The sequence below is a fragment of the Perca flavescens genome, chromosome 1, assembly GCF_004354835.1.
Source record: "Perca flavescens isolate YP-PL-M2 chromosome 1, PFLA_1.0, whole genome shotgun sequence".
In the NCBI taxonomy this organism is placed as follows: Eukaryota; Metazoa; Chordata; class Actinopteri; order Perciformes; family Percidae; genus Perca; species Perca flavescens.
The window spans coordinates 14,861,761-14,993,039 of NC_041331.1; the positions used below are offsets into that span (position 1 = coordinate 14,861,761).

A 131,279-nucleotide genomic window follows, 5' to 3' on the forward strand; every position below is an offset into this window, starting at 1 on the left:
GTGTGTATGTGTGTATATATATATATATATATATATATATATATATATATATATATATATATATATCTATATATATGTGTGTATATATATATATGTGTGTGTATATATATATATATAGTATGGAATTGGGAGACAGCTTCTAAATTTAAAGTCAGTCACCATTTTGCTCACCTTCATCATCCTCATCGTCAACCTCCTTGTCATTCAGATCTTCCTCCTCTTCCTCATTAAAAAAAAAAAAAAGAAGAAAATTACAAGGTACAGTTAGTAAAATTATTTCAGACTGAACATTCTTTTTTTTTTTTTTTTTTTTTTTTTTTTTTTTTAAATGCAGCTCTCATTATTCCCACCTCTCCACTTAGGTCCTCCTCTTCCTCCTCTTCATTCTCCTCTTCCTCCTCCTCTCCCTCCTCCTCCTCATCGTCTCCTGGTGCTGCATCTTCGTCATACTCCTCCTCATCTACATCTGGGTGAAACCAGTTGGCGGTTAACAATTATGAGCCAAATGTTCAAAACGCCAACATAAGCAACGTTAAGAGACGTTAGAAACGAACACACGAGGGTACGTGGGGCCTCAAACTCACCGTCTTCATCTTCCTCGTCATCATCCAAACCCTCTGCGTAAACCTCAGCGTCGGAATCAGGTGCCTCTTTGTCGTCTTTGTCGTACCCGTCCAGGTACGTGAGCTGGGGTAGTAGTTTGAATACGTTGTCTCTGTATTCGTTCAGGTTTGTCACTTCACAGTTAAACAGATCTAGGCTTTTCAGCGTCCCCAATTCTTTCTGTCAAAAGAAAAATCAAGTTTGGTGAATAATAACAGCCAGCTGCTTTGTATATTGTGCACCCCCCCTCACTGCGCCCCTAAGTATTTTAGGGTCTTACTTACCAATGGTTCTATTGTGCTGAGGTCTTTAATCTTGTTGCCACTGAGGTTGAGATGTGTGAGGTTGGGGCATTTCGCTGCCAGAACGTCCAACCCTCCTGAGATCCTGTTATCGCTGAGTTCAAGCTGTTGATCGATTAAACAATCAAAATATGCAAAACCCTCAAAGCCTCAAGTCATGTACTTGTTTTGTGCAAAAAGAAAACGCCTACCTTTTTGAGTTTATTTAGCTTCGGCAAGTGGGCAACTGTCGTCAGTCCAACATTGATTGTGCTTAGAAATTCCAGCTCCTCAAATTCATCTGTTAGACCCTCGATCTTTCCTTCGTTTGAGCGACAGTTGTCTAAAACAAGTTCTTTTACCTGTAGAATAAACAAATACATCTGGTCTGCATTTGTTGAATTTCAAAAATACATGAAAGGTCAAATACAGAGTGCATAAAATATTTTAAGTATGTGTTCACTTTCTGTCTGGATAGAAAATGAATATTAAGTTTATGCTATTTCAAGGTTTAAAATCTTTTGCATGAGAAGCTCTTATTTCTAATAAGTCGCTTTGGACAAACGTGTCTGCATATGTTACGCAGCATTCAGCACACTAAAACAATTTTGTTTCAGCTTTTGGGAAGCTACTGCTCCATATTAAAATACATAAAATGCAAGTTAACACATAAGTAATAACAATCCAATAATTAATTAATTAATAAATAAAAATAAATATATAACATTTGGTTGCAGTATTTTTGATTACATTTTGCTGATAATAGGTATATTTACTCAGTTACTGTAACTAAGTACAATTTTTAGGTACTTGAGTATTTTATTAATACAAATATAATGAAGTAATTATTATGATTAAACCACTCAGTACATAGTCATAACTCAGTATATAAAGTCATTCAAATTAGCACCACCTTCATCTGCTACAACATTAAAGTGACATACACATTAATAAATCAATAAATATAACCCAATAATATATATATTTTTTAAATACTTTAACTTTTAGGACTTCAACTAGATTTTAATGCTAACAGGCCTATTTCTGAACTCAAATGCCACTGTTAAACAGATAATACACTGTTCTTCCATAAACATAGTCCTTGATAAATATATTATGTAGTTTGCTATGTGGTCACAGGTGTGCTGTTATCAGGTATTAAACCGCGGCCATGAACGTGACTCAGCCAATCAGCAATTAGGACCGGAACTCTTAAAATAAAAAAAAATAAAAAATACAGTCCCATCAATATTCCGTACACAACATTTCAACGCCGTAGTTATCGCGATGCATTGGCTCTACGTCCATTACGTAAATGTCACATTTTAGCTACTTTTCTGGTAGAAACAGACATCGCGCGGCGGTTTGTATGTGCTCGTTCTTTGCTGGTAACCGAGTGAAAACGTAAAAAATAAAATGTGAGTGAACAGTTCAAAGCAAGTCGGAGGCAAACAGACCTACGAGTCGTGCACAGGGTCATTTGTGAGTAGGAGGGGCAGCTGAAGCTGATTAGATAGCTGCCAGGCAAACGTTTTCATTGTTGCTAAGTGCTAAACAATTGCCGATCGGATTGAAGGCGTGTATAGACTTCGGTTAATGAGAAGGTATGATGAATCGTTCGTCGTTTGTGTCGAATGAACGGGATGTATTGGGTGTATTTCGGATTGCCTTTGTTTCTCAGTAAAATGGCGGCTTGTCCTAGTTCTGGAAAACTAGAGCAACAACGCGGCTCGACGATTTGTTTTTTTCCCCCATTGTGGCTGGATTTGTCGTCGAAAAACCACACGAGTCCCGGTGAAACGGTAGAATCAACACCCAGCCGTAAAGATACGGGAAGTTATTGGGTGTCGTGGATGTGTGCGGTGGCTGGTTAACGGTCACCGCTAGCGCCGCTTTCTTTCGGCCATCTGTGCGCACTGTGGCTCCAGTTGCAGGCTGCGTGGGGCTGCAGGCTCGCCGGTGTAAGCCGCTGCAAACGTTTGAACGCGCTTCCTGCAGAAATCAACGAGTTCGACCGGACACTTTTGAGTAGCTCTAGCTTATAGGTGTAGGATGCAGTTGCGAGGCGATAATTCGAGGCTATGATCTTTACGCATCGTTGATAATGTCATGACTTTGAGTATCCGCATCCTGAACGCGCCAAGTGCACGGCTTAAAATGTGTTGGTAAATGCATGTCAAAGGATGCAGGCAGCACATCAAACAACGGCTACATTAACAATAACACGGGGCTTTAAACGAGGGGGAAAAAAGGGGCGCGTTCGTGGATCAAAAGTTACAAATATGGCTTCTCATTCTGCTTGCCTTGTTTATACCGATGGCATAAAAAAAAAAAAGCTGTGCTGCATTCTCAAACTGCATATCAAAGACGTGCACAAAAAGTTTAACCAGCGTACCTGCCGACTGTAAACGTGTTCGCAAAGCAACAATGTGACCCGACGTCTCCATCATCTTTTTTAACTTGTAGGAAACTTTGTATCCCCACGCCAAGGCATCATCACACGAAAGATTCTCCATTTGCTGAGAGTGAAACATTTACCACCGAGATGTGAGGCCAACTTACATCTGATGGAGTGCGGTTTCGCAACTCTAGATGAATTCTTTTCTTCATGTCCATCCTTGATCAGCGCACCCCGCGATACGATACACACTTTTAATAATTACTGCAAATGCAACTATACCACCTCTAGAACAGACTGCTGTTGTTCATTCAAACTTGATCCGCTCGGTGGGCGGGAGCACGTCTCGGGATTGACGTCACCGCCGACCAATAGCACGAGCCGAATAAAGAGGGAACGGATTTACAGACACACGGGCCAATGGAGGCACCCTTATAAAACTGGGTGGGGTTTTGTTGTCGACGTTTGGTTGTTTTGTTAACTTAAGTTTACATGGCTAGTGTGGTGCTCTAATGTTTTACACTGAATACATGCCATGGGACAGGGAACATGTTTGTCGGTGCATAAGTAGGCCTACTCATCCACCTCACTTCAAGCCTTGTTTTAAAGCTGGTAGTTATGGAGCACTTTTAGATTATGTTTGATTTCAATCTGTCATAAAACAACATAAGCCTACACATAATAATACTAATAATAATTTGTCAGAATACTCACTAAAGAACAACAGACGAAATAAATCACTGATTAAACCCCACATGGGGGGGGGCAGTAAATAGTATGCAACAAAAACAAGCTGTTATGCTCAAAACTGAAGCATGACAGGAAAAAAAAAAAATGTAGATTCACCGGTTTTTAGTTTTTTTTTCTGGGAAAATACTGATAACTGCTGTTGCATTTAACACTATAGAATGGGACCATCATCAATATATCAGTTCATATAAGTGCAAAATAAGTAAATGATAAGCAAAATGAAATAAGATAATAAAACTAGTTTCATGTTTCATCAAAATTGTTATTTGTTTCTGAATAATTTGTGGTAAACTATTTTTTTTTTTCTTTTCTTCATTTGAATAACAAATCCATGTCATACCATTAAACACTCCAAAAGCTCAGTAAATTAACTTGTTCTCATGTCAGGCCTCCACTGAGTGACTTTCCCATAATGTCTGTGAGCCTTTCTGTCCTCAGTATTATTAGCTAGGATTATATTAGCAGACAGGAGAGCTCAGTCTGAGGCTGTGAAGACTTCATCCACAAGGGGGAAGCATAGCTACTAGTCTGGAGCCAGTGACCATCACACCAGTAGTGTATTTAAATTGCCATTTTCACATGAACTCTTGATACGAGGTTTTTGTTTTTTCAAGCAGAAATAAACCTCGCTGAGGAGAAGATTTAATCACATTGCTTGCACAATCCTCTACGTGATGAAAAGTAACTGGTCTAATGAAGCCACAAGCGTAGTCGAAGCAAACTAAAGACCTAATGTAAAGAGAAAATTATGAAATATATCAGCCTGAAAGGAGTATTTGTCTGCCAAATAGAATTGCATGCCAATGGCTATCAAGAGAGAGGACTGCCTCGCTCCTTGTCCATGTAACTTTATTAGTGTGATAAATAATGTGCATGTTAATGATAAGGAGACATGTGAGTAACTGCCAATAACGGCATTATTGCTGCCTACGTCGCTCCCACCAGCCTCCGAGGCAATCTGCCAGTCAGTCGCCTTTCTCCTCTCTGCTTCACACACAGCCTATTCTACACATTAACTCCCTGCTTTGCTCCATTAGTGTCAAAAAAGCCACATTAGAAAAGCAGCACACATGCATCACAGTTAATGAGGCAAACTTTTCCATGTATTATTAATCTGGTATAAAAACTTGATAGATAATGCATGCAATGCAGAATAGCTGCTAAATGTGGCTTTGTCTTTTGTTATGGCTGCACTATTCCATCAAATTGAAATATTCTAGATGTCCTGTTCATCATTCTATTCATACAAAGTTTGTCTGCACAGCATGCGCTTACTGACCTACCCAAGCTCAAGTTGGGATAGTTGGGATGAAGAGGTTAAGATAGAAACACGACCACCAGAGGGCGACTCTGTCCTTTAACACCATGAAGATTTCACTCTGGGAAAACAGCTGATTGAGCCAAGCATGGCCTCTTGAATTTTTGAACCTCATGAATAACTATTCAAACTACAGGTGTTACATACAAAAGATCCATACAAAATGAGGCGTTCAGTGCAATTGCACGATTTACCTTCAGCCTTACATTTTCCCAGAAACAAATGTTGCTGGATAATTTGTTCCATCAGGTGTAGGAGGGCTTCATATTTTACTTTATTTAATCAGTAAATCACATTGATCAAGATCTTATTTACAAGTGAGACCTGAGTACAGAGGAAAAATAAATCTAGCACCTGATCAGACAGCGTGTTTTAGCAGCCTGGGGCAGCTTTTTATAAAGTTTTCAACCAGTGCAGTGTAGGGCTGCTGGACTGATTGCATGGCCTGTGGTATTGCTGCTTGCAGCTTTCTCGAGAACCGCTCATCTCATCAACTTCACATTCACACTATGTTTCTTGGGTCCTCCTGAGCAATACACCTGCCGTGAAAAAGTTGCGTCACATACCCAGGTGGCATCTACTCACAGTCAGAAACACTGGTGAAATACAGTCTGGTTCCATGGAAAAACACCTAGAGCAGACTTTACCATTAGGCAAGGTTGGCAACTGCCAGGGGGCCAGAGGTAAAAGGGCCCTAAACATCTATAGACTTATTATGATGTTAAGATATAAAACATATTGAGTATGATGTTACTATTCTAACTCATTGTACCCCCGCCCCCAAATAACTTACATGGGCCCCCAAAGCTCTTAAAAAACTTGAACTCTTATGTGCACTGCAAAATTAAAAAACAAAACGATAAAAAAACGATGCATTATTATTCATTAAGTTATCCAGCATTATGTTAGAGTAGAAAGCTGCACCCTGAACAGATGTTACGTAAATTTAAGTACATTGTGCTCATAATGCCTCTCTTTCACTCTTCACTTTAAAGGTGCTGAAGGTAGGATTGGAAAGATCCAGGACTTAGCCAAAAACGGTCTCCTAAAGGCCTTTTTATGGTTGGGCGTCAAATCGACGGTGTACCCCCGCAAACCCCTTTGCGTCTACGCCTGACCCTACTCCGTAACCTGACGTGCACCTCTCGAAAAATGTAACTACACGTTGCAGCGACGCACGTCACTCGGCTGTGGCTTGGTAGCATTGCATTTCCCCTGACTCATTTCCTGGTTCTCCTTCTCCATAAACAACATGAAATCAAGGAGAGGGTTAACTTTTCCTGCTACAGATTTCCCACCTTGGTCAGAAAGAACAGGGGAGACACTTTGTTTCTCTCACTATGACTCTAGAATCGGTACTCACTCCAAAGCTAATCGCCGTCACTCTCTCACTTCTCCCTCGCTCTACTACCCACTCCCCACACACACACATGCCGGCTTGACATGCACACCAGCGCACAAGTATTAAAGGCCGGGCCACCTACGTAGGCTATGGCAAAATCTCTGCGTGGAGCCTGCGCAGAACCATAAAAAACCCTTAAGCCCCTCCCCCCACAAGGGAGAATGAATGTGTGTGCATGAGCAGTGATTGACACGCAGTTAGACACCCCCCACGTTTTGAGTAGGCCTACTTGCTTTACCACTGCGAATACCAACATTTCCCCAGTTAGAGAAAGTGTGAAAGTAAAGGAAGATGCTGTTTGCATGGGACCCAACTCAAGCAGTCATTCTTTGTTTTGTTTTTGTTGGTCCGTGTGAGCGCTCCTCACGTTCACAGTGCTCTCCGGGGTAAAATCATTCCACTACGTCGGCGACGGCTACAGGCCGTGGACCATGGTATAGGCAGCTTTCGCACCGGACTGAGTTAGACCTGCCCTGAGAAAAAGGCTTTGCGCTGCTGTTGTCACTATGGGAGTTATTTAAAGATGTGTGGGCCTTCTTGGTTCACGCTGGTTCAGATTACGGAGCCTCTGTGTTTTTGTTTTATTACCCTCGGCTACAGCAGTTTGAACGCATTAGCTCAGAGGGCTAACTTAGCTTGTTACTTTATTAGATTCCTTCCTTTTATAGATAGATGAGTCTGTTTACATCCGTACAAAAGCGTGCCGCATGGTACGTCTGTCGCGCATGCGGGTCACCACAGTTGTACGGACTCACTCACAGAGATTTCTGCCTTTATTAGTTAGATTAGTTAGATAAGAGTGAAACTTTTTGCTTGCTGCTTTCGTGTTGATGAGCGCCTCACGTTTTTTTGCCGGTGCACCCTGAATTCCTCGAGTTGAAAAAAACTTTAACACAAAACGGCCAACGTCATTTACCTTCACTGCAAATAAAAATGGTGTGCTGAGGATGGGTAATTTAATGGTTGCCTGGAAAGAATAAAGAAAGACGCAACTGGTCTGAACGGTGCGTCTTCAACAAATAAGCAACAAATCCTCCAATATATATATTTACAAGTAAATCCTCCTCATTCTGTTTGGAGAGGATGCACAGATTCACATCACAAAAGAGGAGGCCCCTGACATGGGGTTATACCCCAACCTCCCTGGTTGTTTTAAGGACAAAACATGGCTCCACGGGTAACTCCTAAATCTCTTTTTAAAAACGAGTGCAGTCTAAAGTGCAGTCTTTAAGTATTTAAACAGCTCTTTACCCCAGAACACTGAATTCAGTGGTGGAATATAACATTTAGTCAGGTTTTGTACATTTAAGATACTTGAGTATTTTAATTACATGCTGCTTTATACTGAACAAGAATAAGCACTTTATTAATTCCTCATTGGGGAAATTCAATTTTTACACTCTGTTGTCATTCATGACACACATAATCCCAAAATACACACACCGAACCTACAATACAGACGTGCATTAGTGGAGAGATGTCGGAGTGAAGGGCTGCCACATAAAGAGGGCAGTTGGGGGTTTGGTGCCTTGTTTAAGGGCACGTCGGCAGTGCCCAGGAGGTGAACTGGCACCTCTCCAGCTATCAGTCTACACTCCGTACTTGGTACTTGTGGGACTTGATCCAGCCACCCTCCGGTTTCCAAGCCAGATACCTACTGTACAGCTGAGCAGAGCTACTGTTTATATTAAAATTCAGAGGGAAATATTGTATTTTTGACTCCTCTGCATTTATTTCAGCTACACAACAGTATGTAAAATAGTTCAAATTAGCTCAAGCAACTACAACAGTAAAATGCTCCTTACAATCAATCCCACCATGCTCTGTAACTGGGTTATTTGGTATTACACCTGAGTCAAGCCATCTAACTAATGCACAATCTGATAGCATTGCGTTTCTTACTCTCGTCGCTAGACGGCTGATTTTGATGGAATTGAAAGACAGCAAACCCCCAACACACTGGATCAAAGATGCCCTTTATTTTCTCAGACTTGAAAGAACTAGATACTCTTTGAAAGGATCAGCAAATAAGTACAATAAGATATGGGGACCTTTCTTAGATTATGTTATGGAACAAATAACATTGCCTGACTTCATTTGCGGATATGTATGGAAGTTCCGTAATGTATGAGTTAGTAGTGTTAACCATACTGCAGTGATGGTTTTGTAGACAGTGGTCACTCTCTTTCCTTTGTGTGTGATTATACTTTTTCTATTCTTTTTTATTTATTTTTTATTTTTTATTGTATCAGTGTTAGTGGTGTCAATACGTTCAATGTAAGAATGTCTCCTTGAAATGAAAAACCTGTCATGTCTATGTTGAATTGCAATAATAATGATAATAAAGAAAAAAAAATGCTGCTTACACCATAATGTTATCAGTAATAATAATATAATAGTATACAGGGGTATTTATTATTTTGATTACTAAAAGCAAATTTGTTTGTTTATTTAGGATCCTCATTAGCTCCTGCATTGCAGGTGCTATTCTTCCTGAGGTCCTTACAACTCACTTGAAAATGTTGCAATGCAATAATAAATACACATAACAACATCATAAACAATAAAAAGTAAAAATTGTAAGAAAAAAACTAAACATACACTATCATTTCATGACACAACTCATAAAATAACAAAATACACACATGACAAGACAAGGACAGACACACAGACAGCTCCACCATTGCAGTCATCGAGCATTGCTTCCTTTTAGGTTGAACACATTTTTAAGACAGGTATATCCACATGCTATAGTCACATAACAACGTTGTTTGTCGTTAGTGAATAACAATATTGACCTTGTAGTTGAAAAAAGAGCCTCATATAAGAATGACATTTCCTCCTATGGAGTCCCTTCATCAGCATTCGGAGATCGACACTTTTTGACTGACAAGATGGCGAATAACGTAAACAACAACTGCTAAAGTGAGACGTTCAAAACCTTTCTTTTTAATATACTCTGTGTACACAAACAATGTTCTCAATGCTGGAGTTCATGTGTAGAGCCCCTGGTGATACTTGGAGCAAAGGTTCATGTTGTGTCGAGCCTTCTTAGTGTTTTAAAAATAAAGATTTTGATGCGATCTTGCGAAATGTAATTTGACCGAAATTGAAAATACGGTAAATCTTAAAAGTGGCGCTTCCGTCCTAATTATGCTTTTAAACGAAAGTTTGACTCAGGTACATTCACAAAAACACCCTAGGTTGCATTTTGGCGAGAGTTACGCTTTAAGTGACATTTTAATTGCGGGACTTTTACTTGTGGAGTATTTTATATCGCAAAGCCCAGTACAGATTGCAAATCAATCCATACTGGGAGTGTAGTTTTAAACACATACTGTAGCCCCTCAGTTTAAGAGTTCAGTAGGCTATATAAAAAAAGGCATTAGTTATGATCCTGAACTAACAAACATTTTAACATACATTTAATTAAAGTACCGTATTGTCCTCCAGGATCAAATGAGCTACAAAGCAGCAACATAACAGCTGAGATAGGTACAGTATATACTGTATCTGAAGTCTCTTTCCTGAAATTCAGCCTTGGTGCAGAATTACAGCCACTAGAGCCAGTCCCACAATGAGCTTTCCTTATTATGTGCCATTTCTGTGTCTGTAGCTATTGAGGACGAGAGGGGGGGGGGGGGTGGGGGGGGTTGTGTGGCCTTGACCAACTGCCACTTTGCTTGTTTGAAAGCCATGATGTCTCTCTATCTCTCTCTCTCTCTCTCTCTCTCTCTCTCTCTCTCTCTCTCTCTCTCTCTCTCTCTCTCTCTCTCTCTCCCAACCATGCTCGGTTTACACCTATCGCCATTTCAAGCCATAGGCAGGCTGGGGGAACGCATATTCATGTTAAAAAACCTCATAAAGTGAAATTTTCATGCCATGGGACCTTTAAGATTGTTTGTGAAATACGTGGCTCGTCCAAATCCAAATAATAATAATAAATAATAATTCCAAATGTATTTAACTCACAAGTTGTTGCTGCTGGAGAACGCAGACACTAAAAGTAGCGCCTGTACATACAGACTTTATGGAGACATGTTTTTTATAATTCTGTTTGAGAAAAATCTTCTGATTCTCTATGCACGAGGTCTCTGTTGAGGATTCTCGGCTGTCTAACTTTGAATTTAGATCTTCATCTAGCAAAACAACTTGTTTAAGACTTGTATTTCAGGATACGCCGGCATGGGAAATCATTATATCGGATCTTTCAAGCAAATTCTACTGAGGCATCAGCCACTTCTCTATCAAATTGTGTGTTTTTTAATCTGCAGCAGTTGCTGTTCCTACTTTTGGCCCTCTGATTTGTGAATGCAAGCTGCCCAGTGGAATAATAAGATTCACTATATTGGAAATACATACAATACATACAAGTTATTTAGATAAATAATGTACCTTACATTTAGAATTTTTTGTGACTTCCCAAGGTTCGATGTTTGATACTGTGGTGTTTAGATCATGCCGCTTGTGTCTCCTGTGTGGATGGTATATGTAATATTTATTTTTATTTGCTAGTTTATTAAACAGGGGCAACGCGGATAAGCACAGGGAGAAGCAAGCAGCAACTCTACTGTGTTTTGTTTATAATGCCATACTATATGCCATAAGTGCATTTTCTGTATAAAAGGTGCCATACAAATAAATGTAAATTATTATTATTATTATTATTAAGTGGATAAAACTGATTCAGGATAAAAATGTATGTGTATTATACATTATCATATAGGTGTGAGAGTGTGTGTGTATCAGTGAGAGTATATACTGTATGAATATGCAGGCGTGTATGTGACAAGTGACATTAAAAGTCATTCTTTGTTTACATCTGTTATCGGTTAAACCACCGTTCTACTTTTATACTGAAAACTTGTTTTTTTCAATTAGGCATTACATAATTGCAACCTTTTACAGTTGTTCTGTGCCAGCCACGTATGCACCATTTTGATGCAGAGCTACTTTAAGTAGTAAGTGTCTCTTACCCAAAACATTAGACACAAATGGAATATGAGACACTTAAATCATTAAAATATAAAACTTCTAATCCTGAAAAGAATATGGACTTGTACACTGTATTCTCTGTTTGGTTAGTTTGCATGCAAAGGCCCTGTACACCCATTGCTGAATTAGATCTCTTCTCGGGACTGTGTGAGTTTCATTGACATCCCTCTCCTGTTGCACTTTTTATATTCTTATTGGTAGGCTATATTACGTTTGATGACTTTGTGTAACTCCACCATAGCTTTACCTAATAGGCCTTTTTCACAGAAGACATTTTAAGATCTGACAGAAGAAGCACATGTGTAAATGATACAAAGGATCCTGGATTTGTCATGTCATGTGATGACTTTGAATCTGTTCTGTGATGTCTGTCTCTGAGCTGTGTATGTCTTTGTTTATCTGGCTAGGTGTTTTTTTCCTTCATTTTATTTGTTGTACTAGTCTCTACTGCAAAAGAAATCTTGATCTTATGAGTTTATTTAATTAAATAAAGGTTCTACGGCTAACTGGGACGCTTGAACTCCACAGAGCCATCGTTAATGATGTTAGTGACATCTGTGCTTTTCATGCTGAGTCAAAAATGGCCTATTTCAACCGGAGCAGAAGTCTAAGTGAACAAATCTGTGCATGAGTGCACAGGACCTTTATTCTCTAGACCTAGTTGAAGATTAAAAGTTTTCTTCAAACTGTTAATCAATTTCAAAACCCAGAATACAGTCTAACAAATAATTTTCAGTCCCTGAGAATCTGACATGGTTGTTTTATATTGGTGTAACAAAAATATGACAAGGGCAACAGGTGTAAATGTAATGGTGCATATCATATGTGATAGAAATGAAGGACGATCTGAAGAAAACTGTACTGAAGGCTTGTAGAAAGTGTGCTTGTGAAAGAGGTCATGTACCACTAGAGGGTGGTATTTGTTAAGAAGAGATGGCATCAACAGGCCATGTTGAGCATCTTTTGGAAATATTGGAGATGGATAATATCTGTCATTGATTGAAGTTTAACATTGTGGATTAAACTACGATAGAAATTGCTGACAATAAGCCTCATTGCAAAAACTAAAAGCACGTGTAAAGATAATTAATGTATTAAAATCTCTAATTTTATTTCACTGCTAAACGCAATTCAGCACCTTCAGCTATTTTAGATGATCACAAAACCTCTACAACTTAAAAGTGAACATTGTTTTCATGGCACAGTGATGGCAGGGAGAAACAGTTGCTGCGGAAATAATCAAGCTCTTCCACTTTTCTCCACATGGCAGCACTTTCCGCCTGTGGTATCCGCTAACTTAAGTGCTCACACATGGGCAGATTTTGCATTAAATCTTTCTCATAATGTTACTTAGTTGTCAGTTATAATTAACTCATCTCCCACCAGATGCTCTCTGAAAATTTAAAAACAAAACCTGAACAGACTTGATTAGACTGAAGGTTTAAAACCGCAGCTGCACTGTCAAGACAGACTTATTCACTATATAAAGCACAATAAATCTTTTTAGTGTCAAAACGCTACATTAGGACAGAGAACTATGCAGAGAGCATTACTGATGCGCAAGACCATTTGTCAATCTCAATTGTAACATTTTCGTATGCACCCTGATACACCTCATACTATGTGGAGCCCCTGGTTTAGCTTGCTGTTGGGTACAATTAATCAGCAACTCGTTCATTGCTCATTGAGATAAAAGTCAATAATGGAAATGCTAATAGATCAATTTAGCTATAACCTGCAGAGCTCCAAAAACAAACCCCATCTAATGAATTCAAATGTAACAGTGTAGTTCACATGTTTAACCACGATACTAGAGCAGATTCAACTTTATTGTCATTGCACAAGTAAGGACGACCAGTACAACGAAATACAGTTTAACATCTAACCTGTAGTGCAATCATTAAAAGTGCTTTTTCTTTATAGCAGTGCTTAAAAAGAAATTAAACACAGAATGCAGTATGATCATGTTAGTCCATTATTAAAGTGCATTAGCAAATAAAGTGCATAGAGTTCTGAGAAATCAGACAGTCCATTATAGTCCATATATAGTGCATTGTTAAGGGGCATTAATAAAGTGCGATCAGAGGTAGTCAGACAGTCCATAGTCCATGTACAAAAGGAGAGGGGGCGGAGCGGGGTGGCGCAGGAGCAGGGGCTAGTGTTGGGTCTTGGTGTTGAGCAGCGTTATGGTGTTGTGAAAAAAGCTGTTTCTGAGCCTCCTGGTGCGACTACTAAGGCTCTTGTAGCGTCTCCCAGATGGGAGGAAGGAGAACAGTCTATGACTGGAGTGTGTGTGGACCTTGATGATATTGTGTGCACGTCGCAGACACCGTGGGTGATGAAGGACAGTGATGGCCAGGAGTGATGTGCCAATGATTTTTTTTTGCAGTTTTCACCACTCGCTGTAGTACTAGTAAAAGTAGCCAAAATATTGTATTTTTCTCTACTACCATTTATCTGCATCTGAAAGTCTGTGTCATATGAATGTGTTGCACATTTAATTTTTCTTTGTGTTTTAAAAATGAGGAAACAGTTGATGTGAATAATTGCGGTCATGATTTTAATGCATTTTACGGTAGTATGTAGGTTTGTCCAAAAAGATCCAGTTACGAAATTCATTTATTAGAATTCCAAAGGTGAGCATTATGAAGTAGTTAGTTAAATCTGTTGAAGTGTAACAACAAACCTTGAAGTGTAACAACAAACCTTAACTGCATGTAACATTTAATTTGTTTTTGCTCAAATTAAATAATTTTCTTTTTGCACCTCTCACATGGTCAAGGGTCGACGCCTTGAATGTCAATTATTCACAACAGAACAACCAATACCATGACACTGGCAACTAATATCAATTGCAGTTAATTGTTTTTAAACTCTTCCCCTAATTCAGGACAGTGTGTGACACATGCAACATTGATGCGTCCATGCTGCTTCGATGATCGCCATAGCAACACACAAGGAAGCGTGTTAAGCATGCATTATAGCTCATTTTGTTTGTAAAGAGTAATATTGATATGTGCACAGACAGTGTTATACACTAATTGGTTCACATGTAAAGCCTCATTCTTACACTGGGTGGAGCACCAGTGTTCAGATGGGACTGATAAGTAGGTACTTTTTTTCCCATGTTAGCTGCATGGCTCGATCAGGCAGTCCACCACATACTGTATCTCTACAACTATAGGATGGATTGATATCAAATTGTGTGCAGACATTCATGGTCCTCAGAGGATGACGCCTACTGACTTTTGTCATTTGTTTAATCGAATCCAGTGGAACATCTGTTAGATGAATTAGCACACAATGTTGCTGGTTTTCCAGATGATGACTCCTAATGACTTTGATTATCCTCTGACTTTTCATCAAGCGCCACCATCAGGTATACATTTCTATTTGTTTAATACTTTGGTTTATGACAAAATACCTGCAAAGCTATAGTGACATCCCCATCAGCTTCAGCGGTACGGTACAGAGTAAACATTATACCTGCTTAACGTCAGCCTGTTTGCATTGTCATTGTGAGTATGTTAGCATTCTGCTATTAGCATTTAGCTCAAATCACTGCTCTAAGTGGAGCCTACCAGAGCTTGTACCATGGCTGTAAACTCTCTTTACTTAGTCTAGCTTTTTTTTTTACTTAATTCATTACATAAAATGATTTGTTTAAAATCTTGGTAATCTTTGGATGGAGTTATTTTCCACTTGCAGTAATAAACTAGTTTAATTCACTTACTTTATGACTTACTGAATCCTTGTTAATAATAGATTGGATAAGCTTATTTCACATTTGTGGTCTTACTGTACACGGAGCAGGAAATCAGCACGTTAAAACAAGCTATAAAGAGTGACCTGGCTAACGTGTGGCTCCCCCAGCTGTGGTTGCTAAAATGTGTAAAGTGATCTTAGTAGGGTGAGGTGAATAATGCCATCGATGTCTCTTGAATTCACTCAGTGGTGTCAGTCCACACTTGAGATGAGATCGCCCTCCTTCTCCAAGGGAATTAGATCCTTTTTGAGAGCCAGGATAGTTCATGTTTAGCTATCGGAGTGTGTAAGTTTGTAGTGTGAGGCTTGTTGAGCCCATGAGGTGCCTTTACCTTGCTGAAGAATATTTTATTTGTATCCCTAAAATAATGAGCTTCTTGTACCTCCTGCAAAAACTAAACCTCTCTGCATGTGTGAAAACAATAGGAGCTGGAACAAAATGAGCACTCGGCGTCAGTCAGCATTCATTATTCATATTAATTGATTCTGGCAGTTTGGAGACAATACCCTGTAATGCAACACTCATGCAGGACAGGAAGGCGATAAACACACACTAATCTCCTCCAGCATGCATACTGAACAGGCTGCTTCCTGCTGCGAATAACAGTGTGACTCAGATTTTATTCTTGATGCTGGAGTGTGATCTTTATTGTTAGAGCATCATGGTGTTTATTGTGTACGTACACTTATAGTGGTACAATAAATTGTTTTTATTGAAATTCTGAATTGGCAGTTAAAAGGAAACTCTTTTGTAAGGATCTTGGGTGTAATGTTTCACATATTAATGTAGCTACACATATTTCTTTTCTTGTCTCAAGCAGATTGATCTTATATTTGTTTATTTTTGTAATTTACTGCAAGATAGTCTTATACCTAACATATGTGCAACTAGCCTGGTCCTACCAGACTCTCATACTTTTTATTTGTACAGAGTCTGGCCACTCTCCATTGACAAGTGTTAACTTCTTTGAAGGCGGGTACTCTGTTGAAGTTTAAAACTATTGGATCTGCCCAGAGCCACTCTGGATCTGCCATAACCAATCGCTAACGTTTGGTTGTGACGTAGACGACAACTATCGGCTTAGCATCGCTAGCGTTCACCTTAGCCAACTCCTTCACCACTAACGGAGCGAGCTGGCAAATCAAACTTTTTCCGAACCCCGTGGGGGCCACAACATCATGGCCACCAACAAAACTCAGCAAAGATTGTTCTTGCTTGGGCTTTTAACTTTGGGATATTCGGCAGCGTTGCATCTTTCTCCGCCGCCATTACGGAACTATCACTCAAACTAGCGCATGACTGCAACGTCATCGTTCTCAGCCACTCCCTCTGTTTGCTGATTGGTCCAGTAAAGATTTGGCCAGAGAAAACCCAAGAATATACCGCAAACCCAGACGGAATACTGAAGGAAAATAAAAATTGAGCGGAAGTACGTAGGAGGGTGGAGCTAATGTGCAACAGCTTCCACTCAAAATAAATTCTAATTCTAATTCTAAATTCTAAATAAATTCTTATCCACAAATGCAAAGTATAACTGTGGGACACTAAGTAGCTTTGAGTGTTTTTCTATTTATCATTTTTAAAAATCTAAATGGTGAAAATGAACTGAGGCCGTGTTTTCTCCAGCATCCTTTTATTTAATCACAAGGCTGCTAAACTGACAAGAGAGCAGACGAGATTGTACACACTCACATTTGGTAGAAGTAAAAAGAGAAAAAAAGAAGGTCACATGCATCTTGATGTAGATGGCAATGCACTCAGCATCGCACTGCAATTAAAATTTAATGAGGCCTCTCCATTCTGCTCAACTAGAGCAGTCAGATGTTACTGTGCAGACTCTCTGCTCTTCTAGCCTTTCCCGTCTCCTTCTAGTTTTTTGTTTGTCCACTGGCATTCAAATTTCAAAACAAACTACTTGAAAAATAATATTCTGACTTCTTTAAAAAGACCCGATTGATCTTGATCTTCTGTGCTTGTGTTTCATCTGCTGTAGGATGAGATTTCTTTATGTTATCAATGTGAGATCTGGTTTGCATAACAAGGGAAGATTTTTTCTGTTCATGTTCTGCTTTATCCTTTTCAAATACACTCCTACCTCTTAGCTTTCTACCGTTTGCTTTTGTTCCCCTTCCTGAGATTCTTTCAGTTGACAGTGTTGTTATGCACATACAATCATACCTACAGACCACATTTACACTCTGTCACTACATCCTACAACCATATCTCTCTTTGTCTATATACACAGTATCTCTCTCACACACACATTCAGTTTAAAACATCCCTGCTTGTGCCTAATCCTATTTCAACACGGTGGATGATGTATAATTACGTATTTGCAGAGTGCTAATCTGCAGCAGTGTTCTCATGTTTATAATAAGGTGGAGGAGCATTTGACACAGATCTGATGATCTCTACAGTATGCTGGAATTAGGCAGATTGCAGCAGATGAGGCATGTTTTCATAGAGCAAGTGGTTTCTGCAGATATGTAGTTACTGTAATGTTTCTAGCCAAGCTATCGCAGAGGCTTTATGAATGGCAATGTCAGTTGATCAGTCAGTCCACCTCTTTGGTCCAGACTGAAATGTCTCAACAATTATTGGATTGATTGCCATGAAATTTTGTACAGAAAGACAGCTGCAGCCTATTGATTTCTTTCCCTTTCCTTAGCGCCACCATGAGGTTGACAATTTTTGATTTTTAGTGAAATGTCGCAACAGCTATTGGATGGCCTGTCATGAAATTTAATACATGAATTCCATGGTGCTGAGAGGGTGAATCCTAATTACTTTGGTGTTCCTCTGACTTTCATTTAGCTCCACCAGCAGGTTTACCTTACACAACAGCTGGATTCCCGCAATATCACAAGATCACACGCAAATCCATCTAGTCTAGTAATGGGTTTGTGTCCAGCCAATCAGTGTCCTGTAAGGAGCTACTGGCAGCTAGGGGCGTGGTTTTAGGTGTGGGTGACGAAACAGAGGACGACTGTTCGTTCATAACAACATTGGCTGCTCCTAACGAGGTTAGAGTATTGATTGATTGATTTTTATTTTGGGTATAAAAAAAACAATTCTTGGATGCTTAGTCAGACCCAGAGGTTAGCACACAAAAGCATAATGCAACACTTATTGCCAATGTGGACCTTGGCGTTAAATTCTGCATTAGCATCAGTTATGTCATACCTGCAGAGTATTTCTTCATTGAAAAAAGAGCAAAGAATGGCACTGGAGACCTTTCTTGATGGAGAAGATGTTTTCAGTTTTATTCCGACTGGCTTCGGTAAGAGTTTGATAGACAGATTGTTCATCCAATCACCTGCCAAGTATTGTTTGAAAGTGCTAGCCCTTTTCCAAACAGTTTCCAATGACGGCTTCTCAGCTCCCAGGTTACTTATCCAGTGAAATCTACTAAATGGATAGGCACAGCACTTTGTACAGACATTCATGGTTCTCAGATGATGCACCTACTGACTCTGGTGATCCTCTGGACAACTATCTGACGGATTTCCATGTTCATCTCAGGATGAATTGTAATAACTCTAGTGTCACCATCAGGTCAAAGTTATTTATAATGTCCATTATTTCGGTTTTGACCAAATACCTACAAATCTAATTTCATTAATACAGTATAAGCCACAGCTAAACTTCATGTTTAGTTCTAATTAGAAAATGAATTTTATTAACACTAACTAAGATGGTGAACATGTTAAACATTATACCTGCTAAAAATCTGAATGCACAGCACTCTGCAAAAATTAGCAGTCCACAAACCCACTGTCACCAGTGTAATATTGCTTACTTTTAGCGTTATCAGTAAACTTGATTGTTACTGATCTAAATATAGTTTAATGTAAAGTAAGAGCATGGGAGCAGCATCTTCTATGTAACTTGATCCACTTAAATATCTGCATCAAAAGTAGACAGAACACTGGCGATAAATGTGATACATTACTTCACTGACCTACAGTGTATCATGCTGCCAACCTTAATGCAAACTATCTGAATAAACTACTTAATAAAATACATCTTACACTAGCATGGCTTATTTTCAGTCTTTATCCTCCACTGTAATGGCCTTCACTAGCTCTTATTTCTTTGTCACAGCAGCAGCAGCCATAGTTACATGATTGACATTCACGTAGGCATCCACTTGTTCCTCTCAGAAAGAAGCACCATGTCCTCAGTCTCCTGAGGAAAACAAGTTTCATAAATGACTACAGTAAAAGAGAGAAGCTGTGGAGATAAATTAAACTATAATTTATCTGGTATTAATAACTTTAAACTGCTCCCCCCGCGACCCGACACCGGATAAGCGGACGAAGATGGATGGATGGATGGATGGCATATTGGTTAAACCTTTACAGCTCAGGATTGACAGAGCAAAGTTGTTATCTGTCCTATATTGTTATGCAATTTCACACCACACCTTTTAATGGGGAGATACCCCAGTGAATGTGATGTGTTGCTTTCTTTTTAGCAGCGGGCTACAGACCTCTGGTAAGTAAGTTCACTTCTTTCTAACCACCTAACCTCCTGCAAACAGACTATGTGTAAAAATGGTGGAGTTCACCTTTAAACTGGGAACCAAAAGCTAATTTATGAACAGCTACCCTTCCCCTTCTACTGCAAACGAAAAACACTAGAGCAAAGGGTTATATGCATATACATGACTGATTCAAGTAGCTGTGTGTGTCGTCCAGGTCACCGGTATGTATCGACTGGTGTGTGAGGGAGGGTGGGGCCTGGTGACAATGAGCCATGGGTTGCAGTTATCCCCCTATCTATTACCTACCTCAATTACCAAAGTATCGCCTTGAGATTATCAGAAGAACTGTAGCTGTTTTAATGTGCAAAACCCCCACTGGCTTCTCTCTTTCTCAGATTATTATATATTTTAATGGGGAGATACCCCAGTGAATGTGATGTGTTGCTTTCTTTTTAGCAGGCAGTGCTTTGTTATCAACAAACTGTTTTTACTGTAATTATCTGTGGAAAAAAATCCCATTTTCAAGAATTTAACAGTAAACAACTGTAATGGGTTGTTTTTGCATCATGAGAAAGCTAAACTGCCTAGGCTAAAATTGAATACTCAACTTACACATACATATACACTTTTAATTAAGCACTTGCACATACAGTACATGCATACTCCCATGCATATATTGTACATACATATGAATGCGATTATGAGTATGTATGTATTTGCCTGCTTGCATGCATGTGTATGTATGTATATATATATATATATATATATATACGTGCATGCGTATATAGGTATATGCGTGTATGTGCAAGTGCTTTGTACCAGTATATATGTATGTATAAGTCAAGTATTCAATTTTGGCATAAGCAGCTTCTCATAGAAAATTACAGTGCACTTAAGATGAACACTATATAGGAACAGCAGATTTCATTGTCAGCTGTCTGAAAAGCTTATTCAGTCCTGAAACCATTTCTATTAACATTCTTTTTTTCTTAGTGTTTGCAAAGCTGTAACAATGGCAGCGCTGATTTGCCAACACGGTAGAGCTCTACTCTCCCATTCTCTCCCAGTGTATTTTCCTTACCTCTTGCTGTCTTTTGACTTCTCGCCTGTAGGAGGTAAAGGCACAGGCAGCTGTTGGTTGAGAAATCTATGAGCACTTATTGTTTTCTCACTGCTGGAGAATTGCTGCCCCTGCCAGAAAAAAAAAATGTAACTATAAATTAATCAACTGTCTTTATTGTTTATAGCCCTGAAAAAACACATGTGAGCAATAAGCAGACATCGACTCAATGTTTGCTTGTTTCATGAGAAAATCAATGCCTTTGTCCATTAAATATGCTTCTAGACACGGCAGCCAGTCGTCTTAGCCTATCATGAAAAAATTAAACAAATGAGATAAATGCAAATTTGTAAGCTTTAGAGGTTTTGTTGCTGTTGGACAGAGTCAGGCTAGCAGTTTCCCCCTTGCTTCCGGTCTCTATGGTAAGCTAAGCTTGCCAGCTGCTGGCTGTAGCTTAATATAAAGCCTTGGACAAATATGTAAAGAGTGGTAGGAGCTTCTCATCTACCTTTTGGCAAAAAATAATGAGAGAAGCAAAAAAAGTACATTTCCCAAAATATAAGTATTAAAAGAGTACTCAGCCGATTTAGCATTGTACCACTGTACCATTGTCGGACTCACTATAGACCAATGATGAAAATCGATGCAGCAGAACCGGAGATATCGTCTGTTTTATTCCACACATTCTCCGCATATATTACCCACAACGCAACTCGAACCCCGACAGTTCTTTCTGTGATTTGGGTGTGTTATGCCAGTAGCGTTAGCATCCTTAAGCAGAGATGAGGAGGTCTACAGAGGTCTGGTAAGTAAGTTCACTTCTTTCTAGCCACCTAACCTCCTGCAAACAGACTATGTGCAAAAATGGTGGAGTTCACCTTTAAACTGGGAACCAAAAGCTCTTTAATGAACAGCTACCCTTCCCCTTCTTCTGCAAACGAAAATCACTAGAGGAAAGGGTTATATGCATATACATGACTGATTCAAGTAGCTGTGTGTGTCGTCCAGGTCACCGGTGTGTACCAACTGGTGTGTGAGGGAGGGTGGGGCCTGTTGACAATGAGCCATGGGTTGTAGTTATCCCCCTACCAACCAACTGCACTACCTACCTCAATTACCAAAGTATCACCTTGAGATTATCAGAAGAACTGTAGCTGTTTTAATGTGCAAAACCCCCACTGCCTTCTTTCTTCTTTCTCAGATTATTATATATTTTAGTGCTGAGGCCTATGCCACAAATTGTCTTTGCTGACTTCAGATTAGCTCTTAAAACAAATCATGACAGGTTTCCTTTCGGTGAAACTGGATGATACAACATATGCATCCAGTAAAAAGTGCAAGACTCAAATTTGTACGCTTGAGCTCAGTGATGGATTGCAACTGGAAAAGCTGAGCTTTCATTCGGCCGTCAGGAAGAGCTGCCTGCTTCAGCAGTTCTATAACCTCTTTAAAAATGAGCCGCTCTATGATAATTGCCAGAAGTATTAAGGTAATAAATAACAAAAGTTTTCACGTGTTAAACAAAAGCAAGAAATCATATTCGTGTTAGTTGGGTTGACAGCTATGTCACATTAGTGTTGTTGAATTTATCCTTGGTATAAATTACTGCATATCAAAAGAGCTGTGATTGTGATAATATTTAGACAAATGCTTATAATAAAGTATTACCTTTGTGAGCTGCTTTCTATTGACATTTTTATCATCATACATTTATTTTTCACAAAATATATCATCACATTTAATTCCAGATTTAAATGTATGATTAAAACTCTTAATCTCTGAATCTGTATGGTTAGCGGCACTGGAGATGCTGAGAAATACAGTCAACAGTCACAACTGGTGAGTTTGTTTGCACTCATTTTAAGTAAGAGCAGAAGGTGTGGGGGTATATTCTTTTTTTTTTGTAAGTGAGATTGCTTCTTGGATACTTTGGTTTAAATAGCTTGTTTTCCTTACTTATCGCCCAGCTTTCACTTTGTTATCTGGTTAAACAGAACTTTCTTCAGGCGCTTAGAAAATATTTATAAAATCAACACACCACTGTTCGCTCTTGGTGTCTCTCTGCAATGCTGCGAGACAATGCTCTACTTTTTTAAAGTCAATTTAAAAACACTGGAAGCCACAGCACATGAATCTTTTATAACCTTGAGAGAGCCGATAAAGTGAAAGATAAAAGAAGCTGTGCTCTCGGCGCACTCTGGACACTCAGATCAATCAAATGTCGGACAGACTGACTCATCTCTGTGAGGAATCTTAATCTGAGCGTCTGTGACTCAGTCAATTCCTTTGAGGAGGGCATCACGTGCCAAAGGGCTGTTGGTTACATGCAAACCAATACGTTGCTTTTGCTGACCTGCAGAAATGTAAAGATATTCAACTGAAGCTTTGTTTATAACTCACTTAGAAAGAGGCAGGTTTACACATCTCCCTTATTATATAATGTGTTAAGCATATGCTTAAAACCAGAGCAGAACCCATAATGCAGACACAAGGAGGAGTTCAACAAGCAACAATTTATTCACAAAAAAACAAGTAAAATATGCAAAAAGGTGAAAAACTGGTGAACAGGGTGTGGAGGCAGGGAGCCGCTGTCCAGGGTTAGTGAAGGGGGCATCCGAGTGAGGACTGTGGTGAACAAAGACGAGGCTGAGAGTGGCAGATGAGCAGACAAGTGTTGCACGGCTAGAGGGAACAAAAGACAAAAGGTCAGTCAAAGCAGGAAAAAAAGGCAATGAGCAAAATTCAAACAAGCAGGATACAAAAATGCTAGTCGGCTGAGTAGTTACCACTGAGGTAGTCTACGTCCACGACATTCCACTTCCGGGATTGCTCAGTCTGGCATGGAAGGTCTGGCAATGTGAGACTACCACTGAGGTTTCAACAACAAACTGGCGAGGAGCGGAGAGTGAGACCAGGGCATTTCCCATTTCCCAAATTTGTACCTCCTCGATCCTCGAGGCTCATCCTTGACTCCTCGGCTCGGATCTCCTGTGGACCGGACTAAGACACGAGGAGAGGAATCGAGGATGCACAAACTAGAAATTGGGAAAGGGCTCAGGTTATACACTGCAGCAGGAGGAGGTGGCAATCAGTGCTGAAGACTTGCAGGTGGTTGATTGAGCAGGCAGGTGAGTGGAACAAGATTGGCCACGCCCAGCCTCTCTCTCACTGGCACAGACAGGGGAGACAAGACACAGAACAAGAGGGGCAGGTAATATAGAGGGAAAAACAAAGAGCCAAAGCTGCAGATCCTAATGATGATGATGATGATGATGATGATGATGATGATAAATGATGATTCAGGGCAATGGTTCTCAACCTTTTTGGGACCCCCCTATCCATTATCCAGGTCCCTTACCGCCCACCCATCAAATAAGATGTAGGCTAATTGCCCTGAATATTAATGATTAGGTCCTATTATTGTTATGATAATTAACATCATTATTATTGTTGTTACTATTAATATCAAAAGATAAACAATGTTTACGTTTAATATAGACTATAAAGTTCAGGACAAGACCGATTCATAACGCTGCAGTACGGAGTTTATAGATGATACTCTGACGTCCCGTTCCCATGAAGGCAGCACGGAGCTGCACCACACAAAGCCTAAAGAAACACTAAAGAGAACAAGAGTTACGATCCACCGTGTTGTCCAGTCGCACGGGTGTAAACTGGCAGGTTTTAATGTTGCAGACCACTGTTTTTTGCAAGTACTTTAAAGTGTAAACTTGTATTGTTGTGAACCTTTGGTATAAACTCACCTTAAAACAAATGCCCCCCAAAGGCACCTTAACGCCCCCTTTCCACAATATTGCTTCCAGCGTCCCCCGTCATCCTCTGAACGCCTCCTGGGGGGCTATACCACCCCCGTTGAGAAGCACTGAATTAGGGGCTACACCTTTTAGTAAAATGTCCATTGTGATGAGTTCTTCTGGATAGTGCATTATATCATCTCAGAAAGGGAACTTTTGTTTTGTGACAGATTTTTTTTGTTGAACCTGGGAGAGAAGACAGAGATCTTTCTTTCTTGTCTGACAAATGTTTCACCACTGCAACTGTATTGTTGGTGTCTTACAGGTCCATGTGGGCTGGGCACTTGAATGTGCATGACACAATAAATAACATAACTAATAGTCACAGATACTGTTGATCACATTTTGCTCAGTCTCAGTCTAACTGGAGCATCTGTACCCTGTCAAACGCACTTTTCTGACACAAACTCCCTCAGTCCCAGTTTTCTTTGCTGCTGATAAATCTGTGTCAATGCGCCACAAATATAAAACAAGACATCTTGCAGGGAATTCATTTCTAAAGCCAAATGCATCCAGGCCTGTATCAGTTATGTCCCTTGGTGCCTTGTGTTAAAATTAGCATTTGATTATTTCCCTTTGCTCTCCTTCTTCGTCCATCAGCAACAGAACATCATCATTCTCAAGGACTTAGAATGTAAATTAGCAATCTAACAAACTGTTATCAATCTGAATTATCTCTATGGGATTTTTGTGTATTTGTGGTGAAACCACTCTTCATTGGTACAACTTATATTACACTCAGCAAAGCTTAGTCTGATGCAAAATATGATGTTTTGTTTTGTTTTTGTTTAGTGATATCCACATTAGTTGTCACCCTGGCAACAACTACTCCTCCTGTGGTCCATAATGTGACAAACATCCTCGGTATAAAGCAGACAAATCAGTGTGAGTGACATTCCAAGGCTTTGGAAAATAAATGATTAGGCGTTGTCACATTAATAAAGCCCCCTCTCCCTCCATCTCTGTCCACATAGCGCTGTCAGTCTTCTCTTTCTTGTGCCTGAGGTTGATGTCAGATAGGGAGAGCACCACATTAAAGTGGCGCGACAATTCTACTTTTCCAAAGGTGGAAATGAGGGACGGACTTAGAATACCAATAGCCATAGATCAAATGAATGGTAGGGATTTTGAGCGCCTTATCTCACTCGGTCAGTCAGTTTGGAGTTGGCGCCTGCTACAAAGACCCAGAGAGAGGACTATGGCCTCAGAGATCCTCCCAGCTATCCCTCCGGCTGCAGGGGAAAAGGGTACATCTACACACACACATTACATTCACTTTTGCCTCCAATAGTTTATTATATTTGTATAGGTTTATTAAACAATTTTTTCTATTTTCTACTCAAGCTGTATTTTGCTAATCCTCTGCTGACAGACTTTTCAGAGAAAAGTTCATCCGACTCCAGTTTGTGCGGCATTTCTTTTTTCTTTTTTTAAGAATTAAGCCCACTAATCCCTATTTTCTGCTGCTGTCACTCTGGAATGATATCTGACAGGTATTAAAAGTAGGGCCGGTGTGTGAAGTTCTTCTTAAATCGCTCCAGTGAGTCCACATTTTGAACTTGGAAGTAAGCATAGACTTTAGAAAAACAGCCAGAAATCTATTCAGTTATGTGTTTAATCAACACTTGATTGAAAAAAAAAAAAAAAAGAGCCTGCGAATTTCCATTAAATTCCTTAGTTATTGAGCAGTGAGTGGGGTTTGATGGAGAAGGCTGCTTGTCAACCAGAAATGTGATTTAGCTCTGAAATATTCTCTGTCGATTCAAGAACTATTGCTATCTTCACCAAGCAGTCCCTTTTCTCGTTATGCATTCTACAGCGGAAGGAATGAAAAGGGGAAATTATCTGCTTTGAATTGCCTTTATATAATCCCAAATTTAAATTCTTGAATCTGTACTTTTGCCAGCAGTACATCTTCCTTTCAACAGTTACAGTGCAGACTATTACTCTGCACAAAGGGAATGACTGGGTTTGCATGCTATATCCATGTTGAGTGAAGAAATGAGCTGTGAAGCCACATTTCCTTTACCAGTCCCATTACCCTCACACCTGTTATCACTTGAAATTATATAATTGATTTTATAACAGTCAATGGTTTCTCTTTATCAACATGTGGACGTGCTGTTCACCTGAATCACAGTAATGTCAGAAATACACAAAAACAAATTTCCTTCTGCAGTTCATCTTTTCTGCTACAATCAATTGTCCTGTTCAAAGATTTCTACATTAATTTGGTAACCTAACCCCTAAAAAAATCTTTCCAGTGGCTTTATTTCTTGTCCCTGTCAGGTAATTCCACTAAGAACTGTGAAAATAATAAATAAATAATAATAATAATAATAATAGACATAATAAAGGCACAGCTTGACTAGAGTTCCTGGGCAAGCTGCACATAATCAGTGCACAATACTTCACACTGAAAATAAAAGCTCCACATAACATTGTCCTCCCACATTGTCATTTTCACACATTGCTTTAGGAACAAAATATCACCAGACGTTCCTTGATTTTGTAATAGAGAACTATTAGAAGACTTATAGAGGGACAACATGTCAAAATTGAATGGAACATAATGAAAATCTAGCTTAAACCATGTGTCTGCTTGTAGAAATGCATAAACACCTCAGTGAACAAATTATTACCATCTTCCTGATTTAATTGGGATGATAATCAAATTTTTGGGTTCATATCTGACTTAAATGAAGAAGACAAAGCCATGCTCTGTGAGGCTTTGCATGGCATGGCTAAATACCAACCTGAGCATGCTAATATGTTCACAGACAATGCTAAAATGTTGATGTTCAGGTATAATGTTCACCATCTTTAGTGTGTTAGCATGCTAACATTTGCTAATTAGCACTAAACACAAAGTACATAGGCCTGATAGGATTGTCATTACTTTTGATTGAACATTTGTTCATAAATCAAGACATTGGACAAATTAAAATACTTACCTGATGATGGCGCTACATTAAAAGTTAAGGAATCACCAAAGTCATTGCAGTTCATATTGAGGGGGACACAAATGTCAGTACCAATTGTCATGACAATCCATTCAAAAATAAACAAAGATTGCTTAAATATCAAACAAACCCTCATGATGGCACAAGAAAGTCAGGGGACCACTAAAGTCATCAGCTTTCATGTAAATGCCTATACAAAATGTGGTGCTAATCCATAGAGCAGATGTTGATATATGTCACTGAATAAGTGAAAATTTTAAACCTGCTGGTGGGGCTAGAGGAAAAGTCAGAGGCAAACAAAGATCACTTGCATTCATCCTCCAGGGACCATGAATGTCTGTAGAAAAATGCATGGTAATGCATCCAATATTTGTTGAGGTATTTCAGTCTGGACCAAAGTGGTTACCTGACCAAAAGACCCCTAGTGACATCCCTAGAGCCACACCGCCATATGGCTAATAACGCATCAATGTAGACGATATCTTACTAAGGGTCTCAATTATTTTATTTATTTATTTAACCTTTATTTATCCATTGAGAACAAATTCTCATTTGCAACGACGACCAGTCACATTCACACAGTTCCACATTCAATAACACCTTAATGTGACATTAGTGGCTTTATGTATTGTCAATAATAATTGTAATGTCAGACATTTCTTTTGCAGCACATACAAAACATACATAGAAAAAAAGCTGCGGTTCTCTCAAAATCTACATGCAACTATAGTAAAACTATACCTACTGATTTCATTGAGCATCCTCGACATTTATAGCTCCGATGATAACATTACTACCAGTCAACTATAGGCATACAGTATATGACACTCAAAGAGAAAGTGGGAGAACACAGTTTTTTCCCAGGCGAGATGTTGCTGTCTTGCATCATGCATGTGCTGTACCCTGAGTTTGTCTGTGATGATATCATCTTCTTTTATTCTTTCTCATGGTGTATTTCATAAGATTTGGCATCAGATGCTGAGGAGAGGGGAATGTCTCATTTATTTAAGTCTTTGCTGAAATGCCCTAATGCAGCCTCATGAAAAAGACATTAGAGCTCAAAGAAAAGCTTGAAATTGCACTTGATGTAACACATTTCAACAATGGAACCTCTTTTCTATCAAAAAATACTGCAGCATACTCTGCCTTAAGCATTAACAATGACGTGGGACATTTATTCCCTGTATTCTTTTTTAGGGTTGCAGAGAGGTGTGGGATAGTGTCCATTGAGTAGACTGCAATGGAGACTCTGGGCATATAGCTGTGTAGAGTATGGATCCTAGCTGTTGTCATATAGTCTGTGGAAGGAGAAAAACAAAACACTGTGAGGAAAACATGTGGACAATATGGAAACTAAACACAGAAACCAAATTCAGGATGGTGAATTAAGGATAAACAGGAGGGGAAGGGATGGGATCTGTGGGCATGTTGGCAGCCAGGATCAATATACTTTATGCAGTAATGCCACTACTTTTGCAACAATAGTATTTTTGACAGCTTGACAGCATTGTGTTTGTGAGGATCTTAAACAATTTCTGCCGCAGGCATCTCCTCCCATTGCGGGATTCATAATTATGCAGAATGTTGTCATTAACTCCCTTGGTTATCACCAAAGGTAGACTTCTTTGCCACACTGGAATCAACTGGAGAGATACTGGAGATACAATGAGCCTGAACAAAGTGAATAATGCATTATGTCAAGAGACAGAAGTGAGATGCAACGCAGTGCATGAAACAATATTAGAATGCTGTGCAAGATATGTGATCCCTCCCAAGGTGCCATAAGAAAGTGAATGGCTCATTTAGAAAACAGGATTGTTTTGATTAACTAATTAAATATTACTTTTTAAGCACTAAAATCAAAGGCAGGGTTGGTAACTTTTTCCAATATACGCTTTTTTTTACATATTGTTTGAAATGGTCTTTACACCCTGACAGCAATAAAAAAACGTATTTAACGCATGCACACTTGCACGCATGCACGCTTGCACGCATGCACGCTTGCACACACACACACACACACACACACACACCTGCAGATAATTCATTTTATTTTTGTATCGGCCATATTATGAGCTCGAAAGGAGCAAGATTTCAGATCGGCCCATCTGAGCTTTCATTTTCTCAAAGGCAGAGCAGGATACCCAGGCCTCGATTTACACCTATCGCCATTTCTAGCCACTGGGGGACCATAGGCAGGCTGGGGGAACTCATATTAATGTTAAAAAAACCTCCCTGGAGACCTTTAATTCAAAACAAATTTGTATGTGTACTTTTGACATGAGATTAAGGGGGTTTAAATACATGAAAAGACATTTTCAAGCGCATAAACTGATATAGTTCTCATATAATCCTTATTTGTCACTTGAACTTCAACAATGTGTGACTCAGTTCAGCTTCAGCTTCCAACAGTAAATACTGAGATTCAGAGTCTTTAACAATAGATCCTAAAGCTCAACACTCTTGTGATCCCTCAGTATGTAAACAACATGTTTGAGTGATTATACTCTTATGTAATATACATTGATGCTTTTTAATACTTTAATACAACTGATGTTTTAATTCTCATTATGTATATTAAGTACATAATATATAAGTAAGTATTAACTTATTAAGTATATTGTTGATTATATTCTTGTATTGCTGGTTATCTTATCTTCTTTTATTACTGTTTGTTACTTTTCAAGTTGAATATGATGTAATCTCTGCAGTCTCCTGTTCCCATGTGTTCTTTCTGAATGTAAAAAATAGGCTGAAGATATTTAAATGGATGGGATGTGATATATTTTTCTATACCAGTTGTGTTTCTGAAAAATGTGATGCAATGTAAACTACTGAAAGAAGCCAGATTCACAAAACTACAATTGCTCAAACTACCAACACCTACTACTGTGCGTTGGACAATGACTCCTTGTGTTACATAATATGACGGGGCATTGCTCAAGGACCCTGTGCTACTCCCTGAATTTCATGTGTGTGCTGTGTGTATAAAGAGGTGTTCGCGTAAGATAGATTTCAACTGCCAATTACATGAACCTTGTGGATTGTGTGGACTGACAAATAATGAAAGGGATTTTTTATTTTCAAAACTGTTACTTTTTCCTCTGAATGTCTGCCATTATGGCTTGTAAAACATTTAAATCCTGCATTACCTTTTCAAATGATAATTTTCAGAAAAGGTTAAGTGTAAATTTTAGTGATAGTCTTTAAATACCATTTTTGACAAGCTCACACAGGTGAATATGATTTTACACAAGACACAATATTTTATATCTTTTTAACTGTTTTTTTTTACTATTGTGATCATTTGAATACTTTATTTAATTAGTATTTAATTTTTAATTTACTTATTATTTAATTTCTTTATTTCCACAGAGCACAAACTCTCTGGGCTCTGACCAAGGGCTCTGACTCTGACTGACAAACCAAACAAATGCTTGGATCTGTTGGAGTTAATTTCATTGGTTCGTAGATATCTCCGAGATCTCGTTCTATCTCGCGATACTGCAGATCCTTACCAATGAGAAGCAGATCCTGAGCTGTATTCAGTCGCTGTTGTGGCTGAGAGGCAGGACAGTCAGTCAGTTCGTTCAGTTGAACCGTGATTGAGCCTGAGGCAAAACAGGAGTCTTTTAAACTAACCGACCAACCGAAAATAACTACTTCTGGTGTCCCCTCAACCAACTCCGGCTCTGTACGAGACCTTTAATCCTGCAGGTAAGGTTGCTAACGTTATGTCTTGTTGGCTCCCTCTGTCCAGACACTCGTGTGCAGTGCTAGCTGGTATTTTCACAGTTCAGTTTCACATCAGCGAAGCAACATTTAAATCCCACCAGTCTTCGTTTCCTCTTCTGTCACATCTTAACGTTACCTTCGTGAAACACTTGACCGTTAAAAGTCTTTAATACAACCCTTAGCTTATCGGCTTGTATTAACTGAACCCGAGGGGGAATACAGGAACTTCAAAGCTCAGTGTTGGTCTCTGGAATGCCATACCCTGTTAGCTTGTATGCTAACGATACATCTGCTTAAAATAAAGTAGCTGTTGGCTGGCTCACCAGCCAGCTGGCTACGTCTTTCTGCCAGATCATTACCAAAAATATCAGCGTTTTACAATATTGTCCTGTTGGAGAGGTTGTGATGATGTGTCTTTGCGAGGAAGCAATGTCAGGCTATTTTGTGAATGGACCAGATCAGAAACTGGAAAACTTAAAGTGTGCCACCGGTTAGATAATACTGTTGTTGTTGTTTTTTTTTTTTTTTTTAGCAAATATGTGTTTTCATCCGCAAATCGTTGCAACAGAATATCTACTTTTCATTGCTAGTTGACTCTGATATTCCTCGGTGTCTTAATGATAGGATCACTTTCTTATGTGTTGTTACTTCTCCATCCACAAAGATTTTTCGTTTTCCATGATATTTCCACCTACAAGCGCCACGCATAACTGCAGCTGGCCTGTTATTACAGGATGAAGGTAAAATACCACTTATGTGTAATTGTGCATCTGGGAATACAGTAATCACAGATGCAATGACATCAAATTAGCTTTTTAGCGTATACACATCTTGAATTGTCTATCCACACCAATCTTTTACAGTGTGATCCCTTTATGTTTTGGTAATTACACAGCTGTTAACAGTGTGCATTGTTAAGGATATGATGTGGTGGGCGTTAGGCTATTTTTAGGATACTAACATTGAGTTATGTGCCCATATCCTCCAACAGTAAATGTCCACGAAAAGAAGATAAGATGGAGCTGTATGTATGAGCTGTGTGCCCAATGCTTGATCTACATGTTGAAATATGCATATATGTAGTTAAAATGTACAAATACATTGTAAAATAAAATGTACATATACAATACCAAAATAATAATAGAATGAAAATGGCACTCACAACACCCCAATGCAAACACATTGATCGCTTATAAACTATCTGCACATCCTTTGTCACTTTCAAAATCTGTAAACATTTTTAGCCCCAAATATACGAGTAGATTCACTGAATGTTGGAAAGTGGTTGCTTGTTTGTGATCAGGCTAACTTTGATATTAACTTTGGGTACACCGGCAAGGATATATGAAATTACTATTTGTCACTGACAGTAGCCCACTGTAAAGCCTAACTCTAAACATGATTTTAAATGTAAATTTTTTTTTATTTCAGTGCTTATTTGTCTGCTGTTCTGTACCGTGCTAAGTGTGTGATCAATGAATCTGTAAATTTCAGAGTGTCCTGTTCTGGGTGTGTCCTCAACCTCATGTCTATGCTGTCTATGCTATCAAATAGCTAGTTGAATAAAAGGAGTGAGTAGAGTGACTTCATTTTCATGGCTGGTTTAGGGAGGTCAAGTTTTAAATTGAAATGATGAATGTTGTACATTAGGTCTTTCTGCAAACTGCTATGATTTGGATTTTATATGTCAAACGGCACCACAGGCTAGTTTTATTACGATGTCTGACTATCAAATACCTTAAATGCTTTACATTTTGCTCAAGAGCCAGCTGAAACATGTTTAAATATTTCTTACCGGAACTGTGTTGCACTCAAAATCAGTGTGAGCACAACCCCAATAACCCACCTGGACTTTTGCTAAGTCACTGAGGTTACTTTAGCATCGTTTCATTGATTTACTGAATCTCTAAATATGTACGTGGTCAGCCGTAATCACAGTAGGATCAGCGCTGAGACGGCTCCCCCCAAATGAACGAAAAGCAAAAACTTTAGAAGCAGAGCTAATAAATCAGAGTTGATAGAAACACCTAGAAAATACAGAATACACTATGTGTGAACAGTGGGGAATAGCTATTACATTATAACACTTAATTAGGAAGTGAGGAGATTCTGAATTCAACATGAAATACCAACAACCAATTTAGACCCTGAAGAAGAGCTTTGAAATCTATAATTCTGAGCACCTGGCAAAGTAATCCTTTACTCACTGGTATTGATCAACAGCTCTATACGCCCCTCTTAGATCTGTTAAGTCCTTTTCCTGCAGTGGTGCAAAGTGTACCTTTTCATAAGTTATTCCTCCATCAGAAAACACCATCCAGCAATTTCACACTTTAGCCCTGTAGATTTAGCTTTGATCTCTGAGCATGTTGCTGTTTTGTTTGGTGTCTTTCAATGGCAGAGTCTACTCGCACAATTTCACCATATCCTCGTAGTTCTGTGGTGTTAAACATTTCACAGTTACAGTAGTCTTAAACCCATATTTACCCTTCAGTTCACCATCTCCAGTAAATATTAAACATAGGGCCCTATCGAGTGTTATCTGCTGTATTTGGCAGAGTGCAGTTTTGTGTCGCTAGGCTTTGATTTATTGTCGATGTATGCCCTTCCAAAGCCATTTCAGTCTCTTCTCTGATGAGTGTCCTTAATCAGCACATTTCAGCACACAGCATGAAACAGTCAAGTGTCCTTGTGGCTGAAGTTGTCTCTTCTTGTTTCCAACAGGTACAGTATGCATTTGTACAGGACAGAAAGCTGTCAAATGGTAGCCGTATTTTATGTTGAACTCTACTCATTTTTACCTCTTTTCTGTGGCACTTTTACTGCATAGTGGGAGCAAAGTAGAAACCAGATATGCAACTTGTCCAATCCTTTGTTGTATACACTGTTGTAATTACTAGCCTTAAACATAAGACCACTGCTCTCTCACTTGCTCTCTGAATCAGGCAGTTGTCTGTAAAATAAATATAATTCCCCATTATTATGCGGTTATGCCTAGTCGAAACATGTCCGTCTCAACAAGAATCAACAGCAGAAAGATCTAAGTCTAGGCCTGATTACATATTTTAGTATGTGCATAACGATTGTCTGCCTGGAGTGTAGCACTTTCAGACTGGAGGCAAATCAGATTCGTTTTTCCAATCAGATCTTTAAGACAGACTGTCCGCACTGTTATTTGCAAGTGCTCAGATCGGCTTTGTCAGTAAATACGTAGCTACGCTGGTGACGCAGCTTTCTATCTGCTCACTTCTGTCACTCTTGATTTGATGTTGTTGTGTGTGTCGCGTTGCGAGTGACGCAAAAGACACTTTGAAATCTGATTTGAGCGTCCAGACTGAGACGCTGAGGTCTGTAGAAATCTGATTGGAATCACATTTCAAACCAACTCCAACTCAAAATGCGATATTGCGATATCGATTATGAATATTGCAATATTGATATTAATTTCAATATTTTTAAACCTATGTAAAATTACAAAGTTACGGGAAAACGCATCAAAATAGATTCATAACAAATAAAACAAGTTTTATTACGACCGAAGGTTTATTTCAACTATCGTATTGGACTGGTCCAACATGAATAAATAAGGACCATGTCTACAGAACAGGATATGCTTTACTAGTTGTACAGTATAAAATAAATAAATAAAGAGAACAGGACACAACTTTTCTTTCGCTTCTCTGATTCGTTCCATTTAGTTGTCTCTATCTATTTCTTCGCTTACACTGTCACTCTCTCGAAATATGCACACACGTGGTACGCTCCATAGGGTTTGTTGCGTAGTGGACCCGTGCGCTGACGTGTAATAACGTGCAAGTGGCATTGTAACCAGCCAATGAAACATGATCATTATAGCGCTTCAAGCGGGCTCTACATCGGACACAACTAAGCCACACAGCCATCGGACGGGACGCAGCGCTCCACAAAATAAACAAAATATTGCATACTTATCACGACACTTTCGATATAATATTGCGCAACGTGATACTGCGATAATGATATTGAGTCAATATATCATGCACCCCTAGTACCAATGTAATAAATCATATTTTGTTCTTGGCTGTAGCACTACTACTGTAGTTCATACAGTATTTTCTACTTATGTTAAATTCTGTATCAATCTTATCTGTACAATACCTCTTTTTGGAGTATGTTTAACATCTTAATTAAGCTTTAAAGGAAAGGTCTGCATGAGGCCGAGTCTTTTATCAAACTCTCAAGGCTTTCCCATCTGTTTTCTACCAGCAGCCCAAAAAGAGAGAATGCTGCCAAATCATAAACAGGCGACATTTAAATATTTAACAATATACTTCTTTTTATTTTTCTGTGTTGTCCTCAGCATTGAGTTTATGAACCTTTTTGAGATATGTATATGATGACCCACACTGACTAAATAATCTGAACTAAAATTGAATCGCATTCGCTTTGTTCCAGTTTTGAAATTATTTGTTGGCAGATGTTTACTGAAATGTTTGGTTGGCTTATAGGGTTAGTCAAAAATACCATACCATGAGACAATGGGCCAGTACAGATTTTATTATGATGTTTCTACCAAACTAGCTTTATATATATAATATAATACTAGCTATATAATATATTTGTGTTAGGCCATTGTGGGCAATTTTGCAAATCAGGACTGCTTTGTTGCAATATTGGGTTTAGGGGATTTTTGCATCAGTGTGATGAAGTACCTTGATTTGTCAGATGCTTCATTCATAGGATTAGCCCAAAACGGACATTCCCATCTTGCTATTTTATTGTCTTCTCAATTGAATTTCCAGTAAATGCCTTACAGACTATATTTCCTGGTGTACAGTATAGTACTATTGTGATTTAAATTACATATTCTCAACATAAGACTTGATCCATATTGTCCACACCTAGTGGCAGAAGAGATTATCAGATGTGGGTTGTATGTGATTTTAGGCTGGCAGATGGCAGCTCTACTGAGTGTTGATACATGCCTTTCTTGCTGAAGTTGACCAGAAAATCCTCTTTAAATTAGCCATTTCTCTCCTGCTCCTCACATCACACAATTTAGCATGGAAGCAGTCAAACCTGCTGTCTTGTGTGGGTTTGTCCTTTGAGACCCTTTATTGCTGTGATTCACTTGACAAGGGCCGCTGAGTGGATGTTGGATATAGATAAAACAGGCTAGCTTCATATCCACTTTACCCCGAGACTGTGTTTATACGTGTTTTTTTGTTTTGTTTGTTTTTTTTAGCAGGTGGCTGTCCCATCTGGTGCGCTTTAGTCCTCCTTATGACCTCTGCCAGGAGTTATCCCACATTTTTTGAGTAGCCGGTCAGATGGCTAGATGGCAGATCTATAGGATGTTTGCACAGCAAGAAAGATTCTTCAAGTGATGTCATTTTTTTACCAAATGACTTCAAAGAAGTTCAATTGTTTGTGAAAATCTGACAATTGTAAAAGCAAGATTAAAGATTTAATTTTTATAGGCCTATGTAAAATCATAATCCTATAGAATAGCTCTACTGCAAAATAAACCCTAAAATATTTCAGAATATGCATAAATGTAGGGGTAAAATGCTTATGTGAATCTTAAAATGAAATTCCAAAGTAAGTATAATAAATAAGTGTCATATGCAAGTTGTTTTACTCTCTTGTTCCAATACTGTTAGTACTATCCACACCTTAAAATAAGAAGTGTCAGATGTTTTCTCTCTCATTGGCACTAAACCACTTCCAACTTGGACCTGCTCGGTGTCAACTTCCCCTTTCTCTCAAGATGGGTGCTTCCGTTGAAAATAAAGCGCTATTTTAATGCGATCTTGCATTCAACTAGCTTGATAATGGTTAAGAGACATTGTCAACCTCTCCCAAATTGTTCTTATTTGTATGACAAAGTTGCTCTATGATTGCATAGAATTGTCAGTAGTAATCAACTGCTTGGCGTCAGTACCTTCATGGTTTGAAAGTAAGTTCTACTTTAATTTCCTGAAGACTCAAAAGTTCACAGCCCAACAAGCCCTTCATAATGGCTGCTTTTCATAGTTTTTCTAGCCTACATTCTGTTAATTCTTGGCAGTGGGTTGGAGGGGTTGGATGAGTCCAGGCCCTCTGTGGGACACCTCTGTTGTAAACCCTTGCCCTGTGACCCTCACAGTACAGCCAGCCATGGCCTGCTTCAAAGGCAACACGCAGACCACTCATGTCTGCATACTTTGAAGCCACAACCCTCCCCCAGGCACGTTCCTCTATACCCCTTCTCTATACTAAATACCAACCACCCACTCCAACAAAAGAGAGCCCCAGTTGCTCTCAAGCACACGGACAACAGATATGGACTTATGCTCCCGCACAGTATTCACCATACTTGTTGACTTTCAGTGAACAAGTCTTTCAGAAAAAAATGCTTTTAACACTGATTTTGTATTTAACCAGGATTAAGAGCTGGTAGGTCCAGACAGGCTTTCTAAGGAATTAACACTCTACGGGGAGTGGTTGGCTGGCTCATGATCATGTGTGGAGTGCTTGCGCCTTTGCCTTCTGTCCTATCTGTCACAGCGTCCGTACCCGAACCCAAGACACCCACTACCCTGCTCCTTTATACACATGGGTTAACCATACAGCTAAGCCAATATTGTAGTGCTGTTCTTCTCAGCCACAACTGTCTCTTGCGACAATCTGACTTGCAAGTATCTATTCACTGGCAGAGAATAGAGATGCCACTGTGTTGCCTCTCAACTTGTGTTCTGTGCAACCAAAGTTAATATCACTTATGTTATACTGACAAGCTGAATGCTTCTCACTTCATTTACTCACTACGGACTTATTGTGTCATTCACTTGTTCAAACAGTTGTAGTCCATATTGGAATTGAGGTAAGAAAAGAACTTAACTTGGCACCAGCTTGTGTGTGTGTGTGTGTGTGTGTGTGTGTGTGTGTGTGTGTGTGTGTGTGTGTGTGTGTGTGTGTGTGTGTGTGTGTGTGTGTGTGTGTGTGTGTGTGTGTGTGTGTGTGTGTGTGTGTGTGTGTGTGTGTGTGTGTGTGTGTGTGTGTGTGTGTGTGTGTGTGTGTGTGTGTGTGTGTGTGTGTGTGTGTGGTTGTTTTTTCTGTTGCTTTGTATTCATTTAGCATTTAAAGTAAAATTCCTGTATTTTTCTACCGTGGTCTTATAGTAGGACTGCACAATTAATTGCAATTGTATAGAAATCGCAATATGGACTAGTGCAATATCCAAATTGTAGGGGGGCGCAATATTAAAGGCAAAATATGTGTCAAACCATTCTGAATAGAGTATTGTGGTGCTGCAGAGACGTCCCTGTCTACAAATCCTGTCCTACAGACAAAAAAAAAAAAGAATCAGTTTGTACAGATCCTCAAAAATCACACTCATTTAATTTTCTTTTATATTTTTCAATGGAAATTAGAATGATACAAAAATAATAATTCCCTCCAATATCGTGAATCATATTGCAATCGCAATATCAGTCAAATATAATTGCAATCAGACATTTTCCCCATATCGTGCAGCCCTATCTTATAGTGCATTCCATTTGTACGCAGAAGTCGGATTTTCCGAGGTCAAAGTCGAAAACACGCCCATCTGAGCTCACAACTCGGGCAACCACCGAGTACCCCAAGCTAAAAATCCAACATAGCTGCTCCGTGTATCAACAGTTGTGAAAGCTGTGGTAACGTACAGTTATTAGCACTTCTGTGTTATTTGTGTCTCACTAAATTAGTCGTACACGCAGTGCTGTCCATATTCTATCTGTAGTTGTTATGTTGTTTGTATGCACAAAGAACAGTGTAATGCATTGTTATAAACTGGCATTGCTAACGATGGCTAACATGGCTAGAGCTAATGAAAACATTGAAAATCCGACTTGTATATGGAACGCATTCAACTCGGGTGTGACGTCATTCCCAGTTTCCCAGTTATTCTCAAAATTGTGGACTACCGCTTACTGTGTCTCCACAGTAGAGATTTTGGAAAAATTGATTAAAGTCCATCCATCCATCCATCCATCCATCTTCGTCCGCTTATCCGGTGTCGGGTCGCGGGGGGAGCAGTTCCAGCAGGGGACCCCAAACTTCCCTTGCCTCTCCGTGAACCATCACCTTATCGTGGTGGAGAGGTTTGTGTGTCTCTGTGAACCTGAGGGCTGTGTTGTCTGGAGCTTTGTGCTCCTGGTAGGGTCTCCCAAGGCAAAGTGGTCTCAGGTGAGGGGCCAGACAAAGAATGGTTCAAAAACCCGAATGCAAAAGCTAAGCAGAGATGGAGTGACCCTGCCCGGAGGAAGCCCGGGGCCCCGTCTGGAGCCAGGCCCAGACGGCGGGCTCGTCGGCGGAGCGCCTGGTGGCCGGGTTTGCCACGGAGCCCGGCCGGGCACAGCCCGAACAAGCTACGTGGCAACTCCCTCTCCATCCCATGGGCCCACCACCTGTGGGAGGAACCGTTGGGGTCGGGTGCGATGCCACATGGGTGGCAGTGAAGGTCAGGGGCCTCGACGGACCAGACCCGGGCGGCAGACGCTGGCTCTGGGGACGTGGAACGTCACCCTCTGTGGGGAAGGAGCCGGAACTGGTGCGGGAGGTGGAGCGCCACCGGTTAGATCTGGTGGGGCTTACCTCTACGCACAGTCTTGGTTCTGGAACCATACTCCTGGATAGGGGTGGACTCTTTTCTTCTCCGGAGTTGCCCAGGGTGTGAGGCGCCGGGCGGGGTGTGGGGATACTCACAAGCCCCGGCTGAGCGCCGCTGTGTTGGAGTTTACCCCGTGGACGAGAGGGTCGCCTCCCCACGCCTGCGGGTTGTGGGGGGAAAACTCTGACTGTTGTTTGTGCATATGCACCAAACAGGAGTTCGGAGTATTCGGCCTTCTTGGAGACCTTGACTGGAGTCCTGCATGGGGCTCCAGTGGGGGACTCCATTGTTCTGCTGGGGACTTCAACGCACACGTGGGCAATGATGGAGACACCTGGAGGCGTGATTGGGAGGAACGGCCTCCCTGATCTAAACCAGAGTGGGTGTTTGTTGTTGGACTTCTGTGCTAGTCATGGATTGTCTATAACGAATACCATGTTCGAACATAGGGATGCTCATAAGTGTACCTGGTACCAGAGCACCCTAGGCCAAGGTCAATGATCGATTTCATAATCGTTTCATCTGATCTGAGGCCGTATGTTTTGGACACTCGGGTGAAGAGAGGGGCAGAGCTGTCAACCGATCACCATCTGGTGATGAGTTGGGTCAGAGGGTGGGGAAGACTCTGGACAGACCTGGTAAGCCCAAACGTGTAGTGCGGGTAAATTGGGAACGTCTGGAGGAGGCCCCTGTCCAACAGACTTTCAACTCACACCTCCGGGCGGAGCTTTTCGTGCATCCCTGTGGAGGCTGGGGGCATTGAACCCGAGTGGACAATGTTCAAAGTTTCCATTGCTGAAGCTGCGGCGAGGAGCTGTGGTCTTAGGGTCTTAGGTGCCTCAAGGGGCGGTAACCCACGAACACCGTGGTGGACACCGGTGGTCAGGGAAGCCGTCCGACTGAAGAAGGAGTCTTTCCGGGATATGTTATCCCGGAGGAGGACTCGGAGGCAGTTGCAGGGCACCGAAGGGCCCGAAGGGCTGCAGCCTCTGCCGTGAAAGAGGCAAAGCAGCGGGTGTGGGAGAAGTTTGGAGAAGACATAGAGAAGGACTTTCGGTCGGCACCAAAGTGCTTCTGGAAAACTGTTCGCCACCTCAGGAGGGGGAAGCGGGGAACCATCCAAGCTGTGTACAGTAAGGATGGGACACTGTTGACCTCAACTGAGGAGGTAATAGGGCGGTGGAAGGAGCACTTTGAGGAACTCCTGAATCCGACTAATACGCCCTCTATGTTAGAGGCAGAGCTGGAGGATAATGGGGGATTGTCGTCGATTTCCCAGGCGGAAGTCACTGATGTAGTCAAACAACTACACAAAGCCCCGGGGATTGATGAGATCCGTCCAGAAATGCTCAAGGCTCTGGGTGTGGAGGGGCTGTCCTGGTTGACACGCCTTTTCAACATTGCGTGGAAGTCTGGGACGGTGCCAAAGGAGTGGCAGACTGGGGTGGTGGTTCCCCTTTTTAAAAAGGGGGACCAGAGGGTGTGTGCCAATTATAGGGGTATCACACTTCTCAGCCTCCCTGGTAAAGTCTACTCCAAGGTGCTGGAAAGGAGGGTTCGGCCGATAGTCGAACCTCGGGTTGAGGAGGAACAATGCGGATTCCGTCCTGGTCGTGGAACAACGGACCAGCTCTTCACTCGCAAGGATCCTGGAGGGAGCCTGGGAGTATGCCCAACCGGTCTACATGTGTTTTGTGGATTTGGAGAAGGCGTATGACCGGGTCCCCGGGAGATACTGTGGGAGGTGCTGCTGGGAGTATGGGGTGAGGGGTCTCTTCTCAGGGCCATCCAATCTCTGTACAACCAAAGCGAGAGCTGTGTCCGGGTTCTCGGTAGTAAGTCGGACTCGTTTCAGGTGAGGGTTGGCCTCCGCCAGGGCTGTGCTTTGTCACCAATCCTGTTTGTAGTATTTATGGACAGGATATCGAGGGGTAGTCGGGGTGGGGAGGGGTTGCAGTTTGGTGGGCTGGGGATCTCATCGCTGCTCTTTGCAGATGATGTGGTCCTGATGGCATCATCGGCCTGCGACCTTCAGCACTCACTGGATCGGTTCGCAATCGAGTGTGAATCGGTTGGGATGAGGATCAGCACCTCTAAATCTGAGGCCATGGTTCTCAGCAGGAAACCGATGGAATGCCTTCTCCAGGTAGGGAATGAGTCCTTACCCCAAGTGAAGGAGTTCAAGTACCTTGGGGTTGTGTTCGCGAGTGAAGGGACAATGGAGCGGGAGATTGGTCGGAGAATCGGGCGCAGCGGGTGCGGTATTGCATTCAATCTATCGCACCGTTGACGAAAAGAGAGCTTAGCCAGAAGGCAAAGCTCTCGATCTACCGGTCAGTTTTCGTTCCTACCCTCACCTATGGTCATGAAGGCTGGGTCATGACCGAAAGAACGAGATCCAGGGTACAAGCGGCTGAAATGGGTTTCCTCAGGAGGGTGGCTGGCGTCTCCCTTAGAGATAGGGTGAGAAGCTCAGTCATCCGTGAGGAGCTCGGAGTAGAGCCGCTGCTCCTTTGCGTCGAAAGGAGCCAGTTGAGGTGGTTCGGGCATCTGGTAAGGATGCCCCCTGGGCGCCTCCCTAGGGAGGTGTTCCAGGCACGTCCAGCTGGGAGGAGGCCTCGGGGAAGACCCAGGACTAGGTGGAGGGATTATATCTCCAACCTGGCCTGGGAACGCCTCGGGATCCCCCAGTCGGAGCTGGTTAATGTTGCTCGGGAAAGGGAAGGGAAATTGATTAAAGTTTACATTATATTATATGTGGACAAATGGCTTCAGGTATGTATGTATGTATGTATGTATGTATGTATGTATGTATGTATGTATGTAGCTTTAAACGCTCATCTCTTGGTCCCACCGAAAGTAAGTAGCCCCCTGGATTAGTTAATTTAGGTAACTGCATATGGGATCTACTTCAAGGGCGACTTGTAGCTAGCACAATTATGAGTATAAGAGCAATTTACAACACTGGAATTTTCTTTTGTTGCCAAAAGAGAACAAAACTACTTTGTAAAATGTGAGTTATACACATAAAAGTGCACTGGCACTCTATGGGGTCGGTGAACCATGCTGACCCGTTCAGACAGATCACCACTTCAGATTAGCCCCACATCACTGTTTAGCTCTGAATAAGGTAAGTCTACTTTCCTTAACCTTATTTCAGTATAAATGCCAGAATCAAGAATTATCGATCGGCAGGAAATTAAACCGCAACAATTGTTATAGCCGGTTAATTGTTTGAGCCTTTTTTTTTTAAGGACGAATGCTAAATATTCTCTGGTTCCAGCTTCTCTTACTTGAAGATTTGCTGCTTTTCTTTGTCTTATATGATGGTAAACTGAATATTTTGTTTAAATTTTTTACTGTTGGACTGCCAAAGGAACTATTCCTCTTTGGACTCTGGAAAGTTATTATAGGTATAGCAATGTCTCTGATTGGTCCAACTCGCTGTTATCATAGAATGTTTACCGTATCCGTGAAACCGCGAACGGCTAGAGCGAGCTTCTACCATTGAAGTCTATGATAGTTTCTGTACACGGTCTTGTACCTTTTGCCTTTTTTGCCGTTATCAAAATGATTTTTACTTTGAGAGTGTTCATTTACAATCCGAACCACACATTTTTTTGGTTCTCTCTCAAAGCAGGAAAGTAGTTGTCCGGATATTATATTTATGAAGGACTTCTCTTCTCCACCCAGTTTGATAATTGAAGCGCTCAGTACATAAAACCTGTCGTGAAAGGTCTCTGGGCTGCCATTTTACTTCACTCTCATAAGTGCAATCTACTCTTACTACCCAATGTGGATAAAGGATGTCTTAGTTAATTGTTTTAATAGCCATCTTTACAACTCGACACCCTTCAATATTGCAAAACTAGGAGACTCTGAAGCTTTCTCATCTTCCCTGAACAAAATTAGCCTTCCACTACCCTCCTTCGCTATGCCTCCGTGACATTCACACTTGATTAGGTTTGCAAATGAAATTTTCCTTCTTTTTAAGGTAGGAAGCGCGTCCTTGGCCCCAGAGACCTGTTAAGTCTTTATTGCATTGGCTGGACATATTAAGCTAGGAGGCTGTCCCAGCAGTGTTTTTTTGCAGCCAATGCACATGCTCCATCAGCACTTGTTTTAGCTTTTCTTCTTAGTCCTTTTGTAGCCTCACGTCTGGACACTTGGTTAAAAGAGTCCCCATTTGTGAGTTGATTGACAGTGAAGCTACCAAATCCTTTAGCCACTTTACTTCATACAGCTTACTGGTATAACAAAATGTAACAGCCCTCATTAAAGTTATTAATTACACCTGTGCTTGCGCTTGTATGAAATATCCACAGTGAAAAAGGTTGGTTTGTTACGTAAGGCTTTAACTAGGTTTCATGTAACAAAAGGCTGATATTGATTGCTCTCACTGTTATCCAACAGTTTCAGTTGTTTTTTTAATAAGAGCAAGAAGTTAGCTATAATAGGCCTCTTTCACAGGAGACATGTTGACCCTGAAACTGAAGAAGCTAAATGCAATCATCAGTTTCACATTTAACTACTGCAGGGTTTGACTTATTTGCATAGTGATAGATATTTGCAATACTGTAACTTCTAAAGAAGTTTGTCATGATTTAATGCTCATCTTTGAATATTTGAGATTGCTGCATCATGTCTGGTTAATTATGGTTTTGAGCTCAACTCCCATTGCCATCCTGTTTTTTTTTCCCCCAAAAAAGAAAGCCCACATTTTTAAGAATTTGACTTTGTAATTGTTAGAATTGTGTTAATTAGTCAGTGTAGCTAAATAAGCAGTTTTTGACATTGTCTTAAATCACCAAACGGGTCAGGAGATATTTTATCAAATTTGATTTGGTTATATTTATTATCTGGTGTCTGTAAAATGTCAAATTCAAACTGGCAGGTCAAAGGGGTTTAAATTGGAGCTTACTGGTCGAATTCAGTTCAAATAGTACCACAAAATTAGAATGCCATGTACAACACGACAGGGCAGGACATTAGCTCAGTGGTTAGCACTGTTGCCACACAGCAAGATGGCTAAAACCTGCTTGCTCTGTCGAGGAAGCTTGTTCTCACCATGAGTGGGTGTCCTCTGGTTTCCTCCCACAGTCAAGACCTATAGGTAAGGTGAACGGCAAACTCTAAATTGCCCCTCGCAAGAATAAAACATTCAATGAGTTATTAAAGTGTTCTTCTACTTGTAAGTCTCAGCAGAGTTGCAGATGAATGCTGTAAATCAGTGATGGCTTTTGCTTGGTAGAGGAGATGTAATAGCGCCTTTTGTTCTTATAGTTTTTGAGCAGGCCCAAGTCGATCAGGCAAACGATGAGATTGGTTTTAAATGTCTTTTACATCAAAATTTGGATGCCGGAGACCGATGTTAGAATTCCTCTTTTGATTTGTCAAAAGCAATTTCCTTCAGATTATTGGTTGTACAAAATAATAAACTCAAAATTCCATCACATGTTTTGACCAATCCACAAGTATAAGCCACAGTATACAGTAGCCCTACTACACTAGAGTTCTCCTGCGTTAATTAATTTGAGTGGCAAGGCACTATACAGTGGGGGAAATAAGTATTTGACCCCTTGCTGATTTTGCAGGTTTGCCCACTTACAAAGAATGCAAAAATCTACAATTTTAATCAACTCAACTCGTCGTGTTTGGAGGGCAAAGAACACCGAGTACAACCCAAAGAACACCATCCCCACCGTCAAGCATGGTGGTGGCAACATCGTGCTTTGGGGGTGCTTTTCAGCCAAGGGGACGGGACAACTCCATCGTATTGAGGGGAGGATGGACGGGGCCATGTATCGTGGAATTCTGGACAGACATCTCCTTCCCTCAGTGAGAGAGCTGAAGATGGGTCGAGGATGGGTGTTTCAGCACGACAACGACCCTAAGCACACCGCCAAAGCAACAAAAGAGTGGCTGAAGAAGAAGCACATCAAGGTTCTGGAGTGGCCTAGCCAGTCTCCAGACCTGAATCCGATTGAAAATCTTTGGAGGGAGCTTAAAATTGAGTTGCCAGGCGACAACCTCGGAACCTGAATGATTTGGAGGCTGTCTGCAGGGAGGTGGGCCAACATCCCTGCCGAAATGTGCACAAACCTTGTCACCAACTATAAAAACCGTTTGACATCTGTGCTGGCCAATAATGGCTTTTCTACAAAATATTAACATGGTGTTTGTCCAGGGGGTCAAATACTTGTTTTTCCTCATCAGATGGTTATCAATTTTAATAAATTCATATGATGTGATTTTCTGGAATTTTCTTTGGGATTCTGTCTTTCACTGTTAGAATGTACATATGATTAAAATTGTAGATTTTTGCATTCTTTGTAAGTGGGCAAACCTGCAAAATCAGCAAGGGGTCAAATACTTATTTCCCCCACTGTATCACCTCGTCATGATCATTTATTTTTGCAAGAGTTTAATAATTCCTCTTTTACATTTTATTTAACATCTGCCTTCTCATTGTGAATGCAGCTGAAGTCTATACGCCACAGGAATGCTGACTGCAGAAAAGGGAGTGAATTTGCTGTCTCCATAGAGTTCCACATATGAAGAAGTGCAGCTGAATTAACAGGCTTTGCTGTACCATTGAAGCACATGTCTCGTCTCCACTCCGCTGCTTCTCCACTGCCAGTACCTACTGTATACTCGATCCCATGCCTGAGTAGCACATTTGCTATTCAGCTCAGCTCTGACAGCCCTGTTAGCAATGACGAATTTGATGGACCATGGCTATCCCAATGTCATATCTTCAACCTGCTTTCTCCAGCTAATATAAAAAAAGGACCATGTGATTATACAACCAAGGGAAGAGCATTGTTTGTAGGCTAATGGAATAACACTGTACATGTAGATGGGTTGTCGTTGATAAAGGAATCTTTAGATAAAGAAAAAAAGTAATCAAGCACAGTTGTCACTTAGTACATTTCAAGCAAATGTCAAGCTTTTTGCTTGGGGTTTTGTTTAATGGACCCTTTGGGCTCGTTTCTTTTGGTTTAGCATCATCACCTACTACAGAGGCAGGTTTCTTCTTCAGGTAGTGAATGTTTGTTAGTGTTTCCACCTGCAGCACAATTCTGTAGGTCTCTCGCTACTCCATATGCAATATACACTCAATTAAGATTTCAGACACTTATGAATTGTGATTATTTAGCTTAATTACTGACATGTGTAGTGTTCTCTATAAAATACAATGCAATGCATTGTGGGATTGTTAATGGATGTAGCGTGCATGCCATGTACACTACTTTTTTGTTTCGATTGTTGGATTTCTCGAGTGAACAATATTGTGCATAATTATACCATGGGTAAATACTCTATTCTGATTGGACGGTGTCCATAAAAAAGTGATATAGGTGTGTGTGTGTGTGTGTGTGTGTGTGTGTGTGTGTGTGTGTGTGTGTGTGTGTGTGTGTGTGTGTGTGTGTGTGTGTGTGTGTGTGTGTGTGTGTGTGTGTGTGTGTGTGTGTGTGTGTGTGTGTGTGTGTGTGTGTGTGTGTGTGTGTGTGTGTGTGTGTGTGTGTGTGTGTGTGTGTCTAGAAGGCTCAATGACTACGTTTACATTTACACAATATTCCGTTTTTTGCCCTTATTCAGAAAAAGACAATATGCCGACTAAGCTGTTTACATGGCTAATGAAAGTGAATAGTCCACTAATATTCCCATTTACATGCAGCCGTGCAAAACAGTTTTCCACCGGTGGCGGACTTGTTGGACCATGTGAACACAGTGTCCCTCTTTCATTTCTTCAACCACCTTGTTGAAAAGGTCGGTATTGCGATGTTTCTGCATATCCAAAAACCTGTTTATATCTAAGTCTTTCATAATGTTTAAAAGCAGCTGTGTTTCTGTTCTTTTGAGCATGCATCTCTACCACTGCAGCTGGACTCACTTCGATCGTGGGCTGGTTGGTTTGTGTGTTATCTGAGCAAATACAAGTATCAGATCGGGACTGTGTATTTGCAGATATTCAATATTTAAAAAATCGGATTGGAAAAGCTGATTTGGACATCCCTAGTTTTGGGGTACAATGATATGGCTTGATAGCTAGCTTGTCTTGTTGGTAGACATACTGTCAAATTTATATTTACTGATTGTCAACCGTACACAATGTTTTTGACTTTGAATCTTTCTGCCACATGGACTCTCTGAGTTACAAGCAGATAGACATGTGAGCAGTGTCAAAGAATTGGCAACCTTGTTGTACAATCTTTAACACTAGAAGAAGATTCTTGAATCCCCAAGCATAATAGCAATAATAATTATCTTAATATATTCCTGTGTGATCCTATACACACTTACAGTATGCCGGAAGGATAAACTGAAAGGGTAGGAAATCGCCTTAGAGTTACAGAGAGAGGCAGACGGGATTTATACAAGAGCAATTACGGAGCTCTGAAGGGAGAAAACATATGATTGACAGGACACTGCTGCCCTGACTGGAGTTACAATTTGCTTGGAAAGGCCACTTATTGGTAACCCTGCAGAATATAGCAAGGACAAGGTCAGCTCGAAAGAACCATTTAGGCCCACCTCTCCCATATGCCAGACATGTTCAACATTGTTGCTGGATTTCTGGTAAATTCTCCACCTCGGTGAGACAAACGTGCTTAACATATTAAATCTCACAACAGACTGTCTCTGTTATATCGACTGTGACCATTTAGATCTTGAATTTTCTTTCTCAGATTGAATTTGGAAGTCTGGTAACAAAAGATTGAATTAAAGCCTCAAGGGAAAAAAACTTTTAGTTTTCTGTGACTGAAGGAGACATATTATCAGGCTAAATCTAATTTTTTTGCAAAGTGATGGTTAATTTTCACTGCAACAGGACTGCCGTTATCAAATCAACATGTTTGGCTAGAGTCACACCAAGAAAAAAACACTGTGTCCTTAAATCTTTGAGTCAAACTTCTTGTTTCTGTAATTATTACTACGAAGGCCGCTGGTGATCCAATCATTTCATTAGGGAGCTGACCTTAGAGTCCTCTTGGGAGAATTGGATGAGCCGCTTCCTCTCCCACAAAGAAATCATAACAAAGATTACTGCGCTGCTTCCTGCCTCTGTCCCCTCTTCTTCTTCATAAGGAAACATTATCTTTCCATCCCCACACCGTCATTACTGTTCCCCCTCCCAGCACAGCACAGACCCAGAAACAGAATGACATTTTTTAAATTTCCATATTTACACGCTTCCTTTTTGTCATGGAGTGAAGAAGCAGTGATGCTAGGCGTTACTTAATAATGCTGTAAATGTGGTCTGCATTTGGACGTTACAGGAAGTGAGACAACGGCCTTACTTGAGAGTGCCTGTTGTGATAAATCACCTGAAACATTATAGTGTCCCACTTTCCTCTTTTCGTCTTCCGTGTAATCTATCTTTTCAGTCAGAAGTCCTGACATTTTAAGAACAAGTCTCTCTGATTGTGGAATAATGAAAATATATGCAGAATTCCGAGAGGAGAAGAGTAACCTCTGCCACCCTCCTCTCTCAGAAACTCTTTGTTCCCCTGTCTTTATTTCTTCATTCCATCATATCTGCAGGAGATTGAGCGATATATATATATATATATATATATATATATATATATATATATATATATATATATATATATATATATATATATATATATATATATATATATATATAATCAATCAAAGCCATCAAAGCCTTTTTGAAGCTTCCCACTCTCTTCCAAAATCCTTTTGATTTCCGACAGCATGAGCTGCTTAATATTCCAAACTAGTCGGTGGCCTTTTCAGAGAACTAACAAGGTTCTGAAGATGCAAGTCTTGTCTTCATGTGAAAGGCAGCTGGGGCACAGCCCTCTGCTTTTTCCGAGCTCACACCGAGGTGTCTGTGCAACCAACAAGTTCAGAGCTGTACCGTCGGATACGCAGAGGCCAGTGGGACGTCTTCTCGTGTCCGTTTCTTTCTCTACCAGTGTCCATCCTCTGTCCTTTCAAAGACAAAATGTTTCTGTGCACTCTAAGTATAGCTTTTTTTATTCATTTATTTAGATTTTTGGATTGCTGGAGTCAAGAAATCATAGTTTGTGTTTGTTTTGATTTAATTTACATTTCGTAGACTAAGTTATGAATCGATTATGCAAGAAAAAATGATCTGCAGATTAATCGGTAATAAAATAATAATCTGCAACCCTGTTCTGTTTAATAAACGGGACGATGAGCTTCAACTCTGGGCTAACGGAGAACTGAAACATCTGTGGTAATTTAAGTATCATGTTGACCCCTCTTTGGTGGATGGAAGTGTACAATTTCAGCTTTCGTATGAGATTGTTAAGAATTCCTCTACCATAAGTCGTTAATTACTGTTGCTAAAGGTTGCTGTGTGTTTATTTAATGCTTCTGTGATATGACTTATTGCTGGAGTCCAATGGTGAAGTCTTTCCATTGGCTTCTTTTGCAGAATGAAAGCGGAGTTCACTACAGAGAGCACCACTGAGTCTTGACAGGCACCAAGGGTATTTACTCAGCTTCCAAAAACTTCCAAACTCTTTTTTTTTTTACTTTCATCTTGGCTTCCTCTTGCAAGCTTGCCTTTGACGCGTCCCACTCCAAGTCTTATCCTTTCATCCTGTTTCTTCACTTAAGAGTTGGAGTGCAAAGCAGGAGTGGCTCTCAGAGACGCTTCATTTTTCACGTTTCTCTGTTTGTACTGCGTTTGTGCACTGACTCCACCTGCCTCCCCAGAGCCTGTTTGTGCTTGTTGCCACACCCTTTAACTTTGTCACTCTAACGTTGATGTAACCGTGATCTAATGACTTAATGCAAAAAGTAGTGGAAGTATGTCGTTTTATGGCAAAATAGTCTGCATGGGAAAGAAGAGAGCAAACCGTGGGTGTACAGCGGCACCTAATCTGGGCACAAAAAGGGAGCGACAGCCCCTAAATATATGCAAAGTACCACTAAATAACGTCAGAATTTAGTGTCTATATCCCTGAACACTTGTGACGACCACAACGCATCTCCCAGCATGTGATGCAGGCCCACTGAAACACTCTTTGTTTGCTAAATCCAGTGTGAAAATGACCCTAATGTTTTGAGAGTTGGGAGGGGTTGGCATGGGGCCTGTGCTTTGAGAGAATATGCCTAGCATTGGTGACTAGATTAAGCGCCCATGTTTGTGGCTTTTTGGTGGGGGTGAATTAAAGATCTTTATTTTGGCAATGCAATATATTGTTTTCTGGTCTATTTCTTTGATTTAATTAGAAAAGTATTAATATAGAAGCATTGTAGTCTTTCATTGCAGTTCATAATATGTAGGCTACTAAATATGTAGGCTACACAAAATGTGATATTGCGATAGCGATTATGAATATTGCGATATCGATTTTAATTTTGATATTGTTAAACATATTTCAAATTACTAAAGTTATGGGAAAACGCATCAAAATAGCAAATACAAAATATTCTATCGAAATATGCACACATGTGGTACGCTCCATAGGGTTTGTCACATAGTGGACCCGTGTGCTGACGTGTAATAACGTGCAAGTGGCATTGTAACCGGCCAATGAAACATGATCATTATAGCGCTTCAAGCGGGCTCTACATCGGACACAACTAAGCCACACAGCCATCGGACAGGACACAGCGCTCCACCAAATATTGCATACTTATTGCGTCACTTTCGATATAATATTGCGCAATATGATATTGTGATCACGATATTGAGTCTATATCTTGCACCCCTAATGTGTACCCAGATTGTCTCAAATTAATCACTTTTGACAGGTCATTATGAATATCCAATGAGCAAGAGTTTCAGTTATTTTTAAAAAGTGTGTGTTTTATTTAACATATGGTATAAAACATGCAAAATTTAAATTATTTTGTCTCCTTTTCAATGACCTATTTAAACTTGTAAGATGTAGCTTTTTTTGTGGTTCTTCTTTGTACGCACACATAACAGAGTGGACCACACACTGGAAGACAGCACCTGGAAAAAGAGCAGGCTTCATTTATTCAGCAACTACTTTTTGTACTGAGCTGTAATAGAATTGCAGAAATAAAATAATTAAGACAAAATGATTTTAGAAAATGAATTATTTTGATAACTAATTCATCATTTAGGTAATATTTCAAACAAAAATGTCAAGTAGCCTATTTCCCCGGTTTTAGCTTCTGAAATGTGAGGATTCACTACTTTTCTTTTTCATATTTGACAATTCATCGATTTAATGGGGGTAAAAAATTAGCAGATTGATAAAATAAACCGTTAGTTGCCTAAACTCTAATTTAATTTATTGTGGGTTTATGCATGCATACATACATACATACATACATACATACAAGCATACATACATACAGGCATAAATACAGGCATAGTTGATGAAAAGTGTGATAAGAAGTGATCACTTAACAGTTCGCTCCAGCTCTGCGAGCAAAAATCACAATTACTTGAGGTCTTCACTTTGCAAACAGAATTCTTGGATATTGCTTTGGGCGTCAGATGGTCAACGATGGCTGGCACCGGGGTGGCATCAGTGGTGCGATCATTCAGTGTTTGGCCAGCCAATGACTCTCCAGAGAAAATGGATGTGTTATGAATGCCTGACAGATGGGTCTCCATCTCTCTTTTTACCCCAACTACAAGTCTTGGTAGATGGAGGCTTGTGTCAGGATGGCAGCAAATGAGGAGCAACTAAAATAATTAATGACCTAATATCACTTTGAGTCAAGCCGCAGTAAAAGGAATGTCCTCAGTCTAATGTTCAAAATACATTCACAGGAGAGAGCCATAAAGTTGATGTTCATGATTCATATGCAAAGTGTCAACTCTTGGCGTGAGAATCGATTTAAATGGGACAATATGTAAAGGCTATGAAAATGGTGTCAGCACAGTACTAAGCTTTGAGAGCCACATGCTAAGCCACCTTGAAGAGGAGCTGGAGTGCTTCTTGGCTTGTATTGCCCTTGATAACGCAGCTTTTAAGAGATTATTTCTAAAACTCATACTTGCCTGGTTCAACTTCAACTTTAGAAATTAAACTTTCTGTTTATTGCAGATTATTTAATTATATTAGCCAACAAGTTTGGTTTCCTGTTGTAGTGTTTTTTAGCAATAGTTTATACCATGGCCACAGAAGGTGTTCAATTCTGATTAAAAGATGTAAGGACTTACCCTTTTATTAGAACACCTCAAACAGTCAATCAACTAATTTTTTTTTTTTTTTTTGCTTTTAAATTTTTTTCGCAACACACTTACAATAAGGAATGTTTTGAAAACCAGACAAAACCATATTTTACGCACATTGTCAATCAAATTAAAAATACAGCAGGGTTTTCTCCAGGACATTGGTGAGCAGAATTGCTAATCCATTACCTGCTCAGCTAAATAAGATGGATCCTGATGCACTGCATATTTCATTTTAAACATGTAGTTACAGGATGTCTAAACACTCATCTCACTCATTAAATACATGGCCTTTTCTGTGTAATGTAGCACCACAACTTGTCTTTCCTGAAGCTTAAAGGTCCAATATGTAATATATTTACTGTAATAAATCCCAAAATGACCCCAATGTGTCATCAGATATTAAGGAAACATGCTAAGTTGAAATACTATCTTTTGTGACAACAATGCTAATGCCCGCATTTTCTCATTTTGAAATTTCCATTCCGTGACGGAATTTCTGTGTGTGTTTTGGCCTGTGTGTTGTTATCAACTGCCCAGTTTGACAGCCGGTACGGGTTGCCAGACATACCTGTAAAAACATAAACCCAGCACGCTACAGCTGTAACGGTAGTACAGCCATGAAAGCAGCAAACAAACGAACAGGATCAATGGAGATTTTTTTTATAGTCTGATTCTACCCAACCTAATTTGCTAACGTTACCGTAGGACCAGGCAAGCGGGCCACAGCTGTTTACAACGTGTAGCCTGTTCAGCGGCCGTAGCTGACAACGGTGAGTTATTTTAAGCAAAGAGAGGGAGTCTGTAAATCAGAAAGGACTGAGTTTGCAGTGTGTTTAGCGATTGTTGGCGTAATTCTAAGCCATTAAAGTGTGTTCAGTCGGGTGGAGAGGACGGCAAGGTAGTGTTGTTTTTAGCGGTTCCTACCACAATTCTAAGACAAAAAGTGTGTCTGTCAGTTCGCTACAGAGCTCCGCGGGAGCTCTGGCTTTTATGACTGTTGATATAGCCAGCATAGGGTTAGCTACTCCGCTGTGCTGTGAAGTAATGTCTGGCTATGTGAGACAAGCGTCTAGCAACATTGTTGTGGATGCTCCGGTCTCAGCCTGGCAACCTTCGTGAACTTGGGGAGGGGGCGGGGAAGACGAGTATTTTGAATTTGTACTGCAGTAACTATTTTAAACACTAGTTGTCAGTATTACATATTGCACCTTTTGATAAGCTTAATTTTACACTCAGCTGCCATTTTATTAGGTACACGTACAGGGTTTCCTTTAGGTTTTTTTTTAGCAGTGGGGGCAGGTCCCCACCATGAAACGGAACTGACACTTCGCTGCAACACAAACAAATATATTTATTCACCTCTATTCATACACACAGCAAATAACAATAAACCCATTATTAATTACATTATCTTAATGCAGCTTAACTACTTCAGCATGTAAATAATGCACCTAAAATACAAACGTCCGCAAGGGCGTTCAGCAATCACTATTATATCGAATTAACAGCCACGTGCAATTTAGCTAGCAGGTGAATATAAAAAACGAAAATCACCAGTTAACTTAATTTAAATTTGCAAGACCAAGCTTAAATGAACTGACAACATGAGTTATATGACTTACAGTTCTCAAGGACGTACACACACTATCTCAACTGGCTTATCATCCGGACAGCGTCTCTTTTTCTGCTGACTGACCGCGCTATTCTTCGACATGCACTCTAACAATGCAGCCCCTATTTCTGATACCGTGGGTGGCAGAAATGTTGCCGTGGGGGGCCGCCACGGTCAAATCAACATAGAGGAAACACTGACCTAGCCTAAAATTAAAGTCTACAGTTAAAGGTTCACTAAAGTAAAGGTTTGAATGCTCAGTTTTTGATGAAACTTTATTAGAGAGGTGTTTGCTCACCTGAATGATGATTTTGGAGGCAGCAGTTGTATTGCATTATATGTGTTTCTAGTCTGCCCATATTGATATAAATGGGATGAACAAAACAATGGAAACGCGTGTCAATATAATACAATACAGTTTAGCAGCACCACAAACTACATCCTCCAAAATTATCATAAAAATTCACTCTTAAACAGTATTAACTAAAACTGAAATGTATAACCTTCATGAAGGTAGGATTCTTTGCCGGACTGTCTTATAAGACTTGCTAAGTACCTAAAATGTAAGCATATCTTCTGACATAACCGAGAACACAATAAAACACTGTGGGGGAAACTATTATGTTTTACATTCTTTTATTTGATATGGAAACAAAAGTGTGCTGACAACCACAAATGGTCAACTCAAGTGTTTTTTTTTCTTCATCTCGTCACTTTAAACATATGTGCATATTATCAGATAAATTGATTATCTTTGTTGCACGCAGAGGCTATTAAAGAGTCCTAACTGAGAACCCTAATGGCACATCCACACTTGCAGACTCAGCTCCTGTGACTTCTGTGTATTTAGTGAAAAGCAGATACCACTGCCTGCGTGAAGGTCCTTTTGGTTTAACACAGAATGCCTGTTATTTTGAATGGCCACAAAACCGGTATGTATAGATTAGTGTGTTGTTCTTGACTATCCGATTTTGGCTTCTGTATAAGTAGATGCCTGTGCAGCCTCTTAACTGAGATGCTTCTTTGAGCAAGAAAACACTATTTCCAGATGTTCTATGTTCAGAGAGAGGAAATATCTAGAATGAAATGTTGCCTAGAAAATGCATTGATGGCAGGAATGGTGCAGGATAAGCTCCAGGAATAATGAGCTGCGCTAGGCTGACGTTAACTCTCATTTTCTACTTCTCGCCATCTGCCTGCAGCACACCTGCCTCAAAAAGCATCAGTACGCCCATACAGTACTCAAAGAATATTGATTAAGACGGCTGACATTTCTACTTCCTTTTCACTCTGTCTGGGTACAGCCTGTGCCATCTTTCAGAGGAAGGCAGGTTACACAAACGCACACATCCTCCCTTTGTGCCATCAGAGCATAATTATGTCAGAAATATTGAATGTAATTTGTTTCTTAGACCTTTGACAATATACATCATGATATGCAGGATGTAGCTACAGGGTCTAAACATAAATTGCCTTAAATAATTTGCTTCTCTAGCCAGGCTTGGGGTACAGTAAATCTGATAACAGACAAAAGGCTGGAAAGCTGATCTCTCTGCTTATTACTGTATGTAGCAGACCAGCTGTAGTATGTTAATGGTGGATAGACAGAGTTTTGGTTCAACTAGCCACCGGCACACTGTAATATAAGGTCTGGCTTTAACCTGTAGTTGAGAAAGAATGATAACAGCAAAAATGTTCATCTAAATTAAGTTTCACGCTTTGACTCCTGTAACTTATTCTTAATTGGATTGCATTATTTTGTAAGATATTAATGTTATCTTGTCATATGTTTGGCCTTCTGTCTGTCTACTATGCAATGACAGAGGGATCTCAAATGGTTTTATTTCCACAATATCTAATTTAAGTGCTTTGTCAATAAGCACATTTCATAAAAAGATCAATATTCGCTCTTGATGTGGCGATTTAGCACCTTCTTTAGTTTAATAGCCGGTTTCAACAGGGGCTAGAAATACATTGGGGAGATTAATTGCATTGTAAAGTATCCATGTCACTCTCGGCGCATTTGCACTGATAGATTGGTTGTACATTAGTGACCCTGCTGTCAGAAAACCTATAAATTCATCATGGCTACAATTACAATTATGTATTTGTTCCCTTGTCTAAATGTATAGTATCAGAGTATGTGGAGCATTGATTTAGGGTTATAATTACCTACAATGAAAAAGAATTGCAACAGTTGATAATTGATAGATAATAATAATAATAATAATAATAATAATAATAATAATAATAATAATAATAATAATTTTCCTCAAACGTTTGTATTGAAAGCTGCTTAGTGTGCAGGAGCAATCACTCATTATTTACCTCTGGAAACATTTAGCCTGTTAAAGGATTGTATGTGAAGAAAGTGGAGCCTGCATAGACCAAGATGTTCAGATTACTGAGGAAGTCATTCTTCTGCATGATTAGATAATCTTATTTACATTGTGTCTGCCATGTGAATGTGGCAGACCAGCAACCTGTCCATTGTTTCCAACTTTCCCTCATTGCAATGTCACTGTCCACTATGATGTGACCCAGAATAGCAATAAGCACACATCTGAAATTGATGGAAATGAATGTGGTTGAGTAACAAATGTTTTGTCGGTGGAAACTTTGGTTGAGTTGGACTTAAAGAGCAACACAGGCCTATAGGGAAGTGGTTCCCAACCTGTGAGTCAGGTGGACCCACAGAGGGAGTCACAAGATGAATCTAGGGGTCATAAAATGGAGTAAAAAAATAATAAAACACAAAATTCTCCTACGTTATATTTTTTGTAAAATACAGTATCGTTTACCTCTTAAAATGACTCAAACGAAACAATCAGAGAAGGGAAAATGACTTTAGTATTCAACTGCTCCCAAATCATGGACATGCAACTTGTAACGAGGGGGCACAAGTAGATATGGCTTTGAATTAAGGATGAAGAGTAAAAAAGAGAACCAATGTTCTAATGGCTGCTATCTGGGGCTTTTAGTCTTGTTTAATGAAAAGTGATAAGACTTGAGTAATCTCATCAAGTTAAATCAAAGTTTAAAGGCTACTTAATACATGATCACAGATGTACATCTTTCACGAAAAGAAAGACACGCATAAATTGAAACTTCATGAACCAAACCAGTGACTGACAATATCTAGAAATATGTATGTGTATATGTTCATATTCAGACCTTTTTTTTTTTTTTTATACATACATACACTCACATACTTTAAGCCACAATGATGGAATTTCACTTTCTCTTCTGTCATGTATAGATGGTGAGGAAACTGAAAGCAGAAAATACCTGAGGAGGAGCTGTGGAAAGACTCGGTGGTGAATGTCGACAGGATGTCCAGCCAGTTGGCCGTTTCTTTGTGAATGGATTAGAGGTCAGTATCAATATCATTACAGTCCTCCAGTCAGGGCAACGTACATTGATGATCAGGGTCCTCGCGTCCCAATTGGTATACACAAAATATATACAGTACAGGCCAAAAGTTTGGACACACCTTGTCATTCAATGTGTTTTCTTTATTTTCATGACTATTTACATTGTAGATTCTCACTGAAGGCATCAAAACTATGAATGAACACATGTTTTATGTTTTTAACAAAAAAGTGTGAAATAACTGAAAACATGTCTTATATTTTAGTTTCTTCAAAGTAGCCACCCTTTGCTCTGATTACTGCTTTGCACACTCTTGAAATTCTCTTGATGAGCTTCAAGAGGTAGTCACCTGAAATGGTTTTCCAACGGTCTTGAAGGAGTTCCCAGAGATGCTTAGCAGTTGTTGGCCCTTTTCCTTCACTCTGCTTTCCAGCTCACCCCAAACCATCTCGATTGGGTTCAGGTCCGGTGACTGTGGAGGTCAGGTCATCTGGCGCAGCACTCCATCACTCTCCTTCTTGGTCAAATAGCCCTTACACAGCCTGGAGGTGTGTTTGGGGTCATTGTCCTTTTGAAAAATAAATGATGGTCCAACTAAATGCAAACCGGATGGGATGGCATGTTGCTGCAGGATGCTGTGGTAGCCATGCTGGTTCAGTATGCCTTCAATTTTGAATAAATCCCCAACCGTGTCACCAGCAAAGCACCCCCACACCATCACACCTCCTCCTCCATGCTTCACGGTGGGAACCAGGCATGTAGAATCCATCCGTTCACCTTTTCTGCGTCGCACAAAGACACGGCGGTTGGAACCAAAGATCTCAAATTTGGACTCATCAGACCAAAGCACAGATTTCCACCGGTCTAATGTCCATTCCTTGTGTTTTTTGGCCCAAACAAATCTCTTCTGCTTGTTGCCTCTCCTTAGCAGTGGTTTCCTAGCAGCTATTTGATCATGAAGGCCTGATTCGAGTCTCCTCTTAACAGTTATTCTAGAGATGTGTCTGCTGCTAGAACTCTGTGTGGTATTCGTCTGGTCTCTAATCTGAGCTGCTGTTAACTTGCAATTTCTGAGGCTGGTGACTCGGATGAACTTATCCTCAGCAGCAGAGGTGACCCTTGGTCTTCCTTTCCTGGGGCGGTCCTCATGTCAGCCAGTTTTGTTGTAGCGCTTGATGGTTTTTGCGACTGCACTTGGGGACACATTCAAAGTTTTCCGGACTGACTGACCTTCATTTGTTTAAGTAATGATGGCCACTCGTTTCTCTTTACTTAGCTTATTGGTTCTTGCCATAATATGAATTCTAACTGTTGTCCAATAGGGCTGTTGGCTGTGTATCAACCTGACTTCTGCACAACACAACTGATGGTCCCGACCCCATTAATAAGGGAAAAAATTCCACTAATTAACCCTGACAAGGCACACCTGTGAAGTGAAAACCATTTCAGGTGACTACCTCATGAAGCTCATTGAGAGAACACCAAGGGTTTGTAGCGCTATCGAAACAGCAAAGGGTGGCTACTTTGAGGAATCTAAAATATAAGACATGTTTTCAGTTATTTCACACTTTTTTAAGTACATAATTCCATATGTGTTCATTCATAGTTTTGATGCCTTTAATGAGAATCTACAATGTAAATAGTCATGAAAATAAAGAAAACGCATTGAATGAGAACGTGTGTCCAAACTTTTGGCCTGTACTGTATTTATGCTAGGGCTGCACGATATGAGGAAAATATGCGATAATGTTGTTGAATATCGCGATAGCGAGATTACTTGCAATAAATAAACGGTTGTTAAAGTTTACTCAGTTCTGCCTTTCTGCTGCTTTCAGTATGCTGATAAATTAAAACAAATTGCTTGTTGAATTTAAAACAAATGAAAGGAAATGATTTTCAACAGTCTTTTATTGAAAAAATTTAACATTGAATTGAATATAAAAGGCACCACTAAAAAAAACAATGACCGTTACATTTTAAAGTGCAATTTTATACTGGTATTTTCTTTATACTATAATCTTTGGATAATGGTACAACCACTTAATACCACGGCTGATATTTGAGACCGCTATGTCACACGGTCAGTGTGCTTATAATTCTTTGTGTATTTTGAAATCATTAACAACCAGAGTGAACATACTTTATTGAACTTGTTATTTTCTTGGTAACAATGTCGATACATATTGCACAACTTATTGTACAATTTGTTTGATAATAAAGTTATAAGAAGTAATTGTATTGTTTCAGTTATGGAATCCTAACATTCGATACAAAAGAGTTTAAGGATGGCGTTTGGCTAGTTGCACAACTTGGCTGATTTGTAAGTTGTTTGGTAAACCCTAAGCTCATAATGACAAATTAACAGGGGCTGGTACTTTTGAGTAATAGTACCGAAAGGGGTTAGGCTGCAGGCTTCATGTCTACTTCATTAACTGACAAAAACATGAGATGCAGTGTCATTAGAAAGCAGAGATATCTGACAACAAGATCGTGTTGCCCAAGCCTAAAATCAATAGGAACTATCAAAACCCCAAACCCACAATGGATGTACGGTGCTATTTCCTCCCTAACTGCTGGAGTTGGCACAGTTTGTATTCTTGCTGTAGCACTTGTATACCTTGTGCACTAAATTCTACTTTTAGCATGCTTTGTTACTTAGCTTATGCATCCTTTTTTAGATCGACATTTGTTCCTATGATGTTGTAGGACAAGGCAGCTGGCATGACCTGCCTCTAAAACGATGCAGAAGGTCTTGTTTATACATTTCCTCTCTTGTCTCCTCTCCATTTGATTATGAGTTTGCTTAATCCCTCAGTAGGCATCCGTTATAAGCTTTTTGGTAATGACCTGCTTAATCCTCCTACTAGAGATAAAACGCACAAGCGCATTAATTTTAAAGCAGTTTACTCACTTCTAGGCTGCATCCAAAGAAAGCTTTATCATTGAGCAGTGATGCAAGTGTATTTGTTGGTCTGTTGTTTTGGTGAAGGTTAGCCTGAGCATCTGCCTCTCTTTTAAGCAATGCATGAAGAAAGGTCGCTGTACATTACTTGCAGGCATGGAGTAACACCAAGGTTTTTGGTCTTTAGTGCATGTTTTACAGATTCACGATGGCCCGATGGATCATACCAACTGTGTAACTGTGCCACTCAGAATCTATTTTCATAAATGGTTAATAATTTTAAGTTATTTTTCAAGCAAACATTCTCTGGTTCCAGTTTCAATTGTGAGTATTTACTGGTTCTTTTGTCTTATGTTTTAGTAAACTGAATATGTTTGGGTTAGGGGCTGTTGGGCAGTATAGTAAGTCATTTGTAGACGGGATGTTGGGCTTTACAAAATGATGTTTCTTTATTTTCTATGTCATTATATAGACCAAACAATGAATCAACTAATCTAGAAGATATTCTGAAGATTTGGTTATAATGAAACTAATTGTCAGTTGCAACATTGGTGTCTTTGGATTTAGTGAATTCCCGTTCCATGAATATGCAGACCTCTCTGCTTGCCGTGGCTGCAGTGCTGTGGTTTCAGCTCTAGTCAGAGAGAGAGAGCAGTCCTGAAGACAGTTGTAACTGCAGACACTGCACAACATTTATAAAATGACAATGGTTAACTTGCTGTGGATACTAAGTATACTTTACTAACAAGCAGGTTCAATTAACCCTGACTTATTGCCATATTACACAATCACAAGAGACTTACCTCTTTAAAGGCTCAGCTGCATCTTGAATGTAAAAGTGAACTACTCCATAACTGACCTCATATCAGTGCTGGCTTTTATATTTGTGACTCAACCTTTTATGATGCAACAAGTTCTAATGCTTTTTTTTAGTATTTTCATTTCTAAATTTTCATTTCAATTTAGTAAATCATGCCTGGGAGGGAGTGTTAACATATTTTGGTGACAGACAGATCTGTTTATGTTGTTCACCAAAACTCTGAATTAAATGTACAAGATTGTGAGCATCAAAAAAGAGATTTAACTTAACTCACATACTAAATGGCTGTGGAATAAATATGCAATGTAATTTTTCCCCTGTCAGTTGTTGCCTTGAATTCACCCCAATGCCTACACAGTATCATAATCATGCTCGCAACCACAACACACACACACACACACACACACACACACACACACACACACACACACACACACACACACACACACACACACACACACACACACACACACACACACACACACACTCCATTCATCCCATCTCTACAGGGGATAACATACCTCACAGCTTCAGCGGCATCAGCTGATAATTTACAGGCAGTCTCAAACCCCTACCTTACTTCACCCGTTGAGGAGAGCAGTGAAAATGTCAGGAGTTTAGTTAGGGCTACAACACCTGCATCTCACTCATACACCGGGCTTCTAGTCCAATAGCTCCCCAAGGGTGGCTCACGAGCACTCCGCTTTTATTGCTGTGATGACTGCTCATGATTTTTACACCAGAGGACAGCAGGAGAAGAAAAACAACTCCATTCACCCATCCCTATGCTCACTGCTGCAGCAGTTTTATCATGTTGTAAATGTTGTACATTCTGCACTGGGGACCAGGCCAGAGATTAGCAGCTGGTTTTACTCAAAGTGCATTTAACAAAGTCACAGTGTCTTTTTGCTGACATTTGATTTCATGAAAACACCTAGCCTAACCCTTTCTCATCATTAAAAAACCATTGTAGTATTAGTTGCCTGCTAGAAATTCTCCAGCCTCGTTATTAGGGATTTTGGGGGATAAAGACATCCAAATATTTGCATTTGTCAGAATTAATACTCGTAGTTTTAAGCCAGGGGATCACTTGCTGCATTTGATGAAGCAACCGTTAGGGCACCCAGAGATCCCTCATATGTTACAGTCCATCACAGCCTCAAAGGCAAATGCTCACAATCAAAGTCTCAAGCCTTTGCTGATCTGCAGAAGCAGTAAAAAAGCTAGACATGCAAGCACCCTGGGAATTCAAGACTGTGAAGTTGCTCATCCTGTTGTCAGTGAAGCAATGTTTGCTCAAGCATCTACAGTGTAGAACTTTCCGCATCAGGACTTGCCAGCCTGAGATCATTAAGCTCAGATGGGATTTACCAGCAGATTGTAAATGTTAGCATACTGTACCGAATTTAAGACTATTGTCATTTTTGATGAATTTGATGCTTAATTTCTCAATTGATGAATTGTTCGGTCATCATTGACCCCAGAGCTACTGTAATGTTGCAACAATTACAGGCCTCATGGTTTGTGTAACAGTAAGTGGAATATTGGTGTTTGGGTGCACAAGGGGAACTGGATTTGATTCAGACAGTATGCCAAAGCTTTCCTTCATACCTTTCTCTTCCTCGCATGGTTTGATTGTTCAGGTATCCACAAAGAATGATGCCATCATATAAAAATCTAAAGACTCAACAAGTCACTCCCTGCTATTTCAGGCTGTCAATTTCTTGAGGCAGGACAGTGGGTGCACGTAAACTGAAAAGCTGCTTTTGTTTTCCAGTGTCTTTTTCCTTAATCTGTCAAGCATAGAATACTTTTATCCTCCAACAGGATTGTCTTTAACCTGCTGTCCAGTCTTTTTTTTATATATTTTTATGTCCACGTAGTTTTCCTTCCAGATAAAAACAGTGTTATTACCAGAGGGATTATATCTGTAAAACACTTTCTGAGTTGAGCTGATAACAAGTGGATTACACAAAGGTCTGTGCATATCTTATAAGCAAGCCCTGATACCTAAACAATAAAATAAAACCGATGCGTGCTACTGTTGCAAAGCTTTTTCTGATATTCCACCACTATGGTTAATGTCTGAAAACAACTTGAAGGTTAGCTAAAGATTGTGGCCTTGGGAAAGATTCCCTTTTATTGTAAAAATGTATAAATAAAGTGGACATTGGTAGGGAACAGAGGCCCATTTCAGAAAGCAGGTTTAGTGGAAACTCTTGAGTTTGTTAACCCTGAGATGAGGGAAACTCTGGGGTTTCCATTTCAGAAAGGGAGGTTAATCAAACCTGAGAGAGAGAGGTAACTCCAGCCCGTTTCAGAAAGAGAGGTAACTTAACCTCAGAGCCAGTTACTATGGTAACGGAGTATGTGAACCTAACCTGGTCGGGAGCAGGTTTTCTTCAATAAACCTCGAGTTTCTCTCAGTCTCCTCCCTCTGACACAGCGCTCTTTCATTTCCTCATTCATTCATTCAGTCTGTATCAGGTGCATTTTAGCGCAGTTTTGTCATCTGCATGAATAAAAAATAAACGTGTTTTTTTCTCTCGAACATAGCATTTTTTGACGATCCCAAGGATGAAGAAGCTCTAAAGTAGGGGGTTGATGTATTTTTCAGATAACTACCTTTTTTGAGTGGTATTGTTTTCTTTTCTTCAGTCCATCAGATATGTAGCCTACATAACCTTATGTCCTCAATAACGTTACCCATCGAGGACATGCTCTTACATCCCAGCAGATTCTGTGTGTCCTAATATTTTTTTTTGCAAATGGCAGTTTTCAACATTGATGATGGGTAGCATATTAATAAAGCCACATTCAGAGCCATCAGAAAAGTGTGTATCTCTCTGAAACATTTCTGAAACGTTGTAGTGTTCCCTGGACACAAATCAGTGAGAGCCATTAAAAAGGAGTTCCACAGTATTGCAGGTGAATGATGTAAACCCTTTTGAAATAAATGATTATAAATTATAATTCTGCTAATGCTGCAACCTCAGAATGGGATTAGTGGGCCTAGGACTTTTTTGCCCACAGGATTGCACCCAAATGAAATAGATTATAGATTCAATAGCATTCCACCAGTTTTCACCAGTAATATTATACTTGTGATTAAATAGGAACTCTATACACTATATTGGAACTTATGCATTGACTGGAGCAGCAATTTTCTCCCAAGCCAATTCTCGCTCTTTTGCAGCAACAGCGTTTTTTTTTTTTTTACAAAATATACATTGTGGTTGTTGCCATGGTGAATCGTAGTATCATGGCTCCATTCATGCTGCCTTTTTGTAGTGGTGGTGCACGCGCTTAACTCTGAGTGAACCTACTCTGAGTTGATTGAACCAACTCAAATCAGCTGTTCTGGAACCAAAAACTCAGGGTTAGACTCGGAGTTTGTTAAACCTCCTTCCTGAAACGGGCCCAAGGAGACAAACTGCAGTCTCCAGTGTTTCATTCATACCTGTTGTATCTATTCACTCTGACCTCCTCCGTAAAAGCTTCTGTGGTTGTATAACACACCACTCAACTCCTGTCTTTGCTACTGAGAGAAGACAGTCCTTATTAACAACTGAAGAGATTGCTTGTCCGGAAAACCTAAGCACAAGTCATTCTAAGCTTTTGAATAAACAATTGTTTTTTTTCTCCCGATAGATGTAAATTAATTTGGGTCCATGCACCAGAGACATTATGCAGCTACTGTCTGAGCAACTAGCTAAATGCTGTCATGTAATTAATTCATGCAAAAGCAGCAGATGTGATTTACAAACATCCTTATTTGGGAACAGTTAAGAGGAGAAATAACAGTGTTAAACTGAATTATTGTCAACTTAGTTAACAGGACATTAAAAAAAAAACCCTGCCTAAGCAGGGATTCCGAAAACAGCCCTGCATTAAAACAACGCAGCGTCCTGCGTTGGTGGGGGTGTGTGTGTGTGTGTGTGTGTGTGTGTGTGTGTGTGTGTGTGTGTGTGTGTGTGTGTGTGTGTGTGTGTGTGTGTGTGTGTGTGTGTGTGTGTGTGTGTGTGGGGGGTCTATTGAGGGTTGCCTTGTTTAAGTTTGAGTAAAAAATGAATGCATTTCAATGTTTATCACATGCCAAAGCACTACACGTTCAGGAAAAGTTATGATGGCAGCAGTTTTTATCTTTCGTCGCAACAATCACAAAGTAAACAATACTGTATTCCTGTGACAAAGTGATCCACCAGGAATGTGCACTTTCACGTATTTGATTGGTTCAACACAGTGGCCTGCCAGGTGACATTGCATTGGGATGCAGCAAAAGTCGAGCCAGGTTCAACTCTATTGCTGGATGATTCTGCATCGTTTTGCCAGAGCTCCCCTGCGCTGCGTCAACGTGTCCCATTCACAATGAATAGCAGCCTATCACTCTCCCAGCCTCCAAGTCCATGTAGAACGGCAAGCCAAAGTCCGACAGACACAGACACATTCCGCACATCCTCCGCTCAGTTTAACCGCTAACCCCCCCGTTACCTGTCAGAGAGGCGTGTTTACTTTGTGTCTCGGTCCGGTGCGTCCAGCGACGGGCAGTTTTTAATTAGCCTACGTACATTAGTAACAGTTAATTTTGTTATGGTATGAACTTAATCATAGGAAAGGCAAAACAATATAAGACAATTGTAACGAAATACAAGACTTTATAAATGCAAGGCTTTATTAATTATAATATAAATAAATAATATTTCTCCAAAGTTGACAGGTAGGCTACGTAAATTAATTCATTTCACAATTTCACCTTTCTACATCAAATCCATTTACCTTTGCAAGCACCGTCCTCCCTTGAGGAAACTAACCAAACTAAACGGGAATGCGAGAGGAATGAATAACAGTTGCATTTGATGCTTTTCGTTTTACGAAAGTAGTATCAGTAGCTGATATCCCATGGATGTATTAGCAATATCCCGCTTGACATCAGGGGAAGGGACCCGGCGGTGTGATTGGTCGAACTCTTCTTTAGTTTTTTTTTTTTTTTTCCAGCATGCTCGTGGCTGCTACGCTGTTTTAGCCGTAAGTTTTAGCTGCCTACTATTATCAAGAGTTAGACGGCTACTGCACGTCAACGAGTGAAATCAAAGCAGTCACCTGATTTTCGTGTAGTTTAAAGTGACAAATCGTATCACCGTATTTTGATGTAAAAATGCGTATCTACTACGCAAAATGCGTACAGGTTGGCAGGTCTGCATTAACTCCTCTTCCAGTGTGCTTACTGTTGCGTTTCAGTTTCATTCAGGGAATGGGCCTTGGCTTAGGCAAATTGTTTCGTGGTCAGCGCGAGCCATTAGGATACTCTCCATGCTGCAGTGCTTAAGCCCATGTCTATCCACCTTGAGCCTGAGCTCAACAGCGGCAACGAATCACTATAAAAAGAACCCATTATTTATAGTCTGTTACTTGACAGGGCCGGTCCTACTTATCTTTCAGGGTGCAGTCCCCCGGCCCTCTCCCTTGCATTTTTAGCATTGTCGGAGCTCCTGTCGGCCCAATCTTTCATCACTGCACAAAGCAGCACCAACATTTCTCTGAATATCAATGACAGTTTTTATGTGTGGAAATAATCAGGGTGGCCTCCACAGAGGTACCACTGACTGGAACATCCACAAAATGTTTTAAACTAGAGCTTATATGGAAGAAAATAATTCTCTTTTCTACTTCTCTTTGTTTCTCTTTCTTGTGGAACAAACATAATTCAGTTGTGTACTTGTTCTGCGCCTATTTGAATGGACACATCTCAACCAAATGCAGTGTTTGGCTTTTATCATTTTAAAAGCCTTAATGTGATTTCTTCATCTTCCACAACTTGCACTCCCTCAACATTTGCTTGTTTAAGCACTCTAGAAGTCCACTTTCCTATTTAGTAAGTCCTATTTTACTTCTTTCAAGAGACTGCTAGCACTATAATTTGACTCTTTGTTGTTGTGCAATTAATGCACATTAATTGAGGGGACATTTGCCAGTGTCTAGTTTTAGGTTGGTTTATTGAAATGAACTTGGAACCGTGATTTTCCTCCTCCTTCCTCTGTCATCAGAGGAGCTGGCTCTGTCGTCACTGCAATAGTGATTTATTTTTTTTGTAATTAGTGTGGAGGAGGAGACCTCAGTATGCATATTGATTTCTCACTGGCTTGGTGAAAATGCCAGAGAAACACAGAGGACATGAAAACATGGATCCAGACTGATTGATCTAGTAACATCCAACCTCATTGCATTGTTTGAGGTCTTCTTTCATATACAATTGGGCCATCAGCAAACCTATATACATATACTGTGTGTGTATGTAGATATGTATGTGTGTGTGTGTGTATCTATCTATCTATCTATCTATCTATAACACACACTGTTTTGATAATTTTGTATGTGTGGATTACGTGGGTTGTTACGGACTGGTAAAAATGCAATGCCGATAGCCCCATCAGAAATATCTTCACTGAAAAAATGTTGACGTGTTCTCTCTCTCTCTCTCATAGAGAGAACGCGTCATATATATATATATATATATATATATAAATATATATATATATATATATATATATATATATATATATATATATATATATATATATATAAAATAAAAATGAATAATATATATATATATATATATATATATATCAGTGAATGAATATTTTGTCAAAATTTTTCTGATTGATTGGGCTATCGGCATTGCATTTTTACCAGTCCGTAACAACCCACGTAATCCACACATACAAAATTATCAAAACAAATAAGTCCATAAATTAAGTCGTGTGTAATAAAGTGAAATGACACAGGGAAAAAGTATTGAACACACTTACTGAAATGTATTTAATACTTAGTTGAAAAGCCTTTGACAGCTTCAAGACGCCTCCTGTATGAAGAAACTAGTAGCACACATTGCACACAAACTGTTGTCAAATCTTGAAGGTTCCCGGGGCATCTTCTATGAACTCTGATCTTCAGTTCTTTCCAGAGGTTTTCAATTGGATTCAAGTCTGGGGATTGACTGGTCCATTCTAATTTTCTTTCTCTGAAACCAATTGAGAGTTTCCTTGGCTATGTGTTTGGGATCATTTTTCCTCCAAACATGGTGTATGCTATGACAGCCAAGAGTCTCATCTGACCAGATTATATTCTCCCAGTATGTCATTGGCTTGTGCAGATGTTGTGGAGCAAACTTTAAGCAAGCTTCCACATGCCTTTTGTTGAGCAGTGGTGTGTTGCGTGGTGTGCGTGCATAGAGGCCATGGCGGTTGAGTGCATTACTAATTGTTTTTTCTTTGAAACAACCGTACCTGCTTCTTCCAGGTCTTTCTGAAGATCTCCGCGAGTGGTCCTTGGTTCTTTGATAACTCTTCGAAGTATTCTATGGACTCCTCTGTCAGAAATCTTGTGAGGTCGTGGCCGGTTAATGGTGAAATGATGTTCTTTCCGCTTCCGTATAATGGCCCCAACAGCGCTCACTGGGACTTTCAGAAGTTTAGATATTCGTCTGTAACCAATGCCATCCGTATGTTTTTCTACAATAAGCTTGTGAAGGTCTTGGGACAGCTCTTTGCTTTTACCCATCATGAAATGCTTCTTGTGACACCTTCTTAATAAGAAACCTTTTTATAGGCCATCAATTAGGACTAATCCAGCTGATACTAATTTGCACTAATAGGGGGCAGTGCTTCCTAAATACTGACAGATTTCAGCTGGTTTATTGGCTTCCCATGCATTTTTAAACCCTTTTTTCTTCAAGTGTTGAATATTTATTCCCATTATCATTCCACTTTATTATACATTGATTTCTTTGTATGTGCGGATTTCTTACTGACATCTGGTTAAATTTCATTCCAATAGCCCAATCGGAAATATATTTACTGGGAAAAATGTTGACGCGTTCAATACTTATTTTCCTGTGTTTGTGTGTGTGTGTGTGTGTGTGTGTGTGTGTGTGTGTGTGTGTGTGTGTGTGTGTGTGTTTAACTGCAAAGAAGAGTGACCGATACAAGAGTTCGTGAGTTGCAATGAGGAGCAGAAGGGATTTGAAAGCATCCAAAAACAAGATGTAAAAAATTATGGACGAGTACACCAAAATACCAATTGCAGAATATGGTTGTTTGTTGGATAGATGAGACACACATGCACACGCTGGCAAATCAAAGCACATACCAGAGCTTCTTATTGGTCACAAACCTGCCATTTTGTTTGTGTGCAACCACACTAAATGTGGTGTTTGAAATATACAGATTTAATTATCAACAGACTCTACAATTACCCACTCTTTCCTCATGTGCTTCTGACTTATCTACAGCTAGACAGTCCTCACCAAACAAAAGTGAGCAAAAATGTTTTTGACACAAATTACAACTTGTCATCTATTTAGGGAAAGTTGTTCCAAGCAGCATTCTCCTGGGTTTCTAGTGTAGCGTTTCATGAGAGAATCACTGTACAACAGACTTTTCACTGATTATTGTTAATTATTTGTAAAAGAGCAGAGCAGTTATGTTGCGGTGTGCATTGACATGTACATAGGTAAACAGGTTACAGTCCGCTTTCTCCAGCAAGCCGATTTGTTTTATTTTTTGAAACGTCATGTAAACCAGAAACCTGGTATCAGTAATAGAGGTAGGGGAATAGAGATTTCGGCAGGTAGAATTCTCCTGGAGAAAGCTAATGTCTTGTTCATGTATACAGGGTTCAAATGACAAAGACTTCAAACAGGGCCCGCTGTAACAGAAATGCTGCAGGATCAAAGGAAAAATCATTACACATAGCAATGCATTCTTGTTTTTAAAATTATCTTATTAAAAAGTCTAAAAGTCTAGGTAAGTCCTTTTTCACTGTTAAACATTTAACTATTTGAACTTCAGACCCACTGTTGCTAAAAGAACAAACTGCACTGTGCCCACACACAGCATGTCCTTCTCACTGCACCGTCCGTGTCAGTCCAAGTGTTCTGACAATAAAAAGTGTCTTGTGAAGTCATGGCTCCAAGTCAGGGGTTGAGGAGAAATGTGATTACTGATCTGCTGCATGCAAAGGCAGATTTTCCAGTTACCCGGTCTCTTTTATGCATGTAAACTTACTCACCCTTCTTATGGAAGTTGCATTAGATGTTATGTACTGACATTACGTCACTGCATTTAGATTTGCACCTTTTCCACATTACCCTTTGCTCTCTAATAATGGTGATTAAGTGGGATATCATGAGAGTGTTTGATGGGCTTTAAAAAAATAAATAAAATAAGGCTGCAAGGCCACAGTGCTGAGAGTTGTAGGTTCTCGACAAATAATCAATCATACATCATGCTTCTAATGAACTCTTGTCTTTGTGTCATGCAGGTGAGTTGTGACCATGCGCTGCCTGGCTGCTCGGGTGAACTACAAGACCCTGATCGTTATCTGTGCCCTCTTTACACTCATTACTGTGCTGCTGTGGAACCGCTGCTCCAGTGACACCTCCCTACGCTTCCTTCCCCGTGCTGCCTTGGTTGCTCCAAGTCCCAAGGTGGGGGATGCTAGCATCAGCAGCCAGCAACACCCTCCACAACCTCCAGAGCCCCCGCCTGTTGTTGGGGTTGTCGCAGGGATCAAGTATGAAGAAATCGACTGCCTGATCAATGATGAATCTACAATCAAAGGCCGGCGGGAGGGCGGCGAGATATACTTGCCCTTTAGCTGGATGGAAAAATACTTTGAAGTATACGGCAAAGTGGCGCAGTACGATGGCTACGATCGGTTTGAGTTCCAGCACAGCTATTCAAAGGTTTACGCACAGCGTGAGCCCTACCACCCCAATGGAGTCTTCATGTCATTTGAGGGATACAATGTGGAGGTCCGCGACCGTGTCAAGTGTATAAGTGGAGTGGAAGGTAAGACGTTTTTTTTGTTATGTTCATTACAGGGACGAGGAGAAGGGGGGTGGGGGTGTCAGTGTGCAGGCATTTTTTCCTATAACACACGATACAAGAGCATTAAATAACATGTAAATATACAGTCAATTTACGACAAACATGTAAAACATATATTAGGTATATTTCACATTACAGTTTGGATTTACTTATCAATCGTACTTTCCCTTTCATGGTGCCCAAAGCTACCCACCAGTGTATTTTGATTTTAAACTTTAATTATTTTTAGCTGTTTAATAAAGCCTTTGTCAAAGATAAATATATGATTTGCTTAATGAGGATTATTCCAGCAAAGTGATGCATTGTAAATTCTCTTATTTGATCTGTGAAGAAGTGACTCAAGACTTGATTAAAAAGAGAGATCAGATTTCAAAGCACCTGATCAATCTCTACCACCCATTCCCAAACGCTATTAGCCTTTCTTTAACCCGATCAAATGTGATTTGTGTGAAGTCAATTTAAAAATGTATCTTTTCTTCACTTAGACACAGGCAGCACTTTGTATAGATATCTTGCTGCTGGATGTCTGTTAAGTGAGTGTATCCCTCCCTGTTCCTTCACACTTTGAGTCCATCCTCAAAGTTGTTTTCTCTTCAAGGTTCCTTTTAAAATGATTACCAGGAAAGATCAATAGCTCATTTTAAAAGGCTATTAGTTCAAACCACATTGTCATCAATATAGTTCCATGCCCCACTCACTTGAAGAACTGACCCTGTATACTTGCCTGAAATTACAAAATAGATATTCATTATTAATCTTTTAATTGCCAGATAGCTAGAGCCACCAGTAAAAAAAAGAAACACCATCACACCAGAAACTCAAAATGTAGGGGTTGTTTTAAGTCCCCCAAAACGTTCCTTCCAAATTTAAACATGTCAGTGTTATCAGTGAAAATGACTGAAGTAGAAGATTCGTAGATATTTGGCCACAGTCCTTAAGGCCCTGACACACCAGGCACACGGCAAAGAATTAGTGGCAATGAAGGCTGACGCCTTTTTTTGGCCAGAAAGTTGTACTTAAACACATTGTGAAGACCACGGGCAACCACCACGTTAGAGCTGTCAATCTTCCTCTATAATGCCATTCCAAAAACAAGACTACTGACTTGCTACCACATGCTTTCATACTACACTGGTTACAGAAATGACACCTATCTGGCGAAAACAATGTGATTTATTACGCTGTGACAAGAGTGTGGGAATGAAACCTTAAGTTGTTACATCTTACTAATTTAGTGTCCGGACAGCCGGCTGGCTAATTAGCTAACTTGCTAAGGGGCTCAGTTCTCAGTCTAGCACCATCCACAGTGCAGAGGGAGAGATGAAGGGAGGTTTTAAGCTTTTTCAAAAATTAGAAATTTGAATTTCTAATTTATAGGTAAGTAGATCTGTTAAAATACATGTTTATGTTGAAATAAATATACCTATACAAGTAGATTATGTATCTTTTAGATATTTACTTGGTGACACAAATCTGCCTTTCTGTTCATTACACAAACATAATGTAAATTTTTATATATATATATATATATATATATATATATATATATATATATATATATATATATATATATATATATATATATATATATATATATATATATATATATATCAAAATCTAAAATCTTCAAGAAGTATTTGTGTAAATCTGCTATACAATCTTTCGGAGGCTGTAATACTCGCATGGATGCAGAGAATACCAAATTATGAGGCAGGTCAAAAAGCCTGGTAACACATTTGGTCGATTTTGTAGTCGATATGTAAGGGGGGAACATATATAGCAGGAAATAGGTCAGACTGTAATCTAGCCAAATCTGTTAGTACCTCAGGGTTGAGGAGCGGTGAGCCCAGTTATTCTCACCCTCTCATTTCCTCTAGACCGTTTATTTTAGTCCAACACAGAGAAAACACATGTACACTCCTATATACACACACACACACAATTTAACAAGGTCCATTAATTAAGCCCAAGGCTCCTTTAGCACTCCACACGCCCAAGCATACACACCTCTCCTGAACTTAGCATATTTTTATAGGTGAAAATAGCAGTTCATTAATTAGCCTGTCACAGTCCAATTTACCACAGGGCTTAAACAAGGTCATGGGAGCATTTCACTCCCAACAGACCCTGCTACCCATGGAAACGTTATTTAACAGAACCCTCAGCAATGTTCATTAAATGTCATGATGGTCCTTTTACATAACTCTGGCCTCTGTTGGGATGTAACTTGTGTCAGGAGTCAAAGCATTTGACACAAACCCAGAATGTACTGATATCTCAAGCTCAAGCAGTCACTCGCTTCTTTAAACTGTTATACTATTGGGATGAAAAAACTTTAAATTGAGAGCATTTCAGATACATTAGTCTGAAATTCACAACCAGTCACTGAATACAAAAGTATGCTCTCAAGGTTTTTATTATTAGAAAGGGTCATAAAAACACACTTTTATTATGCCATTACTTGCCATTGTCTCATCTCCTGTAGGGCTTGTGGTTTTATACCATAGGATTAGAAATTGAGGTCTTACTTTTCCTAGTTGCGGCACAGCCTCCATCAGACAAAGAACAAAAGTTGAGAATAATGAAGCACCAGCAGCCGGAGCACTACAGTTAGTGGAAGTAGTTAATCCTCTCTAACAACACCCTCTTAAATTATGCGTTTTTTGTGTCTCGCTTTTTCTTTGAACCATCTTTATCTTCAAACTAAACATTTGCACAAACCCATTCACACAGTCCTAAAACACATCTTCTAACCTTTAATTGCTTAATAAAACAAATAATCTCACTTACACTCTCAGTGCAAACACATACATGACACGGAATCTCTTTTTAACGCAACACCTGCACATGGTCAACCTACTGACCGAGATGGATGCAGCGCTTTCTAGTGAAGACAGAGGTGGGATGAATAGTCTCTGAATCCAGGACACTGTTGCCAACTCTTGTGGTTACAGCTAGGTTGCAATGACTAGAAAACACAAATGAATTTAATTTAAATAGATGCAATATAGCAAAATACATATAGTATTATTCCCCCAAAGTGTTTCATAATGTACATAGCTGGTTCACCCAGCCATAATGCAAACATTAAGCTACATTAAGCTATTTTTGGCAGAAAGACTACAAAAAACCTCATAGAAACAGTTCTGAAGACTTAGTTGGGTCTTAATTCTCAGCACAACAATCAACCCTTTCACATGACACATTAGTCATTTAGTTTAATATTAATATTGTTTAATGGAGCTATAATGTCTGCCAACCTTCATCCAGATGTTACAGTCTTGCTGACCTAAATAGAGGTAAAAAAAAGAAGCTTGCATAACAATAAGATGGTCTAGCACTTCTGCTGCTATATTAACTTCAGTAGGCTTAGAGCCTTCAGATTTTTAGAAAAGTCTGCTCTCTGGAGTCATGGAAATATGTGGAGGCTTAACAGTCAATTCCACATGGATTACTTAGTGCTATTCAGTGAGTAGCACAGCGTTACAGTGTTAGGATTTTGACAGTCATTTGACTTAAGTTGTCAAGGGAGACGCCAGTAACAAGACAAGCATGGAGAAAAGTCAGGCAAGGGATTGGAGAGTGTGTTTTTTTTTTTTTTTTTTTTGGGGATGTATGATAATGTATATAGCAAATATATTATCACTTCTCAATCAGGAAGTGTTTGTGATGACTTTACTACTTAAATGTAATATGTGGCATCGGTCCATGCTATGTACTCATCCCTTTAAAAATGAACATTAAAATGGGGCATAAATTAATGCCCCACCAGTAATGTGAAAATGCATATTTCAGATACATAACTTGGATATGTTTTCTATGAAGCAGGCTACCTTGTGATTGTTGCCAACAGGATTTCAACCATGTGTATTGCACAACTAACACTCTATCCACATAGGGACTTGGACTGACACTGTCAGGGAACATTAAAGTTTTCCCTGACATAGACAAGCAATAGCCCGTAATAACAGATCCAAAGTTAAAATGGGCCAACACATGCAATGGCTATGCATGCAGCACAACTTCAGCTCTGTCTGGCATACATGGATACAAGAGTGAAGGGAGGAGGGACTGCTCACATTACTTATTGATATTAATCTTTATGTCACTTTGACTTCAGAAAGGAATATAAATCTATACAAACATGAAAAATGTTTGTGGATTAGAGTGAATCTATGTTGATGGGCTGTCCATATAGGCTCTCTGCAGTCGAAACACTGCAGGGAGCAGTTGGCAAATGTGCAAAATCTTTTACTTCTGCTCATCAGTGTGACTGCCACTCTACAGTTAGAAGAAGTTGATTGTTTTTCTGCAATGGATTTGGTCTGTCTGAAATAACTCTTCACAGTAATGCACATACAGTCTATGAAAATAAGGGGATCAGGGCTGGATGGATGGTTTTGGTAAAGCTCCTCACTGACAGGTGAAAAGTGACTTCATGTTTTAACAACCGGAAGACCAACGGCAGATGTTAAGATGTTCCAGATTTGTAGACATATTGGAAAATAATTAGTAAGTTAACATTTGGTTTATTGCCATTGTCAATCATTGTCTTTATAACCGTCTGCTTTTTGTTTTGTAAAGCACTTTGTATGGTCTCTAGACAGTAAGGACAACTTGTTCATAGTCACCATCAGTATATTCTTCACCTCCATTTTCAATTACACACCCCATTTACAGTCTTTTCTGTCATAAAAAAAAGATTAAGCTTTCTTTCTGTGTTATGTCATTCACTGTCTGAACCCATACACTACAGAACAGCAAATAATAAAATTAGTCTTTTGTGCAAGATGCTTCCTATCGGGGAGACGGCACGAATGGCAATTACATACTGTAACTTTGTATGCAGTGGTGATTAGTTTGAAAGGAGGCACGTTATCACCCAGCCCTAACATGAGTATATTATGGTCTTCTTCTCAGAAGGATGAGTTTTGGGTTGCACATGTACTCTCTCTGTCACAAGGTCTTTAAGTGAGCTATCTGTTAATCGGAGTGATTCTCCTGCATGAGCTATTTCTGGCTGCGTGAACAGGGAAGCTTGCCTCTGGTGAAATGCAGTAGATTAGCTTGAATTTAACCAGGCTGTGCAATCATTTACCATAGCTGGTGGTGTTTTTTTGTTTTGTTTTTATCTTTTTCTGCTTCTTTTTTGTCTTCTGTTTGTGTTTATAAAATAGAACCAGATTTGATTCTGTGTAATTGCCATAGTCGGTCTCATGCAATTACTGGAAAGTCCTAAAATGTGTATCTTTTAATATAAAAAATTCATTTAAGACCAGTTTTATTATGCCTCTGCGCTAACGACAGCCATGGCCAGAGGCATTATGTTTTCAGGTTGTCGGTATGTCAGTGTGTCCCATTCTTGTGAACGTTATATCTCAGGCCCCCTTGGAAGAAATGTCTTGCAATTGCAATTTGGTCAGACACTGAATTGGTGACACTAGTCGTGAAACTGTGGTGATTACACAGATCTTCTGTGCTGCCAGTTGAAGGTGTGTATGAAGCATCCACCTTTCACCAAATTTATTAAATAGCTTCAAAGTATTCATTACATATATTATGAGTCTGGACAGACATGTTTATAAACTGCCGCTTGACTGGTTGGTGGAGGCATACAACAGCAAGGTGGCAATTCTTGTTGATATGACTGTAGTTATGAACTCAATGTGACATTGCAAAAACAATAAGCTGTTATGACCACTGCCATCTTAAAAAAAAAAAAAAAAAGTTTTGCTTGAAATAGACTACAAAGAGCTTAAAACAAGATACACAAATTTCAAGACACTATAAAAGTAACAACCATAAAAAGACAACCAACCACAGAAGCTTTGTCTATGGGCTCTTGCCTATAAGGAGGTCATTGTCTGTATTCACTTATAACCATTGTCCTTATCCTCTTTTTTTTACATCCCTCTTTTCCACCCAGGCGTGCCTCTGTCTACTCAGTGGGGCCCTCAGGGCTACTTCTACGCCATCCAGATTGCTCAGTATGGCTTAAGCCACTACAGCAAAAACCTGACGGAGCGCCCTCCCCACGTGGAGGTCTACGATACAGCCGAGGACCGAGACAGCCGGGCCAGCACAGCGCCTTGGAGTGTGCCGAAAGGTTGCGTCCTCAGCCGTGTCCTCGACAAGACCAGAGCTACCTCCGTGCGTCAGTTCAGTGCTCCGGGTATGTAAGCTTTCCATGAGCCCAGATGGCCTCCGGGCAAGGAGCTTATCTCCTGTTAGCTGTTGCTGTTGGAGGCTCGATATGCAACTACATCCTCAGGACAGGATGATAGTCTGCGGTGAGTCACCGCCACAGCGCGAGAATACTGGCACACTGTGTTAGTTGACAGTGGACCCACCACATAATGACCGATTCCTGAAAATGTATGATGATTAAAGAACCAGCAGATGCAGCATCACACATATCGTATTTTCTTCACTGAGTCAGACATTGTCACATTTATGTTGTCCAAATACATTGTGAAACTTCCCGCTGATGCTACAGACAGAAACCCATTTACTAAAAATTATTTTTAATTTTTTTATTTTTTATTTTTAACAGAACATGAATATTAGTGGTTGAAATGATAACTGTCCACATTTTATCAGCTGGAGCCAATTAACCTTAATTCAGTTTGTTGGTCAAAGGGCAGAAAAAAGGCTGTTAGTTTAGTGAAAGGTAGTTAAAGTAACTATTGCCTTTTTGCTGTTCAGAAACACAATGTATGATGTGATGTGAAGTCTTTAAGAACAGGGCACAAATATTTACTTTACAAAAAGGCTAAATAATTTCTTAAAACAGCTGGGAAATGCAATTTTTAGCAAACCGAGTAAACGGTGCATTTGTTTCTCACACAGCAGCAGGACAGCATATGTTAGATTGAGTCTAAAACCAATAACATGTTCATTGTCACGAATATGCATGTCACCCAGTGCAACATTGATGTGGTTTTCGTTGGAGTGGAGGTCTATGGCAAGCTAGATCAAGATTTGGCTACATAGTGTAGAATCAGGTTCAGTGTTGGTCTTTTCATGGTATTTCTTGACAAAAAAATATATAGAATATCACCAGATTATTAATTCAAGCATATTATATAAATCATACTTATATTTTAGGCACTCTAACCTTATAGCCCTGGGTCAGGATTTCCAGGATTCAGAGTTGTTTGTGCTGTCAGTGTGTGAAGCTAATGTTAGCTCACTCTGCTACAGTGGAGAGAGCACTCAGCAGTGTCATTTGGTGGGCATCAGTCAGATTTCATTAGCTTTAACATTAACAGAAGTGACGTATCTGTAATGTTAATAATATTACCAGAATGTAATATTAAACAAACCATTTACATGGTTTAATCAACCCATTTTCAGTTTAGAATACATTAGAAGAGTTTATAAGATATGAAGGTCTATGATGTGTCAGGCATTTAAAACATTTTGTTTTTAGCGGGAATTGGTAAGATTTGAACATTGCAGTAAGAAACCTTATAAATTAAAATGTATCTGTTTAATTCTCTGTCAGTGCATAGTTTATAGGTCCATTGTAATAAAACTGACTGAAGGATGGCACTGTCCAAGGACTCTTATTGAATCCACCTCACTTGCTTTGTATCAAAGTACTGAGGATGCTCAGACTATATAGTTGTTTATTGTGTGCAGCCTTCTCCCTTATGTATCTAAAAATTGATCTCTAATGGGGGAAAATAGGAAGACAAAACTGTCTCCCTCTTCACTCCTATTGTCCTTCTCATTATGCTCCAAAGAGAATTGTATTGTATTTAATACAGTCTCTGCCTCCTTTGGGGTAAGTAATGGGGTACGTCAAGGGGGGCTACTCTCACCAGCACTCTTTAACGTGTACATGGATGAGTTATCCAACCAATTGACAAGATGTAAAACAGGCTGTATGATTGGTAACACTTTGGTAAATCATCTCATGTATGCAGATGATTTGGCCATTTTCTCTTCCAGCAGTGCTGGTTTTCAGTTGCTACTGAATATCTGCTCTGAATATGGGGTGAAATATGATGTGTTGTATAATGGTAAAAAGAATGCAGTCTTTTATTTATGTTTACAGGCTTGTTGTGATGAGCAATGTGCTATAGGTGCCAAAACAAATCTGTTTGGTACTGCCAATTTGTTTGTTTTTTTCATGGTTCATGTGTGCAATAAACATTACACTTTGTGAGAAAAAAATCGTGGCAGAGAATCGTGATATCAATTGTAAGTTAAAAAATCGTGATTCATATTTTTCCCCGAATCGTGCAGGCCTTGTGTGAAACAACAACCAATAAGTATTGGCTGCTTTCTGGTTAATACTGTGTGCTCACTCTCTGCATGCTGGTATCGATATCGTTTTGTGGAAGAAGTAGTCCCACTGTGTGTCATTTTGGATGACATAATAAGGAGCAGGCTGTGTCATTTTGCTGTACTTAAAAGAGCAACAGAGTGATGAGTTTTTTTTCTACATTAACAATCTGGGTGATCGCCTCACTTAAATTTCAGCCTTCAGGCAGTTGTCGCGTGAAACGCTAAATTACAGCTGGTAAACCAATTTGTTGGAATCTCCTAGTTAAACTATAACTATATATTACCTATTACCTTTAAATATCTTATAATTATCTTTGATAAAAATCTTAGTATGTGTGGTAAATTGCTAATTTTTTCTATAGAAAGCTTTTTTTTCTGTTAGAAAAAAGGGACCTCCCCGAGGACCTCAACAACAAGAAACAGCAGTATTTTCTATTAATGTAGAAACAATAAGTGTTTGATAATGCTTGCGATCTATTTAATACTATGTAGACCACCATTACAGACTTGTAGCTTAGTTTAAATAAATGTTTCAATTGAAAGGACAATATTGGTCAGAAAAATTGCTGTCAGATATTTTCCTTAAATTGTTCAGTCCGATGTTGAGATTTTGTTTTTTTATTGTGAATATCTCTGAGTGGTCTAAAAATCTAAACCATGAATAACTGACTGTTTTTATTGTAATAGAGATTGGAAATCTGGCCTAGTTTAAAAGCTGTTAAATGAACACCAAGGCCACAAGATGGTTGGCAGTTATTTTTGGATTTGGGAGAAGTCAGAATATTCAATAGTTGGGTTACACTTTACTTGAAGGTATCTACATAAGAGTGACATGACACTGTCATGAACGTGTCATAAACCTTATAAACAAGTCAGAAACGTTTATGACATAACCCTTCTTTTAGTAAGCGTCATTCAGTTTTTGTCATGACAAGTTATGGTTAGAGTTAGGGTTCATGTGTTCATGACAATGTCATGTCACTCTTATGTAGATACCTTCAAGTGTTAGCCAATATTTTTTTATTTGTGCTGACTGTGAGCTGTCTTTATTCTCTTTTAATCTCCTGCTGATATTTCCACACTCTCTCTCTCTCTCTCTCTCTCACACACTCTCTCTCTCTCTCTCTCTCTTTCTCTCTCTCTGTCCTTTTGTTGAGCTGCTGCCTCTCCTGTAATTCCCCCCTTCTCCTAATTCTTGTGCTTTCAACCTCTCATCAACAATTTCTTTTCATTTCACCGCTCTATACTTTTCTTTCTCTCTTTGCTCTTCGCTCACTGTGCCTTACAGCATCGACTCGCCATCAGCAGCTCTCTTTCCTCGACATCGTGTTTTCATCATCACTTCTCAGCCCTCCCTCTGCAGTCTTCATTCTCCATTAATCTTCCTCGTCTATACCCTCAGATTTCAGTCAGTTTTCCACCTCTTTTCACTCATTTCCACCCAATTATTAGCCCTCAGCCCTTTTTGTGCTTCCAAAACATTGCAATCAATTTATGCTCTGTCCATTTTAATGCCATATTGTCATTCAAACTTTTCCTGTTTGTCCTCCTCTGCTGTCAGTTTCTCTTTCTGTCTCTGCCTCCCTCCACTTCCTCCTCCTCCTTTGCTCTGTTTTGGTCTTTTTTCCCTCCTTACTGTATCTAGGGCACTAGTGTTGAACAACCTCTCAAATCCTCTGACAAGTGGATCAATTGTCTGTCCCCTGATAATAACCTACCATCTACCATCCATCAACGGCAAATTCCTGCACGAACACTCTCCGCCACTAAGCACCTTTATTTTCCGAATCCCCTGGTGGTCGTTTGATCGTTCAGAAATGCAGTTTGTACACACCCGTCAGAATTAGCAAGGTGATCTGTGTACGGAGATAAAGTGGAGTGACAGCTGTCACCAGCCACCTTGAATGTTTTTGTTTCATTGTCTCACAACATGGAATCTAAGTGGAGTTAAAGTGTCTTATTTTGACCTTTTAAAGTCGGAATTGTTAAGATTCCAGTCCATGTTGGTTTGACGAAACCTGTTGTTACCATGGTAACAGAAACACTCCTTGAGCAGCTCCTTTGTGACAAACCGAAGAGCAACTGCTGGTGTATTATTTTATTTTTTTAACCAAACTTATTTGCGTTGTTTTAAAGGTCCCATGGCATGACAATTTCACTTTTGGGGTTTTTTAACATTAATATGCATTCCGAGCCTGCCTATGGTCCCCCAGTGGCTAGAAATGATGATAGGTGTAAACTGAGCCCTTTGAGAAAATGAAAGCTCAGATGGGCCAATCTGGAATCTTGCTCCTTATGTGCTTTTCCCGCCCAGGGAATTTGGCCCACCCATGAGAGAGAGACATCATGGCTTTCAAACGAGCAAAGTGGCAGTTGGTCAAGGCCACACCCCCACCCTCCACCTTGCCCCCCCTCTCTCCTCCTCAATAGCTGCAGACACAGAAATGGCACATACTAAGGAAAGCTCATTTTGGGACTGGCTCTAGTGGCTGTAATTCTGCACCAAGGCTGAATTTCCGGAAAGAGACTTCAGATACAGTATTAGGGGACCACTAAGGTCTATATAAAAGCATCCAAAGAGCACAATATCATGGGACCTTTAAGGAAGCTGTCAGTGAGTAATAATTGCAGCTGTTCCACTACTCCATTGAAAAAATAAAAATTACAGAATGTCAAAAATGACAGTAGTCTTGTTCTGTAGACGCATTTTTTGATGAATGACTGTGGACGCCGCTAATCCCGGTGACAAATATTGCATTTTCTGTGAATGCTTCACAATAAAAGCCACCACGTACAGTGGCTTGCATAACCTTACGCACCCATGCTAAAGTTGACTAAAAAGAGGAATAAAAAAACTTGGAAATTGATGTTAATGATTGATGTTAATTAATTAAAAAAAATCCAGCCTTTAAGGACCCCAATTTTCTTTGTGAATGAATAATGTATCAAAAATAAATAAATGTTCTTCCTTAATATACAGGGGGCATAAGTATACACACTCCTATGTTAAATTCCCACAGAGACAGGCAGATTTTTATTTTTAAAGGCCAGTTATTTCATGGATCCAGGATACTATGCATACCGATAAAGTTTCCTTGGCCTTTGGAATTAAAATAGCCCCACATCATCACATACCCTTCACCATACCTAGAGATTGGCATGGTTTTATTTAATTTAGCCTAATATCTGGTTTGATTTGCATTGAGAGATGATCTTATGAAAAGTACCCCATGCCAATCTCTAGGTATGGTGAAGGGTATGTGATGATGTGGGGCTATTTTAATTCCAAAGGCCAAGGGAACTTTATGAGGATGACTAGTATCCTGGATCCATGAAATGACTGGCTTTTAAAAATAAAAATCTGCCTGCCTCTATGGGAATTTAACATAGGGGTGTGTACTGTATACTTATGCCCCCTGTATTTTAAGGAAGAACATTTATTTATTTGCGATACATTATTCATTCACAAAGAAAATTGGTGTTGTCAAAGGTTGGATTTTTTTTTTTATTAATTAAGGCATTAAGATAAATTTCCAAAAGATGTTTTTTTTATTCCTCTTTTTAGTCAACTTTAGCATGGGTATGTAAACTTATGCCAGCCACTGTATGTGAAGCAGCAGCAGTAGATAATGCTAAATCTTCAGGAATATAACTTTTATGTCAAAGTGAAAACAGACCTCTATTGGCCAAGTCAGTGTCCGAGTCCAGATCTCAATTCAATCGATTATTTGTAGCTGGACTTCACTCATGGTCTCCATGCAACCTGATGGAGCTCGAGCAGTTTTGCAAAGAAGAATGGGGAAAATTCTAAACACACAGACTTGAGGCTGTAAATGCTGCCAAATGTGCTAAATCTTTTATATTTTACATTTGCTATTAATTTAGATAACTTTAAAGGGGCTTTTTTATGTTCATCAGTGTCAAAAATGTAAAATCTTCTTTCATTCAACATTGTAAGATAAACATGTATATTTGAAACAATCCATCGATATGGCAATCGGCAGGAAAAAATTAACTGGCAACTAATTTGAATATGTTAATGGTTTCGTAATTTTTCAAAAAATCTAATCCGATGGTTTCAGCTTGTCAAATGTGGGGATGTGATCTATTTTTTTAGTAAATTGAACATATTTAAGTTTTGGACTGTTAATTGATGATGAAAATAGTTATTTGCAGCCCTAAAACATGAGAACATCCCAAGGTGTGAATACTTTTCATAAGCACTGCATGTGGATGAATAATCAACATGCATTGACTGTTGTCGCTTGGATTCTTTGTATCCTCACAACACGTACTGAGCATGTGTTTTCAAGCGTTTGTCATGCTCATTCATGTATACATGCATTGTTTTTGACGCTGACATATTTGTAGCTCCATGTCATCTCTGTCTCCTGCCTTATTGCTAAATAGCCAGAGAGCAAGCAGAGCAGAGGAGGTGGAATCTCGTCTATATTCCCTTCCCATCCTTTATTGATGCCAGAGTAATCACAGGGCCAGAGTACAAATCCACTTACTCTCTGCATTGCCTTAAGTAATGGATTTATGAGTGCATTAAAGAGCCGTAGTCATCCAGAGGCCCCTGCCAGACTGGCTCTCTCCTCCATTCTCCTTCCTGATCAACAGGCTTTGTGTCTCAGGCGGCCTCGACTGCTTCTGCTTTCTCAGCTCATGTCATGTGAGATCTGATTCTCAATTGTCTTCTCACTATTGGCTCATTTTCACTCTCTCCAGTCTCGGGTTGGTTTTAAGGGCACTTGATGCGGCCCATCATGCTTTTTCTTGACACTTAAAGTTCTTTTCATCCTTTCGGAAGCCTTGATTAGAAAAGGTTTCTTGAGGGTGTTTTGTGCAGACCGAGTTACATGGCTAAAGGAGAGATCGTTTTAGAAGCTGCCAGTGTTTTTAGGGGGTTGAAATGAATTCAGAACAGCATCTAATGTGCCTGGCACTGATTTGATATAATGTAAGAGGAGCTGTGGCTGTGTGGAAACTGAATAGCATCTGGGTTTCTAACTTTGAGCTTTGTTGGGAAGAGATGTGGAGATGCAAAGGGAAAAATGCAGTACATCAACTTCCTCTTTCACTCTTTCCTGCTACTCTGTTTTTCTCCTCCCTCTATTCCCTCCCTTCTGTCTTCCTCCTAATTAGGCTCTGTGTGCAGTGACAGATCTGTACTGTACATCCCATGATAATTTTGTGCGTTGGACATACACACACAGAGCTAGGCACTTCACACAGGTAATAACGATACAAGACCCTAAGGTTTTGACCGCAGAAGTTATGACTGTTATTGATCATTTGAGGATGTGACTACAAAGTGAATCTTGGGAACATGAGGAAAAAGACCTCAAAGGAGACAGACGCACTTGTAACAGTCTTCCAGTCAGTCTGTTAAAAATAGTCCACTGTGTCATCCAGTAATCATCAGAAGTTTGTCAAATGAGGTTAGTCATGTTTTTTCAGACCGGATGCACTTGAAGAAACACTATGAAACTTGTTTTTTTACTTCAATTTTGGATTCATTATACACATTTACAACATTCGCCCTCTTCTCATCCCGCCACCACAGAGTCCTCGGAAGGCGTGTCCCTCCAGCTGGGTAACTCCAAAGACTTCATCCTCAGCTTGGACATCAAGTTTGCCTCCAATGGCAGCGTGTCTGTGATCCTGGAAACAACGGAGAAGGGCCCGCCATTTACCATCCACTACGTGACCAGCACGCAGCTTATCGCCTTCAAAGACCATGAAATCACATATGGTGTCGGGCCACGAAGCACCTGGAGCACTCTGACCCGGGACCTGCTCACCGACCTCAGGAAGGGTGTCGGGCTGTCCAACACCAAAGCTGTGAAGGCCACGAAGGTTGGTTTATGTCCAACACTTGGTGCTGAAAGTACCTCTTGATAAAACGCCTGTGTTCTAATAACTATGTAACTGGGCTAGAGCTGCAACAGTTAGTTGATTAACCAACTATGTTGATAATTCCCTTATTGTTAAAGTAATTTTTCAAGCAAAAATAAGACATGTGAAGATTTGCTGAATATGTTGGGGTTTCAGAATAATCGTTGCTTGCAGCCCTAACCTAGACTGTACATAGTTAATCATAATTTTCCCATCTTAAAGCTGCATTTCAGTTGGTGGTATCCACAAAACTAAAAGCACGATAAAAATTCCAGCACAGTTTTAATTTTTGTAAAATGTATGTAGCTGCGGCCGGGTTAGTTCAGTTCGTAGAGCAGGCGCACATACAGTACAGGCCAAAGGTTTGGACACACCTTCTCATTCAAATGCGTTTCCTTTTATTTTCATGACTATTTACATTGTAGATTCTCACTGAAGGCATCAAAACTATGAATGAACACATATGGAATTATGTACTTAACAAAAAACTGTGAAATAAACCATTTCAGGTGACTACCTCATGAAGCTCATTGAGAGAACACCAAGGGTTTGCAGAGTTATCAAAAAAAAGCAAAGGGTGGCTACTTTGAAGAATCTAAAATATAATTTTTCAAATGTTTTCAGTTATTTCACACTTTTTTGTTAAGTACATGATTCCATATGTGTTCATTCATAGTTTTGATGCCTTCAGTGAGAATCTACAATGTAAATAGTCATGAAAATAAAGAAACACATTGAATGAGAAGGTGTGTCCAAACTTTTGGCCTGTACTGTATATAGAGGTTTACTCCTCGACGCAGCAGCCCCGGGTTTGACTCCGACCTGCGGCCCTTTGCTGCATGTCATTCCCCCCTCTCTCTCCCCTTTCATGTCTTTATGTGTCCTGTTGAAATAAAGGCATACAAATGCCCCAAAAACATTATCTTTAGAAAAAAAGAAAAATAATGTATGTAGATTTTTGTAAAATTGAACTTGTATATCTCACTTTGAGACTAAATAATTCCATGTAGAAAAGACAAACAATGTTAAGAAGAAAAAAAGTATGCCAAATCCTAATTCCAGCCATAATATAATTTTGTCTGTCTCTGCGTCTGTTGTCCTTCTCAGATCATGCCAAGACGGGTGGTGCGATTAATCCTACATGGGCGTGGCTTTGTTGACAATGTTACTATCTCCACCACTGCCCACATGGCCGCCTTCTTCGCCGCCAGCGACTGGCTGATGCGCAACCAGGACGAGCGAGGTGGCTGGCCCATCATGGTCACCCGTAAACTGGGGGAAGGCTTCCGGCCTCTGGAGCCCGGCTGGTACTCAGCCATGGCTCAGGGCCAGGCCATGTCCACCCTGGTGAGAGCCTACCTCCTCACCAAGGACCAGGCGTACCTTGACGCTGCGCTGAAGGCAACAGGACCCTACAAGGTGCCTTCAGCGCAGCACGGGGTCAAAGCTGTGTTCATGAACAAATACGACTGGTATGAAGAATACCCCACCACACCCAGCTCCTTTGTCCTCAACGGCTTCATCTACTCCCTGCTGGGACTCTACGACTTGACTGAGACAGCCGGGGAGAAGCTTGGCAGGGAGGCCGGGCAGCTGTTCAGCCGCGGCATGGAGTCGCTGAAGGCCATGCTGCCGCTCTTTGACACGGGCTCTGGGAGCATCTACGACCTGCGTCACTTCATGGTGGCCACAGCACCCAACCTGGCACGCTGGGACTATCACACCACGCACATTAACCAGCTGCAGCTGCTGGCATCCATAGACAATGCTCCCATCTTTAAGGATGTGGTCAAGCGCTGGAAAAACTACTTAAAAGGGATTCGTGCCAAGCACAACTAGACAAACTGTAACCCACATATAGTATAGAGCTGAGATGATGACAACTGAAAAGTGTGTGTGTGTGTGTGTGTGTGTGTGTGTGTGTGTGTGTGTGTGTGTGTGTGTGTGTGTGTGTGTGTGTGTGTGTGTGTGTGTGTGTGTGTGTGTGTGTGTGTGTGTGTGTGTGTGTGTGTGTGTGTGTGTGTTCTAAAGCATGAGTTTATTCAGCTGCAGCTCTCAACACTAGAAGTTTCTTGTGTGCTCTGTTGCAGGTTCTATATTTTCTGCAGCGCTGACTGTAGCTTTCCCCTCCTGTTTGTTTCTTTGAGCTAGTGTTTGTAATTATGCACAGACCTAGTTTCGGCGTGTGTGCGTGCGCGCGAGTGTTTTAAAGTAACGATATATGGCGTTAGAGAAAGATGAAGTTCCTTGAATTGTTTAAGCTGAATCATATTTCCGACATTCTTTGATACATCCATCAGAAGTCTCTTCTCCAGTTGTATTTTTGTTTACCATTTCATCCCAGTAGGCGAGGTTTATTGAAACAAAGAAAACCAGAACAGAATATATTATAAATTATTTGGAGGAGAATGTTTCCATAACAAGTTATCCTATTAATATGAACTAGTTAAACATTTTGGATTCATTTCCTCCACTGCAAAGTTTTTTTAATCCCACAACCCTAAGTAAGAACACCATGTCAAAGCTGTTAGTTGAGATAAATTATTTTGCTATCCGAAACGCTGAAGAGTCAAATACTTTATGCTTCCAAACTTGCAGCTTCCATTTCTTTTCTGAATCTCTTTCCCTTAAAACACAGACGAATAGTTGCAAATCATTTTGGTGTGGTTATGTCTTTAATTGGCTTAACTCCTTTAAATATTTTTTCCTTTTAATATAAATATTAAGTCATGGATTAGGTGTCTCTCAAGCTGCTTGAAATCAGCTCTGAGGAATAAACACATTTAATTTCAGATGGTTAAACCACTCCGCTACCATTTAGGTCTCCTTGGTTCCTACCCACAATTCCACTGTGTTTGGCTGAGCTGTTGTGTAGCCACATCTGGTCAGAGCTGACTGTATGACTGCATCTTTAGTTATGTGACTGTTGTGTTTCAGGTGACACATGGAATACTGCAGGTAGCAAGACTGCCACAACATGGTACATTCCCTTAGATAAATAATAATTTATCCTAATTAGCTGTCAGTGCTGAAGCCACTGAAATGCTGTTGTTACCTTTTTATGAGATGTTTTAAGATGACAAACTGTGTGCTATCATTCTAACCCCACTAAAGGTTCTTAATAATTCATATGCCGCTGCAAAACACAGCTAGTTAGTTCTGCGTCACTGTCACTGTTGCTCTGTTGCTCTGTTCTTCTTATTTGCTTTGTTTTATTTTGGTAAAATCTAGAAAACAGTTGGGATTTTGATTTAGTGAGACAGATATATTTAACTTCCTCATGGATGTGTTGTTTTAAAGTGGATTCCCAGTAGGGCTGCAGGATATGAAGAAAATATGCGCTATGCGACAGTTTGTTGAATAGCGTGAAAACGGTATTACTTGCGATACATAAACAGATATCAAAGTGTACTCAGTTCTGCCTTTCTGCTGCTTTCAGTATTCTGCTAAAATATCACAAATTTATTGTTGAATTTAAAACAAATGAAAGGAAATCATTCTTTTATTGAACAAATTCAACACTGAATTGAATATAAAAGAATTGACAGGTTTTAAAGTCGTGCAATCCAATGATATTTTCATTCTACTAACGCAGAAAATCTCTTGAGTGTCTTCCGTGATATGTCGCAGCCTTTCGCGGTGTGTTTATTGCACCAGTTGATATTGCGATGACGATAAAAAAAACAGTATATTGTGCAGCCCTAATTCCCAGTGTGCAGACCATACTGCCAATATGAGCCGTCTCTGATAATATTGTCAATCATTTCTTCAGATATTTGCAGGTAACTATTTTGCCTACAGATGTAAATGAGTCAATCTGGGCTTTCTGTGGCACGTTTACATTTTGATTAATGTCCCTCATAAATAAGATCGTCATAAAATCGTCATGCAGATCGGTCTAAATAAAGGCCCAGCAGTGTCATTTTTAAGCTCCCATAACCCCATAAGAAATAAACGCAGGAAATAATCCCTTGGCCTGTCATTGTTTAACATTAAAATCTTTACATGCCTTTCATTTTCCTTGGTTTGAACATCCGCACCATTAGTTACATTTCATTTCATTCATTTAGATGCCCCGCTGATGACCTTTTTTGGAAACTCATCTGAAAAGCTCTTCCTCTGTAATTGGTATGTACTTCCAGATAATAATTGCACGAAACAAGTAGGTGGTGGTAGATGTATTCGTTGTGTATTCGGGGAGAAAGACGTGGGCAGGAGAAGCACAGCTGCATCTCGCTAACCCGTCAGTTTATAACATTTAAATAGACAATGCCGGGAGTACTGATGGTGGAGGTCAATTCTTGACGAGCATAAAGAGGCCGTCTGTCCCAGTAGGCTCTCTTTGCACTAACAATTCACCCAGCTAATAGGCTGGAGAGCCTGCACACAGAGTGCAGTCGCTAGTCAGGGATGAGTCAGCAGCACTCGCAACAAAACAAAGTGGAGGCCTCAGCATCAATGAGGCTTTCATTGATCTACCTTAAAGATTATTAATGGAGGAGAATCATGCACGTTTGTTCTCGTCAAGGTGTTGATGCTAAATTTTCTTGGTCATTTTGTAAACTTTGAGATGGAAAAACAATTTCCCTGCCTTGAAGTTGTCTTAGTGCGAGCTAATAAGACAAAATCAAAGAAGCATTGATTATTTCCGATGCAACGTTGGATACAAGACAAGTCATTCTTTCGTTTAAACTCATCATTAATTCCTCCGGGTGCATCTACCTCACCTCACTGCTTCATCTGTAACTCAACTTTGTGCATTCAGAACTAAAGAAGGATTTATGACGGAGTGTTAAGGCCACTGTTAGGAAGAAAATAATCTGAGTTGTAAAAGTTGTAATATTCAAGAATAAAGTCACAATATTAAGAGGAAAAACAAGGAAGAATGGTAACTGTTCAATACAATACTATATATATATATATATATATATATATATATATATATATATATATATATATATATAAAATGCATATGTACTGTAATACAATCCATCCCGTTTAATCATAAAATACAGCATATTGTTCTTGAAGCACTTTATCGTAATATGACTTTAGTCTTGTAAAATTATGACTTTATTCTTGAAATATGAATTTTTCTCTTTCTTTTTTACTTATGATTTTATTCCCAAAATCTTAGTTTTTTTGTAGAGGTTGTAATGTAGATGAAATTAATTATATTGAAGTTCTGTTTTTAAAGTTAAAAAGATAAAATATTATCCCAGAGAAGCGGTATGAGTGCATGTTTTGATAATGCCAATTTTTTTTGTACGCTTGATTTCCTGGTGGTATCTTTCTCCCATGAACCCTTCTTCCATTCTTTGCCATTTTGACAGGACAGGTTGAAATATTTAGTTTAAAACGAACATTCAGGAATGGAAGTTTAATAACTGTCTTTATTTTGTTTATACCAAAGTCATTGATTCAAGTATATATGAATTGTCTATTTTTGTGCAAACCGATTTCCATTCAGCATTTAATGATGTTAAGTCTCCTTGGAGATGTCACAGAGAGACACTGCCTTTAGAGAAATGCTAGTTTTTCAAATGTAGGTTGAATAGATTATAGCAAAAATAAGATGTGTAAAACTTGCTTATCGTAAGGGTGTGTGCAACTAGAGATTAGGATTGAGTCGGCTACTGTTAAAGGGAAAGGAGCCTGTAGCTGCTGTTTTTCTTGTGAGTGTGTGTTTGCATCATTCATTGTTTATTGGAATAATTTACAGAGGAGTAAGATGTTTTGCTAGATAGACAAAAGCACAACTGCCGTTTATTGTCACATTTTTTGTTGCATTTCTTTCAGATTGCTTTGTTTTTTCTTTTCAGGACAATGTGCAACGCCTTCATTAAGAAAGCTGCTATCATTGTTCACTGTGTAACCGGTATGAGAGCTTCTTTTTCCTCATTTTAGTGTTTATTTTTTCAGTCTTTCCACGATCCGTTAAAGACTTTAACAAATGACCGCTGAGGTCAAATGTGATTTATGCAATAACATGTTTACTGGGGTCGTGAGCACCACAGGAGACCCAGAGCGGATCTACAGACTTTGCAATTCAAGCACAATGTGCAAATGCTACCATTTTTTTAGTCCAATGAAGAGAGGTGTTTATATACAGAGTAAATCTTTGTGCTTTAAAAATGTGCTTTTTAAAGGTGTAAAAAATTAAAGCATTTTTCTTAAACTTCTGGTCAAATCACTTCCTCTGTGACGTTTTCATGGACCTTTTTCTTAACGATTGCTCAATTCCATCAAGTGTCCCAGTAAGCTATTTCAGTGAGTCAGCATGCACAATACCAGGGCCTCTCCTAAGTGGAATGCAGCCATCATTAATTCTTACAGCTGTGCTTTTCCTACTATGACATGTCAACATGTCCGCCGTGAAAAACGTATATAAAGATCTCCCTACAGATCTATAACTGACATTTTTCACTATTTTATAGATTAAACAATTAATAGATTAAAAGAGAAAATACACATCAGATTAATTGATGGGGGGAGACACTCTGGGTTGTTTGTATTGCTTTAAATCAAAACCGTCCTGGGTGGCGCTAAGCCCCGGATGCGGACGGTACCCTTACAAATTAGTTAGCAGAAGGGGAGCGACAATGTGCCGGCTGTCAGGCTTTATCCCAGCACTGTACATCCGGTGAGCCACACTAAGGTCACTGTCCTCTCACAAAATGCAATTTTGACCATAACTCAAGAATTCCTATGCTAATATGAATGAACTGAATTGGTGACAATAATCGCGAAACTGGTGATTGCATAGATCTTCTCTGCTGCCATGTTGAAGATGTGTGTAAAGCATCAACCTTTCACCCAAAAGTGCACTTAATACCTTTTCAAATTGTTTTTACATTACATTATTTTATATATATATATATATATATATATATATATATATATATATATATATATATATATATATATATATAATTAATTCATGTTTCAATGAAATCAAGGAACATACAATACAAAGACATTACCAAACACATGAATATTAGTTAATTAATTTATGTATTTTTAATCTCTGCTTTATTGAAGTAAATACAATTAGTGGTATGACCAACTTATTGATTTGATTAATCATCAGTTTAATTATTTAGTTTGTCAGCTTTACATCCATAACATTACATCTTGTATTCTCAAGTGTAATGATAAAGCTTTCTATATTATTTAATAGTGGGATCATTATCTCCAGAATTTCATTTATTGGTAATTCTAAATTTTAAAGAGAAGGTTGATTTTAACCAGTTAGCTATTTATTCTGATTATTCTTTCCAGATATTGGTGTATTTCAGGTTGTGTTCTACCTAAAATAATGTCCATTGTTTGGCAGCTCTGCCTACAGTAGAGAAACAGTGTGTTCATACTGAACGTTGTCTCTCTGAAACTGCTCAGAAGAAAAACAATCCTGATTAATAATTTATCCTAATTAGGATATTCGGATCCAGAGAGAAGCGAAGACACCTGAGAAGGACTGTATGTCCTGCCAACCGCTTGCATTTTTCATTATCTTCTGGCATTTATACAATCCAGCCACAATTTATCCCTCACAGCCACACACTTCGCCTCACGCATCTCATTCCTCTTCTTTCCTCGAGGCTGATGACATTACCGTCCCTCCTGACAGCGAGTCTGTCTCCCAGTCCTGTAATTAGCTCCACATAAACCCCATAAGTTCAGCCTCTTCATGGGCTCTGTGCAGGGCTCTTCTGCTGCCATTCAGATGCCTTTGAGATGGCTGTGATGACATTACGGTGAATCCTTGGTACTCCGGCGTCCGGAGGCCACAGGCTTTATGATCTCCATAAATTTACCCTTACTTGATAAAATTACCACTCCGTTGAACCCTGCATTATTGAATTTGTTTGTGTGTTGTCTCAGACGAGGTGGGAAAAGAGAAAAAGGGATGTGAAAGCATCCAGTGAAAAGAAAACCGAAGCAACACACCTGCATTTTGACAATTAACGTCCCAGCAGGCTTTTGAGGTTGGTGATCTTGTTGAGTGACATTCTTCCAAAGTTTTCATCTTAAAGCAAAAGTTATTTTCTTGTTGCTTTCTGGGAGTAAGTTACATATGAGAAAATGAATATACCATTAAATATCTGTCCATGAAACAGATATGAGTGTACATAATTAGCTTCTTTTTTTGCCCGCTTGGTGTAGCAAAAAAACTGAAAGCAGGGGGAAACAGCTAGCCAGGCTCTGTCCAAAGATTTAACAATTCAATCCACCTACCAGCACCTCTAATCACTCACTATTTAACACATTATATCTCACCAGTGGATTTCTTGGCTCTGAGTGGTAACGTCCTGGTTGTCATGAATTGTCGATTTTAACCCTTGTTTTTTTATGGATTAAACAAACAAAATATAACGTGTCCACTAGTGAGCTTTAGAGATGCTGGTAGGTGGATTTTGTAACATTTGAGCAGAGCTTGGTTAGCAGTTTTTCCCTGTTTGAAGTCTTTGTGCTAAGCTAAGCTAACCAGCTGTTGACTGTAGCTTTTTTATTTAAGGAACACATCTCATCTATAACTCTCAGTATGAAAAAGAACAAGCACATTTAAGTACTCCTGTAAAACTCTGCCCTCTTACATTAGCAGCTAGCTGAGCAGTCTGCTGTGAAGCTTTTCTAAATCAGATCTACCTCAAATTCATTTGTGCTGTTGTTTGCTATCAATAACAGTGTTATCAAATCCAGCTCAGTCTCATCCTCTCTTCTAAATGAATGTCAGAGACAGAGACACTATCATTAGACTAAAATAAAATAAATATCCTGCCTCAGTTTCCAAACCTGGTAATTGCTGTATTTTGCTCATTCATGAGCAGCTGGCACATTTTGATTTGTATGGCTAGAGAGAATGAAAGTCTTCAACATTGCAATCACCAGCCAAAGTCAGAGATGACGATGGTGCTGGAAGAGAAGAATGAACAGACAGAGCAGCAGTAGGGGGTAGAGTAAATAAATAAAAATTATATAGAGATGACAGTACAGTGTGAGCAAGCAAGTCTGCGGCGGTGGGGATTTCTAGATTGAGCAAATAGGAAATGCTTTCAAAGTTTGAAATTCAGCAGAGAAAAGGAAAGCGCCTGGAGTCTAATACCTATTAATAATGTATCATGGGGGCGTCTGCCATACACCAGCCCCTCATTTGGAGACACAAACGACACCTCATCAACCAAAACACCAGGGAGGCACCAACACTTTGAGCAGCTGCAGCACAGCAGCCTGGTTCAGTGAAGTCTATCGCACATCTGTCCCTCTGTAACCACACAGCCACCACAGATCCCAACACAAACTCAGCACAGCATCGTTCATTATTAGGATTTAAAATGGCAAATGTAAAGAAGGAAATGTATTTTTTGATGAAGTAGAAATTTCAAGAAAAGACATGAGTGGGCATTATTATACTTGCATCTGAAATCTTATCACATTTACTTAACTATTGTACTAGTACAAATCTGAGGTTCTGCTTTTCTTGAGTATTTCCATTTCATGCTTCTTTACATCTCTACTCTACATTTCAGAGGGTGATATATCTTATGCACTATTATACTCTGTTATACTCTACGCCTACCAAGAGCCTGGGTCTGTCCGATGTTTTTTCCTGAGAGGGAGTTTTTCCTCGCCACTGTCGCACTGAATGCTTGCTCTTGGGCGAATTACTGGAATTGTTGGGTCTTTGTAAATTATAGAGTGTGGTCTAGACCTACTCTATCTGTAAAGTGTCTTGAGATAACTATTGTTATGAATTGATACTATAAATACAATTGAATTGAATAGATTAAATTACACTACACACATAAAACAGTTCAAATTAGCTCCATCTCGATTAACTACAACAGTAAAGTTCTGCTTGCACATAAATGCATCAGTAACAACAATCCATGAATATAATATATGATAGTATAACGACCACAGAAGCAATTTATCTGAACTATAAAGACTTTTAGTTTTAATACTTTAAGTACAGAATGCTAATACTTCCGTTCTTTAACTTATATTTTCAATCAAGGACCTGTACTTTTTATATTGCAGTATCTGAATACTTCCATAATTGTATATCATTATTGGATTATTATTATTATTGTTATTATTATTATTGATACAGTAACATGCACGAAGCATTTTAATGCTTTATATGCTGCTAGGTAGTAACAGTGTGTCAGATTTTGTAAACTCGTTTTATGTTTTGTCAGTAAAATCTGAATCTGCAAAGTCCTAATAGCTGTCAGATAAATGTAGTGGAGTACGAAGTATAAAGTAGAAATACTTGTATGAAGTACAAGTTACATTCCACCACTGCGTGTATGAACATTCAGTCTCTATATTTGTTGTGTTTTTGGATAATATTTGTGCTGGAAGCTTTTGGACCACCTTCATCTGACGTAAACAAAAACAAAGTTATTTATATCTCTTAATAAAGAACACAGCGTTTGCATCAGAAGCAAAGACTCAATGAATGCGTAATGTGAGAAGCTGCTAGTAGTTGTGCTGATGTTACACAAACATTCAGGGCTTGCCACAGGAGGCTCAGTTTGGCTCGCATGGTAGAGAGGAGCTTTGGCCTGAAGCGAACTTGTTACTTTTTTCTCATTAACAGTCAATAAAAGAATCATGCAGCGGTCCGAGACCTTTCTGTCCTTACAGTGATGCACTTTAATTCCCTGTGATGTCTCCAAGAAAATGTAGCTCTGCAGTCGGAGGTCACTGAGTGTTAAATGAATTAATAAAACGGACAAACAAAGGCAAAACATAAAATCTAAGGATAATGTTTGAGGACAACGAGCTCCTATAAAGAAAACCTTCAATTCAGGCTAAAAATAAACTGCATGAACTGAAAACTTTCCCTGTTCTCCTCATACTGCTCATCTTCATAATCAACCGCAGTAGCTGTTCACGCCCACACCTGTGAAGCTTCTGTGTGAAGGCACTGACGCCTTGTGGTGAGATGGGATGGTACAAGTATCAGCAGGTGCTCGATTACAAATACAGATGTGACTCTGTAGCAGCAATAGATTGTTTCAGTCAGTGGTGTAGTCTACGTGATACGCAGGTATATACTAAGAAAGCTCCAAGATTTCCATATACCCACTTAAAAATGCCCAATGACACGCCATAACATAGTTTCCATTATATTTTGGGAAGCCTGTGTGTGTGTGTGTGTGTGTGTGTGTGTGTGGTCTGTCTTTGAAATATCTCGTGTAGCATTTTAGTCATTTTCATTTAATTTTCAGTGACACTGCCATGTGGTGTATGGAAACATCTGCATTTGTTATGATTCTCCGCTCATAAATTTGGGTATTTCCTTTAATTTTTCATCATCTCTATGTCTCTAATAGACATCAAACTGGTAAATGAATATCAAATTGAGCTTTTACTGAATACAGATTTCCCTTTAATTTTGTTGAAATATTCAAATCAAAACACACACACATACACCAGTGGTGGAAAATAATAATGAAATACATGTATTCAAGTACAGAAGGCTACTTAAAGGTGCAGTAGGTAAGACTTATAGAACTAACTTATTTGTTGAAACTGACCCTATGTTCAAGTAGAACTACCTGAAGCAGGAAATTTAAACAAAAATCTGGCTCCTCTGGCACCACCTACAGCCTGTAGTGCGATTTGCAAAAATCCACAGCTCCCTGTTCAGATGCAACAATTAGGGCCGGGGGGGTCTAACTGCGTGTCAATCACTGCTCATGCACACGCATTCATTCTCCCTTGTGGGGGGAGGGGCTTAGGAGACTGTTTTGGGCTTTAGCAGAAAGGCGGTATGGACTGAGAAGTTGTTGATGTTAATTTTTTTTTGGCTGAGTCCTTGATCTTTGCAATCCTACCTACAGCACCTTTAAAAGCAATTTTATGGTATGTTAGGTTGAGGGTTTCAATTTTCTGCAGTAGTAAAGGTACTTCTTTGTTTTTGTTTTTTATAGGAACTTAACTCTACCTGGAAATCTAATTTCTGGGGACCTCCAGTGGTTTAATTTTATCAGCACACAGTGACATCACTGTTTGTTTCAGGTGCAAACACAACAGGAAGAGCACTTCTTCTTGCCTATTTGCATTATTTTTCTGTCACGAGATGACATCAGGTTGCTTTCCACAATTAGGCAATATAAACCAGTCCAGCATTAGAGGAAACTTCTTGGCCTTCCATGAAAATAAAAACTTTTGCAGGAGCTCAGCAGTAACAAACTTACTTGTTCGCCATCTTGGAAAACCTATTGAAAATTGATAAAAAAAAAAAAAAAAAAAAAATGAATGGAAAGAGCGGGGCTTCCCAAGTGCAAGCGGCACATGAGGTGGTAGTAGCTCTACCTCAGCTGATGATCACACAGCAGCAGCTGGTAGAGATATACATATGTTTTAATTTAATCATTTTAGAGCTTGTAAGTGATGGCAAAGACACTACAGAACCTTTTCTTTTTGGATTCATCCACTACAAGCCATGTGAGATTTGTTTTTGTCCGTGTGTGTTGTCTGCATGCCGCTGATTCATGTGCCGTTTTGTGTGCCAAACTGGTATTAAGTGGAAACCACCCCCCAACTTGCACAAACCGGCACCTTGCTGGTTGAGTTTTGGAGACACAGAGCACATTCCTGACCACACCCGACCACACCCATCATTGTAGGCGGGTGGGGTCAGAAGTGCAACAGTCTTGAAACTTTCAACCACAGAGGGCAACGGAACACTATTTTTCAGCCTGGTGTTCAGTTACTTACCAAAGGAAGTGTGGTAAGTATTTTATACTGAACACCAAAATAAAAATTAAAATTAAAATTCACCTTTTACATAACAATAAAACTAAGAGGGTATTTTAATCTGTTTATCTCAACAGAGACCCCTGTGATTTCCCTCTCGTTGTATAATTTGTTTGTTTTTTCACCATATTCTTACAAATAACTGTTGTTGTCGCTTGACCTTGTTTTCTGTGCTCTTGGCTCTCTTGGGGCCTAACCCTCTGCACTTGACTTTGTTTAAACTGTTGCCACTGGAAGTCTTAATGACTTACCTATAAACTAACTGACTCAAAGCTAACCAAACTAACTTCCAGTCAGATGTGCATCACCTGTTTGTTTATTTTCTTTGGCTCTAAAGCTGTGGTGTTGCTCTGACTGCAGCTCTGCTCCTCTGAGAGACAGAGCTGAATGAGATCCCAAGGTGCTCTGCTGTACTACATGTTATTAGTTCATCACACTTTCACAGTTGTTCTGACTGCATCTGAAAACACAACATGGTGGATTACTGAAAGTGGTTTCACTGAAAGCAAGGCTGATGGTTTGGAGATGTGCTTGAACTTAGAGCTGACTTCTTTGGCGTAACAAAATCAAAGAATTTAAAGAAACATTGTGACAAAATGTGTATGTTTTAAATATACTTGGTCTGGATTCATTTGAATGGACTTGTAAACAGAAGCTTGATATTGAGGATTAGGCATTTCAGAGTCATTTGGGTGTTCCATCAAGCCTTTGGGATAAAGCATTAACTTGTCTTTTGTGATTAAATTTAAGCTAGCATGACGCTCTGTTATAGATTACTGAGCTCAAAACAAAACAGCTTCTGTATAAAGTGATGTCACCAAAGTAAAAATATATCATACCAAAATAATTGTAATAGACTTTTCTTTTTTCTTTGTAACATGTGCAAACTGTCAAACAAACCACAAACATCGTCTCCTGCTTTTCCACGTCCCAGTTATGCGGTGGCAGTGAGACGTGTTTGCTTTCATTGCTCTAGAGTTTAAACAAGATAACAGGCCTGCAGGGCTCAGGCTGGGCCGGCCGTATTTGCTGGGTGTGACGGTTGACGGCGGTCTGTGTGGCCAGTTGGTGACATGTCCGTTAAACCAGGAGAGGAGCAAGAAAGTGGCATGAAAGGAACTCTGTTGACTTTTCTGCCAGACCGATTTACACCCTTCATTCATGATGTCGCACCTTATCTGGACTGGCTGAAACCCAGATAGCACTTGTTGTGTTCAGCGTTGAGCTAAGCTACTTGTCTGCTGCACAGTTTCTGGCAGGAAAATAGCTGAAAAAATTAGCCTCAGTTACATTATTGTCAATCACAGCTGGTGGGCGATTCTTCTTTTTTTTACTGAAACCTGCCTTACTGGCTTGACTGTCGTCTCTTTGTGATGTCACGCAATTACAAAAAGAAAAGCTTTGTTTTGGAAACAGCAGTCAGGGTGAAAAAGAATGAATGCAAGGTTTTGATCTTGAAAAACTTGTCTTCTTCTTGTGTGTGTGTGTGTGTGTGTGTGTGAGAGAGAGAGAGAGAGAGAGAGAGAGAGAGAGAGAGAGAGAGAGAGAGAGAGAGAGAGAGTATGCACTTGTGTGCACATACTCTCCACCTCCAGAGAGACAGCAGCAGGAGGAGTGGCACAGGTACACTATATTCTCGCTAGGTGTGAAGAGGGAGGAGATGAAGGGGAGAAACCTTGAGGGCAACATAGCAACACAAACCTTATAAAGGAGGCACACCCTCACCAGCGGCCTCAGCTCTCCTCCTGAACAGCAACAGAAGCAGCAGGAGCCAGCAGCAGCCAGCAGCCATGCTCAGCCTTATCAAATTACCACGAGTCTTCACCATCAATCAAGTGCCCAAAGTAAGTTCTTCTTCGCTGTATTTAGTACTGGACATTTCAGCTTTCACACAGTCAGACTGAGCTGGACTAAGGAGGAGGTTGACTGTAGGTTAGGTAAATATAAAATAACAAAATGGAGAAAACTTTAAGTCAAAAGTGTAAAAAAAAGTTAATTAATTTTGCTCACAGTCATACTTTGACTTATTTACACTTTTCATGTTTCACTTTATGAGAAAAAAAAGATTGATCCTCTGTAAGGGTAAAGGGTGATTTATCCTTTTTAGATTTTTAGAAGCCTTACAAGGTGAAAGGTTCCAGTATTTCACCTTTCCCTTTGCCAGACCCTCCTCCAAAGCGCACTGGAGGAGAGTCTGGCTACTCCACATCGCATTCGGGGATGGGAGGAAAACGTGCCCAAGGCAACAGATATCCGGCCTAAATGAGTGAAATCTGGCGGATTTTCCTGCGGCAACGGAGCAATCACAGAAGTGAAACGTCAAGGATAAAGACTACACAAAAACAAACATGACCACTTTCTTATACCTTTAATTATATTGTGACCCCTCAAATTTATTTTGGGACACCTTGGGGGGATCCTGCGAAACATGCAACACTTGGTCCACTAAGAATAACCTTGTATGGTTTGTTGAGAGACTTCTTTTACCTCCAGAGCCGTAAAAAAATAGGTTTCACAAAGTTTTCAAACTGGCTGAGGACTAACCAAGATTTTTCTTTCTCAAGGTTTTCCATGAGGACAGCATAATCTCTGGCTACCGACACCCCCGCAGCTCCGCCACTGACTGCATCCTGAGCCTCTTCCAGCTGACCAATGAGACACTCAACATCTGGACTCACTTTTTGCCCACCTGGTACAGCTGACAATTGTTATTTTTTGCTGCAATGCATCGGAAGATTTAAGGTTCATAAACATGCTTGCTACCTGTCGTGTTTCATAGATTGACAACACAAAGTGATACACCTGAGGGCACTTTCAATTGTTTTTGTTTTCATAACAGTCACAAGGTGTTCTTTGTCCTGCTCAAAGGTAAAAGGAATCTTGCACAGCTTGTAGAACGTGTAGGTCAGAGTAATCCAGAATACGATTGTGTGGTTTTATAGACATTTTCTGAATTCATAGCTCTATTATGCTGAACCTACCTACTATGACTCAAAGACTAAAGGTTAATTATATCAGTTCTGGCACATTACTGACTAAAGACTATCATTCAATTTATCCAGAGTTACAATATCTGTTTGCTTAGTATGATGTAAATACATCCCAGTGTATATTTATTACCATAAATGCACTCTTGAAGGAGTTAAACAGATGCCAGACGAGCAGTGCACTTAACATAGTAATAAAATTGTTGTGGAAACTGTAGAGCCAAATCACTCACGGGACTCACAAACTCAACTAATATGAGAAGGATTACACAGACAGGTTTGTTTTAAAATCAAACATCCTGGCAACCATGTCTCTAGACCTCTTGCAGTGCCTCCCTGTCAATGGCCTTTTACTGTACAGTAAAGGCCAGTCCTAGCAGCTACAGTAGTGACAACAGATCTAAACACTTGTTGGCTCAACTTAATTTAAAAAGTTTGTTCAAACTTTCAAGTTATATGAAATTTTGTTCAGATAACTTGAAACTTTATCTGATAACTTGAGAGTTAGAGTTAATGTTAACGTTCAATGTTTGATGAAACAAACAGTAGAACGTCTTAAACTGAGTTGACAAAAAAACTAGCTGGCCCTAAAATTGAGGGAACTCAAGAAGACTTTGCAGCTAGTTGCCTTAGGGTTAGGGTAAGGGTTATTTCTTAGAGTTTTCTCAGCTTTTGTTATAGTGTATTGAGAGAGATGCAACACCTGTATGTGCAGACAGATAGGCTAAAAAGCTGAAGAGGAAGATAGATAGCAAGTGAAAGAATTATAATAATTTACATATCTGTCTACTGCACCTCTTTCTGTCTTTCTAACTGGAGCTCCATAAAAGCAACATTTTGGCTCCTCAGCTTCCTCCCCAAGTTTAGTGTATCCTCTCTATTTGACAAGCACTGCATCACAATCCATCCAAAACTCAACTGATACATTTTTTTTTTAATTATATGCATATGTGTGTTTTTAGGTCTCATGATTCAACATTACTACAGAGGCTGCGGGTGCCATGATTCACGCTGCACTTCCTCCTTGCTAAAATAAAATGCCAGTTGCATAGTCCAGGAAAAAAAGTGTGTGTGTGTGTGTGTGTGTGTGTGTGTGTGTGTGTGTGTGTGTGTGTGTGTGTGTGTGTGTGTGTGTGTGTGCTTATGCTAAGGCCACATGGGTATTTGTGTCTTGGGGCTCGGCGGAGACCTACAGTCACGCCGGTAATGAGCAGATCTGTGCTCGAGGCTTTCATATGAGTTGCCTCTATTAGTTAACTGCTCAGTGATGGGGAAAAGCACAAATAATGTTGATTTGTTAATGAGATGCACTGAGATGTGGAAAACAAATACACAAAGCAAACTATAGCCTCCTGCTAAGATTGAGGTTTTTGTGTAGAACTGTTAGCTGTTACAATTTAATTGAGTGATACTTAATCATGAACGTCTTGGTTTTGACTATATATATAATGTACTATATGTACAGTATGTCTGATGTTGTTGGCATTCTGTTTAAGTTTTAAGTCTGGTGGAGAAAGTAATTAGACACTTTACAGGAGGTTTATACATCTGGTATTTTGTAGTTTTGCTCCGTCGCTCTCTCTCTCTGACTGGCTTAATGATTTAGCTGCTTCGATGTTCCAGTTTGTTTGGGTTAGTTAAATAATAGGAAATACACTTACTTGCTTTCTTGCTGAAACTTAAATGAAGAGATGGACACCACTCTCTGTGCATGAAATACAAGCTAGAGCTGGGAGGCAGTTAGCTTAGCTTAGTATAAAGACTGTCAGCAAGAGAAACAGCTAGCATGGCTCTCTCCAATTAACATCTGAAACGTAAAAATGACTTTTTTTAAGTTGTGGTTATATGGGAAGTTAGGTGCTGTAACTATGATGTTCAAATAATATACAAAATGTTCATCTACTCCTTTATGATCTCATATGTAAATATTCCAGCGATACTACTAGTGATACTACTACAGTGTTACGGATAATTATCATGAATGAATAAGCATAATCATTCAAGTAGTAAAAACTAATTAAACTGATCAGTTGTGTGCTTGTTTTAGCTTTGGCTGCAAGAACATTAACTACTTTCTAATTTTACGTACTTTGTCCATTTTTACATCTTAATAAGTTCATGCCACCAGAAGTCACAATTGGCCCACTGAACAGTGTTTTGCTCCTCTATTCACATGTAAGGATGTTACCATTTTTAAAGACAATGAATGACTTTCTCTCTCATTCACTTGATCAAAGGGTAGAGGCTACATACCTCCTCTTGGCTGTATAAATCTACAGTTGGGTGACAAATTAAGGAAAAAAACAAGCTCCAAAATCTCTCATATGTGTGACTGTGAAGGCCATGAGATTCACATAAGAAATGATTCAGTGGCCCCTTGTGTCCTGTATGGAAGTATCTGTTATGTTTCTCCACTCATTTACACAGGTTTTTCCTTTCATATGTCAGTCCTCTGTATGTTTGGACACACTTTTTGTATTATGTATGGTGCAAATTGCTTGACAATTGATATAATGATCAAGCGCCAAAACTAAGTGATTTGAAATTACAATTAGTTGGGACTAAAGACACACAAAAATCAGTGCTGCTGCATCCAATCTAATCAACTTAATGTGACCCGTTTCTCCTGGCAGGTACTTCCTATGGAAAGTAGTGACGGTGGTGCTGATGCAGACAGCATGGCAGGACTCCTTCATCTGGCCTCTTGTGATCTTCCTGCTCACCTGCTGCATTTATCCGCTGGCGTCGAGCTGTGCTCACACCTTCAGCAGCATGTCGACGCGGGCACGCCACATCTGCTTCTTCTTCGACTATGGTGCCCTCAGTCTCTACAGCCTGGGTAAGTGTTTATGGTTCACTGCCACTCTGTCCATGGTTCTCTTTCATACACTGAGCTCTTCCAGACATCTGTCAGTAACTTAACAACTTTCTTCCTTAATATACAGGGGGCATAAGCAAGTACACCCCTATGTTAAATTCCCAGAGAGGCAGGCAGTTTTTTATTTTTAAAGGCCAGTTATTTCATGGCTCCAGGATACTATGCATCCTGATAAAGTTCCCTTGGCCTTTGGAATTAAAATAGCCCCACATCATCACATACCCTTCACCATACCTACAGATTGGCATGGTTTTATTTCAGTTAGCCTAATAGCTGGTTTGATTTGCACTGAGAGATGATCTCATGGAAAGTACCCCATGCCAATCTCTGACTGTACATGACTGTATATATACAGTGGGGGAAATAAGTATTTGACCCCTTGCTGATTTTGCAGGTTTGCTCACTTACAAAGAATGCAAAAATCTACAATTTTAATCATATGTACATTCTAACAGTGAAAGACAGAATCCCAAAGAAAATTCCAGAAAATCACATCATATGAATTTATTAAAATTGATAACCATCTGATGAGGAAAAACAAGTATTTGACCCCCTGGACAAACAGCATGTTAATATTTTGTAGAAAAGCCATTATTGGCCAGCACAGATGTCAAACGGTTTTTATAGTTGGTGACAAGGTTTGTGCACATTTCGGCAGGGATGTTGGCCCACTCCTCCCTGCAGACAGCCTCCAAATCATTCAGGTTTCGAGGTTGTCGCCTGGCAACTCGAATTTTAAGCTCCCTCCAAAGATTTTCAATCGGATTCAGGTCTGGAGACTGGCTAGGCCACTCCAGAACCTTGATGTGCTTCTTCTTCAGCCACTCTTTTGTTGCTTTGGCGGTGTGCTTAGGGTCGTTGTCGTGCTGAAACACCCATCCTCGACCCATCTTCAGCTCTCTCACTGAGGGAAGGACATGTCGGTCCAGAATTCCACAATACATGGCCCCGTCCATCCTCCCCTCAATACGATGGAGTTGTCCCGTCCCCTTGGCTGAAAAGCACCCCCAAAGCATGATGTTGCCACCACCATGCTTGACGGTGGGGATGGTGTTCTTTGGGTTGTACTCTGTGTTCTTTGCCCTCCAAACACAACAAGTTGAAAAGTTCTATTTTGGTCTCATCTGACCACATCACCTTCTTCCAGGCCTCTTCTGAGTCGTCCAGGTGGTGAATGGCGAACTTCATGCGGGCCTGTACATGTTTCTTCTTGAGCAGGGGGACCTTGCGTGCGCTGCAGGATTTCAACCCATGACGGCGTAGTGTGTTACCAACCGTTTCTTTTTGTAACTGTGGTCCCAGCTGCCTTCAGTTGATTCATCAGTTCCCCCCCTTGTGGTTTTGGGATGATTCCTCACCGTTCGCATGATCAGGGACACCCCACGAGGCAAGATCTTGTGTGGAGGCCCAGACCGAGGGAGGTTGGCGGTGGTGTGGTGCTTCTTCCATTTCCTGATAACTGCACCGACAGTTGATCTTTTCTCTCCAAGTTGCTTTCCGATTCTCTTGTAGCCCATCCCAGCCTTGTGCAGATCAACAATCTTGTCCCTGATGTCCGTAGAAAGCTCTTTGGTCTTGCCCATGGTGGTGAAGTTGGATGCTGGTTGTTTGGGTGTTGACAGGTGTCTTTTATACAGGTAACGAGGTGAGGCAGGTGTATTTGATGTAGATAATTGGTTTCGGATTGGGGCTGTGTCTTAAAGAAAGACTAACTGGCTTGTAGGAGCCAGAATACTTGCTGTTTGTCCAGGGGGTCAAATACTTGTTTTTCCTCATCAGATGGTTATCAATTTTAATAAATTCATATGATGTGATTTTCTGGAATTTTCTTTGGGATTCTGTCTTTCACTGTTAGAATGTACATATGATTAAAATTGTAGATTTTTGCATTCTTTGTAAGTGGGCAAACCTGCAAAATCAGCAAGGGGTCAAATACTTATTTCCCCCACTGTATATATATATATATATATATATATATATATATATATTGTATAGTGGTGGACAAATATCATAAATGATAATCCCTCAAACTGGAGTGTAAAGATACTTTTTCCTGAAATAAAATATACAGTTTTAAAGTTTACAACTTTGCACTATTGATGTGTCCCCATGCAGGTTCAGCAATCGTCTATTCAGCTTATGTTTTCCCGGACAAGTGGGTGAACAGCTTCTTCCATCAGTGCTATGTCACCATCGCTGTGCTCAACACTGTCATCTGCACCGCTGTGGCCTGCTACTCCAGGTATGGTGAGAACATAAGCATGCATGTTAAAATGTTCTTATGCTAAATGTACATGCTAATGTACATTTAGCATGCAAATCAACATTCAGTAGGTGTTAACATGCATGCTACTGTGTTAGCATATTACAGTAACATTGAACTCTTTTAACTTCATACAGCATTCTCAAATCTCCAGTGTGTTTATTCAGTGTTGGTTTAACTTGTAAAAAGGGATAATGTTATGTTGTAATCTAGTCCTGGTCCAGTTGTGGAAAAAGTACTCAGATCTAAGTAAAAGTAGCAATAACACTGTGTAGAAATACACAGTAAGAATCCTGCATTCAAATGTGTATTATCATCAAAAGTAAAAGTACTTATTATGCAGAATGCATAAATATCATAATACATTTGTTGTATTATTATACTGAAAGTAACTAAAGGTATGACATAAATGGAGTTGAGTATAAAGTACATTTCTTTCTGACATGTAGTAGAGTAGAAGTATAAGGCCGGTTACACACTGCCTGCATGGCGTGAGCGTGGCGTTTCTGTTGCGTGTCAGCTGCGTGGCGGCTGCAAGGATTGTCTTTACTCACCAGAAACGTGTCTTAAGCGGTGCTGCTGCTGCTGCTAGCCTTGTTTGGACACATGTATGTTTCCAATTGATAAAATGAAATACCATGTTAAACATAAATATATACTGATTTTATACAGCAAAGACAACGTCAGCAGTATTGACGGCAAAATAGGCTACAGAGTACTTTGTTCTGTATTGACAGGTCAAACATCAACATGTCATTTATTAATATGTATTTGTGTCTAAACAACATATAAACCTATTTTCCTATTCTATTTTGCCTGGAAACGCTTCCAACATTGCATGAAAAATAGGCGTCAGTTCTATTTCTAGCAGGCACGCATTTCGCCTGAGACGCGCATTTCACGCAGGCAGTGTGTAAGCTCTAACCTGTTAACATGGAAGCCGAAATATAAACGGACACGCCATGCAGCTGATACGCTCGGGTGACACATCCAGTGTGTAACCGGCCTAAGGTAGCATAAAATGGAAATGCTCAAGTACAAGTACCTCAACATTGTACTTAAGTACAGTATTTGTTTTGTAATTATTACTTTCCAATGTCCTGATCCATGGCAGCATTTTCATGTGACTGGTCTCAAATATTTGTGATGTGCAATCTGAGTAACTGTGTGAGTTAAATCCTGCCTGATCACTGTGGTTATAATATAAAGCTTGATGGGGGACGTGGCTTCAATACCCATTTTGTAGCAATGCAGCCCTGTTCCATTTCACTTACAACAATGATCACACAGTTAGCACTGTTATCTCTTCATGTACTGGATTAATGTTGGCTCGGTGTAGCTAATGTATTGTACTTTCACTCATCTCTTTCCACTCTTCAGGCTTGGCTTACCATTTCTACAATACAATTATGACACCGTAAAGAGGTAAAGACAATCCATATGCTAAAAATCTGCTCCTCCTGTTCACTTCACTATTCTATCTATTTTTGTTGTGCCTCAAATGATGGTAGCAATAGATAAATACAATCTCATCGTTTTAAAATGTGTGATTATTAGCATGTCTTCAGACAGACTTCATCCCATAAACATTGTTAACTTTCAAGAGTTGAGCAACTCTTTTTTTAATACAATGGGTGTTAGCTAAGTGTGACTACATGGACCAGACCTCGCAGTTTACTCTAATTGTAGTTTCAGCTGGGCAGTTTAGAGTGGCAAAACGTGTTCTGTAACAAGTGACTCACTAACTTTGACTCTAAGAAAATCAAAGATGGATTAAGTGTTCTGGCACTATACAATATGTGCATGCATAATAACTTTTTTTTAACTCTTGTATATAAGAATTCTGTAAGGTATACTATTTTTTTAAGTTTCCACATAACTTCATCCACAGCTATAACACGTGTAACCATGAGGAATATTTAATTAATATAATTATTGTTTGTCATTATAGAAAATTATATCTTTCTTCTTGTTATTTCAGATTCCCTGAGAGCCAGGGTCCAAAGTTCAGCAAATTTCTCCGTGTTGTTGCCTTTGCCTATCCATACCTGTTTGACAACATTCCTCTGTTCTACAGGGTAGGGCCACATCTGTGCACTTCACAAATGTCCTCACACAAGACACATCTGAAAATACATGTGTGTCTCCAGTGTGTGTCACAGATAACATTCAATATATTGCATATTGTTTAAAACACAAATCTTTAACTGGAATGACTTTTCTGGTAAACAGCAAGGAACTAAAATAGAAAGTCATAATTATTTTAGGGCTCTGGTGTTCCATGCTTACACTTTCATATACATGACTTTTTGTTAATGTCCATGACGAGGGTTATTAGCATAGACTGTAAATATGAACAGTCTATGGTTATTAGCAGTAGTTCAGTGTTTTTTTGCACATTGTAAATTTACACAAGTTATGATATGATATATGATGTGAATCTGGTCCGGTTACAATGAAAAAGTAAATAATTCACCCTGAGACTGAACCACAGTTTCATGTTGCAAATCACCCGGCAGCACCACTAACAGTTACTTGTTAAGAAGTTGATGCCTCCTTAAGAAATGTGAAGGTGATAAAATTGGTAATAATGGAGCACTGCCATCTGTTAAATCTGTTCACAGGTGTTTCTGTGTGAAGGAGAGGGCTGTACAGACAATGATACCAACATCCTCCACTACAACCACATCGCCTTGGCTCTCCTCACAGGCTTTCTGTTTGCCACACATTTACCTGAGCGCCTGGCACCTGGCAGCTTCGACTACATAGGTAAGACTGATCTGAGGAGTAATTTTTGTTGTTGTCATTAGCATGTTAAGCTTTGGTTTGTTTGCCCCGTGTGCCAACCAGAACCCACCGAGAAGTAACATCTGCTGTTCCCTAGAACACTGAGGAGTAGCAGCATCTTTCAGCTAATTTGTTGGCTTGTCTTTTCTGTTTTGATCCATTGTCAGTCACAGTAGTCAGCTGTTTAGCAAGAAAACCCCACTGCTCATAACCAAATGGCAGATAAAGTTAACAATTAACTGGTAAACATAGTGGACCACTTAGCAGTTACAGAGCTAAATATTTCCCTCAAGAGACTAAAACAGAGCTAATAGGAAAGTACTTCGGTATATATATGTAAATGTTGCTTCACATCTGGTGGATGTGTAAATGAGATAGTGTTTTCTAACAAGTCATATCCTTAAAAGGCAATGATGATATGTCAATGTTGTGTTTACAGTTTTTTTCCATGGCCTAAAAATAGGTAAATGCACAGTATATCTTCCTCTGTATTATTATTCTGTTTTCAGTTTATGTTTAATCTTTTGTTTCTTTTAATAAGTTATTTACTGTTCATTGGACCATTTACCAACTTCTGCATTTTTAAGTGCCAGTAGATTTTGTAAAGGACTTAAAGTCTTAGGTTTTATAGCCTACTGTAAATACAGTCAGTAATGTTGCAATAATAGTGATACTGATTTTAAGTGCAGTTTTTTTACAGCTCCCTTTAAACAACTTAAATACATTGTCAAACTTTGTGAAACACAGAATTCACATAAACACATACTTTAAATGTATTCTCATTGTGTTAAACACTGTGAAGTAAAGCTAATGCATAACCACCTCCACATTTTTTCATGCTGTTGAAATCAGTTGGCACTCAAGTGACTCACTTGCTCAGTGGTGAGGGCTTTGAAATGTACAACTACTGTTTCTACTGTGACGTCACTGTGCTGACTCAAACATGACTCGACTGACTCAAACATGACTCGACTGCTCTCTCTGCAGGTCACAGCCATCAACTCTTCCATGTGTGCGGCATCCTCGGCACTCACTTCCAGATGAAGGCCATGGAACAAGACATGGTAACACGGCGCCCCTGGCTCCTTGAACACTCCATACCCATTAGCTTTGCCAACTCAGTGGGAGCAGCGCTGCTTTGTGTGGTGGTAAATTTGACTATCATCATCCTCTACAGTCTACCTCTCCTCTCTGCTCCAGTCCATCAAGAAAAGAAACACGATAAAGGTTCAAGGAAAGCCTCAGCCAAGGTCTGCCCCTGCTACTAAACCTCCGGCTTCAAGTCACGGCTGAGAGATTCTGGCTGGTTACGAGACATACAGTATGGACGTGAAAAGAGTGCAATACGGGTGATTTTGAAGAACACAGCTATGAGGAACTGACATAATCATAACTTGCAGTCGGCATTAAACTCATGGTGGGATACGGCCATCAGACAACACTGGGATTACTGTTATTACGTGTAGGTAAACTGAAAACAAGGGTTTTAGTTGCACAAGCATACAATGGAAATATAACAAAATGGTTGCCATAATATGTAATTAATCTAAATGTTTCTCAGGAAACTGTTTCCTACAAAAAGCTACAAATGTAGCATGTTAGCTACATTATGAGTGCAGTGCTATAAATGTGTATACTATACTTATTTGCTCTATTTTCTGATTTCCGCACGTGGGTTAAGAAGACACTGTCAGCTGCATAGAACAAATATTTAAAATTCAAAATGCTAGTTTCACTGTCAATTTCAAATTGTAGTGCTGCATTTCCGGTGTAGTCTAATGTATTGTAGTGAGTATTCCGTACTCTATATAAATATATTGGCCTATATTTATGGGCCAGAATCTGCCTTTGGGAGAGGGGGGCATATCATAGTGGGGGGTCTGGGTGTCCTCCCCTAGGGTTATTTTGAGCGTCAAAGACTTCATTTCCTGCATTCAGAAAACTTTTATTCACCAATTTATGGTGGAAATACCTTTATTTAGCCTATGTAAAGAAGAAAAACACAGATGATAATTCAAAATATATCAAAAATATAATGGAAAGTATGTTTTTGTGTGCCATTGGGCATTTTTTAAGAGGGTATATGGAAATCCTGGAGCTTTCTTTTTTTTAAGATTATTTTTTGGGCTTTTGAAGGCCTTTATTGACAGGACAGCTGAAGAAATGAAAGGGGAGAGAGAGGGGGAATGACATGCAGCAAAGGGCCGCAGGTCAGACTCAAACCCTGGCCCGCTGCGTCGAGGAGTAAACCTCTATATATGCGCGCCCGTACTACCAACTGAGCTACCCCGGCACCCAAATCCTGGAGCTTTCTTAGTGGGTATACTGCGTATACCTGCGTATCACATAGACTACACCACTGCTGCATTTAGACACTGACTGGACCTTTTAATATTTATAGTGCTTGTACACATCATATTGGATTGTACTGGCATGTACAAAAGAGACAAAAAAAGACAAGGGAAGTTATGACAAGGGAAAGAAAATGTTTTGCTCTTGAGTTTGAGCTGCCTGCAAAGTAGCTTAAAACTTAAAGAATTCAAAGTTACTGTTAATGCATGAATACAGAGTAAATGTTTTCAGGTTTGTTTATTTCCCTCATATGATTGCTGTTTCTGTCCCTGTGACCTGTGAGACATGTCACATTGTTCTATTGATATAAAACTGAAAGTATTTATGTACATTGTTATTTATTATGATTTTTCAAATAAACTTAACCAAACCTGCCTGGATGTCATTCTTATTCTAAATAAGAGCAAATTGTGTAATTTATTCAGTATGTCAAGTTAAAAAAGTTTGCAGTTTTTTTTTAAAGATTCAAGCAAAGTGATTTAATTTTTGTCTTGTCAGAGATAGTATCAAAAAAATTCAATGAAACAACCATAAACATAAATATCATAACATATACATGCACATATAGAGTATTAGAAGAAAATTAACACTGATACATAAACATGCAGGGAACTGTTTATAGATTAAGATATAAGACAAGATAAAAATAGAGGTAAAGATGTATTGTACAATCAAATGATTTAACTTTTTAAATTTTTTCAGGTCTGGACCTTGAGTTATTTTGTCAAAAGTCAGGAATTAACTACATGCAAATAAAATTTCCTGTTTTATTTTCAGACACAATTATGAGGACTATTACTGTAATAGCCGAGACTCACCAACCAGACGGCCGACCGTCGACAGAAAAGTAGTAGTAGAGAAACGTAATATGTCTCCATAGCAGCAGGCGACGCTACTCTATATTGATGCCCAAGAAATTAAAACCGGCAGCTGATTGGACGAACGCGTCACATGGGTTTGTTTTCTCCGGAAATTCAAAGCCAGACTGTCATGGCGGCTCGTTCAGAAGACGATCTCATATTGTACTAAAATCGTTCACTGAAACATGTTTCTGAAAACATTTTAAGCGAGAAACCGGCCATGCAGTTGCTGAATCTATCTTCATTTCAGCTCAACAAATGTCACTTTAAAAGATTTTTGTCAGATTTTGAGAGACTCTAGTCAGGCTCATTCCGCTCGCCATTTCCGGGTGAGTCCCGACTGCCCTGCCTCCAACTGAACATGTCAGGTCAGCCAAAATGAAGGCCGACAGCCCCTCAGAACGACGATGGCACGGGACACACCGAACAGACTCGAGTCACTGACCTCGCCAGACTGTCCAACGGCCGATTATCGGCTTGGTGTGTCTCGGGCTTTAATCAGAAAAATAATAAATATTCAGTTTAATTCAGTTTGATTATATAATAATAATTATTATATTATATTATATATATATATCCATGGTCCAAATAGGTTATAATAATACTTAGTATTATTCTACTCATTGGCAGACATGTATAAAGTACTAGAGACCCATACTTGAGTAAAAGTGCAAGTGCTCTATCAGAAAAGTGACTTGAGTAGAAGTGGAATTGCTCTTTAAGCACCACACTTAAGTGGAATTTCAACATTTTTTGTACTTAGTACGTTTGTTCATAGTTTCTTTTAAAATTTACTACTCAAGTACTGAAAGTAAAAGTACAAGTATTGTGTTATGTAGTTATTAAAGAAAGCAGTCAAAAGTTTGAATATCATATTGTTGGAGTTCAACTTTTTACTTGGTAGTAAGATGGTGCATTACAGGCAGTCACAAGCTGTACATTGCTGGATGTATGAGGGAAGTTTCTGAAATAAACCCAAAAAAGGTACATTAACGTCACAGCACACATTATAACTACTATTATCTGATATAAGAGTGGGTTATTAATCACATATTAACAAATACTGACTGAAGTACAGTAGTGGAGTAGTTCTACTTCGTTACTATCAGTGTTGGGAGTAACGGCGTTTAAGTATAATGGCGTTACCAACGGCGTTATTTTTTCAGTAACGGAGTAATCTAATTAATTACTTTTCCCATTGTTGCTACGCCGTTATCGTTACTGAGAATGTAAAGTGGCGCATTACTACAATTTGGTTGAATGAAGCGCGAGGTGAAGGGGTCAGGCTTTGGCTACACACCAGCTGCCTGGAGAGAACAGGGGTGGGGATGATGACACCGTTGGAAATAATGATTGGCTGGTTGGGCGGATGCCCTGCTCATGCTGTCTCACTGCACGCTCTGACTACCACTAAACACAAGACAGCAACAATGGCGACGAGCCAGGGAAATTCAAAGGTAGCGTTCTCGAACTGGAAGTACCAGCACTACTTCTCGCTCATTGAAATTAAAGGCAAGAATGTTTATATAACATGCACGCTATGCCCAAGAAAAAAGACTTTATCCACGTCTGCCTTAAGCAACTTGAATCTTATGAAGCCCCTCACATCAACACATGCTAACACAACACTTGTTACTGCTGCTAACCCAACCCCAAGCCCAAATGCAGTTAGTGTGAGCTCCAGCGAAGGAGACAGAGCCACTCTGTTAAAACAAGCAACGCTTGATTTTTTGGGTCAGCAACAGGTGACCAAGGCCGAGCTGAACACATTGATTGCAAGGTATGTTGTTGAAACATGCTACCCCTGTCCACTGTGGAGTCTGAGTCATTCAGAGCTATCCTAAATACCAAATTTTCTAAAATACTGTATATAGTGTTTTTATTTTTCAATCAGTTAATGTTAACATATTTGAAGATGTTATAGAAAGTAATAGCGTTATAGAACATAAAAGATAACGTCACAGTTACTTTGCTGAGTAACTAATTACTTTTACAATGTGGTAAATGAGGTACTAACTGAATTACTTTTGGGAGAAGTAATTTGTAACTGTAACTAATTACTTTTTTAAAGTAAGATGACCAACACTGGTTACTATACATCTCTGCTCATTGGTAATGCCTTTTCCATCATAGGAAATGCAAATTTTCCACAGGGCTAGGTGCTGGGGGTCGGACGTCCGCTACTGACGCTGCACTGCACTGTGTTTGGTTGAAATATTAGCCACACGGAAAAACGTTTCACAGAGGGGAGCGAGAGCTCTTGGTTGGTTGGCTGACTGGACTGTGACTGGACTAGAGATGGCAGAGGGAAGTGACAGAGTAGGAAGCGGGTTAGAGATGGACAAAGGTGGTGGTGGGAGTTTTGAAACTGGAGCTTGTGATGTAGTTAGAAAAAATAAACGCAAAAAGAGTAGTTTGGTCAAACTTGTGCAAGAGGGAGCTTGGTTCAGCGCATGGAAGTTTATCAGGAACTTTAGCACTGTTGCTGCCCCTCTCCATGATCTCACGTCTGTCAAGGTGCCTTTCCAGTGGTCACCGTCTGCTGGACTGTCGTTTGCTCGCCTGATGAAGAGTTTCTCCACTGCTCCTGTGCTCGTTCTGCCGGATCTGCATCGCCAGTTCGTGGTGGAGGTGGACGCCTCGGACGTGGGTGTTGGTGCCGTTCTGTCCCAACGTTCCTCGGAGGATGGGAGGTTCTGTGCTTAGAGAAAGACTTCTCGCCAAGCATCTATGAGTCTTCTTCAGCCTCTGCCAGTCCCCAAGCGACCATGGTCGGACATCTCCCTGGATTTCGTCACTGGCTTACCCCCTTCTGACGGTAACACCGCCGTTCTTATGGTAGTAGACAGATTTACCAAGATGGGTCATTTTATTCCTCTGCCAAAATTACCCTCCGCCAAAGAGACGGCGGAGGTTATGCTCTCTCACGTTTTTAGACTTCATGGATTGCCTGCCGATGTGGTGTCACTTGGTCACTGGTGCCCCCAGTTTGTGTCGCAGTTCTGGAAGGCGTTCTGTACACTGATCGGGGCCTCGTCTGGATATCATCCTCAATCCAATGGACAGACAGAGAGACTCAACCAGGAGATGGAGACGGGTATTCGCTGTTTGGTCTCCCGTAACCCAGCCACATGGTCCAAGCATCTGCTGTGGGTGGAATACGCAGATAACAGCCCGCCCTGCTCTTTCACTGGTATGTCACCATTTGAATGTGCCTATGGTTATCAACCCCCCTTGTTTCCTGCACTGGAGAGGGAGGTCGGGGTCCCTTCTGCTGTGGCTTTGGTCCGACGTTGTCGGAGAACGTGTACGAGGGCTCGTCAGATTCTCATGAGGAGCAGGGAGGTGTACAAGAGGCAGGCCGACCGGCGGAGGTCCGCTGCTCCTCGTTATCGTGTGGGTCAGAGGGTGTGGCTGGCTAGCAAGGACTTACCACTGCGCACTGAGTGCCGTAAGTTGGCTCCTCGTTTTGTGGGTCCTTTCCCGGTGTCCAAAGTTATTAATCCTGTGGCTGTTACGTTGAAGCTTCCCAGGTCCATGAGGGTTCACCCCACGTTCCACGTGAGCAAGGTCAAGCCCGTCAAGGAGAGCGTTTTAGTGCCTTGATGGGGGGTCCCGTGAATACTGTCCGGCGTCTCTTGGCAGTTCGGAAACGGGGTCGTGGACGTCAGTTCCTGGTGGACTGGGAGGGATACGGTCCGGAGGAGAGGTCCTGGATCCCAGGATTTCTATCGGCTCCATCCTGAGGTTCTTGGGCCGTCCGGTGTTCGGCCCTAGGGGGGAGAGGGAGGGGGGGTACTGTCATGTTCCTGCTTTTATTGTGTGTTGTTTTGTTCATTTGCACTTCCTGTTTTATTTTGACATCATTAGTTGCTCTTATCCCAGGTCACTTGTCTTCCTCACGTTGTTTGCTTTCCCACCTGTTTGATTACTGTCCCCGCCCCTAATGTGTTTCACCTGTTTGTTTTCAGCTTCCCCATTCATAAATACTCACCAGTCCCACTTCCCAGTGCCAGATTGTAGTTGAACTTATGTCACTCTCTCGAGCGGTTTTCCCCAGTGTTTGTTTTCCCGTGTTTCTAGACCTTTTGCTTCGGTTCTCAACGATGATTTTTTGCCTGCCGTTTTTGTACCTCTGCCTGCTTTTTGTTCTTGGAACAATAAAGACTGTTACTTGTGATACCTCTCTGAGTTGTGCATTTGAGTCCGCCGTTGTACCTTGTCAGAAAGCAGAAGAGGGAATTAGCGATGCTGAGGCAGCGAAAAGGGTTTCAGGAGACAAGCAGGTCACAAGGCAAAATGAAAATAAGAACAAAGATGCAGGAAAATGTAACAGTTGTGATAAGTTGAAAGAGGAAACTTTGATTGTGAGTAACAATTTTTTTGTTCTGTTTATGGCAGAGATAATCAAATCAAAGAAGTCAAATTGTCAAATCAGCTGAAAAGTACCTTGATGTGACAGGGCTTCACTTGGAAACGGTTAAAGATATTCTTAATGTACAAGTTTCTCAAGCATGGGCTGTATCTTCCTAATGGTGTTAATTCTACTTCAGTGGAATGCAAGAAGCTTAATAGTGAATGGTCAAGAGTTCAAGAAGTATATAGATCATTTGAAAGAGAAACCTAACATGCTTAGTATACAAGAGACATGGCTGAAACCACAGTTGGATTTTGTTATAAAGGGATACACTGCAGTAAGTAAAGATAGGGAAACTGGAAGAGGGGGAGGAGTTGCAACATTTATACATACTGAAATGAATTACAAAGTTGTGTATGTGAACACAGATCATGAAGCAGTTGGGATCAAGCTATGGGCAGAAAAAGGCCCTATAGGTATAATTAATTATTATAATACATGTGGACAATTAAGTCAAGATATTTTAAAGGATGTTGGGGGATCTTTGCAAGACAGTGTAGTATGGTGTGGGGACTTTAATTCTCATAACTCAATATGGGGTAGTAATAGAACAGATACAAATGATGCAGTTATTGAAGAATTTGTAGATGAGCACAATTTAGTCTGTATTAATAATGGGGAAGGTACACACTATAATTGCACATAAAATACCGAAACAGCACTTGATCTGACTTTTGTATTTAGTGCAATAGCAGGTATATGTATGTGGAATGTGGTAAGGCATACGACAGTGGGTAGCGATCACTATCCTGTGAGGACTGAAGTTGGTACTAAGATTCTTTTTGAAAAGGCAAAGAATATTCCTAGGTGGAAATTAGGAAATGCTAATTGGGAAGCTTTCCAAGACAAAAGTACAAACTGTTTCAAAATACTTCAAGTGGAGAATCAGGTGGATGTTAACAAATTTAATGATGATATAGTTAAGGTAATACTACAATCAGCTAAAGGAAACATTCCAGAAAGTGGAGGAGCTAGACGGATCAAGAATGTACCCTGGTGGAATAGTGAATGTAGTAAAGCCATAAAAAGAAATAAAGCATTTAAGCAACTCAAAAAACTCCATTCTCTCGAAGCTTTGGTTCAATATAAAAGGGCTCTGACTATAGTAAGGAGAACAATTAGGACTCAAAAACGCACATTTTGGAGGCAGTACTGCAATAGCATTGGAAGAGAATTACAGTTGTCAGATGTCTGGGAATTATGAAATTCCAGTGTTGATTAGTGGGGACAAAATGGCTGTCAACAATTTAGAGAAGGCTAAACTTCTTGCTCAAACATTTAGGACTGTGCATAGTTCAGATAATCTTTCAGAGGAGGCCAGGCAGTGTAGAAACAGAACCCTAATGGAGAATTCCAGAATAGTGGATAAAGCAGAAGAGTCAGGAGATCCATTAGATTTGCCTCTTAGTATGTTTGAGTTGAGAAGAGCAGTTTTTGGTGCTCGTCAAACCACTCCTGGAAAAGATGGTGTGTGCTATAAAATGTTGGAACATATGACAACATATGAGACTAGCTAGACTCACTAGCCAAAGTGTTAAAACTTTTAACAGTGTTTGGGATATTGGTCAACTTCCATTAGTGTGGAAACAAGCGATAATAGTGCCTATTCACTATAGACCCCTTAGATCCATCTAGTTATAGACCTATTGCCTTAACGTCATATTTATGTAAAATCATGGAAAGAATGGTTACTGAAAGGTTAACATATTTCCCAGAAAGTAAAGCTCCTTTTTCTCCATATCAAAGTGGGTTCCGTAAAGGTCAAAATACAATGGATTCAGTGTTGTGCTTGGAATCAGAAATTAGGAAAGCACAGACCAATAAGGAAGTAGTGATGGCTGTATTCTTTGATGTGGAAAAGGCATATGATATGCTCTGTAAAGTAGGGTGACCACCTGCTAATAAGCCCAAGGGGGGACAAGGGGTATGTTTCTGAGGGACAATGTGGGACACTGCCTGGCACGGCGGTGCCCCCACCCCACGGGCAGACTCACTGATAGTGGTTTACCCATTTCTAGCACATACCACCTTACATGGTATATTAATCGATATGATGCAGCAGTCACTTTGTCGGCTAGAAAGTCATTTTTAGGTCAGAGGAAAGCATCCATAGATTTGGATGTCTCTTTCTGTTGGACACGTTTCTTGTGAGTCTCCGTGAGTCTGTGTCGTTTGACATCGTATTCCCCTCCATGTCCAATTGAGAAGGACGTTTTGCAAAGGTCACAAAAAGCCCTCTCGGTATCCCCCTCAACACCTTTCAGCCGCAAATATTCTTCTTTTCCCAGTCTTTCTTGTACCCACACCTTCTCTTTTTAATTGATGGTGGTGCCTCAGAGTCAGACTCAGTCTCTTTCTTAATTTTTCGAATTGGAAAGCGCGCATCTAAAAGTTGCTTCCCATTTTTCAAATTGGAAAGCGTGCATCTAAAAGTTCCAGTGTGTCTGGTATGCACGTGCGTGGCTGCGTGCGCTGTCATGACAACAACAAAAAAGTTGACAACAACCCAGTCAGCAGTTCAACTGAGGGGTGGGTGTGGCAACAGTAGCGTGCTGAACTGTCAAGTAATGTTCGTTTGGCTGCCTGGGGCTCGAGGATATAGAGCGACCAACTTTTTTTTTGGAGCAAGCATTGATTATGCGTGACATGGTCTCAATTTGCGGGACGCATGAATTGGGCTTCAAACGCTGTGCGCGCACGCGCTACGCGGGACGGGTGGTCACCCTACTGGAAAGAAGGACTACTTATTAAGTTGAAATCTTTGGGAATTGGTGGTAGAGTATATAATTGGATTTTTGATTTTTTACTTGAGAGAAACATACAAGTTAGAGTAGGTGCAGAATACTCCAGTGTTGGTGGAGAATGGTACCCCACCAGGAAGCATTTGTAATAGGGCTCTTACTTTTGCCCAAAACTCATATTTTAAGTTTGTTTGTTTATTAATATTAATATTCTAATATATTCAAATATTTATTAATATTTTGACCATTAAATGCCTTCAGTAAGATCTATATTGGTAAGTTGTAGATGTTCTGTCCACCAGAGGGCAGTGTATCAGTCAATGTCAATAGGCAGGCAAAGAAGTTTTTAGAAGAAAAACACACTGCCATGACAGTTGTTTTTAAATAAAAAGTCAGACCATGGATTAAACACTGTGGTGGAAGTTTTTCATGAAGCAACAGGGTTAGTGATATCCATGATAAAATCAAAACAAATAACGACTGTTTGAGAAATACACCAAAGTTTGGTCTTTGAGCATTTATTTACATTTGCAAATGGAGAAACACAGTTTCAAAGGTACACGCAGCACAACTGAAAATGTCTTTCTAACCTAAAGTCTAAACATCCAAACATCATATAGTGAAGAAACTCCGTTAAGCCACCCTTCTAAATGTATCTTCTAGCATGGCCATAGTTGATCACCTTCCCCTCTGCTCGTGTTCTTTTCATTAGCCTAAACAACAGTTTTATCTCAGGAGACAGAAACCTACAAAGTTCTCACTGTTGTAAAAAGTCATCGGCCTTCTCCACTTCTATCTAAGCAAAAAGACAACAATGTGAGGAGCTTCAGGCTAGTAAAACTAAATAACTCTAGTAGGCTAATAGTTGACGGCTGTAGCTGTTCCCCTCTCTGGTGCTTTAAAAGTCTACAGGAAGGAGCAGGATTTTGTGGAGGTTTAAAACAATCTTTAAACAAATGATTAATATCATTAATCATAAATAAAATTTGCCACCACAACACAAACAGTATGCTTTCGACAGGAAGGTCGGAGCTTTCACCGTAGCCTAGGTAAGTGGTCTGATGTTTATACTTGTGCGCTGGTGTGTATGTTGAGCTGGCATGTGTGTGTGTGTGTGTGTGTGTGTGTGTGTGTGTGTGTGTGTGGGGTGTGTGTAGAGTGAGAGTGACAGTCAGTGTTGGGAAGGATACTTTCAAAACGTATTCCGTTACGTTACTCAATCTGAGTAACGTATTCTGAATACTTGGATTACTTCAGGATTAGTTCCACATTGAATTGCGTTTTATAAGTGTAGGAATGCGGCTATCACATCCAGCTTACTAAACAGGCCGATAATGGTGTGTTCTTTTTATTCCAACTAGCTGAATGTGTACCTGAACAAGCAGATCAATTATTGTATTGGTAGTCCCGCACTGCATACTACAAAAATCTAACCGCGGTCTAAACTACCACAAGCTAATTTTAGCTAACGTTAGTTAGCATGTCAAACGGGGCTAGTCAGTCTTTAAACGGCTCTGGAGCTACACGTATACGTATAGGAGAATGTAAAGTCGCACGTCAATGTTAAAATAGCAAGGTGACCAGAAAAACTACAGCAGACGACTACCCTTGGCTAATTAAAAAAATAACTTACTTTAAGATGCTTCTTCAGGTTGGAGGTGGAGTAATTTGGACGCTGAAAGGAGGTTGGTTGCTGGCAAGCAGAGGCTGCACGGCACAGTTAGCTGTATTTCATTCTCCCTGTTCGTTCTTTAATGTGAAATGCTGTTTGAATTTCCAAGATAGAAACTTATTGCTGCCCTGGCTCTGTCGTGCCCATTCCGACTCCATTGTGACTGATCACGCAAATAGCAATTTTTTTCTATTTCATATCGGGGCTTCTGGAAAATGCATTAAGTTGCCTTAATTTATTCAGAGTGAATAAACTTGTGAAACAGAGAAGTATCGTCATGTAATCCACTGATTTTAACAATGTAACTGTATTCTAAATACCAACTATTTAAATTGCAACTGTAATGGAATACAGTTACTCATAATTTGTATTCTGAATACGTAACGCCGTTACATGTATTCCGTTACTCCCCAACAGGGGACAGTGGTTACTGGTAGCTTCAGAGTGAGTAGCAACTCTAGAGTCATAGTGAGAGGAACAAAGCGTCTCCCATGTTCTTTCTGACCACGGTGATACATCTGTAGCAGGAAAAGTTAACCCTCTCGATGATGTCACGTTGTTTATGGAGAAGGAGAACCAGGAAATGAGTTGGGGGAAATGCAAGCCATGGCCGAGCGACGTGCGTCGCCGCGACGTGTAGTTACTAGTGCTGTCAAACGATTACAATATTTAATCGCGATTAATCGCATTAATGTCATAGTTAACTCGCAATTAATCGCAAATTTTTATCTATTCTAAATGTCCCTTGATTTCTTTTTGTCCAATTATTTTTTCTCATTTTAATACTCTTATCAACATGGAAAAGTGGATTGGCTTGCTTTGTGCACTTCTTTTTTTTTTATTGAAAACAACATTGGCTATACTGTAGTGTTCAATTTCATACTAACATTCTCACTTGGAGCAGTCATTCACAGTTGGAGCAAATAATCTCTCACACCATGTAACACTGTCCATCAATAAAAGGGTGAAAAAAACTTTGTCACACAAACAGCCCCTTCAACAGCCCTTTCTGAGGGATCAAAACAGGGCTGTACAAAATAAAATTACAAAGTGCACATGTAAGGTAAACTACGACTCAGCCTATAGTGCAGTTAAACCATGGCTTAATACTTTCTTTTTCTCAAGTTTGCTTTGAACATGGCAGTCAGGATACTGCTCTTTATTCACCAGAGGCTCATCAACCCAGCTTCTTATTTCAGAAATAATGAACAGTAACGGTTACCAATAAAAGGTAAGCCTACTACTTCTTTGCTTTGAGCCAGTCACTCAAACAGACAAGCCTGTTGACATTTTCAGACAAAAGGGAAGCTCGCTTATTTTGTACAACATGACACAGACAGTGAAAACAACCTTTCAGAAGGTACTGATGTGGCCGGTGTTGCCAAGTCCTTGCGTGCAAGGTGGGCCGTTTCACTGTGTGCCCCTTCATGTGTGGACCACCATTCCTGGAGACAGTCATCCATGCCAGTAAGAGGCTCTGCCTTGTAGCGCTCCAGACATTGCTCAATGGAACCATTTGGCAACTTTTTAAAAGTAAACTTTCTGTTCAGAATCTTATTGGCATCCATTTTGGCGTCTCGCGCTCGCCATCCACTCAAAATGTAACGTTAGCCTACTACTCTTTGTGTTGTGGTTGTGGATATTTCTGTTGCCTATTTGTATATTTCTGTTACTGTTTCCTATTTTGTAGATTGATTGTTGTGATTGTGTATCTTTCTGTTCTCCTGTTTTGATTGTGTATCATTCTGAGGATTGTTTATGTTTCTGGTTGGATTGTGTATTATTCTGCTGATGGTGTATGTTTCTGTTTGTCCTGTTTTGATTGTGTATTATTCTGAGTAGTGTATGTTTCTGTTTCCTGTTTTATTTTGGTGGTCTGGTTTTCTGTCTTGTCTTGTCTAGTTTTACTTCCTGTGTTTTCCCGCCTGTCTGATTGTCCTGCCCCGCCCTGATGTGTTTCACCTGCTGTATCACCTGTCCCTTGTTGGCTCGTTACCACTTGTATTTAGCCTCTGTGTTCCTTTTGTCTTGTGTCAGATCATTTTGATAGTTTGTGCTTGCCGTGTCACCATGTGTCAGTTTGAATAAGGTTCTTTGCTCTCTGGATTTCCTTTGGTCTCAAGTTTCTGGTTTGTACTGCTCTTGTTTTTTGGATTCCCGTTTTGTGTTTTCTGTATTTTCTGAAGAAGTTTTTGCCTGCTCCTCTCAAGACTCCCTTTGTTAATTAGTGTTTTGTTTTGTGGACAAACAAATCATCAAGCTCAAACTTTTGCCTTCCTGGGGCCTGTATCACAAAATCAAGACAAGGGATTAAGCTGGGATTTCCCCGTTCACAAAAGCAGAGGCACATAAATCACCATGGAGATTTATTCTGTGCAGCTAGCCTGGTCCCGACCAGGCTAACAGCCAGGATTTATTTAATCCTGGAGCCTTTTCTGTTCACCCAGCAGTGGTTTCACCCTATTATCAGCCTGGATTAAAATACAACAGGTGCATATTGCTCTTCATTTAAGTTATTCTTTAAAGTTGTGATTTTTTTTATTTTTTATTTTGTAGTTAGTCAATCAACAGTTATTCAGCCAATACATTAACTTTACATTTCATCTTACATGCATTATGAACTTTTATTAGGAAATGAAAATATCCTGGTTAAATAAAATATATTCCAGACTTTTCAAGGGCCCTCTCTCCCCTTGGGCCCTGGCAATCAGTATTGGTTTTACCCCCAGTCTGACGCCCCTGGCCATACACCATCTTCTGGTATGAAAGCTGCAGTCTTTTATACATGAGGCCCCAGGTGTCTTCAAAGGCTGACATTTGCGTCCGTCTGTGTGAATTGTGTTTTTCCATTGAGATGTATTTTGAGATTAAATTTGTCCAGTGATTGATGTGGCAAAAATTCTTTGATTCCAAATTCTTTTGATTTACTTTCTTAGCGACAGCTAGAGAAATGAACAATTTTTGCGGGCTGTGGATTTCGGAGATGTCACCAAGGAGACGGAGTGTTGGAGATGATGGGATTCTGTAGCTCAGGGTGGTGGACAGTTTCTCAGTGGCCGTGATCCAGAATGAGTGAACTAGTTGACAGAGCCACATGGTGTGCAAATAGTTGTCTGTGCTACCTCAGGTGCATTGTGAGCAGATACCTGTGTTTGCTCGGCCCATTTTGAACATTTTACTTTGGGTGATGTGAGTCCTATGAATGACCTTTTTATATTTTATAAGCTGCAGGTTTGTGTTCGCAGTCATGGAGAAGGTATTCTTAAAGATTTGTTCCCAGTAGTCAGGGGTGGGAGAGAAGACGAGATCAGCTTCCCACTTGGTTGTTGGGAGTGTTGTGTTTTTTTTTTTAAGTTAATTTTCATAAGTTCTTCTGTGAGCTGAGAGGGTTGTAACGTGTTATTTTAAGTCTAAGTTGTTATTGAATATTTGCTGACTGATTTGTATGTGTAAAACTGAATATTAGAGTGGTGCCTGCCCATATCAATGTGTGATGGTATAACCCCCTAGTGGGAGAGGTTGCGTCATAAAAATGTACTTTAAAGTCAAATGAACACTTTTCTAAATGAATGGGTATTTTAATACATTTTTTCTTTTCTTTTTTTCACCGTTTCGAGCAGAGCAAGCAGCTTGTCTTGCTGCAGATGATGAGCAATATCTTCCATCGCACATTTTTATCAACTCCAGGAGGGCATCATCCAGTGTGTCAGCAACCTTTCCATCTTCCAGAGGGATAACCACCAGGTATTTTAAAGACTCAGCTCCAAAGTGTGCCTGGAGTATTTCAATCAGGAGACTTCATTACAGATGTGCAAATATTTATTGTGGATAAGCATAATATGAAATGTACAAAGTCTTTGGGGATTAGACTCCATCATTAAAATATTTAAAGGGGTAGAGAAACAGACTTATTACCCCAAAAAACAAGCTGACCAAGCCACCATCCACTGTCAAGTCGCACACTTGATTTGATCCCAGAGAACTAAAGATTAACTTGCGAGGTTTATCCCCTAAACTATCCTGTTGCAGAGCCTTCACATAGGACTATTCCTCCACTATGGATATGATCAACATCAAAGAAATCAAGATTTTGACGATTCTGTTAAAGTGCCTGACGTTGCACTGCCCCCAAATGGTCAAATATGATTAACATACTAGAGCTCCTCCCTGTCCCACTGATGCCCAGCATGTCCATATATACCCTGCAATTGTGGAGAAAACAAGATTTTGATAATTGCTAAAGTGCCTTTACCCTTGTATTGTCCTTTGTGTCACGGGAACTTGTATAGTTTATTCACTTTTTGTATTAGACTCGCGGCCTTGTCCTTGGGGTCCCGGGGACCCTGGCTTATTGTGATTCTATGCATTTGCTACTAGCCTCGCGGCCTCTGTCCTTCGGGAAGGATTTTAAAAATAAAGGCTTAAATGTAAACTTAAAGCTATATTTCAACTATGTTTGAGGCTGCTATTTAAAGCCATATTGTAAGTCTTATTCAGGCTGCTATAAAAACCAAACCTCATTCCAGCATTCCACCTCAACAAGCATTCTGATGAAGGAAAGTAAAAATAAAGGCTTAAATGTCAACTTAAAGCTATATTTCAACTCTGTTTGAGGCTGCTATTTTAAGCCATATTGTAAGTCTTATTCAGGCTGCTCTAAAACCCAAACCTCCATATTAGCCAGACTGATTTCACCCCAGGGTGATAGGATACACATCCCTTAATGTCCCTGTGCATTTTCGGAGCATTCTGATGAAGGAAAGTAAAAATAAAGGCTTGAATGTCAACTTAAAGCTATATTTCAACTCTGTTTGAGGCTGCTATTTAAAGCCATATTGTAAGTCTTATTCAGGCTGCTCTAAAACCCAAACCTCCATATTAGCCAGACTGATTTCACCCCAGGGTGATAGGATACACATCCCTTAATGTCCCTGTGCATTTTCGGAGCATTCTGATGAAGGAAAGTAAAAATAAAGGCTTAAATGTCAACTCAAAGCTATATTTCAACTCTGTTTGAGGCTGCTATTTTAAGCCATGTTGTAAGTCTTATTCAGGCTGCTCTAAAACCCAAACCTCCATATTAGCCAGACTGATTTCACCCCAGGGTGATAGGATACACATTCCTTAATGTCCCTGTGCATTTTCAGAGCATTCTGATGAAGGATTTTAAAAATAAAGGCTTAAATGTCAACTTAAAGCTATATTTCAACTCTGTTTGAGGCTGCTATTTAAAGCCATATTGTAAGTCTTATTCAGGCTGCTCTAAAACCCCAAACCTCCATATTAGCCAGACTGATTTCACCCCAGGGTGATAGGATACACATTCCTTAATGTCCCTGTGCATTTTCGGAGCATTCTGATGAAGGATTTTAAAAATAAAGGCTTAAATGTCAACTTAAAGCTATATTTCAACTCTGTTTGAGGCTGCTATTTAAAGCCATATTGTAAGTCTTATTCAGGCTGCTCTAAAACCCAAACCTCCATATTAGCCAGACTGATTTCACCCCAGGGTGATAGGATACACATCCCTTAATGTCCCTGTGCATTTTCGGAGCATTCTGATGAAGGAAAGTAAAAATAAAGGCTTAAATGTCAACTCAAAGCTATATTTCACTCTGTTTGAGGCTGCTATTTAAAGCCATATTGTAAGTCTTATTCAGGCTGCTCTAAAACCCAAACCTCCATATTAGCCAGACTCATTTCACCCCAGGGTGATAGGATACACATCCCTTAATGTCCCTGTGCATTTTTGGAGCATTCTGATGAAGGATTTTAAAAATAAAGGCTTAAATGTCAACTCAAAGCTATATTTCAACTCTGTTTGAGGCTGCTATTTAAAGCCATATTGTAAGTCTTATTCAGGCTGCTCTAAAACCCAAACCTCCATATTAGCCAGACTGATTTCACCCCAGGGTGATAGGATACACATCCCTTAATGTCCCTGTGCATTTTCAGAGCATTCTGATGAAGGAAAGTAAAAATAAAGGCTTAAATGTCAACTTAAAGCTATATTTCAACTCTGTTTGAGGCTGCTATTTAAAGCCATATTGTAAGTCTTATTCAGGCTGCTCTAAAACCCAAACCTCCATATTAGCCAGACTGATTTCACCCCAGGGTGATAGGATACACATTCCTTAATGTCCCTGTGCATTTTCAGAGCATTCTGATGAAGGAAAGTAAAAATAAAGGCTTAAATGTCAACTCAAAGCTATATTTCAACTCTGTTTGAGGCTGCTATTTTAAGCCATATTGTAAGTCTTATTCAGGCTGCTCTAAAAACCAAACCTCCATATTAGCCAGACTCATTTCACCCCAGGGTGATAGGATACACATCCCTTAATGTCCCTGTGCATTTTTGGAGCATTCTGATGAAGGATTTTAAAAATAAAGGCTTAAATGTCAACTCAAAGCTATATTTCAACTCTGTTTGAGGCTGCTATTTTAAGCCATATTGTAAGTCTTATTCAGGCTGCTCTAAAACCCAAACCTCCATATTAGCCAGACTGATTTCACCCCAGGGTGATAGGATACACATCCCTTAATGTCCCTGTGCATTTTCGGAGCATTCTGATGAAGGAAAGTAAAAATAAAGGCTTAAATGTCAACTCAAAGCTATATTTCAACTCTGTTTGAGGCTGCTATTTAAAGCCATATTGTAAGTCTTATTCAGGCTGCTCTAAAAACCCAAACCTCCATATTAGCCAGACTGATTTCACCCCAGGGTGATAGGATACACATCCCTTAATGTCCCTGTGCATTTTCGGAGCATTCTGATGAAGGAAAGTAAAAATAAAGGCTTAAATGTCAACTCAAAGCTATATTTCAACTCTGTTTGAGGCTGCTATTTAAAGCCATATTGTAAGTCTTATTCAGGCTGCTATAAAACCAAACCTCCATATTAGCCAGACTCATTTCACCCCAGGGTGATAGGATACACATCCCTTAATGTCCCTGTGCATTTTTGGAGCATTCTGATGAAGGAATTTTAAAAATAAAGGCTTAAATGTCAACTTAAAGCTATATTTCAACTCTGTTTGAGGCTGCTATTTAAAGCCATATTGTAAGTCTTATTCAGGCTGCTCTAAAACCCAAACCTCCATATTAGCCAGACTGATTTCACCCCAGGGTGATAGGATACACATCCCTTAATGTCCCTGTGCATTTTCGGAGCATTCTGATGAAGGATTTTAAAAATAAAGGCTTAAATGTCAACTTAAAGCTATATTTCAACTCTGTTTGAGGCTGCTATTTAAAGCCATATTGTAAGTCTTATTCAGGCTGCTCTAAAAACCAAACCTCCATATTAGCCAGACTGATTTCACCCCAGGGTGATAGGATACACATCCCTTAATGTCCCTGTGCATTTTTGGAGCATTCTGATGAAGGAAAGTAAAAATAAAGGCTTAAATGTCAACTCAAAGCTATATTTCAACTCTGAGGCTGCTATTTAAAGCCATATTGTAAGTCTTATTCAGGCTGCTCTAAAACCCAAACCTCCATATTAGCCAGACTGATTTCACCCCAGGGTGATAGGATACACATCCCTTAATGTCCCTGTGCATTTTCGGAGCATTCTGATGAAGGAAAGTAAAAATAAAGGCTTAAATGTCAACTCAAAGCTATATTTCAACTCTGTTTGAGGCTGCTATTTAAAGCCATATTGTAAGTCTTATTCAGGCTGCTCTAAAACCCAAACCTCCATATTAGCCAGACTGATTTCACCCCAGGGTGATAGGATACACATCCCTTAATGTCCCTGTGCATTTTCGGAGCATTCTGATGAAGGAAAGAAAAAAAAAAAAGGCTTAAATGTCAACTTAAAGCTATATTTCAACTCTGTTTGAGGCTGCTATTTAAAGCCATATTGTAAGTCTTATTCAGGCTGCTCTAAAACCCAAACCTCCATATTAGCCAGACTGATTTCACCCCAGGGTGATAGGATACACATCCCTTAATGTCCCTGTGCATTTTCGGAGCATTCTGATGAAGGAAAGTAAAAATAAAGGCTTAAATGTCAACTCAAAGCTATATTTCAACTCTGTTTGAGGCTGCTATTTAAAGCCATATTGTAAGTCTTATTCAGGCTGCTCTAAAACCCAAACCTCCATATTAGCCAGACTGATTTCACCCCAGGGTGATAGGATACACATCCCTTAATGTCCCTGTGCATTTTCGGAGCATTCTGATGAAGGAAAGTAAAAATAAAGGCTTAAATGTCAACTTAAAGCTATATTTCAACTCTGTTTGAGGCTGCTATTTAAAGCCATATTGTAAGTCTTATTCAGGCTGCTCTAAAACCCAAACCTCCATATTAGCCAGACTGATTTCACCCCAGGGTGATAGGATACACATCCCTTAATGTCCCTGTGCATTTTCAGAGCATTCTGATGAAGGATTTTAAAAATAAAGGCTTAAATGTCAACTTAAAGCTATATTTCAACTCTGTTTGAGGCTGCTATTTAAAGCCATATTGTAAGTCTTATTCAGGCTGCTCTAAAAACCAAACCTCCATATTAGCCAGACTGATTTCACCCCAGGGTGATAGGATACACATCCCTTAATGTCCCTGTGCATTTTCGGAGCATTCTGATGAAGGAAAGTAAAAATAAAGGCTTAAATGTCAACTCAAAGCTATATTTCAACTCTGTTTGAGGCTGCTATTTAAAGCCATATTGTAAGTCTTATTCAGGCTGCTCTAAAACCCAAACCTCCATATTAGCCAGACTGATTTCACCCCAGGGTGATAGGATACACATCCCTTAATGTCCCTGTGCATTTTCGGAGCATTCTGATGAAGGAAAGTAAAAATAAAGGCTTAAATGTCAACTTAAAGCTATATTTCAACTGTTTGAGGCTGCTATTTAAAGCCATATTGTAAGTCTTATTCAGGCTGCTCTAAAAACCAAACCTCCATATTAGCCAGACTCATTTCACCCCAGGGTGATAGGATACACATCCCTTAATGTCCCTGTGCATTTTCGGAGCATTTTGATGAAGGAAAGTAAAAATAAAGGCTTAAATGTCAACTCAAAGCTATATTTCAACTCTGTTTGAGGCTGCTATTTAAAGCCATATTGTAAGTCTTATTCAGGCTGCTATAAAAACCAAACCTCCATATTAGCCAGACTCATTTCACCCCAGTGTGATAGGATACACATCACTTAATGTCCCTGTGCATTTTTGGAGCATTCTGATGAAGGAAAGTAAAAATAAAGGCTTAAATGTCAACTCAAAGCTATATTTCAACTCTGTTTGAGGCTGCTATTTTAAGCCATATTGTAAGTCTTATTCAGGCTGCTCTAAAACCCAAACCTCCTTATTAGCCAGACTGATTTCACCCCAGGGTGATAGGATACACATCCCTTAATGTCCCTGTGCATTTTCGGAGCATTCTGATGAAGGATT

General features: G+C 39.8%; 3 protein-coding genes and 1 long non-coding RNA gene across 8 annotated transcripts in view; 2 read left to right on the forward strand and 2 right to left on the reverse strand.

Annotated features, from left to right (window-relative positions):
* anp32a (acidic (leucine-rich) nuclear phosphoprotein 32 family, member A) overlaps positions 1–3,667 on the reverse strand; it is a 7,021-nt gene extending 3,354 nt beyond the window's left edge. For 2 of the 4 annotated variants that reach the window (XM_028584153.1, XM_028584152.1), the window contains exons 1-6: positions 3,447–3,667; positions 1,097–1,246; positions 888–1,010; positions 585–783; positions 351–466; positions 172–226 (exon numbers count right to left, since the gene is read on the reverse strand). In XM_028584153.1, coding sequence (XP_028439954.1) covers positions 172–226; positions 351–466; positions 585–783; positions 888–1,010; positions 1,097–1,246; positions 3,447–3,500 — 697 coding nt within the window. In that variant the 5' untranslated portion in view covers positions 3,501–3,667. Of the gene's footprint in view, positions 1–159; positions 227–350; positions 467–584; positions 784–887; positions 1,011–1,096; positions 1,247–3,446 lie in introns of all 4 variants that reach the window. The other 2 variants (XM_028584151.1, XM_028584150.1) reach the window with 2 other exon arrangements.
* Positions 3,668–23,553: 19,886 nt separating this feature from the next.
* On the reverse strand, positions 23,554–24,135 carry LOC114560781 (uncharacterized). The gene is made up of 2 exons (XR_003693236.1): positions 23,846–24,135; positions 23,554–23,741 (listed from the first exon to the last, which is right to left on the reverse strand). It is a non-coding gene; the product is annotated as an uncharacterized LOC114560781 (long non-coding RNA).
* Positions 24,136–31,369: 7,234 nt separating this feature from the next.
* On the forward strand, positions 31,370–88,058 carry glceb (glucuronic acid epimerase b). 2 transcript variants are annotated; one of them, XM_028579511.1, is made up of 7 exons: positions 31,370–31,554; positions 50,622–50,676; positions 58,226–58,339; positions 71,379–71,908; positions 77,874–78,119; positions 85,812–86,104; positions 87,251–88,058. In XM_028579511.1, the coding sequence occupies exons 4-7, from the start codon at positions 71,392–71,394 to the stop codon at positions 87,980–87,982; spliced, it is 1,788 nt and encodes a 595-aa protein (XP_028435312.1). In that variant the 5' UTR covers positions 31,370–31,554; positions 50,622–50,676; positions 58,226–58,339; positions 71,379–71,391; the 3' UTR covers positions 87,983–88,058. The 2 variants fall into 2 exon arrangements, with proteins under 2 accessions (XP_028435312.1, XP_028435305.1); XM_028579504.1 differs by lacking the exon at positions 50,622–50,676.
* A 12,649-nt stretch (positions 88,059–100,707) lies between these two features.
* Positions 100,708–115,750, forward strand: paqr5b (progestin and adipoQ receptor family member Vb). Its single transcript, XM_028600299.1, has 9 exons — positions 100,708–100,761; positions 101,482–101,609; positions 104,538–104,743; positions 106,898–107,024; positions 108,426–108,470; positions 109,027–109,123; positions 109,670–109,814; positions 110,820–111,082; positions 115,562–115,750. Exons 1-9 carry the CDS (start codon positions 100,708–100,710, stop codon positions 115,748–115,750), a joined length of 1,254 nt encoding a protein of 417 aa, XP_028456100.1.
* The last annotated feature ends 15,529 nt before the right edge of the window (positions 115,751–131,279 follow it).

Excerpts from the sequence above, each read along its gene's own strand:
- glceb (XM_028579511.1), top strand. The coding sequence starts at position 71,392 with ATGCGCTGCCTGGCTGCTCGGGTGAACTACAAGACCCTGATCGTTATC. Across the intron at positions 71,909-77,873 it reads GTGTATAAGTGGAGTGGAAG|GCGTGCCTCTGTCTACTCAG; the intron begins GTAAGACGTTTT and ends TTTTCCACCCAG. Across the intron at positions 78,120-85,811 it reads GCGTCAGTTCAGTGCTCCGG|AGTCCTCGGAAGGCGTGTCC; the intron begins GTATGTAAGCTT and ends CCGCCACCACAG.
- paqr5b (XM_028600299.1), top strand. The coding sequence starts at position 100,708 with ATGCTCAGCCTTATCAAATTACCACGAGTCTTCACCATCAATCAAGTG. Across the intron at positions 101,610-104,537 it reads ACTCACTTTTTGCCCACCTG|GTACTTCCTATGGAAAGTAG; the intron begins GTACAGCTGACA and ends TTCTCCTGGCAG. Across the intron at positions 109,815-110,819 it reads TGGCAGCTTCGACTACATAG|GTCACAGCCATCAACTCTTC; the intron begins GTAAGACTGATC and ends CTCTCTCTGCAG.